This window comes from Furipterus horrens, unplaced genomic scaffold, assembly GCF_987537825.1.
Source record: "Furipterus horrens unplaced genomic scaffold, mFurHor1.1.pri manual_scaffold_6, whole genome shotgun sequence".
Lineage (NCBI taxonomy): Eukaryota > Metazoa > Chordata > Mammalia > Chiroptera > Furipteridae > Furipterus > Furipterus horrens.
Genome location: NW_028327176.1, coordinates 97,427,779 through 97,539,941, shown reverse-complemented (window position 1 = coordinate 97,539,941; position 112,163 = coordinate 97,427,779). Strand labels below are relative to the sequence as shown.

Sequence of the window (112,163 nt, the reverse complement as noted above, 5' to 3'; positions counted from 1 at the left end):
CCCCACCTCCCCCATGCCAACAGACACCACTGTTACTGCTGTGGAGCCAGTTCAGAGCTATACAAGCAAATATGAGTATGTGTTCTTTCTCTGTCTCTTTGTGCACATACACTCATACCATTCTGCATGCTTTTCTTTTCACTTTGGAGGTCTTTTCATAGCATTACATACAGAACTTCTTTATTCCAGGTTCTCTCAAGAAAGGAAAGAACACTAAACAGGACCCCCAACCTTGGTCAACTCTGATGAGAAAATAGACTCTTAATTGTGCAGTCCCTTGGAAAGCTGCTCAGACACCTCCATTAATGAGCACCACTGCTGAGCGATAGGGACAGGCTCACAGACATGCTCTTTGTACATCTTACCACCTTCTTCCTCCATTCCCAGCAGCAAAGCATCTCAGGCCCACAACTGGAAGGTACTTTCCTGCACAACCTACCCTATCATTCACAACCACACTTTAAAAATATATATACTTTTTATTGATTATGCTGTTACAATTGTCCCAATTTCTTTTCCCTTTGTTCCCCTCCACCCAGTGACCCCCCTCCCTCCAGTTGTCCCCACTCCTTAGTCCATGCCCATTGGTTGTGCATATGGTTCTTCTCAACATCTTCCTGTCTATTCCACTACCTCCTACTATGCTTCTTAATTCCTGCACCATCTCCCTCCCTTTCCCCCTTCACCCTCCCAGCTAACCTCCCCCCAATATGTTCCCCATACCTATAATTCTTTTTCTACTCTCGTTGCCTACTTAGTTTGCCTTTGTTTCAATTCCATAGCTTCTGTTCTTGGTGGTTGTGATACAGTTTTCATTTTAATGTTCATAGTTTTGATCCTCCTTCTCCTAAACAAGTCCTTTTAACATTTCATATGACAGTGGTTTGGATCTGATGAACTCCTTCCATTTTACTTTGTCCTAGAAGCACTTTCTCTGCCCTTCTATTCTGAATGACAGCTTCGCTGGATAGAGTAATCATTGTTGTAGGTTTTTGCTTTTCATTACTTTGAATTTTCTTGCCAGTCCCTTCTTGCCTGCAGAGTCTCCTTTGAGAAATCAGCTGATAGTCTTATTGGGACCCCTTTGTACATAATTCTCTTCTTCTCTCTTGCTGCTTTTAAGATTCTCTCTTTATCCTTAATTTTTGACATTTTGATGATAATGTGTCTTGGTGTGATTTTCCCTGGGTCCAGTTTTTTTGGAACTCTATATGTTTCCTGGAACTGTAATTCCATTTCCTTCCTCAAGTTAGGGAAGTTCTGCTTCATTATTTTTTCACATAATTTTCCTATTTCTAGTTCTTCTTCTTCACCTTCTGGCAACCCTATGATTCGAATGTTGGCCTGCTTATAGCTGTCCAATAGGTTTCTGAGTCTCTCCTCATTTTCCTCACTTTTTGTTTCCTCTTTCTGCACTGGTTGACTGTTTGTTTCTTCCCTATGTTCTGATTTGTTGATTTGACCCCTGGTTTTCTTTTCCTCACCACTTGTCTTATATGTGTTTTCATTCATTTCAGCAGGACTAGCCTTCATTCCTTCCCCGTCTTGTTTAAGATCTGCTGTAGGTCTGTAAGCTGTCTTATAACTATAGCTCTGAACTGAACCTCAGACAGATTATCTATCTGCTGGTCCGATAGATCATGTATTTGCTGTCTGGTCAGCTGCGTGATTGGGATCTCTATCATGATCGCTGCCATCTTGACAGGTTTGTTTACCTTTGCTTCCTGGGCAGGGCTGTCACACCTCCTACACTAAAGGGGGCAGAGCCCCATGCACTTGTCACTACCAGGCGACCCTTCTCACCACACTGTGGTGCTTTGTGTGGGGGCCGGGGTCCAAGATGGATTCATGCCGTTCACTCTCCGCTGAGAGACCGGGAGCCTCCTCCTCCATCCCCACACTCTCCAGCCCTCACAGTCCGAGGCAATGGGGGTCTGCCTTCCCCGGTGTTCAAATCGTGAGCTGACGGGTTAGGTCTGCATCCAGGGTTGCTCCCCAGGCGCTTCTCGCCTCCCCTTAAATACTGGTGTCTGTGCTTACCGCTGTCCCACTGCCGTCGCCACAGCTGTCACCGCCAGCACAGCTTGACCTCTCTGCTCCAGCTTCGCCCCTCCTACCTGTCCAGACAAGCACCACTTGTTTATAACTTCATACCTTTGACTTTTATGTAACTTTATTTTCTGGAACTTCTGGTTATTTCTGGTTTTGCGATAGTTGTATTCCTTCTTAGTTGTGGAGGGAGATGGAACGTGTCATTCTAGGCCTCCATCTTGGCTGGAAGTCCCACAACCACACTTAAGTGAAGCTGCTCAAATCTTCAGCTTTTTCATAAAACACATGTACCTCTGAAATTAAGAAACAATAATAATAAATACTACTTTTTAAAAATCAGTGAATAACTGATGGTGCTCTGTGAACAAGTATTCAACAGGCTTTGATCCTTTTCCCCATGGTCTAAAATGAATACCTCTAAAAATTTGGACTTCTGGCCAAGATGGAAGCATAGGTAGACATGCTGCATCTCCCTCGCAACTAAGAAGGAATTTATGACTACCTCAAAACTAAAAAAAGAACAACCAGAAGTTTCAGAAAATCGAACTACATGGGAGTTCAACAAACAAAGAAATAAAGAAGAAATACTCAGCCAGACAGGTAGGAGGGGCAGAGCCAGAGCAGAGAGAATGTGGTGTGGCGGAAGCAGTGGCTGAGGCCTCAGCGAAAAGTGCAATCATATATTTTAGAAGTATACAGGGAAACCTTGGGAAGCAATCCCAGCCCCAGACCAGACCATGCAGCTCACAGTCCCAGCACTGGGGGAAATACAGCCACATTGCTTCTGACTGTGAAAACCATTGGGGGTTGGGAAGGAGGAAGAAACTGCTGCTGGTCTTTCAACAGTCAGCTATGGGAAAAGGAGCAAGTGCTAGACAAGTGACATTGTTTCCTATCAGACCCCTATCCGCCCTACAGTGCCACAACATGGTGAAAAGGTGCCCCTCACTGATGAATACCTAAGCTCCACCCCTTACAATGTAACAGGTGTGACAGCTCTCCTTAAGACACAGAGGCAAACACAGAAAGCTGTCAAATTGAGGAGACAGAGAAGTATGGCCCAAAGGGAGGGGTGGCAGGTCAAGGTTCCAGAACTGAGTGACAAGGAGATACCCAACTTAACAGATGCAGAGTTCAAAACATTGGTGATAATCATGCTCACAGATTTGACAGGCAAGATTAAGTATGACAAACTCATAAGGGAAGAAGTGAAGGATATGCTAAGTGCAACAAAGGAAAATCCACATGAAACCAAAGGTGAAGGGAAGGAAGCCGGGGTTCAAATCAACGAACTGGAACATATGGAAGAAATAAACAGTGAATCAGTACAGAAGGAGGAAACAAAATTGAAAAAAATAAGAAGAGGCTTAGAAACCTATGGGACAACTTTAAATGTGCCAACATCCAAATCATAGGGATGCCAGAAGATGAAAAGAAAGAGCAAGAAATTGAAAGCTTATGTGAAAAAATAATGAAGGAAAACTTCCCTAAGTTGGTGAATAAAATATACATACAAGTCTAGGAAGCAGAGAGAGTCCCAAACAAGCTAGAACCAAAGGACCACACCAAGACACATCATAATTAAAATGCTAAAGGTTAAAGATAAAGAGAGAACCTTAAAAGCAGCAAAACAAAAAAAAAAAAGGGTTACCTACAAAGGGTTTCCTATAATATTAGCTAATTTCTCAAAAGAAACTTTGCAGCCAAGAAGGAACCAGGAAGAAGTATTCAAAGTGATGAAAAGCAAGGACCTACAACCAAGACTATTCTACCCAGGAAAGCTATCATTTAGAATGGAAGGGCAGATGAAGTGCTTCCCAGACAAGGTAAAGCTAAAGGAGTACATCATGACCAAGCCATTATTATATGAAATGTTAAAGGGACTTATTTAGGAAAAAGAAGATCAAAACTATGAACATTAAAATGACAACAAATAAAACTATCAACAAACTAAGCAAACAAACAAACAAAACTAAGCAGACAACTAGAGTGGGAATAGAATTATAGGTATGGGGTGCATTTGGAAGGATGTCAGCTGGGAGGTGGGAGGGGAAGAAGGGGAGAAATGCAGCAGAGATTAAGAAGCATAATTGGTAGGAACAAAACAGACAGGGGGAAGTTAAGAATAATATAGGAAAGGGTGAAGTCAAAGAACTTACATGCATGACCCATGGACATGAACTAAGGAGGGTGACATTGCTGGAGGGAAAGGGGTGCTGGGAAGAGGGGAGCAAAGGGGAAAAAATTAGGACAACTGTAACAGTATAATTAACAAAATATACTTTAAAAACAAAATAGAATGAATACCTCTAAATTCATCCTATTTCTGATGCATTTCACAGTAATAAATATTGGAACACTTTATCTCTAAACAGTTCAGCATGTATGTCATCAACTAGATTGAATATTGGTTTAGGGTTTTTTTTTTTTTAATTACACACCATAAAATGTTTTGACATGAGTTTTGACAAACGCCCACAATGCACTGGTTAGCTAAGGTAATTATATTTTGCAAGTTTCTATCTGCCAATCTGGAAAAGACTGCTCAGCTAGGGCCTGCTGCTCAGATGATGAGAGAAAATCCCATCAGACCCAACATTAGTGACAAGTGCAGACTTACTTTAGCTCTAACCAAAGATGCATAGTAGGAATCGAGTATACAGAAAAAATGTTACTCTCCAAAGTATCAAAAGTGGTTCCATGTACCAGCTGGGAAAGTAAGAAGGAGGCATGAAAAACTCAGGATTGGAGATCCAAGATGTAAGTGGAAGGTATACTAACTTCCTTCCAGGACTAATCTGGAATTACAACTAAATTAAACCAAGAATGTAAAAGACCTGTACTCAGAAAATTATAAGACACTGAAGAAAGAAATTAAAGAAGATACATATAAGTGGAAGCACATATCATATTCATGAATAGGAAGAATTAACATCATTAAAATGTCCATACTAACCAAAGCTATCTATAGATTCAATGCAATTCTATCAACATTCCAATAACATATTTCACAGAACTAGAAAAAATATTTCAAAAATTTATATGGGACCACAAAAGGTCCCACATAGCAACAGCAATCCTAAGAAATAAGAACAAAGTTGGAGGAATCACATTACCTAATATCAAACTATACTATAAGGCAATAGTAATCAAAACAGCATGGTACTGGCATAAAAACAGACACACAGATCAATGGAACAAAATAGAGAGCCCAGCAATAAACCCACACCTTTATAGTCAACTAATATTTGACAGAGGAAGCAAGCCTATACAATGAGCTAAAGATAGTTTATTCAATAAATGGTGTTGGGAGAATGGACAGATACGTGCAGAAAAATGAAACTAGACCATCTTCTTATACCACACACAGGAATGAATTCAAAAGTTGATCTTAAATGTTAGACCTGAAACCACAAAAATCGTAGAAGAAAAACATAGGCAACAAAATCTCAGACATTGCTCATAGCAATATTTTATCGGATATATCTTTCCAGGCAAGGGAAAGAAAAGAAAAAATAAACTAAATGGACTACATCAAACTAAAAAGGTTTTGTACAGCAAAGGAAACCATCAATAAAATAAAAAGACAACCAACAGAATGGGAGAACATATCTGCAGATACACCTGATAAGGGGTTAATATCCAAAATTTATAAAGATCTTACAAAACTCAACACTGAAAAAACAAACAACCCAAGTTAAAAAAAGGGAATGGGACATGAATAGACACATATCCAAAGAGGACATACAGATGGCCAATACACATATGAAAAGATGTTCAACATTACTAATCATCAGAGAAATGCAAATTAAGACCACAATGAGGTATCACCTCCCACTTGTCAGAATGGCTAACATCAATAAATCAACAAACAACAAGTGCTGGTGAGGATGTGGAGAAAGGGGACCCTTTTGCACTGTTGGCAGGAATGCATATTGGTGCAGCCACTGTGGAAAGCAGTATGGATCTGCCTTTCGATCCAGCTATCTCACTTCTGGGAATATATCTGAAGGAACCCAAAACACTAATTTGAAATAACATAAGCACTCCAGTGTTATTTACAATCGCCAAGATATGGAAGCAGCCCAAGTGTCCATCAGTAGATGAGTGGATAAAACAACTATGGACATTTATACAATGGAATACTACTCGGCTATAAAAAAGGTTTTTTTTTACCCTTTGCGACGGTATGGATGGACCTGGAGAACATCATGCTAAGTGAAATAAGCCAGTCAGAGAAAGACAAATACCATATGATTTCACTCATATGTGGAATCTAATGAACAAACTGAACTAACAAGCAAAATAGAGACAGACTCATAGATGGAGAGCAGGCTGACAGAGGGTGTGGGGGAGGCAGGGGGTGGAGGGATTGAACTAAAAGGGAAAAGGAGTCGTGGACATGGACAACAGTGGGGTGACTGCTGGGGGTAGTGGGGCATAAGGGGACTAAATGGTAATGGGGAAAAATACAATAAAGATTAAATAAAAATTTTTAAAAAGAAAGAAACAGGATTAAAATCCAAACAGTACCAATAGAGGCCATAAACTCTCAAAACGATCTGACAAATAGTCTGGCTACTCGACTGGCTATCTCTGCCATCACCTCTTCTACTTTCTTAGCACCTCCCTTTCCCCAACCATGGGTTATTTTATGTACCTCTAACTCCTTTGCAAAGATGTGGTGTTAACTCATGGAAAATACCCGTGAGATAACTGACACACTGTCACAACCTAATTCACTGTGTCATATGAAGAATAAAATTTGTTAACAGAAGCATGGAGTCTAGAAAGGAGAAAACCAAGAGTCAAAAATGTGAGTGTCTCCGGCCCTGTCCAGGGGACAGTGTGGTAGGTCCAGCCAAGATAAATGTTCCAGTTGGATTTGCAGGCATGCATCTGGCCACCCTAAGTCAATGATGTCAGCCATGAAGCCATCACCCCACTCACTCTTCTTGCTACATTGCTTTGCCCCCCAAGGAGGCTTCTGAAGACATTTGTTTCTCTTGCCTACAGGAGAGAGAAAGCAATGACCATCTGCCTCACACGTCTGATCCACTTGACATTTCCACATCTCATTATTCTGGTTGTGTAGTAATTTCCACTACAGTGGGCTGGCATGAGCTGGGCACACATGGGTACTCACATGTTTTAGTTTCTGGACTTGCAACCCTAGAACCAAACACTAAGCCCTGGTACTATCACGCCATTTGGACATCCTGCCCAAGTGGCTACCTGACCTCCCCTAGTTCACATTGCTAACTTGACTTTCCAGGGTGTTAAGTTCTTTAAACAACAGAAAAATGAGTAATTTATACAATTTCCTGTCTATAGACAGGTCCATCCCAGATGAACATTCAGAGGTGGATTCTAATTGTCCTTCCTATTTCTCACTCTCCATCACTGGTTCCCTTGATCCTTTTACTCTTTCCCCTTCCCACTCCAATACACACCTACCTCCAGGATCCTAGTTCTAGTCCGTTTCCCCTAAGATCTCTGAATTGCTAAAGGGGTTCTTTCAGCCCTTCAGGTCCCACATTCTCTAAAGGAGTCTTGGTCAGGAGCAAAAATTCTCCACAACAAGGAAAATTCCCTCCAAAAATATTTATTATGAAAACTCCAAAATAAAGAAAAGTTGAAAGAATTATTAGTAAGCACTCATATACCCACCACCTAGATTCTACAATTGTTAACATTTTCCTATATTTGCCTTATCACACATTCTATCTCTGATGCATCTCAGAGTAAGTTGCAAATATCAGAACACTTCACCCCTAAACATGCCTATCATCAACAAGACTCTGTATTTTTTTAGGGTTTTAAAATTATTTAAAAGAGCATTTTCACCATTTACTCTTATCAAAACTGGTTCTTTTTAAAATTGCATACTGTGATAACACCTCACATCCATTAGGATGACTACTATCAGAAAAACATAAAGTAAATGTTGACAAGGATATGGAGAAATTGGGACCATGGTACACCATTGGTGGGAATGTAAAATGGCACAGCCACTGTGGAAAACAGTATGGTAGTTCCTCAAAAAATTTAAAATACACTGCTTCCCCAGGTCCATTGGGGGCACCATCCCTCCTTCCCAGAGACACTGGGTTGGGAAAGAAGGTGGGTGGATGCGAAATACCTTTGCACTAGGACATGTCACTAATTCATGTGACCCTGGCAAGTCACTCCCTGTCTCTGAACCTTTAGCTCATTATATAGGCAGGGGGTGTGTCAACTAGGTCCCTGGAGCCCTGGGGCTTCAGAGCAGTGCAAAGGCCCGGGGCTTAACTCTCTGTTTTCCTCTCCCAGCAACTCACTACCTGTCTTATATATTGAGCTTATGCATAATAGTTCCTATAAATAAAGTCTTCTGAGCTTAAAAAAACAAACCTAAAACCAAGAAAATGTTGATCCCCTCCAGCTCCTCTTTTTCCCAGACATTTTATCTCCTAAGGCACTATGTAATTTATATATTATGTTTATTGTCTGCCTCCTGACTTGAGTCACTGAGATGTTGGTCTGTCTGGTTTACTTGTGTATTACTGATGTAGAACAGAGCCTGGTACAAAGCAGGCACTCAAAAAATACATGAATGCAAGAAAAAAATTTAAATAGAATTACCATATGATCCAGCAACTTCACTTCTGGATATGTGCCCAAAGAATTGACAACAGGGTCACGAAAGAGATATTTATATACCCATGTTCATAGAAGCATTATTCACAGTAGCTAAAACATAAAATAAACCTAAGTGTCTATCAACAATGAATGGATAAGCTAAATGTGGTATACACATGCAACGAAATATTATTCAGCCCTAAAAAGGAAGGAAATTCTGACAAATATTTTATGATTCCATGTGATAAAGAATGTTGGTTGCCAGGAACTAGAGGGGATGTGGAGAATGAAGACTCATTGTTAATAGGTATAGAGTTTCAATTTTGCAAGATAAAAAGTTCTGAAGATGGATGGTGGCAATGATTGCAGAACATGAATGTATTTAATGTCACTAAACTGTACATATAAAAAATGGTTAAGATGGTGAATTTTATGTTGTGTTTTACCACAATAAAAAAAAAATTGGAACAATTATGTACCACTGATAGGGGAACTTAAGAGTTAAAAGGTTTTAGCTTCAGTCAGAGTTGATAGGCTTAACTGATTAATGAATGTGGAAAGCTGTTATTCTAGGAACTGGAATACATGACCTATGTGACTCTAGGAGGTTGACAAGCAATTCAACCTTTGTGCCGAAGGGAGTCTACAAGCCATGGAGATGGCATATGAGCCATTGTATTCCAGGGAGGGAACGTCCATGACACAGATAAATAATTGGTGATCAACAGATAAAGTACTAGGGAAATTGCCCCTGGACTGCAACTCTTACCTGATTAACCTTTTTTCCAAACCCCTTACCTACCTTTCTTCTTATAAAAAGGTCAGCTTGAGATGAGATGTTAAGATGGTGTTTGTGGGTACATAACCTGCCATCTTCTCAGATTGCCGACATCTAAATAAAGCACCCATAAAGATTCAGTCCTTGTCTCTACTTATTGGTTCTGGTAGCGACAGGAAACACAAACACCAACTTTTCTGATTTCACCATGAAATGTTTTAACTTGGGGTTTTTGTTTGTTTTTAATATCTTTTCTTTTTTTAAGAGAGAGGCGAAGGAAGGGAGAAAGAGGGAAAGAGAAACATCAACGTGCAAGAGAAACATTGACTTTCACATGCCCCCAACCAGGGACTTGGCCCACAACCTAGGCATGTGCTCTGACTAGGAATTAAACCAGCGACCTTTTGGTTCACAGGCTAGCACTCACCCATTCAGCCACAGCAGCCAGGGCTTGACATGAGTTTTGACAAATGAATACAATAGTGTAAACCCAGCTTCTATGAAGAAAGAACATTTCCATCACCCAGAAAGTTCCTCCAAGTCCATCCATGCCACAAGCTTCCAGAGACAACCACATTTTAAAAAATCACATTTTAAAAATCAGATCTAAAAAATAGACTAGTTTTCCCTTTCTAAAACTTTATAAAAGTACAACCATCAAGTATTCTTCTATATAACGCTTGTTTCACCCAAGATGTTTTTGAGATTCATTCACGTTGTGTATATTAGTTTGTTCTTTCACAATACTAAGTCCTCTTTCATAATATACAATACCACAATTTATTTATTCATCCTCCTGTTGATAAACTCCTGGACTGTTTCAAGGTCTTGGCTATTACAAGTAAAGTTGTTATGAACATCCATGCACAAGTCTTTTGAAAAGTGTTTTCACATTTTTTGGTTACATATCTAGAAGAGGAGCTCCAGCCGGTGTGGCTCATTTGGTTGGAGCATTGTCCCATAAACTGAAAGATTGTGTGTTCAGTTCCCAGTCAGGGTAAGTGCCTGGGTTTCAGGCCCCATGCCCAGTTAGGGTTCAGATGAGAAGAGGCCAATCAATGTTTTTCTCTCACATTGATGTTCCTCTCCCCTCTTTCACCTTCCCTTCCCCTCTCTCTAAAATCAATGGGCATAGCCCCAGGTGAGGATAAAAAATAATAATATCTAGAAGAGGAATTTTTAGGTCATGGGGTAATGTAATGCTTGATATTGTTAGATTTAGGTCTACCATTTGGCTATTTGTTTGTCTGTCCCACTGTTTTTTGTTCTTCTCTTCTTCCTTTCCTATCTTCTTTTGGGATAGCTAAATAATTTTTTAAATTCTATGTTAGCTTCTCTATTGGCTTTACTATATTTGTTCACATTTTTATTGAGATGGAATTTACATAACATAAAATTGGCCATTTTAAAATAAAACAATACAATTCAGTGCCATTTAGTACATTCACAGTTCTAAACATTTCCATCTTCCCAAAATAAAACTCCATACCCATTAAACACAACTAGCAACCATCAATGCCTAGCAACCCTTCAGTCTATGTTGTCTTTATGGATACACCTATTCTGAACATTGCATATAAATAAAATCACATAACACGTGGCCTTTGTGTTTGGCTTTTTTTCATTTAGCGTGTCTTCAGGGTTCATCCATGCTGTAGCATGTGTCAATACTTCGTTCTTTTGGTAAGGCTGAATAAAATTTCATGGTGTGCATATACCACATTTTGTTTATCCATTCTTCCATTAATGTACATTTAGGTTGTTTCCACCTTCTGGCTATTGTGAATAGTGCTGCTCATTGCATTCTTTTTGAGTATTTGCTCTATAGCAGCAATTTTCAAGTGTTTTAATTTCAGAACCCTTTTATACCCCTAAAAGTATTAAAAATCCCCAAAAATCTTTTATGTGAGAAATATGTAATCAATTAAATTTTTAAATATTTAATCAGTTAAAATAAAAATCCATTATTTGTTAACACAAACATGTTTTTTAATATATTTTATTGATTATGCTTTTACAGTTGTCCCAATTTTTCTCCCTTTGCCCTCTCCACCTGGTACCCCATTCCCCTGGCATTCGCCCGCCTCCCCCAGTTCATTTCCATGAGTCATGCATATAAGTTATTTAGCTACTCCATTTCCTACTCTTCTTAATATCGCCTGTCTATTCTATACCTACCCATTTGTACTTCTTAATCCTTGCACCCTTACCTCCATTCTTCCCCTTCTCCCTCCCAACTGATAACTCTCCAAATGATCTCCATATCTGATTCTGTTTCTGTTCTGCTTGTTTGCTTAGTTTGTTTTTTAGATTCAATAATTGAAATTTGTGTATTTATTGCCATTTTAATGTTCATAGTTTTGATCCTCTTTTTCTTAAATAAGTCCCTTTAACATTTCATATAACAATGGCTTGGTGATGATGAGCTCCTTTAGCTTTACCTTGTCTGGGAAGCACTTTATCTGCCCTTCCATTCTAAGCAATAGCTTTGCTGGATAGAGTAATCCTGGTTGTAGGTCCTTGCTTTTCATTACTTTGAATACTTCTTGCCCATCCCTTCTTGCCTGAAAAGTTTCTTTGAAAAATCAGCTGACAGTCTTATGAGAACTCCTTTGTAGGTAACTCTCTTCTTTTCTCATGCTGCTTTTAAGATTCTCTCTTTAACCTTTGGCATTTTAATTATGATGTGTCTTGGTGTAGTCCTCTTTGCATCCATCTTGTTTGTGATTCTCTGTGCATTCTGGACTTGCATGTCTATTTCCTTCACAAAATTAGGGAAGTTTTCTTTCATTATTTTTTAAAATAATGCTCTTCCTCTTCCCCTTCCAGCACCCCTATGATTTGAATGTTGGAACACTTTAAGTTGTCCCAGAGGTTTCTTAGCCTCTAGCTGTTTTGGGGGGGTTCTTTTTTCTTCTTGTTTTTCTGATTGAATGTTTTTTTCTTCCTTATGTTGCAAATCATTTATTTGATTCTTAGCTTCAGCCACTCCACTGTTTGTTCCCTGTAAATTTTTCTTTATTTACTTAGTGTAACCTTCATTTCTGCCTGGGTCTTTTTATGCTATTGAAGTACCCAGTGAGTTCCCTGAGAATCCTATAACCAGTGTTTTAAACTCTGCATCTGATAGATTGCCTGTCTTAATTTTGTTTAGTTTTTTATTTTCTGGAGTTTTGTTGTGTTCTTTCATTTGAGCTGAATTTCTTTGTCTCATTTTGGCAGACTCCTCGTGTTTGTCTCTATGTATTAGGTAGAGCTACTTTGACTCCATCTTAGTAGTGTGGCCTATTGTAGAAAAGCGCATGGGTAAGTCGGATGAGGCAAAGCCTTAGGTAATTGCCTAGGTGGGGCAACCTGTGTGAACCAGGTTGACGGAGTCTCCAATATGGTCTGTGGCTCTGTGTAGGGGAGGGCTCAGAAAGGGGATAATACTGCTGACTGGCCTCTGGAGTTTTGTCTGGGAGGAAGCTATCCCCTGGTACTTGCCCTGATGCCAAACTCTTCAATTTCTCCCCACATGCCACTGGTGCCCTTCCAACTGCTTCCCTGATGCTGGAGCCCAGAGGGAGTGAGTCTGCATAAATCCTAAGTCCATTGAGGACCCTTTAAGAGGAGGCTCCTGAGAACTTTGCAGTTTCTTCAGCTGCCCCAACCCCCACTGGTTTTTACAGGCAGAAGTTATGGGGACTTATCTTGCTGGCACTGACCAACTGGGCTGGGTGGTCTGGTGTGGGATTGGGATTCCTCATTCCCAAGGTATCCCTCCTGATTTTTATCCAGTACACATGGGCGTGAACCACCCATTCTTCTCTGTGCCTCTCCACACCTCTCCACGCATATCCACGGCTCTGCCCCTCCTACCCGTCTGGATGAATGTGACTTAATTCCTTGGTTGTTGGACTTCCATACAGCTCAATTTTCTGACAATCCTGGGTGATAGTTGTTTTGCAGTCTAGTTGTAATTTTTGCTGTGATTGTGTGAAGAGGTGAGCAGTGGTTACCTACACCTCCATCTTGACTGGAAGTCCATCAACATAAACATATTTTTATGAAAAATATATTTTCAAAAATAGTGATGAGAGGCACTATTTTACATTTTTTGCAAATCTCTTTAACATATGGCTTAAACGACAGATGGGTTCATGTATCTACTTCTGCATTCAATCTGTTGTGATGTGTTGTTTTGGTTGGCATATATGAAGAAAAGCCAACTTCATATAGATATATAACTGGAAAAGGGAGGACTTCATAGACTTCCTGAATGGGTTTTGGGGACCCCCAAAGTCCTAGTACCACACTTTGAGAACCACTGTTCTAGGGATTACAATATACATCTTTAACTTTTCAGAGAATACCTAGAGTAAATATTATACCACTTCATGTAAAATGTAAAAACTTTGAAACTATAAAGTTCCGTTAACCATCCCCATCCTTTATGATGTATCATATAAGGCGTAAGAGCAATAAATAGGCATGTACAATTGCAAAATTCTTTTCCTTTAAACAGTTCAATTTGTTTTAAATTGAGGAAAAAAGATAGCTTTTTATATCCATTCACAGTTATTTCCTGTGTTCTTTTTTTAAATAATTTATTTTATTTTTTTAAAGATTTTATTTATTTATTTTTAGTGAGAGGGGTAGGGAGGGAGAAAGGAGAGAAACATCAATGTGTGGTTGCCTCTCACTTTCCCCCAACTGGGGACCTGGCCTGCAACCCAGGTATGTGCCCTGATTGGGAAATGAACCAGTGACCCTTTGGTTTGCAGGCCACTGCTCAAGCCACTGAGCCACACCAGCCAGGGCTATTTCCTGTGTTCTTCATTTATCTAAGACTCAATTTTCTATCTGGTAGCATTTGCTTTCAACCTGAAATTTTTTCCTTGTGGTGCAGTCTGCTGGCAATAAGCCCTTAGTTTTTATCTGTTATTTTTATTTTGTCTTCATTCTTGACAGATATTTATGCTGGACAGGAAGTCCTGTGTTGACAGATTCCTCACACACACACTTTAAAAATGCCTTTCCCCTGTGTTCTGACCTCTATTGTTTCTGATGAAAAGTCAGAAAATTTTTCTCTTGCTAACCTAGTGACTATTTCTTGTGTTTTTTTCTCTACCTTAAAGTAACAGAGCTTCCAAAGGAGGGAGTGTAGGAGTAGCTACATATCATATATATCATTTTTGTTTAAAGTTTGTGTTTTAAAATTTAAGACATGTTGCTAACTAAGCCTATTAAATGAGATGGGTGCCTATATGGATAGTTTTTATAACTCAAATACTGAACAAGGTTCAGGACTTGAACCATTTCTCTACCAACACCCTTACTCGTGCATACCTCTCCCTCCGTCACTCAGATGGCAGAACCCCAGACCTAATTACAACCCATTATCCATCTGCTCTGAGCACCTAAGCATAGATAGTGAAAATTCCACTGTGCTGACCAGTCTCAGGTTAAAGAAATAATTTCAAATCTTAAAAGAGAGGCAAACACTGTCAGCTAATCTTACTAAATGTCCCCAGTAAATCTCATTCTATCAAAAAAGCAATTTCATCTCTCCATCTCACTGCATATTCATTCATTAAGGAAACAGATGCATGAGGATGAGTACTCCCTCGCCTTCCCAGACCTAGATACACTGACCTGCCAGCATCTGTATCCACATTTCCCTCTCTTATTATAATGGAAGGAGTGTCCCTGCTCCTGGCTACGGTCTATTCCTCCACTTTGTACCAAATTTTTCAATCTCTTCAAATACTTAAAATCTTTCCTTCTGCCTAGCTCTGCAGTAGATACACTTTAAGGAAAAGAAGGGGATTAAGAGAGAACCTACAGATTAAAAGTTTTAAAATGCATATCAAGTAAGCTTTTCAAAATAACAGACAAGACTGTAACATCTAAGGATGGATGTTTGAGTGATAAAACCATAGACAGGCAAAGTCGTGATTACTATGAAAGCCAGGGTAGTGGTCACCTCTGCCAGGAGGAAGGCGGTTGGGGTGAGGGCAGAGTCCACGCGGGCTCCTGGGATGGTTTCACAGTTCTTTTCCAGACCTGGATGGTGGATAGAAAGATGTTTGCCTTCTAGTAATTAAGCCATACATTTAGTTTGGTTGACTTTTCTACATCTGTGTTTTATTGTGATTTAGGAAAAAACAAAAATTGTTAAACCTTTAACACAGGGGTCGGCACACTCTTTTCAATGAGCCAGACATTACATATTTTAGATTTTTCAGGAGGCAAAATCGAGGATACTGTGTAGGTACTTATATAACCTTAAAATATAACCATTTAATAATGAATGCATAAGGATAAACCCAAGCATTGCGAACCTAGAGTCCACTAATCCTGGAATTTCCGATTCCAGGAGGTTCCCATCGCTGAGCTGCATCATCCAAGAACCTAAGCTTTTGCCGGGTTTCCCCAGGGGCCAACCCCCCTTCCTGCCACAGACCGGCACTACTTCTGCGTCTCTTAGCAACAGGCAGACACGCCTGCCACCTTTGGTTCCACCCAAGATGCGACTGGAGTGAGAACGCATGCGCAGAAGGAATTCTCGGCTCCATACACCCGCTCTGGTAGAAAAGGGAGAACCCAGGGGTACCTAAGCCTTAGAACTTGGGTGCACTGAAAAGTCTGCGTCCTGATTCTTCCCGCAAGTTCTCTACCACATCCTTGTCACTCAAGGCATGGTCTAGTAGACTAGGGGAGCAGCAATAGCATCACCTAGGAGCCTGCTAGAAATACAGAATTTCCACCTCAACTCAGACCTACTGAATCTCAGTCTGCATTTTTAACAAAATCCCAGGAGATCCCCATCTTTATTAAACATTTGGCAAGCATTACTTTTACAATCCAGATAAGGCAAAGCCATAAATAAACACGTCAAGCTAGGAACACTTCTAATAGATTGAACTTTTAATCTAGACACTAAAAGATAGCCTTTATAATTTATAAGAGGAAGTTCCCAAAGCTGAGTTATCTAACTCAGTAAGGGTAAAAATTCCCTGTGTCTCCTCTAACCATTAGTCCTGGACAGAGTGCATCACTGACCTCAGGTTCCTGCTCTCAAAACCGATGGAGAATCAGGAAAGACAATTTCTGGTCACAGAGTAATGGTGCTGCTTCTTATGAAGAATGTGACGAGAGGGTTCAAAGAGTGGGCACCTTGAAACTGCAGGATAATTAAGTCAAATGGCAGCATAAGGGTAATTCCAGGTCCAGGGAAGGCAACCAGGAAATAGACCCCACTTGCATTTTAAACCTCAAAATGAAAATCTTACTAAGTCAGTGGGTAAGTACTCCTGAGAGAAGTTCCCAGATAAGTAACTCCCTAGTTTGGTACGTTCTTTCCATCTCCATCTATCTTGGGAAAGTGTAGACCTTAAGTTTAACTTCCTCATCAGATGACTGGCAAATCAGAATAGACACATCCCGGTCCTGGAAGAACTGCTTTGCTTCACTAGGAAATATTTAAAAAGAAAAGACTGACTTACCAAAGAACACCACAAAGAAAAGAAAATGATCATTTTTCAATGGCAAGGACAAAATAGTAAGATAAGGAAAAAACCCTTCTTCAAACAGAAAACAACTCAAAAAACACACTTCTAAAAACCCATGATACATGCTACAACATGGATGAACTTTGAAAACATTATGCTATGTGAAAGAAGCCAGTCACAAAGGACCATAAATTGTATGGTTGCATGTATATGAAATGTTCTGACAGGCAAATCTATAGAGACAGAGAATAAATTAATGGTTGCCTAGGGCTGGGAGGGATTGGGGATTAAATTAATGGACAAAGGGTATGGAGTTTCTTTTGGGGATAATAAAAGCGGTCTAAAATTAATTGTGGTGATGGAGGACAACTCTATGAATGTACTAAAAGCCACTGAACCTTACACTTTAAATGGGTGAATTGTATGGTATATAAATTATGTTTCAATGAAGCTGTTTTTAAAAAAAATCCATGGCTTTACACTAGTTCTACATTAGTCTAAAAACATGTAGATCCTGCTATAAATGTAAAATCTGCCTGAGCAAAATCTGAAGGAAAAAAAATGGTTGATATCAGTACTAGTTAGAGGCCCCAGCTAGATTTCCCTAGCAAAACACTCCCATCTTAGTTTGGGGAAGAATTTCACAATCTTGTCTCAAAATCATCAGTCTCATGGAAATCCCCATCTAGCTTTAGGCTCCTGTCCCAAAAACACTGGAAAAACCAAAACAGGCAAAACACACTTTCAAAACAATACCTTACCTTTAATCTACATGGGCAAGGGAAGAAACAGAGGATCATGGGACAGATCAGAATACAAAATTAAGAATTCACTATCATTAGAGACTTGAGTCCAAAAAAGACCACACATTTCCCAAGGAAGCTGTGTTTCCAAAGTCCCTAAATAACTCACAAAGAATGTAGCCAAAAGAACCCACTTGATGGCTGAGGCCCTGTAAGTGACCACACTGACCTCAGCTCTTCTGCCCCTATTAAATTTTCACCTTAGCAAATTCTCTTCTCAACTGTTTAATTTCCCAAACCAAGAGCAGAGGGTATCATGAGGAGCCCTGTGAGGACCCTGGGCTGCACCCACAAGGGCCTGTGTGGGCCTCATGGTCACAGCTGTCACCCAGGAGAGAAAGACAAAAGGAGGAGGTGGAAGAGGTATCTCTTTTATCTTAAAGCAAAAGACATGAAAACCCTAGGGGCTTTGGGATGCTCCGGGAGAGAAATCTCTGCAGCTATTGGCCAACAGCTTTGTCCTGCCCTGACAAACTGGATTCTCTCCAATCCTCAGGAAAATAAATTAAAAGATCAAATGTTATTAATTAATTAATAATGGAGCAGATGCTATTTGGCTTCTGCCTCTCTGCCAGACTCCTGTTCTAAGAGGTCTACTTCAGTCCCTAAGAACAAAACAGCTTTTTCCAATGTCAAGGACACAGGCAACTACCAAGTACCTAGAACAGTGCTTGGCACATAACAGGTATTCAATAAATTTGTTGACTGCCTCTTGAATGAATGCTATTACCTCCCTTGGCACTTTTGCCTTCTTCCTCAGCCTGGAATCACACACACACACACACACACACACATACACACACACGAAGTTGAATCCACGCCTGTTCACTGCAACTCCATTTGTATATAACCTTGCAAAACCATTAAAATTAACAAATACTGCTATAATACAGGTTTCTGGAGGCAGGAATTTTTGTTAATTTTGATACTAATGTACCTTCAGCGCCTGAAACAATGCCTGGCACATAGGAGGCTCTCAATGAATAACTGCTTAATGCCGAATGAATTAAGGGCCTACAAGGTGCCATGCCGTTGTGCTAGGTCACTCCTGCAAACGTCCCCTTCACAATCATTTCCACGATGGCAGCAAAGGCTGCCTTGAGTCCTCCCACCGCGAGGAGCCGCTGTAGGAAACGCCCAGCTTCCTTCCCATGTTACCCCGCGGTGCCCTTTGACCCTGTAAATTCTCTGCCCTGAGTTAAGATGGCGGGGTCGGTGGCTGCTGCAGTCGGAGGACTGCGGTGGGCCATTCGAAGGTCGCCCTCATGGCGGGGCCCCAGCCGTCGACCGCTTTCATCCGAACCGCCTCCAACCCAGGCGACGGCCGTACGTGACGGTTTCCTGAGCTTCTTTCGGGACCGCCATGGCCACCGACTCGTGCCGTCAGCCTCTGTGCGACCCCGCGGCGACCCCAGTTTACTCTTCGTCAATGCCGGCATGAACCAGGTGGGGGCGGAGTTTGTGGTTTTTCGTGAGAGAAAGGCGCTAGGGATTGGGCAAAAGAAACAAGGGGCGGAGCTGTGGCTTTTGGGGAAAGAGGGCAGTGGTTGAGTTCAGTGATTGGGGGCGCGAGTTAGGGTTTGGGGAAGACTCGACCTGGGAACTTCTAGTTTGGGATTGAGTTTTAGGCCCAGGAATGACGGGTGTTGAGGCCCATGGGGGCAGACTGCTGGAGGAAGTCCGGCTTCCTTCATTTGTTCTTTGAATAAAGATAGCTCATTCATTGCGTGAATGTGGTGTTGAGCACGTGCCAAATGCTAGACTATGTTCTCTACACCTTTGACTTTGAGCACTACTTACCCTCCCTAGGCTTGGCTGTCTTCATCTGTAAAATGGGCGGAGGGGTGGAAGAGGGGGAATTAGTTAACATTAGAGGCTGTCCATGATCCCTGTTAAATACTGGCGTTGTTAGGCATGCCCAGTACCCTGTGGTCTCAGTTTTGTACCCTAAAATTCCTGGGTGTGGTTGAAGAAGCCGAGATGGAGGATGTAGCCATTCATTGCCCTATTTCAAGCCACCAACACATGCCTCTTCCTTTTATCTTGCCTATTTTACTAGCAGAGGGTCTCTGTTTCATGATTTATTTACCCCTTGTCTGCCCCCACACACACCAGAGATGGGTGCCCCTTGGCGCCCACGTTGCCCTCCTGGCCAAGACCATGCTGCGCTCTCAGGCGCACAGTCAGCCTTCAGTCTAAACAGCCATCTCTGCCCTCACTCCCCACATTTCTCTTCTAAAATGAGGGACTGGGCTGTCCCTTTCCCCCTTCTTGACATGTTCCAGTTCAAGCCAATCTTCCTGGGCACTGTGGATCCACGAAGTGAGATGGCAGGCTTCCGACGTGTGGCCAACAGCCAGAAATGTGTGAGGGCCGGAGGACGCCACAACGACCTGGAGGATGTGGGCCGAGACCTCTCCCATCATACTTTCTTTGAGATGCTTGGCAATTGGGCATTTGGGGGTGAATATTTTAAGGTGAGTCCATAAAGTCCTGGAGTTTGGAAATGGTCAGCGGTCAACCAAGAAGGTAGTTAAGGTTAGTCTTCTTTCTGCTCCTAGAGTCAACCTAGGCAGGACCTCATACCAGACACAGGCGAAGTGTAAGATGAACATATATATAATGAAATGTGTCATATTTCCCTGATTGGATTGTAAGCTTCTTGATGGCCAGGACTGTGCCTCCTGCCTAATGGCTGGTCAATAATTGTTGTGTGGATAAATAGACAGTAATACTGAAATGCAGGAGTTAAAAATCATTCCAGGCTAGACTGGTTAGAGGATTTCATGCAGAAAGTGGGACTTAAAAGAAAGGAGGAAAGAAGCTTTCTGGACAGAAAAACACTCAAAATAGACGTGCTCAAGGCTTATTTTAGAAAGCAGGTGGACAGTGAAAATGGTTTTGTCTTAAGGTGGGGGCTGAACTCATGTGGCTTGATTAATGCTTCAGTGGGGCTTCCTTTTCACCCACCTTCCTGTTCCCACCCCATCTGGGTTTCCACCACAGGAAGAGGCTTGCAGCATGGCCTGGGAGCTGCTCACTCGGGTCTATGAGATCCCTGAGGACAGGCTGTGGGTCTCCTACTTTGGTGGTGACCCCGAGGCAGGGCTGGACCCAGACTTGGAGAGCAGGGACATCTGGCTCAGCTTAGGGTAAGTTCACCCTCCCTAATGTCCACTCCTGGAGGACAGGAGGCCTGGAAAATAGAGACTACCAGTAGATCCCAGGAGACTGTGGGGTAATCCTGTTCCTCCTCACGCTGAGCTTGATGGAGAGGCTCTTATGGCAGAGAGGGTCCAGGTTCGGGTTTGTCTCTCTCCCCACCACCCACCTTGCTTTCTTTCTAGGGTACCTGCCAGCCATGTGCTTTCCTTTGGACCACAAGAGAACTTCTGGGAGATGGGAGATACAGGACCTTGTGGGCCCTGTACTGAGATCCACTATGACCTGGCTGGTGGAGTAGGAGCCCCCCAGCTGGTGGAGCTTTGGAATCTGGTCTTCATGCAACTCAATAGGTAACAGGGTGCTGACGCATGGGGAAAATGTCTAACTGGAAATGAAAGATGTAGCGGTCAGGAAACTTTGATCCATTTCTTATGAAAACCAACACTTAAGCCCTGACTGGTATGACTCAGTTGATTGGGCATCATCCTGCAAAGCAAAAGATCTCTGGTTTGATTCTCAATCAGGGCACATGCCTGAATTGCAGGTTTGGTCCCTGGTCAGGGCACGTTCAAGAGGCAACCAATCAATGTTTCTCTCCCTTTCTTCCTCCCTTTTCCCCTCTCTAAAAAATTAATAAATAAAACCTAAAGCACACACACACACACTCTCTTAAATGGCACTTACTATGTACTAGGCACGTTTCTAAACACTTTTAGCTAATAACTGATTTGACCTACTTTTTGCCCAAAACAATTTAAACTAGTCACTACTGCTCTCTGGCCTCTGCTTTCTAAGCAAATGATGGAATTGAACTTGATGATCTCTAAGACTTCCTTCCGGCCTTGACATGCCTCTTTCTAAGAGCAAAGAATTCTGTCCCAGAGAGGGGATGTCTGGTTCCAGGCAGGGCCCAAGGCAGGTGAGGGTGGAGAGAAAGGACAGGACCCAAGGCCATCATTGTCTCTGAGAGGGGGTGGGGGATTATACTGCCCCCTGGTTCCTGCTTCTGTCAGCCTCCTTGAACCCTTCCTCATTCCTCTACACCACTTGAGCATCTGCCTCACACCTGTAATCCTGTGCGGGGCCTCACCTTGCACACCTTCCCTGGCCAGAGAGGCAAATGGAAGTCTGCAACCCCTGCCCCAGCGGCACGTGGACACGGGAATGGGCCTGGAGAGGCTGGTAGCTGTACTGCAAGGCAGACGCTCCACCTATGACACTGACCTCTTTTCCCCGCTGCTCAACGCTATACACCAGGTGAGCCTGCCTCTTCCCTTCCAGAAGCCTCTCTGACCTGCTCATTACCAATGCTTTTGGAATCTGGGCTTCATGCAACACAATAGCTAATAGGGTGCTGAAGCAGGAGGAAAATTCCTGGCTGGAAGTGAAAAAGGTAGCAGTCAGGAGAGTGGTGGCAGCCATACTTCTAGGAGTTGGCTAGCTGTCATTTGGGGGCAGTGGGGGTGACCAGGCCATGTGTCTGTCATCCTCCAGCAGGCTAGCTTGGACTTGTTCACATCCCAGCTCAGTAAGGTTCCAGGAAGGAGAGCAAACGAAGCCTAGGCTCAGAACAGTTTCCACCACATTCTGGTGGCCAAAGCAAGTCACAGGCTGGCCCAGATTCAAGAGATGGAGAAATAGATTCTATCCCTTGATAGGATGCAACTGTAAAGTCACACTGCAAAGTGGCATGCACACAGAACAGGATTGTAGCCAGTTTTGCAAACAATCTACCACAGAGCGAAAGGTTAGAGTCCAACGTGGTGGGATCTAGAAGTCCCAACTGGGGCCTTTATTCTAAGTGTGGTGAGCAGGGCTCTAAGTGGAGAAGAGCATAACCTGACACTTTTAAAAGGCTGCTCCTTGTGTTGTGTGGAGGATGGGCTGCAGGGAGACAAGAGTAGAAGCTGAGAAACCAGTTGGGAGGTTATTTCATAGTCCAGGGAAGAAACAATAGAGTATGGCTTAGGCTGGTAGTAGTGGAAGTGGAGAAAAGTAGATTGATTTGAGAGATCTCATGGGAGTAGGAGCAAAGGCCACACTGGTGGATTGGATGGAGGGGTGGGGTGGGGTGTTAAGACTGGTTTCAAAGCATTTGACTTGAGCAAGGAGGTGAATGGCAGGACTGTTTATTGATAGGGGGCAGCTTGGGGAAGAGACAGGTCTGGAGGTGCATGAATCTAGCACTCTGGAGCTGCATGAGTCACACATGTACACACAGCTTACACTGCCGCTCTCTGCCCCCATAAAGCCTGCAGAGGCAGGTGTGGGTAATGGAGAGCACTGGGTTCAGGCCCGGTTCAAATCCGTTCCTGATGAGTTGTGTGGCTTTGTGGCATTTAGATCCCCTGAGTCTCTGTTTCCTCTTAAAGTAAGGATAGTGATACCTCCCAGAACAGGATGTTTAGGGATTAGATGTCATGCCATCCAAACACCCACACAGTTCTGATAGTACAGATTTAGTAGGATCACACTTGGTGATTGTTGTTAGTATGAATGTGGGCCTGTGAGGACAGGGTCTAACTCCCATTCATCTTTGAAACTTCTCCAGCCAGGTCATTACAGATGTTGCCTGTAGGAGTTGGCTGGCTAGCATTTTGAGGCAATGAGGGTGACCAGGCCATGTGTCTGTCACCCTCCAGCAGGCTAGCTTGGGGCAATGAAGAGTATCCCACCTCGGGCAGGGCCAGCAGCCATGTCGTTTCCTCTCCTGCTTTCCAGGGTTGCGGGGCACCCCCTTACTTGGGCCGGGTAGGGGCAGCAGACGAGGGCCGCACAGATACAGCATACCGTGTAGTGGCTGATCACATTCGCACACTCTGTGTCTGCATCGCCGATGGTGTCTCCCCTGGAATGTCAGGCGCCCCGTGAGTCTGGAAGGACTACAGAGAGGGGAAGGTGCAGCTGGGGCTTGCTGAGTGGAGGGAACAGATGAGAGGTGGGTCGGGTTGAGATGATATGAGGAGCAGGGGAAGGGAGAGGGTTTTGAGGTAGGAGCATATACTGGACCTTGCTCTCCCCAATCTTCATGCTGCTGACCAGGGGCCGCTGAGGTTCCTATCTGGGTTCTGAACCCCTTTAGGCTGGTTCTTCGTCGGATCCTCCGTCGAGCAGTGCGGTTCTCTACAGAGGTGTTGCGGGCACCACCTGGCTTCCTAGGCAGCCTTGTACCTGTAGTGGTGGAGACACTGGTAAGGGTAGAGCTTCCTCACTCCTCTGGTCCTCCCTGGGCACTTAAGGCATCTGCCGCTGAGCCCACACAGTGCCCCCAGCCTGGTCTTGCCCCCCTAAATGTCCACCCCAATGTCTTATCAGCAGGCTGAGATAGCTGGGATTGCTTGCAAAAAGCAGGAAGCCTTCAGGAGGCTCCCTTGTCCAGGCTGCTGAACCTTTGACTTTGGGACCCCCTTTGCTTGTGTCCCCACCCCACATGGAAACAGATTTTCCATTTGGGTCCCTCCCCCTGTCCATCAACCCATCTGAGCCTTCAGGACAGCTGTCCTTAGGGTGGCCCAGGGTGCAGAGGTAGAGAGCAGATTGGTTGCCTTTCACACCTCCTCAGCCCTGTACCTCCTCCAGGGAGAGACGTATCCGGAACTACAGAAGAAGTCAAGCCAGGTACTGCATTTCGATAGGGGAGGCATGGACTGACAAGAGAGTTGCAGAGAGAGACTCTTCCTCCAGTTCTGTCCTACCCCCGGTTCAGATAGCCAAACTGGTGTCGGAGGATGAGGCAGCCTTCCTGGCCTCCCTGCAGCGGGGTCGGCGGATCATCGATCGGACCCTGAGGCACATGGGACCTTCTGATGTGTTCCCTGGTGAGTGGGTTGCCTTGCAAGGCATGAGGGCCTCACTTAGGTGAGCCAGGGCAGGCCGAGGAGGGAGCTCTGGGCCAGGCATGTGCCTCATAGCCACCCCCTCTACCTCGCATGTCCCTCTTCTATACTCTTTCCAACACCATGACTCTGTGGTAGGAACACCACCCTACTTCTCCCCATTTGCCCACTTCCTTTCTGCCCAGCTGGCCCTGCCTCAGGCTCTACTTTCCAAGGCTGGCTTTATGCCTAGAATGAGCTTCTCTCCTCTGAAATAATGATTGCCAGGGAATGCCGTGAGCTACCCCCACCGCAGATCTGGCCTTCGAGCACAAAGCCTGAAGGCAACCCTTGTCCTGGGCCAACCCAGTGTGGGGAGAGATCCCTTGTGCTTGGCACCTGGTGTGGTCAGAAAAGCTGTGGCCCTTTTCTCTTACTCCTGCCCCTGCCCACTTAAAACTCCTTGTCTTCCTTCCAAAAAGCCGAAGTGGCCTGGTCCTTGTCAATGTCTGGGGACCTGGGGCTCCCCCTGGACCTGGTAGAGCTGATGCTGGAGGAGAAAGGGGTGCAGCTGGACTCTGCTGGGCTGACACGGCTGGCCCAGGAGGAAGCCCAGGTACAGGCTGGGGCACCCCACCAGGGTTCTGTTGGGACAGGCACCCCATTCCCCAGCCCTGAGTTCCTCGGGGAGGAGCTGCAGCTATCTAGGAAAACAGGAGGCTGAGGTGGGGTCTGTCCTTAACACAGCCCGTAGAGAAGAACGCTAGTGCAATGGGCTAAACAGAGTAGCAGAAGGGGAGAGGCCAGCACAGTATCCTAGGAGGCGCCTCAAGGGGCAAAACTGGGTGAGGGAGGCCTGATCCCAAGACTCTGCAATGGGTGGTTCACCAGCCAACCCAGGGGGTTTGCAAGGTCCACTGGGCGGTGTGGCAGGGACAGGGCTCTGCAGAGGCTTCAGTCCCATTGCACCCTCCATATGCACCCCTTTCATACACGCATGTACACATGCCCATCCTGTAGCGTCGGACCCACCAGGCTGAGCCAGTCGAAGAGCAGGGACTGAGGCTTGACATCCTTGCGATCGGGGAGCTGCAGCGCCAAGGGGTACCCCCAACTGATGACAGCCCCAAGTACAACTACTGCCTTGGACCTAGTGGGGGTTATGGTGAGAGCCTGGACTAAGGCAGGTGGCTGCAAGCTTCCCTGGCTGTGATTGGGCAGGACGGGCAGGTGGTTGCGCTATGCATTCCCCAGGGTGGTCACCGGGGGTTCCTGTGGCCCTCAGCTGGACTCCTCCCCCACCCGCCACCCCCACTGGGTGCCTTTTAGCTTCAAGTAAAAGCACAGACCTACATGTACATCCTAAACCCCTGCCTAGCACTGATGGCTGTTCCTTGCCCTGGCAGAGTTTGGCATCTGCGAGGCCCAGGTGCTCCAGCTGTACACAGAGGATGGAACAGCTGTGGCCTCCGTCGGGGAAGGCCAGCGCTGTGGCCTCCTCTTAGATAGAACCAACTTCTACGCTGAACAGGGGGGTCAGGCTTCAGACCGAGGATACCTGGTGCGGGTGGGGCAGCAGGTGAGTCCCCCCAACACACAAAGGCTAAGTTCTGCAGGAGGCAGTCGTGATCCAGAAAGGTAGCCAAGGGGAGGGAAAGGCTACAGGCAGTCACTCTAGTACCTTGGCCCCCGACCTTCCCTAGGATGTGCTGTTCCCAGTGGCCCGAGCCCAGGTCTGTGGAGGTTTCATCCTCCATGAGGCTGTGGCCCCAGAATGCCTGAAGGTGGGGGACCAGGTGCAGCTGCTTGTGGATAAGGTAAGAAAGAACCCCACGCCTGCTCTTCTTGATACCTTGCAGCCCCTTTACTCTCTCCACCCCCCACTTTCACCCAGAATGCTGGGTGACAAAAGCATTTCAGGCCTGGCGTCTGGGCTGCATGGAGAAGCACACGGCCACCCATCTGCTAAACTGGGCGCTGCGGCAATCCCTGGGCCCTGGCACAGAACAGCGAGGCTCCCATCTCAATCCTGAGCGGCTGCGCTTTGATGTGGCCACCCAGGTGAGCAGAGAACAGACAGATAGGCTTCAAGTGAGGTGACAGGCTCAGCGGGAGAAAGTCTGGTGGTGTGGGGAGTCTGGCTAATCCAAGGGTCTGGTCTCACTGCCACTCAGTCACTGAGGGAATTTAGGTGGGTATCTTCCTATCAGGCTCCTGCACAGCAAGGGATTGGCTAGACAGTGTCTGGAGTCCTTCCTTCTAGCCACCGATCTTTCCTTCCTGCTGTCACCCAAGCCATTGTTGATCCAGTGGCACTGCCCTCTCCCTTCTCTGCCACCCTGTTTTCCTCTTTTTCTTGCATATCTGGCTCAACACTTTCTCCAGGAAGCACTCACTGATTAAATCCCATTCCACATGACTACTCCTTATTCCTGCACCTCCCCCACCCTGTACTTCTTTTCCATTGGGCTGTCCCTTATTGTAAGTTCCCTGAATACAGAGCCTCCATTTTCTGTTTCTCCATCGACTTAATGCGTAATGAAAGGACTGCAGCTTCGAATAGGCCCAACTTCCAGGTAGCTTTCTAAGGAAAAGAATTGTTTGCCCCACAAATGTTTGCTGAGCACCTGTTATGTGCTAGCCACTGCTCTAGAAACCCGGGGCAATTCAGTGAACAGTGACTGATGTGTGTGTGTGTGTTTTCCGTTATCATTTATCCTCCTCATACCCCCCACAGTGACTGCTTCTTAATGCATCATCTGCAGGCATGGAGCTGACTGCCTATCGGTCTGTCCATTTCCCTCCCACCCCACCAGGCCCCGCTGACCCCAGAGCAGCTCCAGACAGTGGAGAACGCTGTGCAGGAGGTTGTGAGGCAGGATGAGGCTGTGTACATGGATGAGGTAGCCCTGGCACATACTGCCCATGTCCCTGGCCTGTGCTATCTGGATGAGGTGAGTTGGGGGAGCCCCTTTAGTGGAGATCACCTTCCCCCCGCAGGCCAGTTAACAGATTTGCCCCCTGTCACCCGCAGATCTACCCAGACCCGGTGAGGGTGGTGTCAGTGGGAGTGCCTGTGGCCCGTGCACTGGACCCAGCCTCTCAAGCTGCATTGCAGACTTCTGTGGAGCTGTGCTGTGGGACGTGAGTCACCCCTCTGCCTGCCCTGGCCTGGGGCTGGTCCTTGCCCTTCCTTGGTCTTTGGAGCCACCAGCCCCTGGTCTGGAGCTCAGGCTGCTCTTTCCTCTCCCATAATCTCCCTTGACTCCCTCCTTCCTCCCTGTGCCCACAGGCACTTGCTGCGCACGGGGGCTATAGGGGACCTGGTCATCATCGGGGAGCGCCAACTCGCCAAGGGTACCACCCGCCTGCTGGCCATCACTGGGGAGCAGGCCCAGCAGGTCTGCATGCTAGCAGGGCCCAGGGGTCTGCTGAGTATGCATGAGGGGCAGGGGACACATACTGCTGATACTCTCAGGCTGGGGGATGCCAGCAGCAGAACCAGTGTTTCTACGTGTACGCTGCTGGCAGCTGGCATCTGTTGTGATTATCTGGTGCCTTGATGGGTCCTGATTGTTAAATACTGTGTATCTAATTTGGCCCTGAGTAGCTATAGGTTGAGAGCCTTGAAAATAAGCCGAGCAGCCCTGACCATTCTACTCCCTCCCTGTAGGCCCGAGAAGTGGGCCAGAGTCTGGCCCAGGAGGTGGAAGCAGCCACAGAGCGGCTGAGTCGGGGCAGCCGGGATGTAGTGGAGGCTCAGAAGCTGTCCAAGGACATGGGACGACTCATTGATGTGAGGGCTGTGTACATGCACACGCACATGCGCGCACACACCTGTGTCCTGGTCCTGTGTCCTTCCCCATGCCCTCTGGACCCTTCTAATCTCTCCCCAGCATTCCTGTTGGACTCCAGCTGGCCTACATGTCTGTCATTTGTGGGGTGGAATGCGGTGGATGTGGTCTCTTCCCTGCCTGTGCTGGGCCCTGCCGCAGGGGCTGTGGCTCAGGGAGGGGTGAGGATGACACACTGCTTCTGGCATAGGCTGTGGACACCGCCGTGATGCCCCAGTGGCAGCGGCGGGAGCTGCAGGCCACACTGAAGGTGCTGCAGCGGCGTGCCAACACTGCTGTCCGGAAGCTGGAGGTGAGGCAGGTAGGAGCAGGTTTGCTGCACCCGTGGAGGCAGATACCAGGCATACCAAACAAGGACCAGAAACACTACTGGGAACACAGAGAAACCTCAAGTCCTGACATGGGGGTGGGGGTGGGTGTCAGCTCCCTCTTCTGCCAACTAGGCACTATCACCAGGCCCCCACTTCTGTCTGCCAAACTATATCTCCCCAACACCCACATTTGGTTCAGGCTCTCCCTCTAGGGAAGCTGACTGATTATTCCATTCAGTCCTAATTACTCCTTAACTGCTTTCTCCTTGCTCCTGCCCCCTCTCCTCCATCTGTACTCCAGCCTTAGTCCTTTCACCTTCATTGACCTATTTGTCGAGGCCTGGAGCTAACATGAAAGGGAGGAGGTGAGGGAGGAGAGGAAGGACCAGGTGGGACCCAAAAAAAAGGAGGCCATTTTAGGCAGAACTCTTGGCCCCTCTGCTCAAAGCTGAAGGCCTTTGCTGAGGGAGAAGAGGGAAGAGGGGAGGGGATTTCTGGACTGGGGTTCAGTTCAGAAATGGAGGCCAGTTTTCTTCCAGCCTGACCCCTGTGCTGTCCTTCCTGCCCAACAGGCTGCACAGAAAGCCCGGGAGCTGCTACAGCGGCACTCAGAGGGGCCCCTGATTGTGGACATAGTTTCCACTGAGTCCCTCTCTGTGAGTATTGGGGTTGGGGGTGGCCTCAGGGTCTGGGAAGGAGAGAGCCCTGACAGGGAGGTACCTGGGAGTCTAGGGGCTACAGGGTCACCATCTGGCCTCCCTTGCCCAGGTGCTGGTGAAGGTGGTCCGGCAGCTGTGTGAGCAGATGCCCAGCACATCTGTGCTGCTACTCAGTCCCCAGCCCCGGGGGCATGTGCTGTGCGCCTGTCAGGTGGCCCAGGTGAGGAAAGTGGGAGAACAGCTCCGACCCTGCCCATCTCCTTGTCCAGCCCTGATTCCACTCCTTTTATTTTTTATTCCTCCCAGACAAGGGAGCAAAGGCTGGGTGGAGGTGATCCATGAAGGCACCCCAGGACATAGATAGGGCGATCTCTTTGTCCCTAACCACCACAAAACCCTGCCAGAGTATACCATGAGATTCCCTAATTACCACCATCCCCTTCCAGGTTGCGCATCCCTTGCAAACAACTAGCAGGCATTCATCAACCTCCATACACATTCCCAACCCAGCCCTCACCTGTCTTCACCCCACTCACCCCACGATGTGCCTGGCTAGGCAGGGGATGCTAATCACTGTGACTTTACTCTTGAGGGTACATTGAGTGAATGGTGGGAGGGAGGGCAGCTCTGCATTGCTGTCCCTTCTGTTTCTGTCCCCAGAGTCCCACGCCATCTTTCACAGCAGAGGCCTGGGCACTGGCTGTGTGCAGCCACATGGGGGGCAAGGCCTGGGGCTCTCAAGTGGTTGCCCAGGGCACTGGAAGCACTGCTGACCTGGAAGCAGCCCTCAGTACAGCCCAAGCCTATGCCATTAACCAGCTCTGACCCAGGGACTCACACAGACTAAAGAGACAGCAGACACGCCAGAAGCAGATGCAGGTCAGTTGCTGAATGTGGCAATAGCCAATCAGACAAAACTTCCTAAAGGAGCCCTGAAGTAACCAGCAGAACCTCCCTGGAGGCTGAAAGGGAGGACTGAAGGCTGAGGCCAAGCAGCTGAGCCGAAGAGGGTCAGCCTGGGCTGGGTCCTGCGTGGACACTAGGAGGTGTGGGCTGGCAAAGGCAGAGGTGGGCCCAGAGAAGCCTGCACTAGGTGACTGTGAAAACATGGGCTGTCCTGCCTGTGATTGCTCATTAAAAAGTACAGTAGTCCCTCTCTATGTCGTGGTTCACGTATCACAGCCTCACTGTGTTGCGGGATTTTTTAAAATATATTTATTTATCGTGGATTTTTCACTATATTGTGGGATTTTGCAGTACTGTATACATATGTTGTTAATGTAGATTTAAGAGTGTAGAATATGTTTAAGAACATAAATAGTGTTTATAAAAGTGTGGAAAAGGTTAATAAGGGACTGGGAACAGTTTAAGTGTGTGGGAAAGGTTTATAAAGCCTTAAAATATATATAAATACTAAAATAAATGTAAGGTTCCTACTTTGCGGATTTTCACCTATCGCGGTGAGATCTAGAACTAATACTCGCAATAAGTGAGGGAGTAGTGTATTTCCCAGAGGAGAGGAAATTCCAAAGGTTCTTTTGCTTAAAAAAGATCAAATTTTCCCCTCCTAGCAACCTGGAATGGGTGCCCCATCACCAATCTGACTCCACACTGGGCTGAAAGGCACCCAGGCATCCACATCAGAACCACCCTCATGGCCACCAAGATCCAGAACTGTCATGTGAAAGCCCTTATAGCAGGGCAGGTCCTCTCTGCTGTCACTTAGTTCTCTAACAGTGACCTGTCTTATTGAAGGCCCTGGTGATTTGTTGATAAAATGAGTAACAGGTACTGGTCAGTTGCTGAGAATGTGGTGAGAACCAGACAAAACTTCCTTTCCTTGTTGAGCTTAATTCTAGTGGGAAGGAGGCAATAAAAGAAGGGTGTCAGCCGGTGATGAGGTTTGTGAAGAAAGAGCGAACTAGGGATCAGGACAGTGGGGTGGTGTTATTTCCTTACTGAGAGGTGGCATCTGAGGGAAGAGCTGCCCGGGCTGAGGGAACAGCCAGTGCAGAGGCGCTGAGGGGGAGGAGGGCAGGTACAGTGAGCTGGGAGAGTGGCAGATGATGCTGTCAAAGAGCAGGAACCAGAGCAATGCTGCTCTATTAAACAGGTTGCACAGCACCTGCCCCACTCCTGAGCTGACACTGAAAATTGGCAGCTTGGAACAGGAAGAAGCCAAGGGATAGAGGGCAGCCCTTCTTCCCTACCAGAATGAATCTGTTTATTCAGAACCAAGTCAGATGCTGGATAGAGTTCCATCTCTGTTCCAAAATCCTTGTTATTATAGGAAAGAAAGGACCTCAGGGGACCCATCCTCAAGTCAAAAGCTCCCTGATTATCAAGTGCTGGGGCTATTTAATTAAAATTATTAGAGCAGAGCAGGCCCTCTTAGGGTTTTGTTTTTGTTCTGCATAGTTTCTCATTCTTTTGAGGCACCGGTGCTTTGTTGGTAAATCACTGTTAAGGGTTTAAAAGGGACCAGAGTCCTGGTGCTCAGTCCTGACCACTTGCTCAGCTCTGTGGTGGTGCAAGCCTTGACCTCAGAATCCTGGCAACTGCAGCAGTAGATGCTCACTGAAGGTCCAGCTTTTTACATGGGGACACCAAGGTGAAGCATGGTACCCTCACTTGATTGATGAGTTAACCCAGCTTCTAAGATGTTAATTTAACAAGGTTAACCAGCTGGTACAGTTTTTCCTTGAGCAACATGGGGATTAGGGGTGCCAACCACCCATGCAGTTTTGAAAATGCACCCATAGCCAAGATCTGCCCTCTGCAATGTGTGCATTTACAGCCACACATCAAAAATACATAATCATTGACACAGCTGAAATTAAACTCCGCCTCCCTGTGAAACATCTCACCACCTGGTTGCCTCTCCTCCTGAAGGACAATTTCTTTTTCTTAGAGAAGTTGGTCACCCATGCCCCTCAGGACAGCACATCCTGTTACCCAGGGCTGGTGGGGGGTCGGGTGGGGCGTTGACATCAGGCTTAGAGCTGTGTGAATGAAGTGCTGTGGAGGCTGGAACCTGCCTGGTGCCAGACATCATGGTTAATGTCTTAGAGAAAGGCGCGAGGTGCCGCGCTGCAGGGATGCTGCAGCCCACCGCTCTCCCGTGGCCTGCCCCGGGCTTCCAGCAACTCCTGCAGGTGCCCTTCCCCCTCTCCACCCTCCGAAAGAGACTGCTGATGCTTCTCCTGGACCGTCCTAATATTCCCCACCCTCCACCGCCACTTCCACACAAAAGGTACCAAGAAGAAACAGCACTCCGGGGACCCTGTCCGGGGCCCCGACTCCTCACCTTCCCCCGCAAAAGCCCACCCGTTCCTAAACGTCCCCCAGAAGCACAGAGTATGCCCCACGGGCACAGAATTCCCTCTCCCCGCACAGCAGCCGGTCACAGCGCCTTAGCCAGAAACTTCCCGTGTCAACGCTGTGCCGAGGCACATAATGGCAGCCAGTGAGGCACCGGGGGAGACGGTGCGCAGGCGGGCGGACACGTGCACGTGCACACCGGCCCTGGGCCCGCCCCCTGGAGAGGTGGGGCGTCCCTAACGACCTGCGCAGACCTCCAGAGAGCCTGCGGAAAGGCCAGCGCCTGGGGACTGGGAACCGGTGAGGCAACCTCCGGGAGAGAGGACACTCAAGGCCGGGTCTCCCCTACCGAGCTGAACTCCCCCTTCCCGCCCCCATTCCCGCCTAAGCCCAAAGCCCACAGGCGGCCCCAGCCTTGGCTCCCACATGTTGAGTGGTGGGGAAGGGCTGGTCTGTAACTTAAGGAGGCTCCCCAACACCCACCCATTTGAGGTAGGACCCGTGCCCCCTCCCCTCCCACAGTCACTACCTGCAAACTGGCCAAAAGGCTTCGGGCTTTTTTGCATAAGGAGAGGGGGTACCATGAGAAGGAGGAAGGGGAAAGTGGGGCATTGGGTAGGTCGTGGAGAGCTGTCATAAGCGCCGGGCCCCAGTCTTCTCAGAAAGGCTGACCTCCCACCTCAGCTCCTGCGGACTGCAATCCCTCCTGCAGGTCCAGAAACTTAGGCACCTCCCTCCCTCCTTCCCGCGGTTTCCCGCGGTTACCTAGGAAAAACAGGGGCCTCATCACCCTAGGCAGCTGGGGGAGGGACTGTCTGACCTTTGGAGCCGAGATTCCCGCTGGGTGTCTGAGCTGTGGGGAGGGAGGTGAGGTGGGGAGTGAAGCCGCTGGAGTCCTTTTTAAGACAACTGACCTAAGTGGGCAGGAGTGGAAGAAGGGGCGGGCCCAGGGGTGTGGTGAGTGTGCTATTTCACTCCCCAGAGACCAAGCAGGCCTGGGCTCTGTCAGAGAGACTTGGTGGCCTCTCTTTTGTGACTCCACTAATTGGGAATTCCCAAATGAGAATTCGGGAGTGAGCTGGCCTGAGGTAGGGTCTGACGTGGTGGTGGTGGTGGTGGTGGTGGTGGTGATCTGCATGAGAAAGACTAGGGACATGTAGACAAAAGCCCAGGCCCCTGAGGACAGACGTCTGGGGTGAAAGAGAGGCTGGGTTTGAAGGCACAGGAAGCCCCAGAGAAGTGAGCATTGGGGTACCCCATGGGTGCTTTGTCCCATAGCCCATCAGAGTGTCCAGGGACTCAGAGGTGCTCATGGACCTAAAGAGGGCCAGGGGCTTCAGCTTCTCAGTTCAGAGGAAGGGAGGTGAGTACAGCTGAGGACCAGGGGTGTGATGAGCAGGAAGGGGAAATGGCTTCCTCCAGCATCTTCACCTTCCCTCCTTGGGCAGGTGGGAGGAGCCTCTGCCCAAAGTGATTATATTTAACTGGGAATGTCAGAAGGATGGAGAAGGGCTGAGACTTCCTCTGAGGAGGGAATGTGCTAGAGATTCAAGCTTTGAATCCTAGGCCTGTGATCAGTGTCGAGGGTAACGTGAGCTGTGGGTCAAGAAAGCTGAATTCTGCAGGATTCTTACGTACGGGTCCCTGTGGAGCATTAAGCTGAAGGATACAGGCAACGATCCCGTTCTGTGTAAAGACCCTGTGCCTGCCAGTGATTTAGGGGGTGAGGGAGTCTGGGCTGTTCAAGTCAGCACCAAAAAGGGAACCCCACTCTCCACTCTGGTAACAGAAGGAGAGAGCTCATGAGCCAGAGAAAGTGGGAGAGCCACTGGAAAAGTGCTGTGAACAACCAGTCTGGAACATTAGAAAGCAACCCCAGCTTCTCATTACTTGTTAGGCTTTTGTTCATGAAAGTGAGCTTCAGACAGACATCATCTCAAATCTCAGCTTCTCCACTTACTGGCTGTATGAAGCTTAGCAAGTACTTAACCTTTCCAAGCATCTGTTCACCCATTTGTGAAATGGGGATAATCCTCAATAATAAATTTGAAGATTTAATAAACTTGGGTAAGGCATCTAACATCTTCATCATAATATCTAACACATATCTTCAGTGCTGACTCTGAGCCCAGTACTACGAGTCTATGAAATGCCTCACAAACATTAGCTCCTTAATCCTCTGGATAATCCTATGACGTAGATACCATCCCCAAGTATAGAGAAAGAAATGGAGGCTTAGTGAGGTGAAATGACATGCCTAAAGTCTCTCAGATGCTAGGGGGCAGAGTGGAGATTTGACCTTAGACAGTACAACTCCTGACTCTGTAGTCAGCTGCTACACTGCCTCCTGCTGTGCACTTGCTATTGAGAGCTTAGAAGTCAATGAATAGTAAGTAGTTCTGTATAGGAAAGGACATGGTTCCAAGAACTTGTCCACCAGACACAAGCCATCAAAAGTAAGGACAATGCTGGCCCAACTGGGGCATCTCATCACTTATATTACCTGTGCTTGAGCATATAGAAAGCAAACCTTAACCCCTAACCCTTTGAGTTATGTCCTGAAAGTGGTTTCAGGACCTGGGACCCTGGTTGAGGACACAGTGTGGGGACTTGGAGGGGAGGAGACTTGGCCTTTCTCCAGGGACTGTGGTCCTGGGCTGGGTTGGAGTGATGCTAGAGGCATAGCATGTGAAGCCCAACAGGCCCACGAGACAGGCTCCAGGAGATGAAAGGTCACTGGGCATGTCCCCACTTTCTCCATCCCTTAGATTAGGACACCAGATGGTGGCAAAGAGGCACTCAGTCCTGGTGGCCCCAACCTTCTCTCTTGAATGTCAGAGAGAATTCCTGCCCCTGAGAAGGACCAGTCTTGAATATACTTCCAGCCTTCAAACTCTAGGATTCTCTGACTGCCCTGTGGGTTCCCCAGGGAAAGAATGCTCCAGACAGTAAGGTGACTGCTCTGTCACTGCTGAGTTTATCCTCTATGGGCCCGTGGGGGCTGTCTGGATACCCCTGGGCCCCTGGTTAATGCAGTTTACCCATCCCTGCAGGCTTCCAGGGAAAATAGTGCCACCTACTACCACTCTCAGATGAACACTGGTGATGCCCAAGCCAGATTAAGGCCACCCTGTGAAGTAGGTGTCCTGCCTTCTCGTTCTCCTGTGAGCCCTCCCCACCTTCTCCCCACTCAGTAGTACATTTTTCTTCCCCACTTCCTTTGTTTTTGGATCTGAAACTCATTCACACTAAGGCATGGGTGACTGATAAAAGGATAAATAACTTCCGTACACTTAAACTGTCAGCATAATATGTCAGATGACTTCTACATTTTTTAAAGTTTGCAACATTAGTGTCAGTACATATTTCATACTTTACTATGTTTGACCTAAGATGATGAGATGCATTTTTCACAAGGCAGTTCAAGGTCAACATATGAGAATAGACACATGTATGTAACATTAAGATTTCATTTCATTGAGGGAGGAAGTGCATTATTTTTTTTTTAAGATTTTACTTATTTCTAGAGAGAGGGGAAGGGAGGGAGACAGAGACGGTGAGAAACATCAATCGTTTACCTCCAACCAGGGACCCATCTCACAACCCAGACATGCGCCCTGATGGGGGCGGGAGGCCGGGATCAAACGGCCACCTTTCGGTTTACAGGGCAATGCCCAACCCACTGAGCTACAGCAGTCAGGGCAGAAAGTGCATTTTAATGTAACAAGGATGAAAGCCTTATGTTAGGGGCCTGAAATTCCCACAGGGAGGTGCCAGTCCCTGGTTGCTCTACCAGGCGGGGAGGCTCTTCCTGACAGGCCTCTATGCGTAAAGATAGGACCTCTACTTCCCAGTGGACATGCTTTCCTCTTTCTGAGTGGAGACTAGGAAAGTGTGGGGATGGGAACACACCAAGTGACTGTGAAAGAGCAGTGCGTTGTGATTCCAGGCAGCAGCCTGCCCTCAGGCCCTGGCCCCAGCCTTTCTAGGTGTCCTAGGGCCAGTTACTTCCTGCTCTAGTCCCCAGTTTCTTCATTAGTAGAATAGAGCTACAAAGCCTGCCCTGCTCCCCTGCAGAGTGTTTGTAAGACTCAAATGAGAGGAGAGCTCTGAAAGGAGCTTATAACTGTTAAGTGCTGAGCAGATGTTAGTTGCTGATATGGTCCTATGACTGGGGAGATGGGAGGTAAGACTGAAGGCTTAGGGTTTTCAGGAGAAAAAGAGGCCACAGGAGTTAGATGCCAGGCCCTGTGTATAATAACCTGGGAGCCTTTGGCCCTTTTCAGCCATCCCACTGAGCTAGTCTATTTACTGGTTTAGGATTTTTCCCGTAATTTAATTCAACAAAGATGAGGCTGTCAAAAAATGGTCAGGATACTTTGTTCAGAAAGGGGCAGACACCCAACTCTTAGCTTCGGCAAAAGGGTCTTGTTAGAAGATGTGAAGTTACATCAAAAGACAGTTCCATTTTTAGTTTTTTAGGAAAATTCCATACTGTTTTCCACAGTGGCTGCACCAGTCTGCATTCCCACCAACAATGCACTAGGGTTCCCTTTTCTCCACATCCTCACCAGCACTTGTTGTCTGTTGATTTATTAATAACGGCCATTCTGACAGGTATGAAGTCCTATCTCATTGTGGTTTTTATTTGCATCTCTCTGCTGGGAATATATGCTAAGAATTCCGAATCACCAATTCACAATAGCCAAATGCTGCAAACAGCCTAAGTGCCCATCAGTAGATGAGTGGATCAAAAAACTGTGGTACATTAACACAATGGAATACTACGCAGCAGAAAGAGAAAAGGAACTCCTACCTTTTGCAACAGCATGGATGGAACTGGAGACTATTATGCTAACTCAGTGGTTCTCAACCTTCCTAATGCCGCAAACCTTTAATACAGTTCCTCATATTGTGGGGACCCCCAACCATAACTAAAGCATAGTGATTAATCATGAAAACAATATGTAATTATATATGTGTTTTCTGATGGTCTTAGGCAACCCCTGTGAAAGGGATGTTCGACCCCCAAAGGGGTTGCGACCCACAGGTTGAGAAACACCGTGCTAACTGAAGTAAACCAGTCAGCAAAAGACAACTACCACATGATCTCACCTATAAGAGAAATCTAATAAACAAAATAAACAAACAAAACAGAACTATAGGCATAGGACGGACTGAAAGTGACTAGAGGGGAGGTGGAGGGGGATAATGGTGGAAAGAGAGGGAGGGACTAGACAAAGAACATGTACGAATGACCCACGGACATGGACAACAGTGAGAGAATTGACTGTGGGAGCAGGGGATGGAATGGGCAGAAGAGGGCAAAGGGGGAAAAATTGGGACAACTATAATAGAATAACAATTAAACAATGATGTAATAAAAAAAAAAAAAAAGAAGAAGATGCCAAGTTAGGTCTCAGAATTGAAGAACCGCTGAGGAATCAGGCAGTTCTGGGGCGTCAGGGACTGGGACCGGGGACTGAAGGTAGACAGGTGCTCTCTGTTCGCCTCTCATTCCCGCTGGTCTCCACCTGGCTTCACTGCCCTGCTGCAGACAGGTCTTTTCCATGGGAAGGAAAACAGCTGCCTGCAGTAGGAGATCTGTATCCTTCAAGGACATATGTCCTTCTGTCTACCTCTACTTGGACAAACCCCAAGCAAGGCTCTGATTGGCTCACAGCAGGTGGCCATCCTGAACCAATCACTCTGACCGATATAGGGTACTCCTATTGGCAGAACCTATTACCGGAAGGGGGTGGAGCAGCCCAAAAGAACAGTTGCCTCACCTAACGCAGACCAGACACTGACTAGGGACCAGAGATCAAAACGAGTAGCAAACAGTCCCTGCACCCCGAGGGGCTGCACCCCAAGGGGCTCACAGTCTAGTGTGGTTGTGGGGAGAGAGTAGTCAGTCACATCACTGAAGTGACATAGGTACTGGGGTCTGATAAAGGGAGGGACTATTTGGGAGATGGGGGACAAGAAAGGCTGAAAGGCTTCAGAAATGAAGCATTACTTGAGCCCACGCTCAAAAGAATCACTGCTTCCTGAGCTGAGATGGTGAGAAAGGCATCCAAGCAGAGGGGAAGTATGAGCAAAGGCTGGGCAGCATGAACGAGCCTGAGGTGTTCCCGATGCAAAGAGTGTCCAGCACTGAGTGCTTTCTATACTGTGTTGAGGAAGCTGAGCTGTACCCAGTGAGCAGTGGCGAGCCTCCTGGGGCTCACACAGAAGCCTGTCGTGGCAGCTGTGGGAAGGCTAGGTGTGAGAGGACCTAGTGGATGACAGACCCAGGTGCCAGATGTCGGGACTGGAGGGAGAGCACTGACTCCCGGCTTCTGATTCAGGCGTCTGGATGGGCCACAGTGCCCCTGGCCAAGGTAAGGGGCCAGGAGGAGGAGCAACTTAGGGGAGGATGAGAGATCTCTTGCAGGGCAGTTGAGTTTGAGGGAGCTGGGAGGCAGGCCAGTGGATCTGATTCTGGAGCTCAGAGGAGAGTGAGAGCTGAGGACTGTCAGCAGGAGTGAGGCCGGGCAACTACACAGCACCCTGAGGAACCACAACACACGAGGAGTGGGCAGAGTACAAGGAGCCTTTGCTGAAGACTTGGAGAAAGAATGAGAGAGGTCGGAGAGGAGCCTGACTCCCAGTCAGGGCACATATGTAGGCTGCGGGTTCACCCTGGTCAGGGTGCATATTGGAGGCAACCAATTGATGTTTTGCTCCCTTTCTCCCTCCCTCCGTCCCCCCTCTCTAAAATCAATAAGCATGTCCTCAGGTGGGGATTAAAAAAATAAAGGAAGAATTCTCTGTGTCTGGTAATAAGTTGCTTGCCAAAAATATTTTGTAGTACCTTTTTTTGAAAAATCCAGAGTTATTAAGAGAAAACAATCAACCCTAACCTTATTATGAGGTTAATGGTTTCAACATTTGCCTTACAAATGACAGCAGACCTGGTGGTATAGGGAGGTATCTCTAAACATCCCAGGATGAAGGGAGAGGCTGTTTTTTTTATACCAGCCATGCACACGGGGCCCATGGAGGGATGCTCTGCCTTTGTCTTTCCTGGAAGTGGCTCCAGATTCTGAGATCCAGCCTGGGTCTCGTCCTGCAGTGTCCTGCCCAAAGGAGGCTGCAGGCTCTAAACAGCAACAAGAGAGATAAGAACCACATCTCAGGAAGAAATGCTGGATCCTGAGACAGTGAGGCATTAGTCAGTGAGGCTGGGCCCACCCAGTCCCGCAGGGTGCCCGCCTGGGCCCAGGTGGGGCTTTCCAACACGCCGCCTCCCGGGATGGTGAGGCCTGACGGCACTGCGAGTAATGCCTGGAGAGGGGTGGGCTCCAGGGCAACAGTCACCAGTTGCCTCGGCCTTCCCCTGCCAACCTGGGTCTTGCTCCCTTGGGTGTGTTCGCAGGGTATCTTGGGATGCATTGGGAATGGGGAATACAGGAATGTTTCAGGCCAGGGCTTTGGAAGGAGACCAGATGCAGAGCTAGCAGGAACAGGGCTGGCCTGCTCTCTATCCTCTTTTATATCCCAGAAGGCCAGGTCCTGCCATCCTTTCATCCAGTTCTGAACACAGTCACTGCCACCTTGTCGTTCATGTCTGCCCTGGAGATAGGGAAGGGCCTCACTCAGATACCACCTCAGGTTAGCATTCAGGAAGATGGTGTCCAGGGTATTCTCTCCCCAGCCTAGGTCTCCTGTCCTTCACAGCGCCATCATCCTCCATGCACAAGCTCCAGTACTCTTTCCAGATATTATCAATATTATTCAAATATTATTTTAGAACAATCCCCACAATGCCTGCAGAGGAAGATATTGTTATCCCATTTTACAGACAAGGAAACTGAAATTCAGATAGGTTAAATAACTTAGCCAAAGGTCCCACAGCAAGCCACTGGCAAAGTCAGAAATGCAAAAAAAGTCATCTGATGTCTCTCAGCAGCACCCACTCCCGGCCACACCCTCTGAGGGGCCATTAGTCAGAAAGCATCAGGTGGTTATTCCACAATTCTGGACACAATTTGTTAATTTGCATTTGATTTGCATAAGGGTATCACAAATACACATATATCTTCCCTATGACCCCCCACCCCGTCTTTCTCTCTCCTCTTTTTCTCTGTCTCACTCACATATATACTCTGAGCCAGGCTCTTCCTCCTTGAGATTCTTGGCGGCCTGGGAAGTACCATCTGGTCTCCTCCATCTGCCAAGGACACCTTTGCTGGTTCAGAGTGTTCCTTCCCACTGGTCACTGCACAGGGCCCCAAGTCAGGGAGCAAATCTGAGGGGAAGCTGACCAGAGGGTTTGCTGCATGCTGGGAAGCCCGATTTCAGCCTACCCTCTCAGAGTAGGGTGCAGGAATGCACAGATGGGGTCTCCAGCCCAAGATACATCTTCTGTCTCCTGTCTTCAGCCCCAGATTTAGCTGCCTTTCCACCTCCCACAACTTCCTGCTGCCGTCCGGAATGCTGGGAGGCTGGAGAACTAGAAGGAAGACTGGGATGGGGAGATTAAGGGAGGGTGCCCAGAGCTCGAGTCCTCAGAGGGGAGGAGGAAGAGGAGGTGCCAGCACCCTGGACAGGGAGGGAGTCCATGCCCCTCTCCTTACTCTCTCAGCTACACTGTCCAAAACAGTAGCCACCAGCTACTTCCGACTTTGAAGGCTTTGTATGAACAAATAAATGTAAAATACCTCAATAATTTTTATATTGATGTCATATTTAAATGATAATGTTTTGGACATATTGGGTTAAATATAAAATTAATTTTACCTGTTTCTGTTCTTTAAATGTGGCTACTAGAAAATGTAAAGTAGTATATATGGTGTGTGTTACATTTCTGTTGGCCAGTGCTATTCTCAGCCCATCCTCTGGGTCAGGAGATTGCTATTCTGTGAAATACTTACTGCAGGGAGGGAGCTGTTTTGAACTAAATTGTTCTTTCTTATACCTTGGTCTTTGGCAATACACACCCCCACCCCTCACCCTCAGAGAGGCAGTACAATGTAGAGGTAAGAATGTAAACTTGATGGACTGAATTTAAGTCCATTCTTGTTATTTTTAAGCTGTGTGACATAGAGCAAGTCAGTTAACCTCCCTGTGCTTCAGTTTCACATCAGAAAAAATGGGAATAATACAAGTGCCTATCTCCAAAAGCCTTTTGCGAAGATTAAATGAGTTAATATGCATACTAAAAAGAGTGTCCAGCAGTTATCATTATCTAAAAATTGGGGTTGTTCCTTGCTACAGGTCCATGTGTCACAGTACACTTTGGGTGCATTCACTCCTCCCAGTCATCTTATTGGTAACTATTATTCTCATTTCACGGAGGAGGCATCTGAAATTTAGAGAGGTTCAGTAACCTGCCCAAGGCCACACAGCTAGTCAGTGGGATTTACACCTGAATCTGCTCTACTCCAGAGACTGAACCTTAAGAACCACTCTGTGCTACCTCTCTTGATAAATGCCTACCAAGATCCTCCAAAGTAATACCGCTATCCACTCCTCTGGCTCCAGGTTCCTACCAGCATCAAGGATCAACCAGGGGGTCACCTGTGACTATGTTGCCAGTCACCAGCACGCAGGAAATCCTAACATCGACAACCTCAGCTCACAGCCGGCCCGTAATATCCACCCAGGACTGGTCTACCACTGCAGGCCAAGCTTTGAGTTCAGGCTCAAAGGTCTCAAAATCCTCAGCCATTCCACCCCCAGTGAAGTCCAGGGGCCTGAATCCTGGGGCCAATGTACGTTCTCTGCGCAGGATCATCGCCGAGGATGCTGAGTGGTCGCTGGCCACCGTGCCCCTGCTCACGGAGCTCTGCATTCAGCATATTGTCAAGAACTTCCAGAGTGAGTGTTCCTGCCTGGGGCAGCAGGGAGAAGGCCAGGAATGGGGCAGGGTGGGTGGGGACTGCGTGGAGGAGAGGCCTCAGAGGCTGGGCCCTGGGTTCCTGCCCTCCCACTCTGAGTCCTCATCCTTATTCAACACTCCTTTTCACCCCCTGGAGCCAAGACAGTTCCTCCTGCTGTCCCCGCTAGACTCCCACCCACAATGTGCCCTCCATGTCTATGCCCTTTGCTCACCTTTCCCACACTTTCCAACAAAGCGCAGCCCAAACCCTATCTACCTCCTTCTCTAGAAAGTCCTCCCTGGTTGACCAACTTTTATTCTCTTGGAGTCTTCTGTGGCATGTATATTTTCTTGGTTTGGTTTGTACAATGTGTGCTATAAATGTTCATCCTTTGTAAGGACAAGTTGCAAGCCTCTCCTACTCGATGGGAGCTCTGTGAGGACAGGGCCATAATCTTGTCCACAGCATCTATCACCACCACCTAACCTACTTGTTTGACTTGTTTATTGTCTGTCTTCCCTCAAAGGAGGGAGCAGATTCCTCTGTTCATTCACTCTTATACCCTCAGCACTTAGAACAGTGTCTGGCAAATAGCGGATGCTAAAAAAAATTTTGTTTGTTTTGAAATGAATGAATCAAATCAAATTGGGAGCCTCTGAAGTCAGGGATTGTCTCCTCCATAAGACTAAGTGATAACTGAGGGCTGGACCTAAGATTCTTCCTCAGACTGGGAGTCCCTTGAGACCAGATGCTAAGATGCCACCTTTCAGGCAAAGAAAACCCCAAAGTCAGGGGCTGTGTCTTCCCCATCAGATTGAGCCTCCCTGAGAGTCAAGTCTGTCTTCCCTCTCAGACTGGGACTCCCTGAGGGCAAGGGAGCATTTCCCCTTTCCTCAGTGGCCCCCAGGCAGGCCCAGCCCAGGACACCATGTGGTGGTTTCCCCAGCACTGTGACTTCTGCTGTCCTTCCTTTGTTCCCAAAGACAACCCTATCTTGAAGAAGCTGCTCCCAGAGCACCAGCAGAAGGTCCTGAACCATCTGTCCCCTGACCTGCCGCTGGCTGTGACTGCCAATCTGATCGATGATGAGAGCTATTGGCACCGCTGCTGCATGCAGCGCTGGCCTGTGTGCCACTTGGACTGCCATGGCGGCAGCTGGAAGCGCATGTTCTTTGAGCGGCACCTGCAGAATCTGATAAAGCACTTCATCCCAGGCACCACAGACCCGGCCGTGGTCCTCGACCTACTGCCACTTTGCAGAAAATATGTGCACAGGGTCTGCGTGGATCAGTTCCTTCCACCGGTGCAGCTACCACCCCCGCCACGCAGTGCAGACCAATCCGACTCCGGCAGCGAGGGAGAGATGGAGGAGCCCAACATGGACCACTACCAACTGGGTGACCTGGTGGCTGGCCTGAGCCAGCTGGAGGAGCTGGACCTGGTGTATGGTATCAAGGACTGTGGCATGAACTTCGAGTGGAACCTCTTCCTCTTCACCTACCGTGACTGCCACTCCTTGGCGGCTACCATCAAGGCATGCCACACCCTCAAGGTACCATCCGCACCCCCAGCCTTCCACCATTTCCCAGTCTCTGCATCTCTCTGATTTCCTCTCATCTCCTCTTCCTCTTCCTCAACTATTGTCATCTTCCTCCTCTCATTTCCTTATTCACTGGCTGAGTGTCTCTTTTTTCCTTTTTCTTTTCTCAAGTGTCTTTTTATGCACCCTGCTCACAGCTGGGTTCTGGGGATGCAGAGATGAACAAGGCACTGCCCTCCCAGTTCACCAGCTATTTATTCATTCAACAAACATCTGCACTCCGGGCTCTGTCCTAGGTGCTGAAGATTCAGCATTGAGCAAAATTGTACCATTTGTGCCCTCTGGAGCTAACTGTCTGGTACAATAAAAGACACTAATCAGCAATCATGTGAATGTAAAAACTACAGCTAGGATATTTGCCAGATTTAGCACACACACACACGGCCTCCAGTTAAATTTGAATTCCAGATACATATTGAATGATTTTTTTGTATAAATATGTCCCAAATATTCTGACTGGAAGAGGGAGAGCCTGCCAGGAAATCAGAGAAGTAAGAAAAGAGGACACAGCATAGTGTCACCAAGCCAAGGGAGAGGTGTGTTTCAAGAGGAGGAGGTGAGCAGCAGTGGGGTGGATGGAGCTGAGGACTGGATTTAGCAAACAGGAAGTTACTTGGTGAGGAGGAAGAAACTGTGTCAGCGGGGTGCCAGCAGCAGAGACCAGGTCGCAGTGGTTTATGGAGAGAGTGGCAAGTGAAGAAACTGAATGTCTTGGATCAACTTTTTCAAGAGCTTGGCTGTGAAAGGGGAGAAAGGTAGAATAGAAGTAGATAAGGGGTTTGGGTTTTCTTAAGAAGAAACTTGCATGTGTTTAAAACCAATGTAAATTTTCCTCCAGTTGCAAGAAATGGGTTGAGTCCAGGACAGAGGCATGGGTTCATTGACCATGGAAGGTTTCTGAGAAGGCAGGAGGGTGGGATCCAGGACTGAGGTGGGGCGGCTGGCTCTGGGCAGAGGGGAGAGTGGATGTGGTGGGAGGTTGTGTGTGGTAGAGAAAAAGAAGGGGTTCCCACTCAATGGCTGTGGAGGCAAGAGGGGATCTACCTGCTAACAGGAGGCTTTAGGGTGGCCCCTGAAGTTTGAGAAGGCTGGAGAAGGTTGAAATGGTCGATTATGAGAGAATACGTTGGCCAGAGAAACAGAATTGAATCAGCACACAGCATTGAGGGCCTATTGGTGGTTCCAGTGAAACCAGCTAGTTCTGTCATGTAACATTTTCCATCATGCCAGTTGCCTGGGCACAGAAAATAGAGAATGGGCTGGATCCAGGGCTGGAGCTTTGCCAGACAGATGCAAAGAAAAGCTGAGAAAGACAAAGGACTCCTTGCTGGGTAAGAGGGATGTAAAGAAAGGAGAAGACTGCAGGATGAGGTGAGTAGACAGGCAAGCCACTCTGAGGTCTCAAGGAAAAGAAAGGGGTGGAACACGTCACTGAGAAGAAAAGGGGTAGGAGTCCCATCTCTCATACTCATAATGCTACCCTACACCCTTTAAAAAATCTTTTTACTTCATTTCCTCCATTTCCTCGTTCTCACCCTTTCCACTTTTTCCCTGGTTCTTACCCTGGCAATCTCCTTCGAAAAGTTCCTCTCCTAGCCATGGTGGATCTTAGCGAGCTGAAGACAGGACAGCGAGGGGCTGCTGGGTCAGACAGACCTGGATTCAAAACTTACCTCCACACCTTAAGCACAGGGTGTGACTCTGTGAGGAACGATGTGTCTGCCCTAAGCCTCCATTTTCTGTCTGTAAAATGGAGATAACTTGTTCTTCCTCACTGGGATGCTGAGGGTGAGAGATAATGGCTATGAAATGTTCTAGCAGCATGTCCAGCACACAGTAATTTCTCAAGAACTGGTAGCCTTTCCCCGCTACTACCTGCCACCAATTCTGCACCACTCTGCCATGCTAGGTACACCTGCCCCACCCAAGAGCCAGCCAGGTGGCCAACACAAGGTGAGTGGAACCTCAGCCTCCCTCTGGCTCCCTCCTCTACCTGCAGAAGGTAGGTAGGCAGGCAAGTTATCCCTGGCTACCAGGCGCTATGGGCCCTTTACTTGCCCACAGGTCTTTAGGCTCACCCGAAGCAAGGTAGATGACGACAAGGCACGCATCCTAATTCGCAGCCTCCTGGACCACCCGGCCCTCGAGGAGCTGGACCTGTCACACAACCTCATTGGGGACCGCGGTGCACGTGCTGCCGCCAAGCTGCTGAGCCACAGCCACCTACGCATGCTCAACCTGGCCAACAACCAGGTGCGTGCACCTGGTGCCCAGTCGCTGGCTCACGCTCTGGCACACAACGCCAGCCTCCTTTCCCTCAACCTGCGCCTCAACTGCATCGAGGATGAGGGTGGCCAGGCACTCGCCCATGCCTTGCAGACCAACAAGTGCCTCACCACGCTGCACCTTGGCGGCAACGAGCTTTCTGAGCCTACAGCCACACTCCTCTCCCAGGTTCTGTCTGTCAACACCACGCTCACCAGCATCAACCTGTCCTGCAACCACATAGGACTGGTGAGCCAGAGCTCCTGGGGCAGGCAGGGCCAAAGAGAGGCCCTGGGGCCCTGAGGGTGGAGGTGGAATCCAGCAGTCATGGGGTACTTACCAGGTGATTGTTAGGATCACAGGCTTTACCTGGTTCAAATCCCAGCTCTGCCATTTAGCACTATGGTTAAGTTACTTAACCTTTTGGGACCTTAATTTCCTCATCTGTAAAATGCGGATAATAATAGTATCTACTTCTAAATGTTGTTACTGGGAAGATTAAATGCGTTGTACTTGTAAAGCAGTTACCCATTGCCCTGAAACCTTCTACCAAACCTCCCCATAGAACAATTTTGCTCACACTCACACTGTTTCAGAGGGGGTGCTCTTGGCTACAGGTAACAGGCAGCTTAGCCAGGAATTGGCTTAAACAAGAGGAATATTCATTATATCCCATTATCAGAAGCCCCAGGGTAGGGGGGTTCTGGGGTTGCAAAATTCCTTGGCTCAGGGCCAGCCTCTACTCTGTGAATCCCAGCCAACCATGGGGCCATGGCCTCTCTTGTGCTCCTCATGTGGTCCCAAGATGGCTGCTACAGCTCAGATAAAACAGAATAGAATGAAAAATGTCACTGTGCTGCACAAATATGTTAAGTACTGTTTTGTGGAACTTCTGTTCCAGTCACATCTTTATGTAAAAAAATCACCCCTCAGCCCTGGCTGATGTGGCCCAGCAGATTGAGTGCTGGCCTGAGAACCAAACGGTCACTCGTTCTATTCCCAGTCAAGTCACATTCCTGGGTTGGGGCCAGGTCCCCAGCTGGGGGCGCACATTGATGTTTCTCCCCCTCTCTTTCTCCCTCCCTTCTCCTCTAAAAATAAATAAATAAATAAATTTTTTAAACGACCCTTCCCTTGTGCTCCTCTCCCAGGATGGTGGAAAGCAGCTCCTGGAAGGCATGTCAGACAACAGGACCCTCCTGGAGTTTGACTTGCGCCTGTCTGATGTATCCCAGGAGAGTGAGTACCTCATAGGCCAGGCCCTCTGTGTCAACCGTGAAGAAGCCCGTCAGCGAGCCCTGAATCCCAGCCACTTCATGTCACCACTCACTGGCAAGGGCGCTGAGAACCCTGAGGGATAAGATAGGGGACAGGGCTGGGGCAGTGAGCAGACCTGGGTCGCTGCCCCACCACCGCCCCTCATTTCATGCTCCCCCACCATGCCTGCTGCAATCACACTGGTTCATAGGAAGGGAGGGGGAAGACCATGAAGATCCCTGGGGTGTGATCAAGGGTTTTTGCATAAAAATGTGAGGAAGGGAGGGGGCCTAGGATAGAGGGAGAAGGGGTATAAAGCCAGGAAGAAGGTATTACTGGACTCCCTAAAATAAAAGACTCCTTCTAGGTACAGGGAGAGGCTGAGAAAACCCTGAGGGATTGTGCCTGCCCAGATTCTCCCACAGGGCCACCCATGCCCTTGACCCCCACCTCCACCATTTTCCTCTTTACTGAACAGATCCTTGACCTCCTTCAGACACACACACACACACACACACACACACACATTCATTCTCCCTACTCCCAGTCCTGCCACAGCACAACTTTGCCTGGCTCTCCCACCCTCACCCCTGCAGATGCTGCCTCCCTATTACTTGACTCTGCTTGAGCAACCCAGTTCTACAGGCCATGACATCCCCTAATCCTTCCCACAACCTGGGAATGGGGAAACGGAGGTGATAGGAGGGACTCCAACCAGCCTCCCCAGAGAGCTTCTCATGGGAGGGGGAGATGGTGGGGGAAGTGCCACACTGGGAAGTTAGTGAGTCATCCGAAACTTTATTATCCACCAGTTTGATTTGTACAATCTTTGCGCTTAGAAATCCACGACAGAAAGGCCACAGTGTGATGCACCCAATTGACAAAGACCTGTCTTCTCCCAGCCAGGCCCAGCCCACCCCACAAGCCCTCGTCCCCAGGACACATGAAACCTTCCAGGCCTCCTCCATGAGTCCCCATCACTCTGTGGCTGCCCACCCAGGAGCCACACCCACAGAAATCACATCAACCCATGGGACTATGAGAGGACCTGCCTGATGGGTTCAGGCTGAGCCCCATCTCCCATCCTCCTTAGGCCCCACAACCTCCACATCTGTTTCCAGAGCCTCAAGGTGCCTGCTCTCTGGCGACTCCTCCCAACAAGCAGGCGCTGAGCAGAGCACCAAAGGGGGCTTGGGAGTGACTACAAATGTGTGCCTGTCTGGGCAACCTAGAGTCTGTCTGTGCCTGACACCCTCTGACAGTTCCAGAGTGCAAATGTGTAGGTGTGAGGGTGAGTGTGTGTGTACAAAGCCACAGCTGCTAGCAGAGGTTCTAATTAGAGAAACAAGAACATTCAGTGTAAAGTTTAATTTTAGAGATTAATTTTCTGGTTTTGCTTTTCCCTGGCAATCAATAAAGCTACCGAGAAAAAAAGACCAAAGAATTGGTTTCTATGTCTGTGCATATGTGGAGATGAGGCTGTGTGAGAAGACCTAGGCAGAAACGGTCAGTACAGGCAAAAATAATAATAGGTCCCCCCCTTAACCTCCTCCCAGCTCAGGATGTGTCTCAGAACCAAGCCTGAGGGAGAAGGAGCTGAGTTCCTCCATTCTTGGAACCAGGAGGTGGCCAGGCTGCCCCTACACAAGGGCAAGACATCCAGGTGCCAGCTGGCCAAGAACTGGGGCCTGAGGCCACAGCTCACCATCTGTACCTCACAGATGCCTGCTCAGAGGAAAGAGGGGTGCTCCAACTGCCAGGCCCCTGAGGAGCACAGACTCAGGGTCCAGGCAGGTTCAGTGCTGGCAGGCAGGTGGGCACTGCTATCCAGGCAATCATAAGAGGCAGCTGTACCCTCCTTCCCAAGCGTCCCCTTCTCGGCCTTCAGCCATCTCCACAGGAAAATAAAGCTCCACTGCAATGGGCCATAAACTGTGATGTCCCCACAACCTGTGCCTCCCAAGTCCTCCCCGGGGAAGGAGGGCAGGGGAGCCAGAGATGTTGCATAGGTAGGTGGAGGCCATGCCCTTGGTGGGTGCAGGCCTAGGTTGGCTGGAGGAAGATGGGAGATGGTACAGGAGGGCAAGAAGAAGCTCTGATAGCTCAGGCGAAGTGAGAAGCATCAGGGGTAAGCAATGTCAGGCAGCCCAAGGGTTATCCACTCCAGCTTGAAATATGAGCTCAATCCCTAGGCACTAAGTCTGCTGGGAAAACTTTAGCAGGGGGAGTTGGGAGGGCAGGGTGGTGGGTGGTTGTACACAGACATGCACACTGAAGCACATCGGGGTGGGAGTGGTGGGAGTGAAGGAGCCATCAGAGCTTTAGAGGAACAGGGTCGTTGGGGCAGGATGCCCCTTTGAAGACCTGGAGACACACAGCAGGGCTTCTTCAGCTCATGGGATAGGGAGGATGGAGGAGTTGGGCAAGATTTAAAGAATCTGACTCTGACCCTGCCACTGGAATTGAGTCTTTCTCCAACTGGGGCTTGTGACCTCAGCCCTGCAGAGGTGATGTGTGGGCTGCTCCCCAAAGACATGCTCTCTTTTGGATATCCTTTCACGCCACCCTCCGCTGCCCTCTCCTCTGACTCCCGTCAAGCTTCCAGAGCTCCCCACCGTCACTCAGGTCTATCTTCCAACCGCCCCACCCAGTCATTCATTCACTTTGACCAGCTTTACGGAATGCTTCTTGGGTGGGATCTCACTCTCTTTGAAGGGAGTGCCCTCCGAGAACCCAGTGAGAAGGATGCTGCCCGGAGACTGAGAAAGCACTGAGGTACACTGCCCTGCCCCTACCCACCTGGCAACAGCTCTTCAGAGCCAGGGAGCAGGAGGGAAGGGAGGAGAGTGATGTCTGTGACTCTCCAGGACCCAGGATCCAGGGGCCCAGTGAAACAAACAACAGTGGTGAGAGTGGCAGAAGGGAAACCTCCATCTTTAGGGCATGCGCCAAGAAGAGGATAACATTTCCACAGCTTTGAGATGGGGGATGACACCTGGTCCGGGCCTCAGATCCACTGAATCCGTTAGCTGCTTGGAAGCTAGCCCTGCTGTTCACCAAACCAGGGCCCCCTCAGTAGAGACAGGCCCTGGGAAGCCAGGCAGCGGAAGAAGGAAAGCCCCTATTTCCCTTCCCCACAGCCTCTTAACCTTCCCCGCTGCACAGCAAGGGACTCTCACTCCAGATGAGGCCCAACGCGGGTCCCCACGTAACAGAAAACCCATTGAAAGGCTGGACAGGAAATCTCGAGTGTGCGTCTAGGAAGGGGAAGGGTACCCTCAGGAACTCGGGGGCGGGGCCGAAAGAGACGACTCTGCCCCGGCACAGGAACTACCGACCCCCTCCCACCCACCTGTCTCTTTACGTACAGGGAATGTGGGGGTCTCATCCCCATGGAGTCCCACCCTAGCTCCCCCAAACACCCTCCGTGCCCAGCACAGCCTCAGTCATCAGCTGGACTCCCCCTGCTACAGGCAGGGGGCACAGTCCGGCGAGGGACAGGAGGGAGAACAGCGGGCCTGTCGCGGGCCATTGGTCACAGTGAGGTCTCCACGCAGGAGCCATGGCGATGCAGCGGCCGGTGGCTGTGGCCCAGACACCCCTCCTGCCGGTGCACAATGAGTACCGGGAAGTAGAGGGCGTCGTGGTAGGGCGGTGGCGGCCCGGCCTCCTCCTCGTCCTCGTCTTCGTCGTCCCCCATGCTGGCCTGGCTCGACAACCGCGTCTGCTCCGTGGGACAGCTCGCTTCGTTGACGCTTCCGCTCCGGCTGCGCCACAGGCAGCTGCGCCGAGAGCCGTAGAGGCGGCCGAGCGAGAAGCGGCTGCCCCCGCAGCCAGGCCCTCCGCCGGGCCCCGGGCCGACCCGCGGGCTGGCGCAGATGCTCAGGGCACTGCGCGAGAAGATGGACGAGCTGCTGACCGCGCGCTGACAGTGCTCGCAGCTGCGCCGGTAGGGGGCCACGCCCGCCGCGCCCGGGCCGCCCACCCCGCCGTAGCGGCACACGGGTGCGTAGCCGCCGGCCGCGTCCCCCGCGCCGCGCGCCCCCAGCCCGGCCAAGTCCATGAGTACCGCCTCCGAGTAGCTGGGCACCAGCTGCTGGTTGGAGCGGATGTGCCACTCGAGCTCCGTGCTGTCCACTGTGTTAACCCGCGGCAAGCGGTGGGTGAGCGGGGGCAGCAGCTCGTCGCTGGGGCTCAGGCCGTCGCCCGCGCTGCTGACCGAGCCCGGGCCCTCCAGGCCAAAGAGCTTCTCCACGTGGTAGTGCGCGTAGGCAGTGCGGTACTCAGACAGCACGCGCAGCGGCCACGACAACGTCAGCAGCGCCGCAGCCCAGAAGGCCGACGAGCAGGCGTACCATGGCGGCCTGGCTGGGTCCGGGAAGGCCACCATGAACTCGCGGAAGTCCACATTCTTGAGGTGCATGCCCTCGCGCGCCTCCATGTAGTCGTCCAGGCCCTCGTTCTCAGCGAAGAAGCGCGCCCGCTGGCACAGATATGTGTTCTCGGCCTCCACACTGGCGAAGCTAAAGCACTTGGTGAAACGCAGCCGTGTGGCCGGCGCGCCCTCCAGCCCCACCAGCGCCTTGGACACGTCGCGGACACCACAGCGCGCATAGTCGAATTCTGCCTCTGCCACGTGTGTGTTGACACGCTCATGATAGACCTGAGGCGTAGGGGAAGGAAGCAGGGGTCTCTTTTGTCTGTTCATCCTCATCTGCCCCATCGCTGCTCTTGTTGCCTGTCCTGATTTTGATCCTCTCATTGGAGCTGGGTAGGGTCGTCTTGTTTGGGTTAAAGACATACTGAGGCCCTCAGCTTAATCAGTGAGTTAGAGATGAGGGTGGGAATCGACCTCTTCCCTACCTGTGTGCATTCTAATTTTAATTAAGCTCTGCTTCCCCTGGGGGTCAGGCCCTGGCCATGAACTCCTCCTTGGGCTTGCCTGACCCTTTTACCACTGTTCCCATTGTCCCAGAGTGCCCCATTATCAGCAAAGACTACCTGTCTTCCCTTTTGCAAGTGTTTCCAAATGGGCCCTCCAGAGGAGCTTCCTCTGGAAGGCCTTTGTGTCTGGTCTCCCTATTCACACCTTATCTATTTCCCAGCCTTCCTCCTGATTCTCAAGGGCCCAGGCTTCTGTTTACCCATCCTAGTACTGAGACGAAGGTCATCCTCATCTGGAAAAATCTCCTCCTTCTCTTCCTCTCGGGCTCTTAATATGTCTAATCCTGGAGGGTCCAAAAAGTACTGATTGACCATTCCCACCACCACCACTTCCCATGGGTCCTCCCATGCCTACCTCCACCTTTTTGCCAGCAGACTCCCACCTCTGGGAGTCTTGGACTTGGGATCCAGAGCCCTGGGTTTGAGTCTAGCATTACCACTTAGAAGCTTAGGCAAGTCATTGAGCTAAGGTCTCCTCACCTGTGAAAGAGGACTTGGTAGCAGCCACCTCACTGAACTGGGGAGGGCATGCCATAAGACTGCATGTGAAGCAGTCTCCAGCCATTAAGCACTAAACAGTATAGACCCTGGAGCAGACTGCCTGGCTTCAAAATCCCAGTTCCCTCACATACTAGCTGTTTGACTTTGAGCAAGTTACTTAACCTCTCCAAGCCTCAGTTTCCTCATCTGTAAAATGGGGATAACAGTTACCTAACTCATCAGGTTGTTATGAGGGTTAGATGATTTGATGTTTGTAAAGTACTTGGAGCAGCCTGCCTGCTGGTGTTTGCTGTTATTATGACTTGTTACTGTGCTCCTATTGCAGTGCTTACAAGAGTTCACTGCTGCCTCTGCTCCTCCCCTTGGAAACAGGCAGGGTTGGACCAGATGTGCACCCTCCTTTCATCTGGACAGGCCTATGCTCCCCTCCAGCCTCTCACCTGGGTGGTGGTGTAGGCGTCTCCATTGCGGTATCGGGTGACCTGGCGGGTGCGTCGGACATAGTGGTAGCTGATGGCCTTCCACCAGATGCAGGGTGTGGCCTGCTGCATGCGGCCCACACGCTCCCGAACGCTGCTCACGTCAACACGGTGCTGCAGTTCATGGCGGGCTTGGCAGTGCCAGCACTCCACCAGATAGACAGCATACAGCATGAGCAGGAAGGCCAGAGGGATGTAGACGTAGCCATTGGAGCAGGGGCTGTCGTGGTACATGAGGCTGTTGCCCTGGTAGGCGCTGCTGAAGGTGAGGCGGGTCACCGTGGTGACGTGGCACCAGGCCACGGCCCCCAGGCAGCCGTACATGAGCAGGGAGAGCAGCAGGCACTTCCAGTGGGATTCACGGCAGAGGGACTTGGTGAAAGAGGGCTGGATGGGACGCTGCTACTCGGAGGGACAGGAAGAGGAGCCGAGATGAGAGAGAAGTGAGACAGGGGCAGGACCCAGAACAAAGATGGATGCAGAGGTAGAGGGGCAGAGGCCAGCACCAGAGATGACAGGCAGAGACAGAGATGTGAAGAGAAGATGTAAGACCGGGAATGGAGATAAACACAGAAGTTACCCAGGGTGAGTCATGGGGACATAAAAAGGGAACAGAGTGCCAATATAGGGAAATGCAAATAGACACCCCAAGAAGCAGAAAGGGATTAGCACCACGGACATAGATGGTTAGGATGCCACCCAGAGAAGCAGAGTCCAAGGACAGACACAAAGATGGCAATGAAACAGGAGAAGGTGTGGATGGGGAAGAGAGGGGAGGACAGATAGGCATCAGCAAAGGCAGGTCCCCAGCCCAGTCCCCTTCCCGGTGTTCCACTGACAACACCTTCCCACTTAACAGGTGGGTTCCTCACTTCCAGATTCTTTCAGTCCTACATTGTAAAAATACACTCCTCTTTGACCCATTCACCTCCATGTCCCTCACAAATACACTCATAACCTCCTTTGGAGAGGGCCCCCAAGAAACCCCAGGCCCTGTCTCTTTCCTCACGTTCTGTACCCCAGGCTCCCTGTGAGTTTCCCTCCTGCACCCTAAGATCCTTCCCCTGTTCTAAGCTGGGGGGTGGGGAGAGCTGATGTCCCTGAAGACAGTCCCAGAGGAGATATCTAGAAGGGCAGAGGCATGTGGCTAGGGAGGGGGGATGTGGAGCTGGGTGTTAAGGGGTAGGAAGGAAGATGTTTGCAGCCCAGCCATTTGTCAAGAGAGAATGACTTTTGGTGCTCTCCGGGGGCCTGTTAGCTTGTTAAAGCACTTGGCGGGTTCTGTCACAGAGGCACCCCAGCGAGTTGTTTACATGTCTGGCTCTGCCACTAGACTGGGTGTTCCTGAGGGCAGGGCCCCATTTCTTTGTATCCTGGTTGCCTACCATAGTGCTGGCACTCAATAGCCACTTAACAGATGGGTCTTGAGTTGGATTTCTGGTGGTGCCCGGGCTTTCCCACTCCTCCTCCCTCTGTCCAGCTTTAGGAACCTTGCACACACCCTCTTGTTGAGATCCTGACTTATTCCTTCAATTTGCAGGGCCTGACCTGGAGGCTAGCCAGGGGAAGGGAGAAAAGGATGGAAAAGAAGGGGATAATAGCAGGCAGTGGGCCTGATGTGAAATCAAAGGAAAGATCTGGAAGTGTAGAGAGGTAGGTGGGCTAGGAAATAGCACACAGCATAAGCAAACCAGATTAGGGTCCATGAGCCTTTCAGGGAGCCTTGTCCTTGGAGAGTGTGCATATTTGCACCTACCTGGGTGTGCACGTATCCCAGTGGGAGCAAAGGGGCCCTACTGCAGGCCCGTCTGCCTGTGTGCTTCTGCCCTAGTGCAGTGTGCATGTGTGTGCACTGGTGTACATGGGAGACGGGGTTGCACCTGGTGCTTTCCTCAGTCTCTTTGTCTTCAGGTTTAGAGCACTGAAGAGTTAAGTCCCCTAAGTAGGGATATGCTTAGTACCAGCACTGTGAGGGATTCCTGGGCTCAGGGCTCCCTGGGGGGGGGAAGAAGGGGGCTGCACACACATTCCCGGTGATGAGGGTGGAGGGGTAGGGTGAGGGGTTAGGTGGGTGTCGCCTTACACATTTGACCTTTTTAGGACCCCAGCCCAGGTAATACCACCATTTTCCCCTCGTATTCTCCTGCCTCTGCAGCCCCTACAAGTCGCCCTTCCTGGCCTTCAAGATAGTATCCCCTCCGTGACATAGAATTCAGGCCATTATCCTCACCCGGATCCGCCCGGGGTCCGCGAGGCTCCGCCCCTAGGCCCCTCCCCCTGCCCAGGACCCCCCGAGCCCCGCCTCTGGCGCGGCCCCTTCCCCCGCCACAGCGGACAGCTCCCGCCGCCGGGTGGGGACAGTGGCGCGGGACTGCAGCTGCAGCGGTCGGCTCGGGATGCGGGGCGCCGGCCGCGCTGCGGCGGAACCGGTGGGGGGCCGCGCGCAGCGGGGCATGGGGGCCAAGCTGCGACCGCGCCCGGGGAAGGGGCTCCTCCGGCTCTCACCTCCTCTCGGGCGGGGCCCTCGTCCGCCGCCGCCACTGCTGTGGGTTCCTCCAGGACCCCGGGGCCGCCACCGCCGCCGCCGCCGCCGCCGCCGCTCTCTCCCGCGGCCGAGCCAGGGGGGGACATGTCGTAGAGGGGGCGCGTCGAGCTCAGGGCCTCCCGGGGGGCTGCCGGGGGCCGGGGGCATCCTGTGCCGGCCCTGGGTAGAGGACGGGAGGGGGCGGGGCCCTTTCTGCTCCCCACCCCCCGCACGGGGGGAGGGGACCTGTAAAGGGCACCGGGGGAAAGGGGCTCGGGTGGGGAGGCGGGCTGGGGGGCCGGGCTGGGGGGGCCGGGGCCGGGGGCGGGTGTCACCTTGAGGCCCGCGCGGCGCCGCTCCGCCTCCCGCCCGCTCCCGCCGCCGCCTTTTGTCTGAGCCGAGCTGAAGCCAGCGCGCCCCCCCCTTCCTCCCAGCGCAGGAACCCCGCCCACAGCCCCCCAAACCCCGCCTTCCCCAAGCCTACCTAATAACCACCCCCAAAGAGGAGAAGCAACAGGGGCTCCCTGCACCCCTTCCCCACTCCTAGGCCTGCTAACCGCGTGCATGCATACACACACACCCCACCATCCTACAAGATCTATGAAATTGAGTCTTGGAACCCTAGGAAGATCCTTATTCCCAATTGGGTGGTAAAGGGCTAAGGCAGGAGCCAGAATTAAGGGGCCAGACCTAATTGAACCTGGATGGAATAGGGAGAAAGGGAAAGGATTGGAGTTACATGTGAGAAAGGACTAACAGAGGGTGGAGGAGAGGGCATTGGAACCATCCTTCACTAGAAGTACTGCCCAAGAGAAGCAAAGAAGTGTGTACATTGCCCTATGCTGGAGATTAGGAAACCAGAGTTCTAATTTTTAATCCCGGCTCTTCCATTAACAAGTTGTGTGACCTTGGACAAGTGCCTTCCTTTCTCTGAACCTTAGTTTCCTTATCTGTGCAGAGAGGAAGTTGACTGGACAGTCTCTAAAGCTCTGACCTTCTCTGGGTGTAGGAGGCAAAATCACAGACAATAGGCCAGGCTGAGTGACTGCAGGTAGCCTACCCCTTCACGCCATCCACGAGTGACTGCAGGTAGCCTGCCCCTTTACACCATCCACCCACACTGCTTTTCCCTGCCACACTTAGGACAGTAGGAAAGGAAAGTGACATTCACTTATTCCTGGATGCGGCCATTCGATAAATAGGTATTAGGTACCTATTGTGTGCCCTGTTCAGAAATGAAACACACAATGTCCTGCCCTCAAGGAGCACAGTCTAATGGGGAGAGGGGACATGGAAATCAATCATTACGATACAATAGGATAAAGGCTATGCATGATCAATCTCTGCACAGTAAATGGGAATACTACTGGGTGTCATGTGCTATGTTGGATTCTTTGACATGTAGTAACTATTTCCCCATTTACCCTTTAGGAACTGAGGCAGAAGGAGGGTGAGTGACTTACTCAAGGTGACCTGCTAGTAGTCACAGAGCTAGTCCTAGAACCCAGATCTTCCCCATTCAAAAGTCCATGGGGATATTTGGGAGTAGGAAGTTAGCTTGAGGCAAAGCCTGGATATCTAATCTTTGGGGGTAGGGGACAAGCACACTGATCTACTGGGATAGTCCTGCCCCTTGTTAGGGCACAAGGGCACTACCTCCACTCTCCACACACTCACCCCCTAGTCCTGGTCCTGCTTCCATTATTTTTTTTGCTGTTCCTTTACCAGGCAAGGTGAAGGTGACTCTGTCTGCCAATTGCTTCAAAACTATCCAGCCTACATAATCCTCCCCAGATCAGTGAGTCCATCCTTCCTGCCCAAACAGAGGAAGCGTGTGCTCTTGAAGAGGCAAGGGTTCTTTTTCATTTCCATGGCAGAGGAGGAGTGGCTCATCCCAGTATCTCCCACCCATGCTTTTTGGAAAGTCCTGCCTCACAGCTAACTCTGATCCTATTATACTTCTGATTTCATCCTCTTCCACATAGTTCAGTCCCAGCTTCAGACAGACAGCAGAGGTCCTACCTTGCCCTTGCCTAAATCAGATAAAATCCTCACACTCCCCATTTAGTTGTTATAATCTTCCTCCCGTTCCCACCCCCACAGCCATCCCTTTCTCGCTTCAGGGGACTTTGGAAGAGAGATAGCCCAACTCCTTTTGACCAATCCCGGAGTTCTCAAGATATAAATGAACACCCGCCCCAACGCACCTCCCCAATGCCCCCCCCCCCCGCTTCACACACATTACCCTTCCTTGAAAGCCCAGAGAAAAGAGGGGGTGAAGGGAGGGGTCTCTGAAGGAGCCAGTTGGCCAGCTGGTCACCGTGGCAACTGGGCATGCTTCCAGAAGATGAGCCTGGCTGGGGTGGGTGGGAGCTGGGAGTGGGAGAACAACTATGAGAACTGGAAACCACCAGCAGAGAGAGAGGAAGAAGATAGGAGGGGCCCTGCCTCAAAGAAGACTGGGGCTGAGGAAACAAAGTCAGGATCCTGACCATGCTGTGGCCTGAGTCAAAGTCCCATGGCCATCATCTTTCCAGATGGTACTGTATGGTCCCTCTCTCCATTCCTGAAGTTTCTGCGGAAGGGTTTCCTGTTAGAGTGTAAGCTAGGTGCTGGAAGCAGTGGGTGACTCGATCCCGACCTCATGTGGCCAGAAAAGGAACTGCCATGCACCTGTTACCGTTCAGAGCTAACCGGGCTGGATGGAGGCAGATTTTCCATTAAATTCAACCTCTGTATGAATGAGAAGGGTGGTCACTGAACATTCCTGAGTTCTTGTGTCCTTGCAAAGGGCTCAGATGCCCCAAGCCCTTAGGCCTTCATAAAGGAAAAAAAAGTTCACTGAAAAAAATTTTAAGTTTTGAATAAGAGACAGGAAGGAGAACCTGGCTCTGCACTTTGACCTTAGGAAAGTCAACTCACCTCTTTGGGCCTCAGCTTCCCAACTTTAAAATGGAGGTAGTGCCAGGCTTTGAATCCAAGTGGTTTGGGTCTGGAGTTTATGACTGGACTTTTGCTCCAGCTTTTGAGAATAGGAGAGGAACATGTCAGAGGAGGAAGTTGAAAACATCTGAAATCACATGACCCCAAGGGAAGATGCCTCAATTTCCTTGGGCTTTTCCCTAATGACTTCTTACTCCCTCATGCTCAACACAACCTCCATCTCTGCTCCTCCAGGAGGACGGAGAGCAAGGAGTAGGTTATCTCCTCCCATCTGCCCTCTCCTCTCTCTTTACTAACCGCTCCTCCCAAAGACTAGGAGGTACTTCTCTTCTCCCCAGACCTCTTCCTATCCCATTTCCAGTTCAAATGGGAACTTTCTTGCCCTTCACCCCACTGAGTAGTTGGTGCCACTGTGTGCCCCACAGCACCCTGTTCACTCTCCTGTCATAGCACAATCACTGTGCTGTAACTGCCAGAGAGCTTTTTGAAGGTTGGGGCCTTGGGGCATTTTTGGTGGTGGTAGGGTTGGTGGTTGGTGGATATTACTGTTACTATGATACTTGATTTTGCTTCCAGCAGAGAGAACAATGTCATACATGTAGGAGAAGTTCCATACATGTTTGTCAAATGGATGAGTAAAATGAGGTTGCATGGGGGAGGGCAAAAGGGAAGCTGGTTAGTAGTTGTCTACACTCACCCCAGCGTTCTTCCCCCAAAGCCAGAGACAGAAAAGGATGATCCCTTGGGGATGATCTTCTAAAGGCATTGCTGGCCCATGGTCGATGGCACTTGGGGTAGGGGGTAAGTAATGGGGCACTGGTTCGGGGCCCAGGAAAAGCAGGGATAGGGGAGAAAGAGCGATGTGTTGGCACTGATGCTGGCATTGGGGTGGTCACCTCAGCAGAGTATGGCCCAGTGTGTCTGGGCTCCCCATCCTGTCCCCATCCCAAGGAACTAATCTTCCCTGACAGGTTGGGGTAACCAAATGTTGTAACCACTGAGGCCAGTGTTTCACCCCTACGAAGAATGACCACTCTGCTTTTTTAGACAAAAAATCATAACCAACTTCCTTCTTTTAGACAACAGTCTGCCTGAGAAAACCCATTTATGAAAAACACATCCTCATGCCCAATTCTTTGTGATCCCAGAAGTCGAAACAGGAGATCCTCTATCAAGGACGCAGAGGGAGAATCTGTCTTTTAAGGACAATGGGTGTCCCTTTTCCCTACTCAAACTCCTGGGAACTGGTAGATGAGAAATCAAGAGAAACGGAGAGAAATAGGTAGGAGATAGGAAGCAATGTTTCCCGTTCCCGCCAGCCATGTGCCCATCCTCCACAAGATGCCTAGTTTGTACTATTAATAAATATTTATTTAACAACAAACGGATGAATAAACGAATGAATGGAAACAATGAATGAAGAAATGGAGGAAGTGAAGGGAAAAAAGAATGAATGGAATTATGGAGTGAAGAAGAAAGGGGGAAAAAGTGAATGAATGAATGTACGAAAGGATCAATGAATGAATGTATGGAGGGATGAATGAATGGAGGGAGGGAGGGAAGGAAGGAAGAAGGGGAGAATGGACGGACGGACGGACAGATGGATGAACGGATGGATGGATGATGAATGGTGAATGAGTGAATTAACGCAGGGGTGATTCAGGACCCGGTAACCCCTGACTTCGAGCAAACGGTGAGGGCGGAGTAAGGGGGATTCCGGAGGGCGGGGTTTCTGTCCGGAAGCGCCTGTCGGGGGCGGGGCCTGAGGGGCGGGTGGAGCGAGTGCGTCAGCCTGGGCATCCCGGCTTCCCTGAGTAGCCTCTGCGGTGGACCCCACCAGCTCTCCGAGCCTCCCCCGCGCCTCTCATTGACTCCTCGGACCCCAGAAGCTCGGGAAGGAGGCCACTCCAGGCCTGGTGCCCGTTCCGCAAGGCAGACCTGCAACCCGGAAAGGCGGTGCGGCGGAGCCCGGAGCCGGATTCTGCTTGGACTGGGCCCCCGCGGGCCGGTGCCGCGGGCATGTCGGAAGCGCGCAAAGGGACTGACGAGCCGGATGAGAGCCAGTACGATTCGGGAATCGAGTCTCTGCGCTCTCTGCGCTCCCTGCCCGAGTCCACCCCGGCCTCAGCCTCCGGGCCCTCGGACGGCGGAGGCCCCCAGCTCTGGACCCATCATCCTCCGGGAACAGCCAAAGAGACACAGGAGAAGGAAGACACAGACGGGGAGAGGGCTGACTCCACCTACGGTTCCTCGTCGCTCACCGAGTCTTTGACCTTTGGGGAAGGCCCTGAGACCGAAACCCCATCCCCAGACTCGCCGCTACCCACAGCCGGGGCTCTGAGCCCTCAGCAGTTGGAAGCACTCACTTATATCTCTGAGGACGGAGACACGTAAGTATGGAGCTAGGCTGGGACAGCACCCCTTCTTCCCAGTGCTAACTCGGAGCTTCCCCAGGAGCAGCAACAGGACGGTTATCCCCTTTATGATAATTCTCAAGACACCTGCCCTAGAAAGGGCAGCCTCCACTATCTCTTCCAAACTCCAAACTTAACTCTCAGCCCACTTTTGAGCTCCAGTCAAGGTCAGACTAGAGGACCTGGAATCATCTCTGCCCTCCATCTGGAACCCTAGCTAGAATCTTGGAAACCTACCAATAGCCCACCACTAGGAAGAGAAAATTCCCCTGACCAGTCCTTTTTTTTTTTTTTTTTTTTTTTTTCTTGCTGGGGGAGAAGGCATCCTTGCTTGTGCAATATCTGGAATTCCCAGCCCCTGACCTCAGAATACTCTGTCTCAGGGAACAAGAGGCGCCAGTTACAGGTTGCAGATGGAGGCCAGGAAGCTAGGGGTGGAAGTATTGCTAGGGTGCAGAGCTGAGGCTGGCCCTGAGGAGGGGGTGGGGTGTGTGTGAGAGCCAGGTTGGGGCACTCTTGCCCCAGCAGACTGATAGGCAGCTGGCTGCCCCAGCTTACTTCCTCTCTGCTGAGAAAGGGGAACTGAGGGTCCGAGTCAGCCTTACCGGCATCTTCTATCTCCTGAGCCCCCCCGCCCCCCAAGTGCCCTGTCTGACTCCCTTTACTAGGTGGAGCTTGGTGGGGACTGGACTAGGAGACAGTTGAAGTAAGAGCCAATAGTGCAGAAGGTCTGGCCAACAGAGGATTTGCCCCTCGGGAAGAAAAAAACGTTAGGAGAGGAGGTGGCTGGGATTTGGGGGTGAGAAAGAGTGGAAGGATCTGGGGTCCTAGATCTGGGGTGTTGAATAAGGTGTTGAGGGGATGTAGAAGGGGCAGGAAGTGTCTTTCCTGGCCTGCTTTATGGAAATGGCAAGGGTCTTAATTCTGGGACCTTTGACAAAGGTAGCCTAGAGACCCAGTGGGCAAGAGAGGACTGATCCCAGGCCTTTTGTATTCTGTGCCCAGATCACCAGTCCTCAGACCCAGAACAAGGATTTTGGAGGCTCCTGTGAAATACCCATGGCTAACCTTTGACCCAGGGAGTGAGGGCTTAATGTAAAATACCTATGACTGACCTTTGACCCAGGGAGTGAGGAGTTCTGGTGCTGCCCTCCTTTGTCAGCCTGAGCCCAACCTTTACTGTCTCTAGTTACAGACAGGTGTTTTGTCTAGACTGGGCCAGGGGAGGTATCAAGACTCCCCAGGGGGTCCCTTCCTGCGGAAGTCTTTGGGGTGTGGGACTTATGGAAGTGGGAAGAGGAAGTGGAGGAGAAGAGACTGAGGGAGAGAGGGAGGTGGCTACAGGAATGTGACCTAGAGAGCTGGTCCTGGCTGAGGGGATTTCCAGAGCGGTTCCTCCCTCGCTCGTCACTCTCTCCTGGGCCTCTCCTGCTGCAGCCGCCTGCCCCCAGGCCTGACCCCAAGCCTGCCCCACCCCTGTCTGAGCAGCCCCCTCCCCAGCCCAAACAGGCCTTTTAGCCAAGCTCCCCCAGTCACTAATGCCTCAAGGCAGCTGTCCTGGTCCAGACCCTCCAGCTCTGGCTTTCATTTTCCCCTCCTGATGTGGGGAAACCCCAGCACTGGAACTTCCCCTCCCAGCTGCCCTCCTACCCCTAGGTTAAGGCTCTTTGTCCCCCAACAAACACACATTTTCTGCACTGCACAGACCTTCCTTTGGAGGTGCACACAGAGTGGAGGGCTCTGACCAGACCAACCAGTCTGTGCTGTCTGAAGAGGGGCCCTCTTGACTCATTCCCCTGTCAGGGAGAGCAGGACAGGATGTTGCACTTCTTGCTCGTCATCCAAGAGCTTCTGTTTTCTCTCCCTTGGCATGTACAACATTTAGTTTCTGGGATGGGGGTGACCCCACTCCTGCTCTCTCTGTTCTCCCTGTTGGGATGGGGGAAAGTAGGGAGCTCAGCCCTGGACACCACCTCTGCACTACCCCCGGCAGCTTTCAGTTTGGCTTTGGAGCTTCAGTTTGATGGGGCCTTAGGGTCAGAGTGCAGTGGGGTGTGGGACAGGAAGGACCTTGGCCCGTCAGCACCATGCCCATACTCGCACTGAGCCAAGGCCCTTCTTGAAGGCCAGAGATGGGGACTTGGAGCCTCCACCCCCAGGATCCTGGCTTCCCAGAACAACCTGAACTTCCTGGCCCAAACTCCTACTCCCTGCACCACTCTATGGGTGGCCTCTTAGGGATGTGTTCCTTCTAACCCCAGGACCCCAGGCCACTCTCTTTGGCCTGGGACTCTGACACGAATCCTGCCCCTACCCTCCAGGCTGATCCACCTGGCCGTAATTCACGAGGCCCCAGCTGTGCTGCTCTGTTGCCTGGCTTTGCTGCCCCAGGAGGTCCTGGACATTCAGAACAACCTTTACCAGGTGGGAAAGGGTGGGCTGTGCCCAGATACCCATATCTACCCTGGCAGCCATACCGAGCAGCCACACGAGTGACCTTAGGTTGCTTACTCAGGAAGCCGTATGCCAGACACTGAGCTAGAAGCTGAGCATACAAACATGGGTAAGGCACAGCCTCTGTCCACAAGGTGCTTGAGCCTGGTCTAGGGCACTTGTATCTACAACTAATTACACAGCGTGGTGACAAGAGCTGTGATGGAGACACATACCAGCTGCTGTGGCATCCATTGTCTGTGGGGAGCAGCCAGGGGAGGGTTAATACAAGTGGTGATATCTGCATGGAGCCTTGAAAGGAGTGTGCCAGGTGGAGACTGCCTGGTGACTCTCTTTCCTCTCCCCAACCCCTCTCTGTCACCTAGCCCTAGAGGGTGAGAAGGTAGACCCTGCCTTTATCTGCCCTTTCTGCAGGGGCTAAGAGAACCTACAAGAAGAGCAGGGGGCCACTTTCCTCACCCTGACTGCAGAGTAGGGGTCCCAAGAGCTTGGTGGGGGGTGACAAAGGGAAGGGTTTGGTAGTGTGGCCTTGGAAGACCAGGGCCATATCCTCTAGAAGCTGCCCTTAAGGAAGGTGCTGGCTAGTTGCCAATTGCTGTGCTCACCTGAGCATGTTGTCAAAGGTGGGAGCATGCTGCAGTGGCCCTGTGACCCTCTGTTTGTATCTACAGACAGCACTCCATCTGGCTGTACATCTGGACCAGCCACGTACAGTTCGGGCCCTAGTGCTGAAGGGGGCTAGCCGCATGCTACAGGATCGGCATGGTGACACAGCCCTGCATGTGGCCTGCCAGCGCCAGCACCTCGCCTGTGCCCGCTGCCTGCTGGAGGGACAGCCAGAGCCAGGCAGAGGACCATCTCACTCCCTGGACCTCCAGCTGCAAAACTGGCAAGGTACAGGCAGCCACAGGGCCTGTAGGATGAAGAGGGGACAGAAGACAGGGACCCTACTCTTAGGGAAGTGGGGGGGGTCATAGCTTGTCCATTGATGCACCTCCAGTTCTAAGAACATAGATACTCAGTACATATTTGCTGAATGAATGAATTTGATTCAGAATTTACTTAGAGCCTGCTATGTACTAAACAGAGAGCTAAACCTTGCCGTCAATATATGAGTTCTCTTTAACAGAGATCATTAATTCATTCAACGAAAATGGACTGAGGGCTTCTGTGTGCCAGACACTATTCTAGGAGCTGAGCCTGTACCTGTGAACAAAACAGAGAATGATTGAGACAGACAATATACATAAGAAATGACCCTGGCTGGTGTGGCTCAGTGGATTTAGTTCCAGCCTACAGACCAAAAGGTTGCTGGTTCGATTCCTGGTCAGGGCTTGTTCCTGGGTTGCAGTTTGGGTCCCCAGTTGGGGGTATGTGAGAGGCAGCTGATTACTGTCTCTTTCTCTCTCTTCCTTCCTCTCCCCTCTCTAAAAATAAAATGTTTTAAAAAGTCATTTAAAAATAAAAAAAGTAAGAAATGGGTTCTCTGGTAGGTTAAACGACAGTAAGTGCTAAGGGAATGTAGAGCAGAGAGAAGAACTGGAATGGGGAAGATGGGGCTGTGAGATTATGTGTGATTAAACAGCTTGGTCAGGGAAAGCCTCATGAAGCAGAGATGTCTGAGCAGAGACTTGAGGAAGGTGAGGCATGTGAATCTGAATCTAGTCTCTAAGCAGAGGGGAATGCAGGCCAAAAAGATGATAGTGAAAAGACTAGGGAAGTACACAGGAGGAAGTAGCCCTGGGGAGCGGCTGGGGGCATGTGGATCCCAGGGACCTCTGAAGAAGATGGCTTTGGACAGGGCTTGAAGGTAGGCAGAGTTAGAGCTAGAGAGGATGGGGAAGGGAGGATTTCAGGGGAGGGTGCATGTATAGGGGTATCACTCTGCAACCTGACCCCTGAAGCATGAAAGTTTCAGTAACATGACTGAAACAGTGGAAACTTTGCATTCCTTTCCCCTCAGACTTTTGAGGGGGTTTTGTGGCTTGTATTTTAACAGCCCTGTGATCAGAGTTATTGAGTGGGCAGTGGGTCCCTTGGGGCTGAGGGGTAGAGAGGTCCCTGAAGAGTGGGAGAGAGAGAGTTGGTGGATGCAGATCAGCAGCCCCTACATTCACCCCATTCCAGGTCTGACCTGTCTCCACATTGCCACCCTGCAGAGGAACCAGCCACTCATGGAACTGCTTCTTGAAAATGGAGCTGACATTGATGTGCAGGTGAGGTAGCCACCTGGCCTAGCCCCCAATGTCAGAAGTGGTGGCACTCACCTTAGCCAGGGCCCAGGTCCAGCATGCTTCCTCTAAAGGGCCTTAGCTGACATCCTTTTTCTCCTCCAGGAGGGAACGAGTGGGAAGACAGCGCTGCACTTGGCTGTGGAGACCCAGGAGCGGGGTCTGGTGCAGTTCCTGCTCCAGGCTGGGGCCCGGGTAGATGCCCGTATGCTCAATGGGTGCACACCCCTGCACCTCGCTGCGGGCCGGGGCCTCAGGAGCATCTCATCCACTCTTCGTGAGGCAGGTGCTGACTCCCTGCTGCGGAACGTGGAGGATGAGACGCCCCAGGACCTGGCTGAGGATGTAACGCCCCAAGACCTGGCTGAGGATGTAAGAGGCATACACTCAGCTCTGCTCTCCAGCCCCTCCCACATCCATTGCAGAGACAGGTGCTGTAATGGCTAAAAGGGCCAAGGAGCTAGGATCCTGGGATGCAATCCATGACTCTGCCACTCACCAACTGTAGGACCTAGAGCAAGCTTCTGCCCCTCTCTCAGCCTGTTTTCTTAGTTGGCCATGGCTGGGAGGCCCAAACTTGGACTCCTACAGGAGCCCTGCAGCTAAAGTGGATCAGTGAGGCAGGCCAGATGTAAGACAGCAGGGTGGTGGCACCAAAGTCTCTGCCCGAAGGTCACTATTCAGCTTTAGCAGATAGGTGCAGAGGAGGAATATGAGCCCAGCATTTCCAGCTCTTAAGGATGTTTTAAGAGAGACGAAACCTAGATTTTCTATAGTGTTCCATTTTTCAATGTTTGATGTAAAAAAATATTCAGAATGTTTTGTGAGTACCCTTCCCCCATCCCCACCACCCAGAAAATCAGACCCTTGGACTGGGTCACCTCATTGGTCCTTCTTACCTGTGATATTTAAGGATTTTCTTAGAGAGCAAGGGCTTGACTAAGGCCTCAGGGCCCTTGCTACCCCAGAGGGGCCAGCATTTAGGAAATTAGTAGGAAGATTTGTTCTCTAATGTCCAACTGTCAGTTAATGGGGAGAAAATGGCCCAATAGGTCTCCCCAGCTTCTTTCCCCCACCACTGTCTTTTTCTACTTGGTCCTGATCTAGCTTCTCTCCATTCTTTTTCTCAGCCCTTTGTTCTTTTGCCCTTTGATGACCTAAAGATCTCTGGAAAGCCACTGATGTGTGCCGACTGAAGCTGGAACAGGGTCTGGGGCCCCGAAGGCTTCACCTCTTCCCATCTGGAAGCTGGAGCCACAGTTGCTGCAGTTTGGGCCCAGGCAATGTGCCCTTCTGGAGTACTGGGGACTGCTGGGGTCAGCACAGTCCTGAGCTGAGAGGAGGGATCATAAGTGAGGGAGAGCCAGCCTGGAAGGAAGAGCTTCCCAGGTGGATGGAGATTGTTGGAAGACACCCCCCGCCTCCCAGAGGCCCAGGTATCCTGGGCGAAGCCTATTTACCTCTCTGGAAGATGACAGGAACTCTTGTTTCTACCCATGTTGGGTCACCCTGAAACTGCCAGCCAGTAGAAAAACAAGGACCCTCCTGAGTGAGGAGAGAAACTGAAATAAGAGCAAGCAGGGTCCTGAGGGCTTCCATCTATTGAGGACCTTTGAACACTGTTGTTTAAAGACTTGTCACCAAAGGCCCCAGACTGAGCCTTTGGGGAAGGGGAAGTTTCAATAACATGACACTAAAATGGCCGAGACTTTTAAAAAGTTCCCCCCTATAGTTGTTTTGTGCAAGTGCATGTCTGTGTGCATTGGGGATTTTTAGACAGGCCTGTCCTATGACCTTGTGGTAGAGGCAGAAAGAGGGAAATTGTCACCTGAGCAGAGTAGGACTTGCTAGGTGGGGTAGGAGGGCTAATAGTCCTCAGGCCTCTCTGTCCAGAACAGACCTTTGCCCTCTCTGTGGTAATGCAGAGGGATGGAAGAAGAGAAAGAAATAAGGAAACACAGGTGGGAGGTTTAGTGTCATGCCTTGGAGGTTGGCCTCTGGAGAAGCCTGGGAAGGACTAGCCTAGGGAGGGAGACACCAGGGAGCTGTGCCTTTTTGTTTTTTTCTCATTTTCCACACGTTTCAGGGCCCTGGTTAGGTCAGACCTATGCTGGGATGAAGAATGTGGGAATAAACCAGCACAGTGTCTGGCCACTTGGAGCATATAGTCTAGTGAGTGAGGCAGCCATTAAAATCATAAACATGTATTTCCATATAGTATGTAAAAATTAATTACAACTTGCAATGGATTCTGTGAAGGAAAAAAATAGTGAGAATAGCAGAGTGGAGGGTCATACTTTGGGTGGTTGGGAGAGGCCCCTGAATGTCTTCTCAACCTGGACAAAAGGATGAGTAAGGGATGGGGGGAGAGGCGAATTAGAACAGGCCAGTGGGGTTCTACAGGGGATGGGTGAGTAAGCGAGGAAGACGAGCCAGGTCGCGCAACTGCCTGAAGGTCATGGGGAATGGGGGGGACCGAGCTCCCAGCCAATAAAGAGAGACATCTTCCTGTCAGAAAAGGGTAACATAAAGGGAAGTGCTTGGGTCAACCTCACTGTCCCCGCCCCTAAGATGGTAGGCCTATTGGCGTTGAAAAGCAGGGGGAGGCAAGGGGCTCGGGGCTCCCTGTCCCCTGCCCCGGCAGCAAACACCCAGGCACCGATCCCGTCTCCCTCCGAGCCGCGTGGGGGCGCTGCGGCCCAGAGCGCTGCGTGGTCGCGAAGTGGGGCAGAGGGGCGACCACGGGCAGGGGAGAGGCGGGAAGATCACGGCACTTCCGCTAGCCGCTGGCTCGCTGGCAGCTTCTGGAGGCGACGGCGGGAGCGGAGGGACCCGCGGTCCGGGGCTTCACATTCCCCGGCCCCCCTCCGCCCCACGCAGCCCGGACCATGGTTGCCAGGTGGGGGGCTCGGGGGTGGCGAGGCCACGTGACCGAACCCCGAGGCCACGTGACTGCTGCTCCTCAGCCGGGTGGGCCGGGTTGGGTCCCAGCTGCTGGGCGGTGGGCCTGCCGAGCGCTACGCTGAGCCAGCGGGGGCGAGAGCGCGGCTTGGGCTTGTGCTCTTCGGGGGGAATTAGGGAGGGTCAGGCGGAGGAGTTGGGGAACCCCGGCGCTCTGAGAACCTGGGGGGCGCGGGGGGTGGGGGAGAAGGGGGTGCCGCCTGTGGCCGGAGCAGCTGGTAAGCGCTGGAGGGAACAGAGGGAACCTGTGTGGCCGGAGGGGTGGGTCGTCCCGCAGGGGGAGAGGAAGCCCTGCCTGGACGGCGCCGGCCCCCCAAGGAGAGAGAGGCTCTTTGTCCCGGCTGGGCTGCAGCTGAGGGGGTTGGGGAGGTGACTCCGGACGCTTCTCTAGTGTGATCCCCTCTTTAGGACCCACAGGATGATGAACTGCACCCTAATCCTCATGTCCGCTGTCCCCGCAGGTGGTGGGCAGTGGTGGTGCTGGTTGCGCTCCCCTCCCTGGGCGCAGGTGGGGAGACCCCCGAAGCCCCTCCGGAGTCATGGACCCAACTATGGTTCTTCCGCTTTTTGGTGAATGCTGCTGGCTATGCCAGTTTTATGGTACCTGGCTACCTGCTGGTGCAGTACTTCAAGCGGAGGAACTACCTGGAGACAGGTGTGTGGGGAAAGGGTGGGGAAGTGTGCTAGGTACATAACTGAGTGTTGGCCAGCTGGTCCCAACAGGGATGTGGCTTGGAAAGGGAGGGCAGCAGGCCCAACCGCAGGGCAGCTGCCTGCTCTGGAGAAGGGGATGAGGTGCTAGGAAGGGGCTTGACCTTGTGTGCCTTCTTCAGGCAGGGGTCTCTGCTTCCCTCTGGTGAAAGCTTGTGTGTTCGGCAATGAGCCCAAGGCCTCCGATGAGGTTCCCCTGGCATCCCGGACAGAGCCGGCAGAGACCACTCCTACTTGGCAGGCCCTGAAGCTGCTCTTCTGTGCGGTGGGACTCCAGGTAGGTAGGCAGGCAGGCAGGCTCTGCTTCTCTTCCTGGGTGGGGTCCAGGTCTGCAGGGTCTCTGGAACCAAAATTTTCAGCCTAGCAGTCCAAACAGTGTGCCGGTTGGTGTGTTATGTGTCCAGACTATACCACCATCTTCTTAGAAGTGGTTGGAAGAGAGATCATTTTCCCTTTTTTTTATCCCCTATGATTTCTATTGTGCTTTATTACACTTTGCCCTGCAATAATGTTTCATATACGGTAAGCCCACTGATAAAAGTTTGGGGAAGCCATTCAGCCTTCCCCCACACTGTGAGGGGTACAAAGAAGTTGACCTCATGGCATTTTTGAATAGACACTACTAGTTCCACCTCATATAACATGTTAAACTGATCTGTGTCCGATCTCTGAGAATTCTTGCCTCCCTGAATAGGTAGGGAGTAGATACGAAAGTACTTCGGATGGAGTCAGGTCTAACCAACCCTACTGTGGGGACAGACGGGATCTGGGCAGTTCTAAAGCACTTGTGTTTCACATCACACACACTTGATTCTCTACAAGATGAATCCAGGCTTGAGAGGGAAGGGGAAATGTCTAGTTACTACAGAGGAACCAAAATATATATGCTTTTAAGTCATTTAACCAGAATTCTGAGAAGAGGGAGATTGTTGAGATCCTTTCTTGCCAATCTTTTCCTTTTATCTTTGTTTCTACCCTCCCCCACCCAGGTGTCTTATCTGACTTGGGGAGTGCTGCAGGAAAGAGTAATGACCCGGAGCTATGGGGCCACAGCTACATGGGCAGGTGAGCGCTTCACAGACTCTCAGTTCCTGGTGCTAATGAACCGAGTGCTGGCACTGATCGTGGCTGGCCTCTACTGCCTCCTCTGCAAACAGCCCCGACATGGGGCACCCATGTACCGGTACTCCTTTGCCAGCCTGTCAAATGTGCTTAGCAGCTGGTGCCAGTATGAAGCTCTCAAGTTTGTCAGCTTCCCCACCCAGGTGCTGGCCAAGGCCTCTAAGGTGATCCCTGTCATGCTGATGGGAAAGTTGGTGTCTCGGCGCAGCTATGAACACTGGGAATACCTGACAGCCGGCCTCATTTCCATTGGGGTCAGTATGTTTCTACTGTCCAGTGGACCAGAGCCCCGAAGCTCCCCAGCCACCACACTCTCAGGCCTGATCCTGTTGGCAGGCTACATTGCCTTTGACAGCTTCACCTCCAACTGGCAGGATGCCCTGTTTGCCTATAAGATGTCCTCAGTGCAGATGATGTTTGGGGTCAACTTCTTCTCCTGCCTCTTCACAGTGGGCTCTCTGCTAGAGCAGGGGGCCCTCCTGGAGGGAACCCGCTTCATGGGGAGACACAGCGAGTTTGCTGCACATGCTCTGCTGCTCTCCATCTGCTCTGCATTTGGCCAGCTCTTCATCTTCTACACCATTGGACAGTTTGGGGCCGCAGTCTTCACGATCATCATGACCCTCCGCCAGGCCTTTGCCATTCTCCTCTCCTGCCTCCTCTATGGGCACACCATCACTGTGGTGGGGGGGCTGGGGGTGGCTGTGGTCTTTGCTGCCCTCCTGCTCAGAGTCTATGCCCGGGGCCGTTTAAAGCAACGGGGAAAGAAGGCTGTGCCCACTGAGTCCCCTGTGCAGAAGGTTTGAGGGACCTGGAACAAAGTAGCACCCTTTCACCATTCTTTTTTACCAGTTTTCCTCTTTTGTAATTTCTCAAGAGGCAACCAACTGGCTCAAGGGCAAGATGCAGGTGTTTTCTCAGTATCACAAACCAGCTCTGCAGTTAGGGATAGAGGCCAGGAAGCAACTTTCCCTTTTGCCTTAAGTCACCAGTCTTCTAGTAAGGATTCTTGAACCCAAGGGTAGAGATATCTTCCTGAGTCTCCCCACTTCAGTTTTCCTAGTCTTGCCCTGTTGGAACTGCTACCAACGTTATCTGTGCTTGTTCCCTACCCTGAATATCCATTTTAAACTCCCTCCCAGAGACCTGCATTCCTTACTCTGGTGATTGTGGGTGGTATGCTGCTTTCCTAGGTTAAGTGAGAGATTGTGCTGTGCTAGAGCAGGGATGAGAACGCCCTGCCCAGCACCACCGCCCTCTAGGCTCTTGGATCCCCCAGGCTCTGCTTCACAGGCCAGTTGCAGGTTTTGGTACTTTGGAAATGTAACTTTCTGCTCTCATAATTTTATTTTATTAAATTAAATTGCTGCAGTAGGCTTGGTCCTGTGCTTTGGTTAACAAGTACATGCTTTATAGAGGGGACTGAAACTAGTGTTAACATGGTAGGTAGTTCTCTAGTCAGTTTGTGACTTCAACTGCTCCATTAGCTTTTGATGTTTCATATAACCTGTACTCAGAGACAGAGCAGTTAAGGAAACTCAAAAGGCAGCCTTCTGCTTTATAAGTGATAGCGAAACTATATAAAACTGCATCTTCTTTATTTTGCATACTTTTAATTTCAGAACAAAATTAAAAAAACAATACACAACAAATCCAAGCCTGATACCAACTATGAGAAGGGAAGGCTTGAGACCCTTGTAACCTGCCTTAGGCAAAGACAGGAGAGAAAAAGAAGAAAAAAAACCCACTGAACAGCAGAGGAACTCGGGGGGTCTAGGGCCACTCGGGGCTGCTGGGGGAGCCATGAAGACACTACACAGGACAGACAGAAGGTCTGCAGGTAGAAACTCCTAATCTACTTCTTCCATGCGAGAAGCATCCTCATCACCCTCAAGGGGGGGGATCTCATCAGGAACAGCAGCACTGGGTTCTTCTGCTGTCACTTCATCTTCATCAATGCCTAAAAATGGAAAAGAATATCACGAGATTTGACCCAAGTCATACCTGTCCCCGCAAGACCAGTTTCCCAACTCCTTGTCACAGTCAGGTAATGGGTGCTCACCTAGGCCCAGCTTGATCATGCGATAGATGCGGTTGGAGTGGGTCTGGGGATCCTCAAGTGAGAAGCCAGAAGAGAGCAGGGCAGTTTCAAACAACAACACCACAAGATCCTTGACAGCCTTGTCATTCTTGTCTGCCTCTGCCTTCTGTCGTAGAGTCTCCACAATGGGGTGGTCAGGGTTGATCTCCAGGTGCTTTTTGGCCATCATGTAGCCCATTGTAGAGTTATCACGAAGTGCCTGGGCTTTCATGATACGCTCCATATTAGCTGTCCAGCCGTAGGTGCTAGTCACAATACAGCAGGGCGAAGACACAAGCCTATTGGAGATTGTCACCTATGGACAGTCACAAAAACCTTAGGTTTATATTAAACCAGATTACTACTTAAAGGTAAAAGGGTATTTTAAGTTCTGTTCTCAAAAGCCTAGCCTTTGCCAAATGTTAACTGTATTTTTGTTTAAATATTTTATTTTTAGAGAGGAGAAGGGAGAGAGGGAAACATTAATGTGTGTGGTTGCCTCTTCGCACATCCCCAATTGGGGACCTGGCCTGCAACCCAGGCATGTGCCCTGACTGGGAATCAAACCGGCGACCCTTTGTTTTGCAAGCCAGCACTGAATCCACTAAGCCACACCGGCCAGGGCCCTTTGCCGAATTTTATAGATATGGCAACCTTAAACCTGCCTGCTGAGAGAGCAGGCCAGATAGCTCTAAATTAAGTTGCTTAAAACCACTAATTGTATAACACCACAAGATTCTAAGGGAAACAGCCCTGAAGGCATCTGTTACAAAGGTCAATCCCAGAATGCTTACCTTCTCAACCTTCTTATCCAAGATCTCTTTCATGAGTTTGCAGAGGTTCTCAAACTTGGCCTTGCTCTCTTCCATTTTCTTCTTCTCCTCTTCATCCTCAGGTAGCTCCAGACCCTCCTTGGTAACCGAGACCAAGCTCTTCCCATCAAACTCCTTGAGCTGCTGTACACAGTACTCATCGATAGGCTCCGTCATATATACTACCTCAAAGCCCCGCTTCCGCACTCGCTCCACAAAAGCAGAGTTGGCAACTTGCTCTTTGCTCTCACCTGTAGGGTTATTATTGAATGTGACTCAAGAGACCAAAGAGCTTCATACCACCAGTTCGCAGGCATCCCTGAACGTCCCCCACTAATCCCTACACCTCTAAGGAGACGCTTTAAATCAGACCCAGGCTCCAACGCACCAGTGATGTAATAGATGGACTTCTGGGTCTCCTTCATGCGAGAAACATATTCTGAGAGAGAAGTCATTTCATCTCCAGACTGGGAAGTGTGATAGCGCAGAAGCTCAGAAAGGCGTCGCCGATTAGTCGAGTCCTCATGGATTCCAAGCTTTAAAAATGGAAAGAAAAACACCAATCTCACTTGGAAATAACCTCTTGCCCTCTATTATGAATAAAAAAAAAAAAAAAATCTATTGTAATGATAAAGAAAGTAAGCATCTGCTGCCTCCTTACCTTTAGGTTTTTAGAGAATGCCTCATAGAATTTCTTATAGTTCTCCTTGTCTTCTGCCAGCTCAGAGAAAAGCTCAAGGCACTTCTTAACAATGTTTTTACGAATGACCTTCAAGATTTTGCTCTGCTGGAGCATTTCTCGGGAGATGTTCAGGGGCAGATCCTCAGAGTCCACCACACCGCGGATGAAATCTACAATCACACATGGAAGAAAGCTCAGTTTAAAATATAAAAAGGTAGATGAGGTGGGTCATCTAGATTTAGAATACATTTTTTCACTGAAGCTTCACTTGCTATGTCGCAGAAAATCCTTACTTAAGATAAAGACTTCCGTCCCCCAGAGAACACTGATCTCATAGAATGTTACCCAACTAATAAATACACTAGGCCAAGAGGATACTCACTGAGATACTCTGGTATCAACTCATCACAGCTGTCCATGATAAATACACGGCGGACATACAGTTTGATGTTGTTCTTCTTCTTCTTGTTCTCAAAGAGGTCAAAGGGGGCCCGACGGGGAATGAATAGCAATGCCCTGAATTCCAACTGACCTTCTACAGAGAAGTGCTGAAATTCAAGATAAGCCAATACATACAAGGTTAAACATAGCTTTTGGACCCAACACCAAATTATCAAACTGTTTGGAACAAAGACCTTCCCTAAACACTAGAGTAAGCACTCAACAGGGCAGCTATTGTGAAAATTAATCCCTAATATCCTAAATGAATCTAGAATGCTACAAGCTATATATAACCCTTCGGTCAATAAGAAGTCAAATCTGAACCCAGGATGTTTAAGACTACCATAAAGAGACACAAACTGAAGTCGCTGGGAAGGATGTCATTCCTCCACCCTGAAAGAGTCACAAGTAAATTCATGTGGCTCCATGGCATTTACAGTTCCCAGCTACCAACCAGTTGGGCAAGTTCCATTTGTCTAATACCAGCGACGCCCTTCTACCTGCTCCTCCCCATTGAGCCACCACACAAGGGTTTCTCACCTTGACCGCCAAGTGGTCTTCCCAGTCATTGGTAAGGCTCTTATAGAACTCTCCATACTCCTCCTGGGTGATGTCATCAGGGTTTCTGGTCCAAATGGGCTTGGTCTTGTTCAGTTCTTCATGATCAATGTATTTCTCCTTAATCTTCTTTGTTTTCTTTTTCTTATCCTTAGCACTATCATCCTCCTCATCTGAGCCCACGTCTTCAATCTTGGGCTTCTCCTCATCATCTTTATCTTCCTCTTCTTTCTCCCCTTTCTCCTCCTCTGCTTCATCATCACTGATTTCTTTCTCTCGTTCCTTCTCCAACTACAATTACCAAAAACAATAGTTTTGGAGTACAGAACACCAGGGACAGGAAAAAAAAAAAAAAAAAAAGACCATGCAATTCTCCAGAGAAGCAAACATCATTCATTTGAGGGCTTCCAGTCCATACTCACATAAAGGGTTATGGGATAACCTATGAACTGTGAGTGCTTCTTCACCACTTCTTTGACCCGCCTCTCCTCCAAGTACTCCGTCTGGTCTTCTTTGAGGTGAAGGATCACTTTGGTACCCCGGCCAATGGGCTCACCTTAAAAAAAAAAAAAAAAAAAAAAAAGGCAATCACAATGGAGCATATGGGAATGAAACTAAATGCAGAACCGTGGTGAAAGGTAATTGCTTTACAGGTAAGATACTCAAGATGTCTATTTCAGGTTTCCCAGAATTCAAACCCCGATACCTACACAGGAAGCCAGCCTACCATGGTCAGCTCGCACAGTGAAGGAACCCCCAGCAGAAGACTCCCAGGCATACTGCTCATCATCATTGTGCTTTGTGATCACTACTACTTTCTCTGCCACCAGGTAGGCAGAATAAAAGCCAACACCAAACTGTCCAATCATGGAAATGTCTGCACCGGCCTGCCAAAAAAAGTCAGTTTTGAAAAAAATAGCAAGTCAAAGAACATGGATAAATATGAATGGTGTGTGCCTAGCTGAAATACCATATATATACCTGAAGAGCCTCCATAAACGCTTTTGTGCCAGACTTGGCAATGGTTCCCAGATTATTTACAAGATCAGCTTTGGTCATGCCAATGCCTGTGTCTACCAGAGTCAAGGTGCGTTCCTGGGGGTTAGGGATGATGTCAATTTTCAGCTCTTTACCACTGTCCAACTTAGAAGGGTCAGTCAGGCTCTCATAGCGTATCTTGTCCAAGGCCTAAAAACACAAATTATAATTTGTACAACTCTGCTTTCTTAAAGCCCACCTCTTCATCCAAAAAAGAAAAAAAAATTTTTTTTTTTTGCTATTTACTCCCAAATAACCTCAAATCTGATAACCCCTTAACTTGAGGTTTAAGAACCCCAAACAGTTGCCCACAATACCCCATCTATCCACATAGAGCAAGTCAAATCTTCCTGGAATGCCAGGTTTGTCCCCCCTTCAATAGTAGACCCCACAAACTACCAAAAAATAAAAACCACCACCACCCGTGAAGACTCCCAAAGCACTCACATCAGAAGCATTACTAATCAACTCCCGAAGGAAAATTTCCTTGTTAGAGTAGAAGGTGTTGATGATGAGAGACATGAGCTGGGCAATTTCTGCCTGGAAGGCGAAAGTCTCCACCTCCTCCTCTCCATGGTGCACTTCCTCAGGCATCTAAAATAACAATCAAGAATTACAAAGGAACACTACGACCTGAATTTAATACTGAAGTTTATCCCAATCATAATGAAGACATGCAAAAATTTAGTTCAAAGTGCACTGAGCTGGGTACTATCCATTTCCAAGAGATTATAAAAAGCCTTTTCTTCAAAAACTTCAGGCTGTAACCTTAGCCGGAAACCAACTGAGTGGGGAAGAAAGATAACATGTTCTTCAACAAAATACAAGGTCAGGTTTTTTGGAAGCCAAACTAATCTAAGTGGTCTATGGACCAAAAAGCTTCACCATCACCTGCCAGCTTCTTAGAAATGCAGAATAGCGACCCCAACCCACATTATCTCGACTAAGAATCCCAGATAATCCACAAAAATATTTAAAGGTAGAAATCACTAACTACATTTCTATTTCTTTGGTACCAAGTGTGGGGGGACGACCCAAGGTCACTAGTTTTACGTTAAACTGCAATGATCTGAACGTGCTCCCCCATTAGCCAGGTGTTGCCTCATCCGGTAGGGGAGGATAACCTGAGATATCGGTGGCATACCAGCCCGGGGGTCTCTTAAAACAAAGAACCAATGGAGCAAAAAGCTCAATCCTGACCCTTCAGCACACGTGACTTAGAAAGTATAGGGCTAAACCAAACACAACTAAGATGGTGGCCTTGGTCCGTCAGGCCGACCCTCCTCACAGAAGGACAACCGTCAGCCAGAAAACACGCGAGGAGGGGGCGCCACCGCGCAGCCTCCCTGCGTCCCAGCATCCGGGCTCCTGGGCGGGGCGCTGGGCTCCAGAAGCTTCCAGAACAATCTCAGCTGGGGGGAGGGGGAAGGAACCCATGAATGATATTGTCGTGCCTGCCCCCTCCCCTCCTCCACCTCCAACCAGGCTACCGGGAATATTTGGAAAAAGAACGGTGGGCCAGTTAAGGTCTAAAGCGTTCCTAGCCAGAGGGCCTCACATTTGAAAAACACGTCCTATACAGAGAGATGGCAAAATCAGGCCAATACCAGATTGTGCTGACTCACACCGCCAGCGCACACCCACCACCCACCGCTCCTGCGGACCCTCCAGCCACCCGTAGCCCCGTCCGGAAATGAAGGGGCTAAGATGGCAGCGTTCCAGGCAGGCGCGGCCACCACGTGTAACTGCCCACTAGCCCAAGCCCACTCCGCGGCCCACCTCGGCCAGGGTTAGTCATTTGGGGGAAACCCCACCGCCTAAGCGCATTAGTAGAAGCAAGCTACAACCGAGAGCCCACTTCCACACCCCCCGCCTGAAGAAAGGCCATCCGGCACAACAAAATCTGCGCTTTGAAGAGACAAAAACAACTCGAAAGGACCCTAAGACAAAAGCCTGAAGAAGAGGCCTGTGGCCTTACCTTCACTTCTTCAGGCTGAAGAGACGCAAGTCTTAGAGAACTGGGTCAGTTTTCAGCTCACACACCTTAAATCAGCGTGCGCAAGGTTGACTCGAGAGAGAGGCTGTGAGCACGCAGCCGCTCTATATAAGGCGAAGCACACCCAGCTGCCCGCCCACGGATCCATCCGCCTTAAAGGAGGGTGTCTGTCGGCCTCGCACCTGCCGCCTCCCGCCCACCTTGACGTAATGGCCCAGATAGGGAACTAGGCAGTGAAGGGGGAGGGGGGTGGGGTGGGGGTGGGGGGGCAGCTCGGCCTTACTCCTTGCATTCGTTTATGTAGTTCTGTCTCCGCACTTCCAAGGCCTGACCCCCAGAACTAGGAACTGGGAATGCTCAGATGACATAACGGTGGACCTATAAGGGAGGATCTCACTGACGACCCTAAACACCTGTGGGTCAGGCGCCTCCACCTATGAGTCCTAGCCTCGGGGGACACCTGAAAACGGGGAGTGGGAGGCGGCCAGTTAGTCTGACCTTCTCTCCCAGGCTCGACTTCCTTCCTAGAATCTGCCCTACATATTTCGACTCCCTACTCCGCAATAAGGGTAAGGGTTTTTTTGTTTGTTTTTACCCCACGGGAACGGTGCGGAATCCCAGCTGCAACTAGCGGCAGCCCCCTTATCCCGGCCCTCTGGCGGGCTGGAGGGAGGGCGTGGCTTCGTCTTAGGGGCGGTGTGCAGCGGGCCAGGGCTCGCGGGTTAGGGGATGGGGGTGGACTCTTTTTCTGCTTGCGGCGGAAGGAGCAACAGCGGCGGTACTGCGATTACTTCCAGTAGTTTCCAAGCCCGACTGGGAGCTTCTGCTCCCGCCCAGCCGGCCCCGCCCGCCCCCTTCCCCAAGGCTCCTCCCTGCCCGCTGCGGCGGCTCCGCCCCACCACAGTTCTCCCAGGGTACCGGCGGCGATTGTGGGTCCCCAACTCCTTGCACTCTAGGAAGCCACCGGCGGGACCCTCTTCGCCACCCGCCGCGCCTAGCAAACTTGGCACTGCCTCGGGGATGGGATGGAGCCTAAAGGTAATGAATGATTGACCCCTCCCTCTCCCCCATCAATCACACTGCGCCCGGCTCCCCCTTCAGCGAGCCGAGAAGGCGCTTGGGGTCGCTAGCGGAGGAACCCTCCCCAGTCTCTGCAGCCGCCCACGTGTGTGGAACGCAGAGAAAGGCAGCCTTGCTACAGGAGCGCACAGCTGCTTTTCAGTCTGGTTTCTTTCTTTTCGCCCTCTTCTCTTTATGCAGCTGCCGAGGATGTCTGGCAGGGCCTCTTGGAGGCGCATGAAGAGGCGGGCTATAGAGCGCCCGCTCGGAGCACCAGTACCAAGGTGTTTTCTTCGGCTGTGGCGCCGAGGCCTCCTGCGGTGCGCCTGCCCAGCGAGCTGCAAGACGCCGTGCTCCTCCAGGTTCTGCCATTTTGGGTACCCTCCAGCTGACAAGCTGTCCTTGCCGTTCCAAGGTCTCATCTTGGAAGCCAACGGGACACTCAGCCCCTCCACGAGAGAATGGCCACTCCCTGGTCTGTAGTATTTATCAAACTTCCTTCCTGGCTCACTTTGTCCAACCCTGCAATGCTGAGAAGGGGTTCCCCCTACCACCACCCGCAGTCCTTCACTAGCCTTGGTGCCCAGTCTTCCTTTCTTAATATTTTCTTTGTTCCTGTGTTGAATTTCAAAGAACAAAGGACCCTTGCTTTTCTTGCCCCACACTCCATACCTCATCACCCCTGCTGCCTCCGCCTCAATTTCATCCCTCCTTTCTCATATACTCCCCTTCATTATGGTCTGTGAGAAGCCTGAGGCTGGGAGATGTCAACGAGAATGGGAGGAGGCCTGATGCTGCTGCCAGGAAGGCCCCAAGTTGCTCTGTTCCTGATCGAAATCTCAAACTAGGAACATAATCCCTCTCTGGCAGAAGGGACGTAGTTTATTAAGAATCTGTCCCGAAATTCACACAGAGAGTTCACAATATCTCACAGCCTGTGAAGAGGTAAAAGTGAGTCTGCACATTTTATGGACTGGGAAAGAAAGGCTTCAGTGACTACGCCAGGGTGGGTCAGCTCAGAGCCTTTGCTACACTAACTCCTTTGCTTCCTGCTCCAGAAATGCAGTGGAAATGCCCTTCCCCCTCTCAGGACCCAAGTCCAAAGCAGAGCAGGAATCACTCCTATGGATCAGTGTCAGGACCAGAGACTCCTCTGGTTTCCTAATGGAAAAACCTTAAATCTTGCACCAGCACAGACATTTTACCTTCTCTCTGGAAGCCTTTCAGGATGACTTCTATTCACTGACACTCACTGAGCCCCCACTGTGAGCCTCCACACCTGGGGATGCAGAGATGCATAAGAAGGACAAGGAGCCCTGACTGGTGTGGCTCAGTTGGTGGGGTGTCTTCCTGCTAAGCAAAAGGTCCCCGGTTCAGGACAACTGTAATAGCATAAACAATAAAGCATATTAAAAATTTTTTAAAAATTAAGAAAAGGTCCCTGGTTCACTTCCCCGTCAGGGCACATGTCTGGATTGTGGGTTCAGTCCCTGGTCAGGGCACTTGTGAGAGGCAACAGATTGATGTTTCTCACATCAATGTTTTTCACCCTCTCTTTCTCCCTTCCACTCTCTAAAAATGAATAATAAAATTTTTTTTTTTTTTTTTTTTTTAAGGACAGGGAGTCCTCAGGCTACTGGGGGCTACAGCAGGCCACGTGTGAGTCACAGCAGTGTGGGAGAAGATAGGCAACTTTCCAGCGCAGCCTGGGGAAGGGAGCGGGCTTAGGGCTATGGCTAGTCAGGCCATGGTATAAAAAGCATGGCAATTCACAGCCCTGACAAAGGGACTATAGTCCCGGAACTTTTGAGGAAGGCAGGAGGAGCTGAAAGTGACCCTGCAGACGGGTCAAGTCACAGAGAGCCACCCATGCCATGCTAAGAAGTTCCAACCCTAACTTAGGGTGGGAGAAGCCACTGAAGGCTATTAAAGATGGCTTAAAACCCTCCAATTCTCCAGAAGCCTATTCCCAGCAGCACTTGAAATGCTTGATGTTCCCAAGATACCCATTATTCCTGACCAGGCCTCAAAGACCCAGCCCAACCTTTTGCTATACTGGAGAGCAGCCAGATGAAGCCAGACAAACTATGGCCTATAGCTGATAGGCCTGTTGCTTGCCTTTGTATGGCCTGTGGGTAAGAATGTTTTTTTATATATTTTTTAATGTTTGGGAAAAACTTTTAAGGTAATATTTTGGCGTTGATTAAGTATGAAATTTGAATTGATGTTCATGAAGTTTCACTGAAACAGGCACAAACTTTGTTTACATGTCTGTGACTGCTTTCATGCTGTAATTTCATGGTTGATAGTTGTGACAGAGACCCTATAGCTTGCAAAGTCTAAAATATTTAGTCTTACCTATTTCAGAAAAGGTTTGCAGACCACTGATCTAGCTATAGCGAGGTGAGGTCTTGGAGGGAGCATAGAGACTCAGCCTGGGTGGAGGCCTCCTGCTGCTGTTCAGACAGAGTTTTCCTAGTTGGGGGTCAGGGAGGCAACAGGGGGAAGCACTGGGAAGTCAGGGATTATATAATCATGGGGAGTAGCTCTGGATCTTTTAACGCCTGGAACAAGCAGCCTCCCGAGCTCAGCTCCTGCCAGATGTGCCCTGTCAGTTCTGGTTCTTCCCAGTTCCATGGGGCTTACACCTCTTGAATTCTACAGGGAATATCCTGAACTAACATTCTTACAAGCCAATAAATAGACTTGACGTTCATATACATAGAACAGTTAAGCAGGTCTGCATGACCAGCGTGGGCTCCATTCCTTTGCCTCAGTTTCCACATTCTTCTGGGACATGAGGAGTCTCTTGCACAACTTTTGCTCACTTTATTATTAATTTTTCAATGCTATGGCAAATGGAAATTTTCCTTCAGTTTCTGTTTTCCAAAGAGGGAAAGCAATTGAATTTGCTTATTGATCTTGCAACTTGATGAACTACCTTCTTTTTTAAAGATTTTGTTTATTTATTTTTAGAGAGAGGGAAAGAGACAGAGAAACATCAGCGCATTGCCTCGCAGGCCCCCAACCTGGGACCTGACTTGCAACTCAGGCATGTGCCTTGACCCGGGAATCGAACCTGGGATCTTTCAGTTGGCAGGATTAATGCCCACCTCACTGAGCCACACCAGTTCATGCAGTAAACTACCTTCGTAATTATTTTCCTTTTTAACATTTTTTTAAAGTATATTTTATTGATTATGTTGTTACAGTTGTCCCAATTTCTTTTCCCTTTGCTCCCCTCTTCCAAGGACCCTCCTTCCCTCCAGCAGTCCCACCCCCCTTATTTCATGTCCATGAATCGTGCATATAAGTTATTTGGCTTCACACTTTCCTATATTATTAACTGCCCCCATTTATTTTGTACCAAACAGTTATGCTTCTTAGTCCCTGCACCATTTCCCCATTTCTCCCCCTTCCCCTCCCAGCTGATAACCATGCAAGTGATCCCCACACCTATGATTCTGTTCCTGTTCTGGTTGTTTGCTTAGTTTGTTTTTGTTTTTATTTTTTAAATTCAGTTGTTGATAATTGTGAGTTGTCATTTAAAAATTTTTTTGAACAGATTTTTATATAATTTTTAGAGAGGGAAAGAGAGACAGAAACATTGATTGGTTGATCCTCTCGCATGCACCCCATCCTCTCACACGCACTCCCACCAAGGACCAGGTCAGCAATGCAGGCATGTGTCCTGACTGGGAATCAAACCGGTGACTCTTTGCTTTGTGGGAGGACACTCAACCAACTGAGCCATGCCAGTCAGGGCTCAATTCTTAATTTGTCTGTCAGTTTTTGGTGTTTTCTAGGTACAACCCATCTACCATCTGAGAACAATGACAGTTTCATTCCTCCCTTTCTATTCCTTGTATTTCTTATTTTTTGTTATATTGTGCCAGCTAGGACCTGCAGAACAATGATGAGTGGAAACAATAATTCTAGGTATTCCTGTCTCATTTCTGATCAGAAAAGGAAAGCTTCCAACACTTCATCATTGAGCATAATATTTACTCTTTTCTATTCCTAACTTGTTATAATTTTAATCTGAATAGGTATCAAAATTATTTTCTGCATCTACTGAGATTATCATTTAAAATTTTCTTTATTTATGTTTAACTCATAAGTGACTTATTAATAGTGGACTGAAATAATCTATTTCTTTAAATAGATTGTAGAACTCACTTATAAAACTGCCTGAGTCTATTGTTTTCTGTATGAAAACATTTAAACTAAGGACTCAAATTTTTTTTTTTTTTTTTTAGTTTAGGTGCATTACATGCATGACATGACATGTTTTTTCTTAAAAACAATGCCTCTGCTCCAAATAAATCAAGGTCAAATTAAATGAAGAGCTCAAGTCCCATTTGTCCTAGTCCTGCTATGTGGCTGAAGAGCAGCAGCTGGTTATGATGACAGGTGGTAGATCCAAATTCCCAAGTTTATTAACGTTTTTCCATCTCTAAACCATGCTTAAAGAAAATCATATATGGGCCACATTGTCCTCACAGTAATCCAGCAGAGGAACCATGCCATCTGGATTTATGTTTTCACCAATAAGGAATTGGTAGTTTTTGCAATTAGAAAGGATGTGCTTAATTTGTTCTGCAGCCTCTGTCATAATAGGGTTTACTCTTTCTGGTCTCTGTTCTTCAAGTTTCCCTTTGATTGATTTCATGTAACTTTAATGTACACAACTTCTTTTGTGAAGTTGGTCTCCTGCAAATGATGGTTCCTGACAATATCATAACCAGTGATTACTGTGCTTTCATATCTTCGCCCTTAGTGACCTTCAGCAGAGGAATTTCCACAATAAGTGAGTCATCAATGTTACCCTCTGTCCTACTGACCATCTTCCCCTCTACCTCCAGGCACAGACCATCTGTGACCTCCTGGATCTTGTAGATATCAAAGAACATCTCGTTCGTGGCTGGTGAGGTCCTGGTAATGGTTGTGGTGGCAGCTGGGAGGAGACTGCAGCAGCGCTGGCTTATTAGGAGCCTGCTGCAGCCAGCATGGTGCCGCTGGAGCAGTGCTTGGTGTGGGGGGCGATGGGGAGCAGGTGGAAAAGCTCATGTTTTTAAAGTCAATTTTATTTAATAATTTTTCTGGATGTTTCTTGAAAGCTTTAAATATTATGGCATACTATTTTTACTGTCTTTTTTATCTCTGTTCTATCTGAAGGATGTCTCATTTTTTATTCCTAAAATTGTTTTTCATGTCTTATCCCTTTTTTGAGACATCTCACCAGAGATTTGCCTATTTTATTTATATTGAGCTTCGTATCTGTTTTCTGCTTCTCTACTTTTTTTGTACTTTCTTATTTTTCAGTTACAGTTGACATACAATATTATGTTAGTTTCAGGTGAACAATATAGTGATTATACATTTATATAACTTAGAAAGTGATTACCTGATAAATCTAGTACCCACCTGACACCATACATAGTTATTACAGTATTATTGACTGAATTCCCTGTGCTGTACTTTACATCCCTATGACTCTTTTTCATAATGGCAATCTGCACATCTTAATTCTTTCCCCTTTCTCACCCATTCCCCCAAGCCCTCTCCTCCCTAGCAGCCATCAAAACATTCTTTGTATCTATGAATTTGTTTCTGTTTCATTTTTTTATTCTACATATAAGTGAAATCATTGTGTTATTTGTCTTTTTCCGCTTAGCATAATACCCTCTAGGTCCATCTGTGTTGTCGCAGATGGCAATATTTCATTCTTTTTTATAGCTGAGTAATAATTCCTTTGTATATAGGTACAATATCTTCTTATCCATTTGTCTGTCAGTGGACACTGAGGTTGCTTCCATACTTAGCTATTGTAAATAATGCTGCAATGAACACAGGGATGTATATGTCTTTTTAAGTTAGTGTTTTGGGTTTCCTCGGATAAATACCTAGAAGTGGAATTGCTAAGTCCTTGTCTCTTGTTAGAGCTTTTGTTTTAAAGTCTATTTTGTTTGATATAAGTCTTGATATCCCAGCTTTTTTTCATTTTCATTTTCATGATATATGTTTTTCCATCTCTTTATTTTCAGTCTCTGTATGTGTGTTTTTGATCTGAAATGGGTCTCTTGTAGGCAGCATATGTAAGGGTCTTGTTTTCTTACCCATTCAGCCACCTTTTGGTTAGAGCATCTAATCCATTTACATTTAAAGTTATTCTTGATAGCTATGTAGTCATTGCCATTTTATTACTTATATTTTAAAATCTTTTTTCCTGTTCTTAAAGAAGTTCCTTGAAGATTTCCTTTTTAAAAAAAGATTTTATTTTTAAAGAGATAGAAAGGGAGGGAGAAAGAGAAGGAGAGAAACATCAATGTGTGGTTGCCTCTCACATGCCCCCAACTGGGGACCTGATGTGCAACCTGGTCATGTGCCCTGAATGGGAACTGAACTGGCAACCCTTTGGTTTGCAGGCTGGCACTCAATCCACTGAGCCACACCAGCTAGGCAAGATTTCTTGTAATACTGGTTTGGTGGTAATAAACTCCTTTAGCTTATTCTTGTACGGGAATTTACTTTTACTTTATTTTTAAATTTTCTATATCATTATTTCTACTTTCTTTGGATCAATCCTGTTGTTCTTTTTCTATTTTTTTAACTTCAATACTTAATACATTACATCTCAGACTTTTCCCTTTTCCAATATAAAGAATTGAGGCTACAGATTTCTCAAATACTATTTTAACTATATCCCACAAGTTATAATATATAGTTTCTATTATAATTCAGTTTTAAGAATTTTCTGATTCTCTATGTGTTATCTTCTTTGATCATTTGAAAGTGTTTTACACTTTTATAGACCTCTGACCTAGCTAAAGCTTAGAGAGGTCTTGGAGGGAACACAGAGACTCAGCCTAGGCAGAGGCCCCCTGCTACTTCTCAGGCTGGGAATTTCCAATTATTTTAAAAATACTATTTTTTAACTGTGTTGTAGACATACAATGTGGTGTGCATATTTTGTATTTGAGACTTCTTTTATAACCTAGAATGTGGCTAACATAAATGCTTCATGCATGCTTGAGAAAAATACATATTGTTGGGAAAAGTTCTAAATGTGTAAAATCTATTAAGTCAAGCCAGATAATTAAGTTGTTCAAAACATACAAACAGAAAACCACCTAGAGACTCCATGGGACAGCTTGGAGAAAGGAGAGGCTGAAGTTGGGGAGATGGACAGGGTGAGGAAGAGGCATGGTGTACATCTTTTCTGGGATAGAATGATAGAATGCGGAGGGGAAGAGTACAGCTCTAGGTTGGAGGGGTCAGGAAGTCTGTTTTAGGCATGTTTGAGAAGAGATGTCCAGGAGGCAGAGGCTGATGGCTAAAGTCATGGGCAAGAATCAAGTCACTCAAGGGAGTGTGGTGAGGCTGGAAATTGTGGTCTAAGCCATTCTGGAATTGTAAATCTGGTACGTGCACTATTAATACACATATGACTGTGCCTGGACTCTCCAAGGGCATAGTATCAGTGGTCTAAGGGGTGTAACTTAGCCCCACCTACCTGCCATCATCAGCCAACCCAGAAATGTCTGTCCTCTTTCTGCCATCATGCCCACAGGTGTGTTTTTGTTCTGGGTGTTGTTCAGTGTTCCAGACCTCCTTTGATGAAGAAAGTAAAACTTAATCCCAAATTGGTTTAGCCCAGAGCAGATTATATAGGCAGGGAGGGTGGTGGCACCACAGACATCCCTGACCTACTTAACTGTTTTACCTGCTGCCTGTTCAGCCCCAGGCACAAGTCACTCCTCAATGTGCAGGTCTAAATTGACTGGATTTCCGGGTCATTCACTGGGCCCAGCACCTGCCTGGCCACCTGCACCCGGATTAGGGACTGGAAGTGCTACCGGGAGGGACTGAGATTAGGTATCATGGAGTACTTGGCTGGTTTCACCTGTGAAGGATGACATGGGAGTTCAGGATTCTAGGACGCTTGATATCCCTGGGGATGTGAAAAGAGAAGATGACTCTCTGGAATGTTTGGAGACAGGAAAGGAAGGTGCAGCAAGCCTACTTTATGGTGCCACATGATCACATGAGGCCTGGTATCTTTCCATCCCCTTCACTGCATGTGTATGTGTATCAGAGGGAGACAGAGTTATTATTCATTATCTCAGAGGAGTTTCTCAACTGGAGAGGTAGGCAGGGCAAGTGTTACTACCTCTGCTTTACAGATGAGTGTCTCCGAGATGGAAAGTGCCTGGCTCAAGGTCACTCAGACCTAAGGATCAGTGGAGTGGGCCTCATGACACCAATCTGGTTTCCCTAGCCAGGGGTCAGATGCAGATGGCCTCACTTGGTAGGACAGAACTCCCTCGGTTTCTCTCACACATTGATGTTTCTCTCCCTGTCTCCTTCCCTTCCTCTCCCTCTTAAAAATAAATAAAATAATAATAATAATAATAATCAATGAACTGGTTTATAGAGGATGAGTGATTTGTCCAGGGCCCCACAGCTGGTACCTGGCAGGCCTTAGATGGAATCCTAGGCTCTGAATCCAAACCACCCCAAAACTCCATAGAAAGGCCTGGGAGAAGGCAGCTGTCATGGGCAGATGCTCCCACTTTGTGGGGTCCTGCCGACTCATTTAGCACTTGCCCTGCAGTCTGGAGCCAGAATGCCAACTGGCTCATTGAAAGGGAGCACCAGGACAGCCAAGGCTGAGCTCTGAGTGAGCACATCCTCTCGCAGAGGGGACCCACATAGTAAGCCAGGTCATGTGGAGACAGAGGAGCCTATTGATGGATTGAGGGGTCGGGGAGAATGAGGTCTGCCTGTCTAAAGTGTCCATCACTACACTCACTGCCAGCTTGCTCCAGGAACCAGATGGGTCTCACTGCCAACCTGGCCTTCCTGTCAGATCAGCTGGCAGCTGACCTCCCTCAGACCACCACTCTTCCAGTCTCAAGATTGTTTTGGGCAGGGTCTGCTGGCCAGAGAGCAGGGCTTGCTGTATAGTGATTGAATGTCTCTGCTCACATCCCTTTTGAATCACTAATCATAGTTTAACATTCCACTAATTTATGTTCCCAGTAATTGTTTTTCTCTCAAGCCACCCCGTCCTCATTATACTGCCCTCACCATCCTCTTTCCATATTCACCTCAAAGAATGCACACAGCCAGGTAGCTCAGTTGGGTTGAGCGTTGTCCTGATACACCAAGGTTGCAGGTTCAGTCTCCGGTCAGGGCACATATAAGCAACCAATGGATGCATAAATAAGTGGAACAAATCGGTTTCTCTCTCTCCATTTTTCTCTCAAATCAATAAATAAAACACAAATTTTAAAGATACATAAATACACTTATCAGTTATACTTGAGACTGACTGCTCATTTTACTGGGACTCTTAGCTTTCAAGTTTAAATCCCCAACAATTCACCGTATTAAGATTCAACTAGAGGAAAATTTGTGTTGCAATGGCAACCACCGGAGGGAGGACAGCAGCTGAATAGACTGATACGTTGTGCAGAAATGTCACACGTAAGGTGATGGCCAGCCCAAGTCATGGCAAAACTAGGGACACCTGGCAGATTCTCAGGCTCAGACCTCCCCATCTTACAGGAAGCCTGGTGTGAGGAGGAAAAGTGATGAGGGAAGTCCCACAGTGGGTGTTGTGTGCAGAGTGCCCACTTGTGGCCAGAACTATCACTGCAGTTGAGCAGGCAGGAGACCTGGAAGCTGCTTTTCTAATTCTCCATTTTTCAGGTGAAAACAGGTCAGGAGAATGGAAATGAGTGACACTACAAACTTTTTGTCACTTACATTAGAAAATTTCCTGCCCTTCTGGGAGGAACCTGAGACAGTATTTTTGGAAAAATATTCTAGTAATTTTCTTCAACATCGATGTTAAGTACAGAAAGGATGACTAATGTAAAGGTCTTTTCCTCCTTCAAACCATTGCTGGGCTTAAGTAGCCTCTTTACTGCCCGTCTCCATCCCATAGGCACAGGCAGTGAAATGAGTGCTTGCCCTGACCAGCGTGGTTCCCCAGTATGATTCCTGGGTTCAGTCCCCAGTCAGGGCACATGTGAGGCAACAGATCGATGTTTCCCTCTCTCCTTCTCCCTCGACATAATAAAATCTTAAAAAAAAAAAAAAGCCCTGGCTGCTGTAGCTCAGTGGATTGAGCGTCAGCCTGCGAACCAAAGGGTCACTGGTTCAATTCCCAGTCAGGGCACATGCCTGGGTTGTGGGCCAGACCCCCACTTGAGGGTATGCAACCACACATTGATGTTTCTCTCCCTCTTTCTCCCTCCCTTCTCTAAAATATAAATTCTTTAAAAAAATATGTGTGCTGCCACACAGCTGGAGTCAGGCGTGTGAAGACTGTGGGAGGAACAAGCAGATGCATGAAGCCTTTTTTTGAGTATCTCCGGGAGCCAGGTACTGCTCTGCTGCCTTAGAGTCAACACATGAATAGAATAGACTCTAACCTGAAAAACGTGACAGTCTGGTAGCTGGAGTAATATAAGCACATGATAAAAGATGTGTTGCAAAGTTACAAAAGTTCTGAGGTGCAGAGGGGGAAGGAATTACGTAAACTGACTGTTGCTGCTGCTGGTGGTGGAAGATCTGAAAATGCTTGGACACTCCAAGGAGAGGGACCAGTGTATAACTAAACTTGTTTTTAGATTATCCTGCAGCCACACATGGGATGGGTTTGAAGGAGGCTGGACAGAAGTCGTGAAAGGCCAGGCAGGAGGTGGTGAAGAGGCCCAGGGAAGGAAAACATGGGGTCCCTGAAGGGCTGATGGTGCTGAGGAGGAAGCCCAATAGGACACTCAGGTTTGGGTACGATGGGGAAGTCAGGAAGGACTGAGGGGGACAACATAGGTTTATTTTGCCCAACTCACTGCAATTGCTTGGGGAGCTCCTCCCTTTTGAACCTGATAGGAAAGAAATACCTTGTTTCCCACCAACCTCAAGTATGTACTGTGGTTTGACTGGAGTACATGGACTCCAGTGTCCCATACAATGATACACCCAACTACCCTTTAATGAGACCTGAAGCCTTCAGTGCAGTTAGACTGAGAAATGAAGCCCAACTCTGTAGCATCTGCTGGCCTGGGGTCAGTGAGCAGTCTGGGCTCTGCAGGAAAACCTCTTGCCCTTCCGGGAAGTCTGAAACACATGCTGAGGGCCAGGGTCACTGAGGTGGGGAAGGTGGTCCTGTGGCCAGAGCTCTGGTCCCACTTTGTCAGGAAGAGTCATTTTTGAGAAGGGGACCCACTGGTATGGCCCCACAACTGAGATACTCTCATGGTCCCACACTGTCCCACACCATCCCACCCCTCCCAAGGCCAGAGTTTGGAAAGGGAAGGGGAGGGCCAAGAGTCAATGCAAGAACACAGGCCCCTTGTTCCCCAGGAAGCCTGAGCTTCAGTGTCAGGGCAGAGTGCCAGGTAGAGCAGAACCCTCAGGCGCAGCTTGTTCCTGTTGGGAGGTGTGGGAGTGCAACCAGGGGCTGGGTTGGGGGAGGCTGTACGGAGAGAGCTGGCCAGTTTTGCAGAACTCCATTTCCAGGACTGAGAAGTGAGGACAGAGTGGAGGAGGTGACAGTGAAGACAAAAAAACTGAGTGGGTGCTTTCTCCATCCCCAGTTTTATGGAAGAAGGAATGAAGCAGCAAAGAAAAATGGCCTTTCTTGGCCTCAGTCAAGTCTGGATGTCCTGGCTCTAGGCCCATCCCTCCTCTGTTTCCCCAGCAGAGGACACTGTAGCTCCTCTGAGGCTAAGAGGACTAACCCACCTCCACCACCACCGCCCAACCTTGGACCTAGCCCAGGTGCTGGCCAAGACCCAGCTGGGTTATGCTCATTCCTGGACTCAGGCTGCCATCCCCCTACCCTCTCCAGGGCATGAAGCCCTGGCTGGAGGACACAGAGAGCCATGGAGGAAAATACAATGGTTTATTTAGTCAGGGAGCCTCTGAAGGCACCTGGTTTCTGTTGAGTATAAAAAAAAAGGCAGTAAAATGGCAACTGTACAGGGTACATGACAGGAAGACACAAGGCAGGGGGAGCAGGGAGAGCTTCGGGGAGGAAGCACAGGGAGGGGTGCAAGCGTAAGACTGGACCTTAGAACAGACAGTCCTGGCCTCTAGCAACCCCTGGTACAGGCACACAAATGTCCAGACACATTCTCCTAGCCTAGGAGCCTCTGCTGTCCAGCTGACGAAGGGATCAGTCAGAGCCAGGTGTGGGGGGATCCAAGCATATGCAGAGACTGCATCCCCTCCCTTGACTCTGACCTGCAGGCCCAGCACAGGCCGTGAGAAAGCAGAATTTGTCTAGAAGAGAAAACCCCCAGCCAAACCCTGCCCATCCCTTAAGGATAAAGAAGGGGCAGGAGCAGGTGGCCAGCAGAGTCCTCAGTCCATCCATGGTTACACAATTGCCCGGAGCGGAAAGGAGAAGACAGCTCCCAGCGCCAGGCCCAGAGACAGAAAGAAGGCCATGATGGCTCCAGCTGTCTCCGCCTCAGCCGGCTTCACTTTTCTAAAGGAGGGACACAAGGCTACCTTAGGATGGCCCCTCCTCCAGCCCCACCCAGAGCACCAGGGTGGGGAGACTTGCCTCGGCACTCAATTCTGCTGACCAACCCATCCTACTTTCCCCACCCTAATCTGGCTTTTCTCTCTTGGGAAACATGGCCTGGGGGCCGTCCTCCTCCTTCCCATATCCCCACTAAGGAAGCCTGGGCACCCTGCCCCTGCACTCCCCACCGTGACCCTTTCGATCTAGGTGCCCCTCCTGGTCAGCTTCTTCCTCAGCCTGGAAACCTTAAGCTCCAGTATCAGGGAGTCTCCTTTTGCCCTTTCTCCCTTGTTGAGTGTCCCCGCTTGAAGCGCTACAGCCTGCCTGACACTCACTTGGGCCCGAAGCACATACAGAGACTGGCGAGGTAGCCATTGGAGAAGGCGAAGGTGGCCATGAAGAAGATGAACCAGGCATCGTGCTCGAAGACCACAGCCAGGTGTCGGCGGGGGTGGACGTTGCACAGCAGCAGCAGGGGCACGAACGCCAGCCGGGCCAGCACCAGGCTCGGCAGCCAGCGGCTGTCCTTCCCAGGCTGTGGGGACCAGGCAGTGTTTTAGCAGGGCCGCCCCCCGGGCACACCCAGGCCCCCAGGGCTGCATCTGGAGCCCCGCGGGATCTGCATTGAAACTTCAAAACCTCGTTACCCTTATGGATACTGATGGGAAGAAAGCAGGGTGGAAACTTCTGGAATGCTGGAAATGTTCTTCCTCTACACCCAGTTGGTGATTATACAGGGGAATGTGTATATAGTCATTAAATTGTACACTTAGGACTTGTATACCTAACTAGACATAATGTCCTGGTTTTTTAAAAAGCACGGTCCTCTCGTCACCATACTTTGTTGGTGCCCTTTCTGGGCCTCAGGGTAGACTGCCCTCTCATAGGGGAGTGGTGCCTTCTTCTTCCACTTACCCACATGGTTATGGCTGTGAGGCTTCGGCCCAGCCAGTCGAAGACATTGAAAGTCAAGAAACAGGACACAGGAATGAAGTAGCGTCCTGGAGAAGGAAGAGTACATGTGGGTAGATTTAGCAGCCTTGGCCCTCAATCGGACTAAGTGTCCCCAGCTGTAAAGTGGAGAAGATGCTTTTAGCCCAGAGAAGGGCAAGTGGACCAGGAGAGCCCAGGGTCTCCTCTCTCTGACTCCCAGTCCTGCTAGAGCCCACCCATCCCCATCCTGGGAACCCATGGTGTCCTTACCCCAGGCACTACTGCCTGCAACGCTGGACTTGACCTCAGCAGTAACAGCAGGAAACACCCCAATGGTGACCGTGAAGATGAAGCAGACGGAGAGAGCTGGGACTAAGATCTGGAGGAAAGGGACCCAGACCCAGGCCTTAGTCTTCATGGTGGTTATGCATTAAAAAACCAACACACACACACACACACGTAGAAGAATCCAGGAGAGTGGTCAGTCTCAGTAAGAAAGGGATGTAATGGACTGTGTGGAGGTGAGTGGGTGGGGGAGAAATGAGGAGAGAAAGAGGGTCAGGGGTAGAGGGCAAGACACCCATGTCCCACGCACATTTTTGAGGATGGCTTGGATTGAGTGGCTTTTGTTGGTGGGCTGAGAGTTGGGGGCTGAAACTCCAGACTCCTCTTTGCCTGCTTTTGGCTCCTCTCCTGGGGGGTGACAGATTATGGAAGGATATTCAAGTTTCAGGAAGGACAGAGCAACAGGAAATAACACCATTCCCCCAAAGGGCTGGGGTTAGTTGGGGGTGGACAAACCCTTACACAGTGAACAGAAGCACCCTAACATCTAGCCCAGGCTTCCTTTAAATCCTCATAGTGCCAGTCCCTGTGTCCTGACCTCTCCCAGGAGCCCGAGCTCATGTTATACCCTGTCCAAGAATCCATAGCCCTCAGATATTTAAGGTCATCCAGACTCTCCCCCTGTTTTAGCTTTCCCAGCTCTTATTTCCCATCGTCCCCCTGACCCCACCCCTGGTCCCTCTAGCCTCGGGCTCATCTCTGCCTGTAAATACAGTGTACCATTCCTGCCCTCTGTGCTCATCTGCCCCCCTGCCAGGGAGGCCATCCTCCACCCCAGCTTCCTAATGCTATTCAGACCTTTACTGATGAGGTCCAACTTGGTCTCCTGCTCCCCAGGCCCTTCGAGCTTGAGCTGCTGATAGTAGCGGTAGAATGCCTATCAAGAAAGGGAGACGGAGGTGGACTCAGAGGCAGGATCTCCAGAATCCCTCCCTCCCCCAGGTTTCAGCCTCAGAACACCCGCGGTCTGGAGTACTAGACTCCCCAGGCCCCAAACCCCCGCTTTCTCCTTTGCTCACCAGCCGGGGAAGTCCCAGGTAACAAATGATGGTCAAAACGATGACCCCACAGGCTGTGATAAAATAGCCGAAGGCACTTTCTGACAGCTCTGAGCCACCTGGGGTGGAGGGTGTCAGTGGTGAGACAGGCTCTACTCCCTTTGCCCCGCAAAAACCGGGCAGGCAGACAGATGGCAGGACTTACTGGCGATGGCGCAGATCATGGCCACTGAGGCGAAGATGCCTGCCAGGCCCTGGCCGCTCATGATGGGGGCCGTGTAGTTGGCAGGCAGGAGGCCAGCCAGGCCAAACAGGCTGCCCTGCAGGACGGCACCAAATGCTGGGGGAACACGGTGGGCATCAGCAGGGGTGTGGGCAGGGTGGGGCTCACTTCCACTGGGGGCAGTTGGGGCTCATGGGAAAACAGTTCCTGTAACTCCTGCTTTACTGATAGTGGGTCTTGCTGCTCAGTGGCCCTTCTCTCTGCCTCCTACTCCCAGCCCTGGTTTCCTTCTTGCTCAGGTTTCTAAGCCCACAGCACCCACTTCCTCTGGGTGATTGGAAGGGGCTCTTCTCTGGTTGGCTGTGTCTAAAGGAAGGGGGCATGTGGAAAGGTCTCTGCCCCAGATCCCCTCCCAGCTCCACTTACAATTAATGAGCATGATCTTGATCATGGTGATGACGAAGAAGGGCAAGGCATCCAAGTGCACCTTCACCAAGGTAGCAGTGATCAGGAACACCAGCAGGATGGCCACCAGGCTGCCTAGGATCCGTACAGACTGGGGGATCCTGGGGAAGAGGCCGAGGTGGCAGAGAGGCGTGGTGAAGGCCAGGGCTCAGCCTTCGGTGCATGGGGGTCCGCCAGGGGTCAGGCTGGGCCTGGGCACTCACCTCTGGTGCAAGAAGGAGTTGAGGCAGGTAAAGAGCAGCAGAGGCAGCATGGCACACAAGGTCATGACATTGTTGAAGATGGCACTCAGAAAATTCCGCTCCGGAGAGGGCGCTGTGGGGGCGGCCGACGCCTGGATGTCCCTGCTCAGTTCAGCAGTGACCAAGGACACATTCTGGGACTGGTCCAGGCGGTTTGTGAAATACTGTGGGGGATGCAGAGGAGTGTTAGAACCTCTGCCCTTGTGCCCACGAGTACAGACCCAGGCCCTGCAAGCCCAGTAGACATACCCCCTGGAGCCCAGTCCCCCATGACCCCCCGTTCACCTGAGTAGCTGTCATGAAAAAATTCCAGGGAAGCAGTGTCCCCAGACCCAGCATGAAGAAGATAAGCCAGACGGCTTTGTACCTGGGGACAAGAAAGGAGAGAGGAGCAAAGTGACCCACTGCCCCACCCTCCTTCCCAGATGAACCCTGGGAAGCCTGTCCCTCCCTGACCTTCTGTCTCTCCAGCTATCCCAAGGCACAGGGCACCTGTGTTCGTGTCCATGTGCCTGTGTCCTCCTAGGGTACATGTGGAGGGGGAGGTGTCCTGGGATAGGGAAAAGGGCCCAGCTGAGTCCACAGAGGGAGGAGAACCAGGAACAAAGGGCTGAAGGGCATGGCCACAAGACAGTGGTTCTCAGCCCCCAAAGACTCAGGGGACCCTGCAAACTTGGGAAACAATGTTACCCACACATCCGGAGGTAGTTTTGGAAATCCTGTTATAAAGGCTGGGGGTGGAGGGTGAGTGAGAAAGCAAACAGCAAGCGTCTTCCACCCCTGCCCGCCAGGCAGGCTGGAAATGATTATGCAGGCTGGGCAGAGCCTGTGTGGCTCCCCAAAGAGGATTCTGAGGTCAAGAAAGTCCCAGACCATTCTGGATCTAGTAGTGCAGGCAGGCGGGGTGCCTTGGGGCAGCTGGGAAATGAAGGAGCTGTTTTTTCCTGGCCCAGACAGAACCAGCTTTGTAGGTTACACCACCTAGGGTAGGCCAGGGGCTATCCGGCCACTGGAGGTCATCTGGGCCCCAGAGTACAAATAAGTGTCACTCCAGCTTTTGCCAGGGCACGGCCCCAAGCCCTACATCTCAGGGCCTGCCTGGGATGGACCAGCTTCCTCCAGGCAGCCCTGGACCCTCCCACTGTAGTCTCCAGATGTGTCTGCCATACCTTCCCCACAGCAAACACCCGCTTTCTTCAGAGATGGCAGGGACAAAGCCCAAGGCAGTGAGGGCCTGGCCTTACACAGGGAAGGCCAGGGTGAGCGCCCCAACTGGGCAGGTCTGAGTTATTACAACTGCAGCCCCCCAACTCCCTCATACACCCACCCTGAAATAGTTAAAGGCTTGACTCAGAGGCCCAGGATGAAGAGAGAAACTCCCAGCCAAGGTCACATATGATGGAGGGCCAGAGCGGGGCTGGGTGAGTGCAACAGGTGATGGAGATGGGGAGGGTTCAGAATGTTGCTGGAGGCGGTGAGGCTGGGAAGGAGCAGGCAGGCAGCCTGGGAGTAGGGACAAGGGAGGGAAGGGCCTCATCTTACTGTCTCCTTAAATTCTCTCCCATCCAAATAAACCTCACCTCTATTTTACAGGTGGGAAATGGTCCCAGAGAGATCAAGCTAGGTGCCCAAGGTCCCACAGCCAGAAGCGGTCTAGTTCTGTGGCCTTCGGCATAGGAGGGAGACACAACAGGCAGAAAGGGGTAGTGGGTTGAAGAGTTTTGGATCTGAGGCATGACTTCATCAACTTTCTTGACTCCTAGACTCCTCGGAGAACTTGAAACAAGCTACAGCCTCTTCCCCCAAAACACATATGCACGATCACATGAGCAGGTCTAACTTGAGGGCACTCACAGGCTCCAGGGGTGCTGAAGTGGGAGGACCGGGGCAGGCCAAGGTCATGTGAAATAGAAGCAACTCTGAGGGAGGGGCAGTTCTGCCAGATGTGTTCTAGAATGAGGAGGGCTGCCAAATATCTCCCCATGGTGGTGGCAGGAGGAGCTAGAAGCTGCTGGCTGGCTGGAGAGCAACAGTGGAAAAACTGACAGGCCAGGGAGGGGCTGCCGCCCACCCACCCTGGCCCTCCCCACAGACACCCCAGCCAGCACCCGCCAAGGCATTCATGGTCCCCACCCCTTGATGCAGACCTGACTCATGGCTACCTGGCTGAAAGGCCAGTCAGCAGTGACAACTCCGAATTCCAAAGCACATGGCGCCCAGCCCCATGGAGACCCATTTCCACTCCCCTGGGTGCCCAGCCCAGGTAGCCCAGTACCTGTCCTGAGGCTGGTGACTGGTTGTCATGGTGACGGCGTTCTTGGTTTTGCCTGGCTGACAGCTCTCTTCCTCCGAGGTCTGCTTGGGGCAGAAGCAGTGTGAGGCCTTGTCTCGCCCTGTTTCCCCACAGGCCTCTTCAGATTCTTGGGGGGTAGGAAGGGGCACAGCAGACAGAGCTGGCAAGCCCTAGAGTCCAGCAGGACACCCTCCTGGCCCTGCCTCTCAGGACTGCTCAATCTGACCCCTCTGGCCAGTCCCGTTGGGCCCCCCTGCCTGCTCAGGCTCCACCTGGCAGCAGGCCTGGCCTGGCTGCTGCCACCGCTATTTTTACCCAGCAGCGAAGCAGTTTGTAAGCTGGGAAACCGGAGGGTGGAGAACAGGAGGGAAGGGGGAGGACGCCTGATTGAGAGGGAGGGAAAGACAGGCAAAGGCAGGGAAGAGGATGAGAGTGCTCAGGGACTGTGACGACAATGGAAGGAGGGACAGGAGGAGGGAAACAGAAAAGAGATAAAGCAGACGGGGCGGGGGAGGGCACAAAGCAAACATCTGCAGGAACAGCAGCCACAGGGATGATGACTGAGGCCAGGCCAGAGAGGCCTCCCTGTCTGGGCCCTCTCTGTTAAGTCTGACCTCTCCACCCTCTTGGGGAGCCCCTGGACTCATGACTAAGGGGGGCTTCTTGAGAACCTGTCCCCTCTCGGAGGTACCCCAGACTCCAGCCTCTCTGCTGGTGGCACCTTAACCTTCACTTCCAGCCACTGCCCAGGGAGTTCCTAGTTCCTGGTCACTTTTCCAGGAAAACACTTTCTGACAGGTGTGGGACATAGCATTTTTCACGACCTAGCCTGACCTCCTCCTTGACCCCCAGTCCTGGCCCCAGAGTCATCCCATCCCCCCTTGGTTCCTCTCTCACTCCCAGGCCCCTGTACTCTTCCCCTTTCTGAGAGCAAACTCAAAGAGAAGGTTGGGGGAAGGGTGGGGAGACAGGTCTGACTAAGTGCATAGTCCCAAAGACCCTAGCCTCCCGCCTCAGCATCCCTCTCCCGCTCCCCACCCCCTCGTGTAATTTCTGTAGCTACGGCCTCTTTGGCACCAGCACATAAAAACGGCTTTCCTTTTGGATGGCACAGAAAGCCAGGTAGGCGTGTGCTGGTGCATTCCCCAAGTGAGGGCCTAGCTCCGGAGCCAGGAGGACAGGCTGCCCCCATCGCCCACCTGGGCTGGCACTCACCAGATGCCAGACTTGCCAGCAGAAGGGTCGAAGGAGAGGAATCGTGGGCAGTCCCTGGGAGGTGGTCCTAGGTGCAGCTCAGGCAGCAGGCCTTCTCCATGGGCTTCCCCTAGGTGAGGGTCCAGAATAAAGACAGTGGTACAGGGCAAATGGGGAGAGAAACCCCCAGGCCTTGTTGTGGGAGGAAGCTGCCCCATTCTGAGAAGCTTCATACACATGCTCAACCAGGGAGATAAGAAAAACCACCCCTGCAGCTTGGGAGATAAAAGATCCAACAGTCTCAGCAGGGGAGCTGAGGGGGTGGGTCAACTGGAGTACAGCCAGCGCTCCAGGTCCCAGCCCAAGACAGACAGCTCAAGGGACCCTATACCCTCAGTGGACTTTTCCAAGAGTCCCAGTCCTCTCAACTGCTTCCTGGGTCAACTCCAGACTCTACAAAGCCTTCCTTGGCCCCCAGCCTTCCTTAAGGGGGGGGAGGGGTGGGCAGAGGCAGACCCACACATCTCCACCTGCAGGTAGAGGAGCTTCTTTCATTCATCCTTTCAGTAAATACTGAGGACCTTTGCAGGCCAGCCAGGCACTGTTCTACGCACTGGGGACAGAGTGAACAACTTTACATTTTCTAGAGGGATGGGGGCAAGAGGGTTCTACGTGGGGGCAGGGGGTGGAATGGACAGAGAAGGCTCGGGACTCAAGTTTTCTCTTAGGGAGCAGGAAGGGGAACCCCCAGCTTTTCACCTCAGCATAACTGTGCTCCTCCCCCACCCCCACAGACAAGGTTCCTGGCAGTAAAGAGCAGGTGCAGTTCCAAACCAGACCAGAGGCTGGGTAGAGAACAGGGAACCTCCCCTTTCTTAGTGAAATCTGCCATAGTCTAGGAGAAGTATAAATGTCTGCCCTCTCCCTCATCAATACCCTCCCTGCTTTCTGTTCTCAGCAAACCCACCCCAGTCCTGGGCACAATTCAACTCTAGGGGCAGCCCCTTCCCCTACCCACATCCTGACACTCAGCAGGCCAGTCCAAGTGTTTTATTCTTGTCTTCCTATTTTTATTTTTAAGATTTTATTTATTTTTTAGAGAGAGGGGAAAGGAGGGAGAAAGAGAGAGAGAGAAACATGGATTGGCTGCCTCTCTCATGCCCCCATCCAGGGACCTGGCCTGCAACCCAGGCATGGGCCCCAAATCGAACCGGTGACCTTTTTGGCTTGTGGGCCAGCGCTCAACCTCCTGAGCCACATCAGCCAGGGCTATTCTGGTCTTCCTTTGCCCAGCAGCAAACTACCAGCTCAGAGCGTCTGGTGTACCTCCAGCCATGCCTTGGCCTGCTTAGATGGGGCCCTGAAAGCAGCCACCAAACTCAGGCTCCCAACACCTTTCATGGACCCCAGCATCTGGATTCACCCTTGCGATAGCGTCAAATTCTCCTCTCCCCAGGATCCCACAGGGGGCCTAAGCTAGTTCTAAAATTGTCTAGTTAAGCTAGTTCTAAATTGTCTCCAATGAACAGATGGGGGCAACTAAAACTAAGGTTCAGAAAGGTTGAGTTATTTGCCTGAAGTCACAGCTAATGAATGGGTGAGTTGGAATTCAAACTCAAGGCACTGCTTATTCTAGGCTCCTTCTAGAGTGGAGAGGAAGGTATGAAGGGTGCTTCTCAGCTAGTCCTGTATACTGGGAGGTGGGGGCGCTCTACTCCAACTAAAGGGGAAAATCAAGGTGGGAGCCAAGGTCACCTCCAGTCACCCCCTCCCCCCCATTACTAAACACACATGCTGGCACGAAGAGCTCGCCGGGCAGAAAGACAAGTGGGAGGGTCTAAAGGTTACAAGAGATATGGGCAGAGGGGCCACCCCAAGATAGGTGAGGGGCAAGGTGGGGCCAGCCTTCACCCACCACTGCTCTCCCTGGGGAAGAAAAGCCGAGAGGTGTGGGTCCTTGCCCTTTCCCTAAGTGAAGGGTCCTCTCTCCAGGAGTAAATGAGGACGAACACGGAAAGGGGAGGCCAGGACACGAGTTCGGCCAATTAAAAGGGAGGGTTAAAGGGACAGCGCCTCCGTTCCCCGTGTCCTCAGCCCCATCCATTCCCCTCACCCAGCGCAGTTAGCGGCGGCCTCCCCTGTACCAAGATTAACCATCGATTCGCCCGGCCTTTGCAAAGGTCAGCTCCGCGACAGCTTGTTTTGGGCCCTGGAGCCAGGTCTTCCCGCCGGGTTCGGGTCTCCCTCCCACGCCGCACCTCTTTTCTCCCCCTCCGGCACGCCAGCCACGTGCTGCGCTGCTCGGCACACGCTGCGCGGGGGCACCCCTCCCAGCGCCTCCTCCGCAGGCAGTGTAGCTGCCAGGCCGCGTTTCCCTGCCCTCCTGGAACTCGGAAAGCGGTGCCTTCCGCCCAGCGGTCCCTGGACCCCTGGACCCCTGGACCGCTGGACCCGTGGACGGCTGGACCCCTGGACCCCCAGATCCAAGCAGCACCTACTGTGAATGACCGGCGCTGAGATCCGCGCGCTCTCGCCGCTTCCCGCGCCCGCAAAAGCGCTTTCAAACCAGCCTCCGGCAAAGGGCGCGCCCCCTCCCGCCCCCTCCCGCCCCCCACTGCTCCCGCTTTGGCCGTCGGGCTCCGCCCCGGACCGCCCCCTTCCGCCCCCCCTCGCTTTGGCCGTCGGGCCCCGCCCAGGACCGCCCCTGCCAGCCGCGCTGGAGCTCTGCACCTGAACCGGCCCCCATCCCGAGACCTTAACCCTCCCAGGGCCGCCTGGCCCACACGTCGCCCCGTAATTTCTGTAGCTAGGACCTCTCTGGGTCCGGCCCCACCAAACCCTGTCCCATCAAGGACCACGAGGCGTTGGAGGGCACAGCCCCGCACGGGTAATCCTAGTCTCCTTCGTGCTGGGGCTACCCAAATCCTACATTGAACTCATCTCAGCGACAAAACTGCCAGACAGGCCCCGACGCCCCCACGTCCCTACTCTTATCTCAGATGTTCCATTGTCACTCCCCAAGTCCCTCCTGCGCTGTACTTTATTCTTCAACAGCGACCCCCTTCCCTTTTCAGTGCCATTTTCCTCCTTCAGACCAGTCCTGATCTTAGCTCTTCCGCGCTCTACCACACCACGCCTTGGGATCCCCTCGACATAATCAGCATGCTCAGTGATCTGTGAGGTGGGCTTTCCCACCTCCAACACACAGAGACTGCACACCCACACAAACATGGCCACCCAGAACTCTTGACTTGAAGGGGGATGTGTGATTTTGTGTGATTCACCCTTTCTAAATTCAGAGCTTGGGAAAGACTGAGACACGTGGGGGATGGGAAGAGAAAAAACCGGGAGCAGCCTCTCATCCGGAGTGAATCCTGTTGTCCTGATACTCAGAGGCAGGGGCGGAAGCTTGCTAAGCCCCACATCCTCCACCACGGGAGGCCCAGGGGGTGGGCTTGCTGAGTCCTGGTACCTCCAAGGGAGGACGAAGGGATTCACTCCTTTTTTGCTGGTTAGTAAATTTAAGGGTTGGGGGAGTCACTCCCTACAGCAGCCTTCAGTGCTGAAGGACAATTCAAAGGCTAGAGAGGTACTGAGGAGAGAAAAATCCATTCCAGCCCCCACCTCAGCCTCACTACCCAAGAGGCCTGTCCCCTGGAGAAGCTATGGACACTAATTAACAATTAGGAGTATGTACTAATGTTACAGAACAGGGGCCTGACTCTGATCAGGTCTGCCTGGGGCCAGTTGCAGAGGGTGGGTTCTTGACTTCGTGTAGGAAAGATTCCACAACACGAGTCTAGGTGACTATGAGGGTACATTTATTAAAGCTGGGGACAGTGAAACAAGGAAGGGCTTGGCATAGAAGCAACAGGAGAGCCTAGGCTGGGCTACTGCGAAGTGAGCTTTGGGAACAAGTTCAGGGGATTAGCCTGGGACAAGCTGCCAGCTGCCCATTGCCTCAGAGTTTAGGAGAGGAGTGCCTGAGAAGAAAGAAGCTGGGGGAGAAGGGAAAAAGAATGGCACGCAGGCTGCTCCCTAGAAGGAGAGCGTGAGCTGGCGCCTTTGTCTTGAGGCTTTTATCTCTCTCTTGCAGGTGGGGATCTTAGGGGAGGCCTCAGGGAAGGTTTCAGCAGAATATTCATCAGTTCTCCAGGTGTGCCCTTTCAGGGCCATGGTCTCCACTAATTGGTCAGTAGCAGGGCAGGGAGTCTTTAGTCTTTGCAGTTGGTTCTAGCATCGACCACCAGGTTTTGCTGCTTTTCTGGGCCTGAAGCTGAAACACAACTGAGGCCTAGATATTATCTCCAGGGAGGAAAGGTTACCCTGGGGGAGAGGGCCTTGTTTTCCCAGTTTTGCCCCCTGCCAGGCACTCTGGGCCTTCTACCCTGGTGACAGTCTGCACGTGGCTGCTCAGCCAGTGCTCAGCTGTCTCAGTTTCCCTATTGCAATTGCCAAGGAATTTCCCGAACTTCTCACTATCATATCTCACCATCATAGGGGTAAGGCAGAATCACACCCTCTCCCCAGAGATCAGACGGGGCTAAGATGAGGGGCAGCTTTTCTACTTAGGATCAGTGGACATTCCCCAAGCTACTCCAGAAGGGGCGTTCCCAGACTTCCAGCTCCTTGTCCCACAGAGACATAACACATCATCATCCCCCAGCCTTAAGCAAGCAGAGGGCAGGAAGAGGGGTATCAGTGGTATTTTTCTAGGCACTGCATCATGGCTTAAGGGCAGCTTCGTGTCTGGGTCTCCCTCCCCATTCCTACCCTGTGTTTGCCCAGTCCCTCTCTCTTCCTTTCCTGGCACTCCTCTCCCCTTTCTTGGCCCCTGTCTCTCTCCCCACCTTTATTGACAAGCTCTGGGCCTGCGGGGGTGGCAGGCCTTAGTGGTCAGACAGATCCACCAGGCATGGCTAGGCTGGTGGCCAATGTGCTGGAAGTGAAACTGGAGGGAAGTGGTGAGGGTCCTAGGCCAGACAGGGGGAGGCTAGTTCCTCTGTCCACCCCCACTGAAGCCTGGCCTGCTCCCTAGATGGCAACAACAAGATCTGTTTTTGCTGGAGTGAAGCCCATATGGCACTCACCCTGCCTGGGCCCCCAGCCAGCACCCACACCCCTCCAGAGCCACCTCTGTGGACGGAGATAATTGCTGGATGCCTGGGCCCTCTGCTGGACAGCCTCTACAGAGCCCAACTCACACTGGCCTGTGCCTAGACTTTTTCTAGCCCGGCCAAGGCAGTCCTGGTCACCCTTTGCCTGTCTCAGGCCCTTGGTCTAGTTCCCCACCCTCTCCCAGGCCTGCCTCACCCCCTCACACAGTCCTATCTTCCCCCAACCTTGCGTCCATCTGTGTTTGCTGTAAGTGTGTTTGCTCAGCCCAGCATTTGTTTTGTCACCAGCGCATGTCTCATGACTGTGTGCGTTGTCAGTTGTGTCTCTGACTATATCTCCATGGCCTTGCTGCTGGGCTGGGACTCGGGCAAGGCCAGTAAGTACTTGACTGAGGCACAAAATTTAAGGGGGTGCCAAAAATTCAAGAATCAAGATGAATAATATTTTAATGCACTACTTTTGAAAATCAATAAAAGTTAACAAATAAAAAATCCATGATAAAACATCAACATTGAAAATAAAGACAATCTGGTTCTCTCAGGGTCAGACTCACCTCATCATCTGTCTTGGGAGTGGACAGGGGCCCTCTGCTCACTAGGTCTGGGCTTGCCCTTCCAGTCTCACTTCTCAGATCTTTGCCCCTTGCCCCGGCTCTTGGTGGGTCTCTGACCTTGCGTGATCTATATGTGTTTGGGGCTGGGGCAGCAGTCACCTAACTGCGGCCTTCAAAGTCCCAGAAAAGTACCTCCTCCGCCAGAAACCGTAGATTTCGACTCCACTGATATCCCCACTCCACCCAGAGCCCTGCCCGCATCTGTCAGCCTCCCTAGGCCTTTTGAGAACAGCACAGAACCAGTACCCCCTCCCTCCACTGCCCTTGCCTCTGCTCCCCGCACACCTGCAGAGACCTTGGAGGGGCTGGGGAGGGGGTACGGAAATTCTCGGGCCTCCTCACCTCGGGGTTGCGCCGTGGCGAGGGAAAGCAGCCCGCGCTGGGTCTGACCCGTTTCTGCCGCCGGGCAGGAAAAGGGTTGCAACCCGCGATCCGGCGCTCCACGGACGGTTCTGTCCGGCCAGGCGTTGCTGGGGAGCTGGGAGCGCTTCAGGGAAGCCTGAGGCAGGGGAAAGCCGCAGAAAGGGAGGTTGGAAGGAAGGCCTGGAGCAGGGGAAAAAAAAAAAACCTCCCATGAACCTGTGAGGGGAACGGTGTTAGGGGGCCAGGGCCTCTCACCCCCGTCCCTGCCGGCCTCCCGCCCCAGGCCGCTTTCCGGAGAGAGGCGAGCACGTGCACTGGCTTCCAGGAGGAAGCAGATGGCTGAGCGGTGGGGAGGCGGGGTCTGGCGGAAAGCCCCATGGGGCTGGGATGGGGACACACAGCTCTGGTCTCAGATCTTCCCTGGCCCAAGCTTCTGAGCGGTGGGGGAACAGGATTGGGGGTGGAGGGGCGCGTCCCCTAAGATTCCCGTATTCCTCACTGTTCCCCTCTGACCCTAGAGCTGGTGGAAGGAGGGGGGGACTGTGACAAGGGAACCCTAAGCAAATTATCCGGAGGCTGAAATGCAAATATATGTGACACCCCTTATTTAACCCCTGAGGTGCCTCCCATTGGGGAGGAGGTAACAAAGCGAAGCGGTCGATTGACTTCAGGTTACCCCACACACACACCATCTCTGCAGGAGCATGCATTTCTGCACTGCTTCCCAGAGGGGCTGCCCAAGGGTCCCTCAGCCAACAAATCTCCCTCTTTCCACCACGCTTTGCCAAGAAGAGTCTCCAGACGCTGTCAGGGGAGTATTCCTCCTTACCGTGAACTGGACAACCAAACGCTCTCCTAGAGATACCCAGGACTGCTGGGTGAGAATGTGGCTGACTGGAGTAAGACAACAGAAACAACTTCCAGGAGATGAGAACTGACAGGGGCAATGGAATAGGGATCAGAGGAAGCCTTGAGCTGTTCCCCACCCTTACCCCAGCCAGGTGAGACTGCCTTGCCATGCAGGCACGAGTGTGGGTGACAAGAATTTCAAAGGCATTCCAGGAATTCAAACATTTTTATTGAGCACCTGCTGCATGCTGGGCTTTGGGGGCAGGACTCGTTCTCTGGGGAAATCGATGTCTTATTCTTTTAAGGTAAATCCTGAGTCTGGGAACAGTTTGGATTAGAATCTTGCCTCTCCACTAAATTGTCAGTTGTCCCTGGGTTAAGCATTGTCCCTTACCGGCCCTCATGTCCCCTTGTCCAGGGGTAGGGAGAGAGGGAAGAGTTGCCTCGTTTCCCTGCAGAGGCCCCAGGTGATTAGGAAAGGTCTTGAGGAATGCGGAGAGGACCGGTACAGATCAGTTTTCTGCAAGGTTCCAGCCGTTTCTGTTGGCGCCGCAAGACATGTCTTGCTCAGACCCCTCTCATGCTCAGTCCTGAACCACGTCAAATGGCCACGGGGCAGGCTTCGGTCAGTGATGGTGCCAGGACTGTCTTACTGCGAAAGAAGCGTTTGGTTCCCGCTGCTGTGGCCTCATTTCTGTGGCGCTAGCCTCTCTCTCCTCTCGGGGTGGGCCGCTCTGGAGGCCTCCGCAGTGTCTGGCTGGTGTCTCTGGCTGAGGATGAACAGCAGACAGCCCAGCAAAGCCTCTCGCATGTCCTGGGAGCCCAGGCGGCGAGCCAATTGACGCAGCAGGGGCAGGAGGTGCTGGCGGGCCAGGCGGGCTGCGGGCAGCAGCAGGCGAGACAGCAGCATTCGAAGCAGCAGCGGGAGCAGTGGCACAGGCATGGCTGAGTCAGTGACTTCAGAAGCAATCCGGGATCTAGGCTTGCCTTCCCTGCTCCCGCCTCACCTGGCAAAGACATGGGGTTTGGGGCAGAATTCCCACCCCCTTCGGTTTCCACCATCACACTTCCCTGTGGGTCACTTTTGTTTTCCTAAAGCCCTTTCTCTTGGCGAGGTAGGTAGCTGGGGCAGAAGGGATGTCCCTGTAGAGTAAAGCTGGGACTAGGGCCTACAGCCTGCCATACCCAGGCTCCAGGGGCTCCGATTGTTCCCTATACCCTTCCCTCCCCTAGTCACCCCTTCCTCTTGCACACACTCTTCTGACATTCTCCATCCCTTCTTCCTCAATCCAGGAGGGGTTCTTCCCCAGGAAATTCTAAATTTTCCTTTTTTGGGGGAGGGGGCTTGATCCACCCTGAGCTGACACTTCTTACCCTCCCAACCCTCCACCCCATCCATGGGCAGTAACTCTCACCAGTCAGAACCACTGCTCAGGAGCAATCTCTTCCTGAATTTGCTTGTGGGGACACAGCCCCACGGGACACTCAATCCACAGGGTGGCCCCACCCAGCTTGTCCCCACCCTGGAAAGCTTGTCAGGGTGGGGGGAGCAAGGAAGGGACAGCTGTGTGCTGGCACCTGGTATCTGGAGGGGAGGGAGAGGGCAGCTGGGCTGCAAAAAGTGGAAGGAACAGATGCAGGAATTCTCCCTGCTGGTTTCAGACCTCAGAGTTGGAACCCAGACTGCACTTTAAATGTGATCTCATGCCTTTTGTTTTCCTCCTCCCAGTCCTTTTTCTCTTAATTAAAAAAAAATTTTTTTTTTTAGTGTATGCAGAGAGTGTGGGGGTGGAGGGAGAAAGAAACACTGATCTGTTGTTCCATTTATTTATGCATGTGCCCTGACCAGGGATCAAACGCACGACTTGCTGTATCAGGAGGACATTCCAACCAACTGAGCTTCCTGGCCAGGGCCAGATTGCACTTTCTAATGCTGTGTTGATTCTTCAGGGCTCCAGCCCCCTCCTCAGTTACCTCAGTACCTGGGGGTAGCTGGGAGGAGTAGCTGGAATGGGACTGTTTATGAGAACCATTTGCCCAGACCTCAGAAGCAATAAGACTGTAGCCCTGATACACCAGGCACGCTCAGAGTGGCTGAGTCAGGGAGAACAGGACCTGGGGGTGGGGGAGGCATTTGCAGTACCTCCCCTAGAGTAAAGAAGTGGGGTCACAGTCCATGTCCCAGCTGGACCCAGTTGGACAGAGCTGGGCAGCACTGGCACTGAGGGACAAGAAGAGGAATACTTACTTCAGGACCCTCTTCTCTACCTTCCCCACCCCTCCGCCACCAAGATTAAATGAAATTCCATGAGGTAGCAAAATATAGAGAGACTGGATTGGTTTTGTTTTTAAATACCTTACTCTCCTACTTTATAAAACAGTTATAATTTCTGCCTTGCTGGACTCAGATGAGACAATGATCATGAAAGTGTTTTATAAACTTCAGCCTAGCCTTGGGAATATAACCGTTTATCATCATTTCACCACCAGCCTGCATCATCACATCTCAAAAACCATCAAAGACCTTGAAGAAAGAACACTTAACTATCTGAACGACCTGCTCCACTTCTGCCTGGAGGAAGCAGGAGCTAGAGTGTGGATTTATAGACATTGCCTTGTTTTCCTTCCAGTCTCTGCCTGAAGATTTGTGTTGCCCATGAGTCATCTCTGGGCTGTGGGCGGAACATGTATGGGGTGCACACTGTGCCAAGCCTGAGTTCATGGTCTCTCTCAGTTCTCACCAGAAGTCTCCAAGGGAGTGATTATTATAACCATTGTGCAGATGAGGAAACTGAGGTTCGGAATGATTTAACTTACCTAGAATCACACAGCAGATAGATGGCCTGATCTCCCCCACTGACCTGCCCCTCTTTTTGGCTTTCCCATTCTGTAAGTGGCAGCTTACCTTTCTGGTTACTCTGGCCAGAGTCCTTGACTTCTCTCTTCCTATCACAATTCACTTCCCATATTTGTAAATCCAGGTGGCTCTACTTTCTATCTTTTTCTTTCATTCTGGAATATAAAGTTATTTTTATTAAAGTATAGTTGACATGCAATATTATAGTAATTTCAGATGCAAACATAGTGATTTGACATTTATATGCCTTACCAGACAGATGGTCTGGTAACCATCTGTCACCATACAGAGCCATTGAGATATTATTGGCTGTATTTCCACTGCTGAGGAAAGAGGAAGGACATCTCTAAAATCAGAGAAGGAAAACTCTGACTCCAAAAAACCTCCGCTGCCTTGCGGCATACCTCTTCAGGGGAAAGGCTAAGGGAGTAAACCCCGACAGAAAATCCGGAGCCGGAGTCCCTAAGGCGGTCTGACATTGTAGTCAACACCGGCAACTCCTGCGGCGCACCTGAAGCCAAGCTGTATTGACTTTGTCTTTCCCTTGGACCCTTCAGCTGCGAAGAGAGGGGGGGTCTGCTGCATGGGCAACAGCAGACCCTCCATATCACCCTGCCCAGGCTCTGTAGCTTCAGTTTCACTTGAGAGGACACTCCAGCGTCATCGCAAGATGTCGACTCAACACGGGAGGAGACAGATACCGGTTATCAGCTCATCCGATTGGCGAAGGAAACGAGCGCCAGGGGTCTCCTCTGACGGTGGGAGAGGTCATCGCACCTCACTGGACAGCTACCGTCTCGCCATGGCTCGCCTGCACCACTGGGTGCATGGGGATCAGAGAGGCGCCTCTCGAAAAGTGGGCCACAAAACACCCGCACCAGTTAATTCCAAGCAAACAACAAGAAAGAAGCCTCCGGCTCTTCGCCTCGCTAGCTGGAACATCAGGACCATGTGCCCCGGACTTACTGCAGATCTTCCGTGGATCAAGGGTGCCAGGAAAACCGCTATCATCGATAGGGAACTGGCACGACTAAACATCGACATTGCGGCTCTACAGGAGACCCGGTTGGCCGACAATGGAACTATCAGAGAAACCAACTACACCTTCTACTGGCAAGGGAAGTCTCCGGACCAACCAAGACAGCACGGTGTTGGGTTCGCTGTGAAGAACACGCTTGTTAACTCCATAGAGCCACCCACAGGAGGCACAGAGAGATTACTTACCCTCCGATTGTCAACAACTTTCGGCCCAGTCAGCATTCTTAGCGTGTATGCCCCAACCCTCTGCGCCACCACCGAAGAGAAAGAACAGTTCTACCATGCACTGGACGAAGCGTTATCCAAGATTCCCAGAAGTAACGCTCTCTATCTCCTTGGAGACTTCAACGCAAGAGTAGGAGCCGACCACATGGCCTGGCCCACCTGCCTTGGAAACTTTGGGAGAGGAAAGATCAATGAGAATGGTCAGCGACTGCTTGAACTTTTGTGTCACCACGGCCTGTGCGTGACAAACACATTCTTCAAGTGCAAAGAGATCCACCAGGTGTCATGGAGGCACCCCCGCTCCCGCCATTGGCACCAGCTTGACCTCGTCATCACCAGAAGAACGGATATTGGCAGCACCCTCCTCACCCGCAGCTACCACAGTGCAGACTGCGACACGGACCATGCCCTCGTGGTAAGCAAGGTGCGCATAATGCCGAAGAGGTTGCACCACTCCAAGATGAAGGGTCGCCCACGCATCAACACCAGTTGTGCCAGCAACCCAGTTAAGACCCAGCAATTCATCAACAAGATGGAAGATGCACTCGGCGAGGGAGTGGCGGCAGATGACATTATCGAATCCAATTGGCCACGTCTCCGCGACGCCATATACAACTCCGCCATTATTGCTTACGGGAAGAAAGAGCGGAAGAACGCTGACTGGTACGAGGCTCACTGGGAAGAAATGGAACCCGTGATCGAGGCTAAGAGGAAGGCCCTACTGGCTTACAAGGTCACGCCCACTCCCAGTACACTTCAAGCTCTACGGGCTGCCAGGAACAAAGTCCAGAAGACCGCCCGCCACTGTGCCAACACCTATTGGCTAAACCTGTGCAGAAGCATTCAGGAAGCCGCCGATATAGGCAACGCACGAGGAATGTATGAGGGTATCAAGAAGGCAACAGGCCCAATCCCCTCCAAGATCGTCCCCCTTAAGTCCAAGACAGGTGAGGTCATCACTGACCAGGAACAGCAAATGCGGCGGTGGACCGAGCACTACCTCGAGCTGTACGCAACGAAGAACACCGTAACAGACACTGCTCTTAACGCCATCCCAGACCTACCAGTCATGGAGGAGCTAGACACCCCACCTACTGCGACAGAGCTCAGCAAAGCCATCGACCGCCTCGCTTGCGGGAAAGCACCAGGAAGCGACGGAATCCCTCCAGAAATCCTAAAGAGCGGGAAACCAGTCCTGCTACAGCCGCTCCACCATCTACTCTGTCTCTGCTGGAAGGAGGGTTACATCCCCCAGGATATGAGAGACGCCAACATTATCACCATGTACAAGAACAAAGGAGATCGCAGCGACTGCAACAACTACCGGGGCATCTCTCTCCTCAGCGTCGTCGGCAAAGTATTCGCCCGGGTCGCTCTTGCCCGCCTGCAGACCCTTGCTTCCCGCGTCTACCCAGAGTCCCAGTGTGGCTTCAGAGCTGGCCGATCAACAGTGGACATGATCTTCTCCCTACGCCAGCTGCAGGAGAAGTGTCACGAGCAGCATAAACCACTCTACCTCGCCTTTATCGACCTCACGAAGGCGTTTGATCTGGTCAGTCGAAGCGGACTCTTCAGCTTGCTACGGAAGATTGGCTGTCCACCACATCTGCTTGCTGTGGTCATGTCCTTTCACGACAACATGCACAGCACGGTGTCCTACAACGGCGCAACCTCTGAGACCTTCCCAGTCAGCAGCGGAGTAAAGCAGGGCTGCGTCCTCGCGCCTACGCTGTTCGGAATCTTCTTCTCCATGCTCCTCCAATACGCCTTTAAGGACTGCAGCGAGGGTGTCTTCATTCACACCAGATCCGATGGCAAGCTCTACAACCTGGCCCGTCTACGAGCCAAGACCAAAGTCAAAGAGGTGCTCATCCGTGAGATGCTCTTCGCCGATGACGCAGCTTTGACATCACACTCCGAAGAGGGACTCCAGCAGCTAGTCACTTGCCTTTCCCACGCATGCAAGGAGTTCGGACTAGCCATCAGCCTGACGAAGACGAATGTTATGGCTCAAGGCACGGGGACTCCCCCATGCATCACCATCGAC

The 112,163-nt window shown here is 50.2% G+C and overlaps 8 protein-coding genes, 1 long non-coding RNA gene and 1 pseudogene across 13 annotated transcripts; 4 read left to right on the top strand and 6 right to left on the bottom strand.

Annotated features, from left to right (window-relative positions):
• The first annotated feature begins 18,941 nt into the window (after window positions 1-18,941).
• On the top strand, window positions 18,942-30,714 carry AARS2 (alanyl-tRNA synthetase 2, mitochondrial). The gene is made up of 22 exons (XM_090282513.1): window positions 18,942-19,196; window positions 20,036-20,227; window positions 20,757-20,902; window positions 21,098-21,265; window positions 22,028-22,172; window positions 23,637-23,782; window positions 23,998-24,106; window positions 24,495-24,533; window positions 24,622-24,733; window positions 25,213-25,346; window positions 25,751-25,895; window positions 26,137-26,309; window positions 26,434-26,547; window positions 26,651-26,791; window positions 27,547-27,684; window positions 27,765-27,874; window positions 28,023-28,131; window positions 28,404-28,526; window positions 28,775-28,885; window positions 29,468-29,551; window positions 29,664-29,774; window positions 30,215-30,714. Exons 1-22 carry the CDS (start codon window positions 18,954-18,956, stop codon window positions 30,377-30,379), a joined length of 2,958 nt encoding a protein of 985 aa, XP_090138639.1. The 5' UTR covers window positions 18,942-18,953; the 3' UTR covers window positions 30,380-30,714.
• Window positions 22,670-33,743, bottom strand: LOC150007074 (uncharacterized). Its single transcript, XR_016512013.1, has 3 exons — window positions 33,696-33,743; window positions 23,925-24,086; window positions 22,670-23,797 (listed from the first exon to the last, which is right to left on the bottom strand). It is a non-coding gene; the product is annotated as an uncharacterized LOC150007074 (long non-coding RNA).
• Window positions 33,744-42,420: 8,677 nt separating this feature from the next.
• Window positions 42,421-47,993, top strand: DRC5 (dynein regulatory complex subunit 5). The gene is made up of 4 exons (XM_090280452.1): window positions 42,421-42,739; window positions 43,725-44,293; window positions 46,406-46,855; window positions 47,758-47,993. The coding sequence occupies exons 1-4, from the start codon at window positions 42,448-42,450 to the stop codon at window positions 47,965-47,967; spliced, it is 1,521 nt and encodes a 506-aa protein (XP_090136578.1). The 5' UTR covers window positions 42,421-42,447; the 3' UTR covers window positions 47,968-47,993.
• Window positions 47,994-51,081: 3,088 nt separating this feature from the next.
• On the bottom strand, window positions 51,082-56,554 carry TMEM151B (transmembrane protein 151B). Its single transcript, XM_090282512.1, has 3 exons — window positions 56,293-56,554; window positions 53,749-54,189; window positions 51,082-52,526 (listed from the first exon to the last, which is right to left on the bottom strand). Exons 1-3 carry the CDS (start codon window positions 56,416-56,418, stop codon window positions 51,399-51,401), a joined length of 1,695 nt encoding a protein of 564 aa, XP_090138638.1. The 5' UTR covers window positions 56,419-56,554; the 3' UTR covers window positions 51,082-51,398.
• A 4,462-nt stretch (window positions 56,555-61,016) lies between these two features.
• NFKBIE (NFKB inhibitor epsilon) lies at window positions 61,017-68,566 on the top strand. Its single transcript, XM_090282511.1, has 6 exons — window positions 61,017-61,644; window positions 63,990-64,092; window positions 64,794-65,016; window positions 66,250-66,338; window positions 66,459-66,725; window positions 67,484-68,566. The coding sequence occupies exons 1-6, from the start codon at window positions 61,274-61,276 to the stop codon at window positions 67,547-67,549; spliced, it is 1,119 nt and encodes a 372-aa protein (XP_090138637.1). The 5' UTR covers window positions 61,017-61,273; the 3' UTR covers window positions 67,550-68,566.
• Window positions 68,567-69,183: 617 nt separating this feature from the next.
• On the top strand, window positions 69,184-71,986 carry SLC35B2 (solute carrier family 35 member B2). 3 transcript variants are annotated; one of them, XM_090282508.1, is made up of 4 exons: window positions 69,184-69,252; window positions 69,776-69,969; window positions 70,148-70,302; window positions 71,015-71,986. In XM_090282508.1, the coding sequence occupies exons 1-4, from the start codon at window positions 69,242-69,244 to the stop codon at window positions 71,951-71,953; spliced, it is 1,299 nt and encodes a 432-aa protein (XP_090138634.1). In that variant the 5' UTR covers window positions 69,184-69,241; the 3' UTR covers window positions 71,954-71,986. The 3 variants fall into 3 exon arrangements, with proteins under 3 accessions (XP_090138634.1, XP_090138635.1, XP_090138636.1); XM_090282509.1 differs by lacking the exon at window positions 69,184-69,252 and adding an exon at window positions 69,261-69,323; XM_090282510.1 differs by lacking the exons at window positions 69,184-69,252; window positions 70,148-70,302 and having other exon boundaries at window positions 69,822-69,969.
• Window positions 71,987-72,728: 742 nt separating this feature from the next.
• HSP90AB1 (heat shock protein 90 alpha family class B member 1) lies at window positions 72,729-77,352 on the bottom strand. Its single transcript, XM_090282507.1, has 11 exons — window positions 77,206-77,352; window positions 76,702-76,908; window positions 76,448-76,607; window positions 76,143-76,276; window positions 75,703-76,011; window positions 75,104-75,269; window positions 74,701-74,891; window positions 74,428-74,575; window positions 74,022-74,290; window positions 73,210-73,543; window positions 72,729-73,107 (listed from the first exon to the last, which is right to left on the bottom strand). The coding sequence occupies exons 1-11, from the start codon at window positions 77,350-77,352 to the stop codon at window positions 72,998-73,000; spliced, it is 2,175 nt and encodes a 724-aa protein (XP_090138633.1). The 3' UTR covers window positions 72,729-72,997.
• A 6,900-nt stretch (window positions 77,353-84,252) lies between these two features.
• LOC150007068 (translationally-controlled tumor protein-like) lies at window positions 84,253-84,735 on the bottom strand (annotated as a pseudogene).
• A 6,984-nt stretch (window positions 84,736-91,719) lies between these two features.
• Window positions 91,720-98,016, bottom strand: SLC29A1 (solute carrier family 29 member 1 (Augustine blood group)). Of its 3 annotated transcripts, none has more exons than XM_090282506.1 (12): window positions 97,842-98,016; window positions 95,852-95,933; window positions 95,528-95,730; window positions 95,286-95,425; window positions 94,842-94,976; window positions 94,658-94,755; window positions 94,437-94,515; window positions 93,889-93,986; window positions 93,564-93,672; window positions 93,276-93,361; window positions 92,696-92,895; window positions 91,720-92,321 (listed from the first exon to the last, which is right to left on the bottom strand). In XM_090282506.1, the coding sequence occupies exons 1-12, from the start codon at window positions 97,868-97,870 to the stop codon at window positions 92,210-92,212; spliced, it is 1,371 nt and encodes a 456-aa protein (XP_090138632.1). In that variant the 5' UTR covers window positions 97,871-98,016; the 3' UTR covers window positions 91,720-92,209. The 3 variants fall into 3 exon arrangements, with proteins under 3 accessions (XP_090138632.1, XP_090138631.1, XP_090138630.1); XM_090282505.1 differs by adding an exon at window positions 97,421-97,585 and having other exon boundaries at window positions 92,229-92,321; window positions 93,276-93,672; window positions 97,842-97,904; XM_090282504.1 differs by having other exon boundaries at window positions 92,229-92,321; window positions 93,276-93,672; window positions 97,842-97,936.
• Window positions 98,017-106,238: 8,222 nt separating this feature from the next.
• On the bottom strand, window positions 106,239-107,445 carry MYMX (myomixer, myoblast fusion factor). Its single transcript, XM_090280451.1, has 2 exons — window positions 107,412-107,445; window positions 106,239-107,003 (listed from the first exon to the last, which is right to left on the bottom strand). The coding sequence occupies exon 2, from the start codon at window positions 106,937-106,939 to the stop codon at window positions 106,685-106,687; it is 255 nt and encodes an 84-aa protein (XP_090136577.1). The 5' UTR covers window positions 106,940-107,003; window positions 107,412-107,445; the 3' UTR covers window positions 106,239-106,684.
• Between the last annotated feature and the right edge of the window lie 4,718 nt (window positions 107,446-112,163).

What these genes read in the sequence shown, in the direction of transcription:
- DRC5 (XM_090280452.1), top strand. Translation starts at nt 42,448, where the DNA reads ATGTTGCCAGTCACCAGCACGCAGGAAATCCTAACATCGACAACCTCA. An exon ending in TATTGTCAAGAACTTCCAGA is followed by an intron (nt 42,740 to 43,724) that starts GTGAGTGTTCCT and finishes TTGTTCCCAAAG; the next exon opens with ACAACCCTATCTTGAAGAAG. An exon ending in CCTGCAACCACATAGGACTG is followed by an intron (nt 46,856 to 47,757) that starts GTGAGCCAGAGC and finishes CTCCTCTCCCAG; the next exon opens with GATGGTGGAAAGCAGCTCCT.
- TMEM151B (XM_090282512.1), bottom strand. Translation starts at nt 56,418, where the DNA reads ATGTCCCCCCCTGGCTCGGCCGCGGGAGAGAGCGGCGGCGGCGGCGGC. An exon ending in AGGGCCCCGCCCGAGAGGAG is followed by an intron (nt 54,190 to 56,292) that starts GTGAGAGCCGGA and finishes CCCTCCGAGTAG; the next exon opens with CAGCGTCCCATCCAGCCCTC. An exon ending in ACGCCTACACCACCACCCAG is followed by an intron (nt 52,527 to 53,748) that starts GTGAGAGGCTGG and finishes CCTACGCCTCAG; the next exon opens with GTCTATCATGAGCGTGTCAA.
- SLC35B2 (XM_090282508.1), top strand. An exon ending in GAGGAACTACCTGGAGACAG is followed by an intron (nt 69,970 to 70,147) that starts GTGTGTGGGGAA and finishes TGCCTTCTTCAG; the next exon opens with GCAGGGGTCTCTGCTTCCCT. An exon ending in TCTGTGCGGTGGGACTCCAG is followed by an intron (nt 70,303 to 71,014) that starts GTAGGTAGGCAG and finishes TCCCCCACCCAG; the next exon opens with GTGTCTTATCTGACTTGGGG.
- SLC29A1 (XM_090282504.1), bottom strand. Translation starts at nt 97,870, where the DNA reads ATGACAACCAGTCACCAGCCTCAGGACAG. An exon ending in AGTCACCAGCCTCAGGACAG is followed by an intron (nt 95,934 to 97,841) that starts GTACTGGGCTAC and finishes TCTTGTCCCCAG; the next exon opens with GTACAAAGCCGTCTGGCTTA. An exon ending in CAAGATCATGCTCATTAATT is followed by an intron (nt 94,977 to 95,285) that starts GTAAGTGGAGCT and finishes GTGTTCCCCCAG; the next exon opens with CATTTGGTGCCGTCCTGCAG.
- AARS2 (XM_090282513.1), top strand. Translation starts at nt 18,954, where the DNA reads ATGGCGGGGTCGGTGGCTGCTGCAGTCGGAGGACTGCGGTGGGCCATT. An exon ending in TTGGGGGTGAATATTTTAAG is followed by an intron (nt 20,228 to 20,756) that starts GTGAGTCCATAA and finishes TTTCCACCACAG; the next exon opens with GAAGAGGCTTGCAGCATGGC. An exon ending in TACAGAAGAAGTCAAGCCAG is followed by an intron (nt 24,534 to 24,621) that starts GTACTGCATTTC and finishes CCCCCGGTTCAG; the next exon opens with ATAGCCAAACTGGTGTCGGA.
- MYMX (XM_090280451.1), bottom strand. Translation starts at nt 106,939, where the DNA reads ATGCCTGTGCCACTGCTCCCGCTGCTGCTTCGAATGCTGCTGTCTCGC.
- HSP90AB1 (XM_090282507.1), bottom strand. Translation starts at nt 77,352, where the DNA reads ATGCCTGAGGAAGTGCACCATGGAGAGGAGGAGGTGGAGACTTTCGCC. An exon ending in CACTGTGCGAGCTGACCATG is followed by an intron (nt 76,277 to 76,447) that starts GTAGGCTGGCTT and finishes TTTTTTTTTAAG; the next exon opens with GTGAGCCCATTGGCCGGGGT. An exon ending in GTCCATCTATTACATCACTG is followed by an intron (nt 74,291 to 74,427) that starts GTGCGTTGGAGC and finishes ATAACCCTACAG; the next exon opens with GTGAGAGCAAAGAGCAAGTT.
- NFKBIE (XM_090282511.1), top strand. Translation starts at nt 61,274, where the DNA reads ATGTCGGAAGCGCGCAAAGGGACTGACGAGCCGGATGAGAGCCAGTAC. An exon ending in ATCTCTGAGGACGGAGACAC is followed by an intron (nt 61,645 to 63,989) that starts GTAAGTATGGAG and finishes CCTACCCTCCAG; the next exon opens with GCTGATCCACCTGGCCGTAA. An exon ending in GAGCTGACATTGATGTGCAG is followed by an intron (nt 66,339 to 66,458) that starts GTGAGGTAGCCA and finishes TTTCTCCTCCAG; the next exon opens with GAGGGAACGAGTGGGAAGAC.